A 137,244-nucleotide genomic window follows, 5' to 3' on the forward strand; every position below is an offset into this window, starting at 1 on the left:
CAAGGGGTGGGGGTGGGGGAAGAGCAATTTCAAGTTCATGCTTTGATTCATACTGACAGAGAAGAAATCAGTTCTGTTCCAGGCTGGGTGCCAGTAGATGGCAATTTCTTAGTGCCTTATTTTCCTCTGCTCTTACACAGGGACAGCAAACATTCCAGCTGCTAGCACAAATGAAGAGAGCTTTGTGCTGCATTCTAGCACCTTGTGTGGAAGGTACGAGGCAAACACTAAGCAGTAACACCATTAAAATAAGGGAGAAGAAGGGAAGGTGATACTGGAATATAGGCAGGGTAAAAAGTTCAAATTTTAATACTGACAGAAAGTTTATAAAATTCTTTCCATGCTGTATGTGCCAGCATTAGGGAGCTGCTGCAGGACAGGCTAAGAGTACAATGTAGAAGAAGATGTATTTATTTTTTAAAAGCACTCTGAGGCTTGATTTGGAAACTAAATATTGGCTTATATTCCAGCAAAGACAACTTCTTGTAAATGATTCATTACCTGTAATCCACAACCCATTACAGAGCAGTGCTGTCAGATCTTGATTTCTCTTGGAACACCAGTACAATGTCAAAAGTTTAATAGGAGCTAAGTGCATCCATACCAGTTACAGCACCAGGCAGCTGAATTCATCTTACCGGGAAAGTATGTTATTTTAGTCAGCAGAGGTGCAGGTTTCTTTGAAATTGGCCTATTAGAGAAAGACACATCACAAGGATGTGATTAATGCAATACTCTCAATTCAAGCAAAAATAAATCACTTGAGCCAGATTCCAATACTTGTCTCAGGCCCTGTATGCTAATCGTGATTCCTAAGACAGCTCTGCAGCGCTACACTAAGGCACAGCTTGATCTCTGGGCTGCCCTTAATCCTTCCTGAGAAACAGAATGCCCATCCCTGATGACTAGTGATAAGGACTCCTCCTCTGAGGCAAAGGGAGAAAAAAGGAGCCAAATGCTTAGCTGTATTTCTGTATTTCCAGCTGTTCTGCACTACAATTTACTTTGAGCAGATCACTTGGGCTTTGTGCTCTACGCACTTCCACACAGTGATGGTGTATGATGGGACAGCCCATCAATAACAGCAGGACACTTGTTTTGTCCCCCATCTAGGAACTTGAAGCATTGTGTGAAGATTTTAAGAGCCATCACAAATCTTTGAGATAGCACTAAGTAACTATTGAGAGTAACCAATGCAAGTTCAGAAGATATTTCCCTTAACCAGTTAGGCCATTAGTTCTACTTATGAAAGAGGAGCAGAGAGAAAAATAATCCCATTCTCTTAGCTTAACAGAAATCTGAGAAATCTGACGGAAGAGAATGAAAATCATCTGTGAGTGGTTGTCTCCCTCTCTGTCGGGAAAAGAAATAAGAATCAATTTAGCTGAAATGAACTAGCATAATGTCACTAAAGTTTGGCCTTTTGCATTTATTATTCCCAAATACTTCTAACTGAGGTCCTGTAACATTAGATCTCTTTCTCATCAAGGGACCTACTATTAGCATCCCCACGAGAGTCTTGAGATACAAGAATGCTATTATCTTCATTTTCAAATGGAGAATAAATGTAAGCTGAGGCTCAGTGGTTCCCCCAAAGTCACAGCCAGTGACTGGTAACTGAACCCCGGTTTCAAGTCACAAGCTAATGACTTTGCATTTCTTTCTATTTACTTTGCCGAAGGGCGTTGGTGTCACTGAAAACTGCCTCCTTGGTTTACATATTCACTGATGAAGAAAAGAATCCATAAATTATTCTAAAGGTGCCAGGATAAGAAGCATCCTCCCACCTCTGCAGGGATGTTCTTACCTGAAACAGTACGAGCCCTGACTCCCGTAAGTGAGCAGAATCAGGCCCACAAAATTTTAGTTTGATTACTTAGGAAAGAAGTCTGAAGGCAAAACCAAACAAAGCCTAGATAAATTTCTTTTCATTTCAGCCTTTCATTAAGTTTCTAAAGCATGATGATCTCAAATCTTCCAAGCCACTATTTACCCAAAGCCTCAAATAACAAGAGTGCTTCAACTGCAAACTGTGTGCAGCCCACACCACCACCTAGATAACCCAACAGTTTTATCAGGAGGCTCACTAGTGTCTTACTAGTGTCTGGAACTTAACTTACTTCCATTTTTTCTGTCTATAACTTTTCATATATTCCCCTGATAATGGGTGTTTAGTGTTCCAGTAAACACAAAAAACATTTTTAGCACTTAGTCTAAGACCTAAAAAGCCTATTTCCTGGTTTCTATGATACGTTTTGATCTGACACCTGAACTAGGACAAATCTACCAAAACTGCCAGCACATAGTAAAGTTTGTTTTAGCTGCACCTGATAAGTCATTGACAATCCACACCCAGACACGCTCAAGATTAAAAATGCTCCATTTCTTTACTTAATTTTGAAATTCTGAAAGGTGAGCAAGTCACTCAAAGGCTTATACATGGACAAAGACCTGCAAATGTGAGACTCTGGGTATAGTCCTGTATAGGACAAAATTCCATAAGCCTTCTCTTGCTCATTCTCATACAAGGTTGAAGGGCCCACCACAGCCTAAACCCCAACCCTGGCCTCAAAAAAAAATTTGAAGACACTTTTAAATAGCGTTTCTTAGCATCATTCTGTTCCCACTTTGATCATTGCTATGCACAAGGGGGTTTTCCCCTCCATGGATTGCTGGCACTATTGTTCAAAAATAGGACTAGCTTTCAAGTAGTGTAATGTCCATTTCTTCTGTAATTGTCTCTGGATTGCATTGCCAATCCTTTTCTCTATAGCAACAAATGCTGGGTATTGGGGGTGTGGGGGGTATATGTTTTAATGAAAGGTGAGATTTCCAGGTGATAATATGATTCGAGGAGTCCATGTTTTAGCAAAGCAAGGCAGAAAATATAATGTATTTCATAAATTTGTATGTGTAATCAACATTGCCAGTAATTTAAACTTCTCATCCCCATCATGTTTTTAAGAGCTGGCTGTCCAACAGAGTATTTTTGTTCTTCTTAAACTAGCTGTTTGTCTGAAAATAAACTATTAGTTTGGGAGAAATGCCTGTGGTAACATTCCTCTACACAGCCTCAGTGCCTCTGCACCTCCTCTTTTGGTGAGTTTTTGTTGCTTTAATTTACGTATTCAAGCATAAAACAATTAATATAGCACACCAACAACTTCCAGTAGCAGCAATCACAGCAGAGCTTTAGGTAGAGACAGGTTAGAGTCCAGGAACACAGTAATGAGATTACATCCTGAAAGTCAAGGGCTGCAAGTCCTCTTCAAGATCCACTCTTAGGCTACTATGAAACCCCAAGTCTCTTTTTCCAGAAGTAATATGGTTAAAATAATATTTATTCTTCATAAAAGCACTGTGATTAAAATCTCTACAGAAGATCTAATGTTATTAGCACTAAATTCTCAACTATAGTTTAGCATCATTTTTGCAGCATGCATGTAGTTACTGCCACGTATCCTGATCCATTACCAGACCAAAAACCTGGCTGGTTTTTGGCATTCAGATGCAACAAGATGAGCACATTTGCTAGGGGAACCACAGACCTCGTTATGTTAAATGCCATTCCCTGCCTCCTCCTTGTTCAGCTCTTCATTTGGTTCCATCTATTTCCAGTCAGTAGTTTGAATGGCTTCTCATCGGTTGCATGCAACAATCCTTGCTTGCCCATGTTGCAGGTAATTAAAACACTACAAATAAAATTGCAATTACATTTCAGGTCTGGAGGTTATTTCTAAAAAGCAAATACCCAAATACCTGCTTGGAGCTAAGAAGGAATGAGATGCCACAACTGAGCTAGTCAAATCATTTTCCCAGAATAAGAAAAGAGAAATACCCAGACCTCACTATCCCCTTGCATATTTGCTTGCACTTGGAGCAGCAGATCAGTGAAACAGAGCTTAGAGAACACTAAAGTTTTGACACACAGCTTTTCTAAACTCGGCAAATCTTGCTCCTATGTAACTGCACGCCTCCCAGCTCTGGGCTGGTGAGACCGAGGAAAAGGGGAGAAATCCCTGCTGTGATCCCTCCAACATTCTTTTAAAAACCCTCAGGGCTTGCAGCACCACTGGCATAGGCAGGATGGGCAGCAGCAGGCTGCGAGCTGTGGGGAAAGGCAGTGCATTCACATCTGTGCAAGGGCACTAGGCAAACAAGCACGTCTAAACTCTGCATCCAACCTACCAAACATGAGCAGGTGCATTTTATTCTTTTAATACCCAACTTATTTACTTCCTGGTGTTATATTATTTGCTGAAGACATCTGCAGACATCAATTACCTTTTTTCCTTCAGTCAAAATAAATAAATATTTATGGCTAATTTAGGACTTCCCTTTCTCAGTTGTGAGTGTTCATGTAGCTAAACTGCTGCAATAAGAGGCAAAGCAGCAAGGCTGACCTGAGCAAGGTGAGCAGCCATATGTCCCAGAAATGGGTAGCAGCTGCTGTGCCTCTAACCCCAGGAGGAAACCAGTAAACACACAAACTTTATACCAACACCAGCTTCCATCTGTACAGTCATTAAGAGCAAGCAACACCCCTCCTGCCTCACAGTGTGGCTCTACGGGTCAGAGCTGCAGAGACAGCTTCAGCGCGCATTACAAAGGCTCTTGGGACAAACTTCCAGGGGCTTACAGCAAGAGGATCAAGAAACGCTCCTGTGGGATCTAGAGGCCAGAAACCCCTATTAGTTGTGCCTGCTTAGTTTTGGAGCCCTAGTGTATATAATCTGCATGAAGGCAGTGGTGAATGTCGCCATCTGAACACACACTGGTGCTATTTCAAAGTATAATTCATATACTGCTGCACAGAAGCACAAACCCTCTGCTCAGACCTGCACAGAGGCGTGACACACAGCACAATTCATGCATAGCTTTACTTCACAATTATTTTTAAATCAAAGGAGCCCACCAAACAAGTACTTTATGCCAAATATCTCCCACTGTTAGCAGCTACAGAGCCAAGGGCTTGGGTTTTGTACAATAATTTAATTAAGATGTATATCCTAGTATAGCAGTGCTGCTATACAACAATTTGAAACCAAGTTATCCTGCTGAATACAGTGAGAAGGGAGGGATGCCTGCATTTTGTCAGACCCACATTCCCAGTCTTAGCCACTGTAGGAATTTCAGTTAAACCACTCTTAGCAGCAAATTTTTCAAAAATAGCTATGGTGATAGTCAAAGGGGAGGTGAAAACATCAATAATGTAAATGCTGACTTGCTGAAATCCTTTCCCATATTTCCAACACAAAATAAGAGCAGTGATTTTGAAAGCGCTACAAACCTTATAGAAAACGGGACATCTAGTGGCAGTGCGCGGGGACTGCAGCACAGAGCAGATCTCAAACCCTCTTCCATGAAGACTGTGACAAAGTAGAGCATTAACAATGACGACACGTAAGCGTCCTCCAAAATCCTGACACATGGTAAAATTTTGTTCCAGAAGTTCATGCAACAACGTCCCTTTCTAAATAATTTAAAAAAATACCACGAAGTGATCAGGCAGATATTCCACCTGATGGGTTTTTTCTTTTACCACACACTTACTCGTTGCTTACTTTTCTTCCCCCAAACCAGTCGAAAGGTTTACATTATGACATCCCACTGTATCTAAATTATGGATTCACCTTTTGAAATACCGTGGTTTTGCCGTTATCTATAATAAATTAAAGCACAGAGCTCTGGTGTTGGGGAAAAAGAAAAACGTTACCTACACTATTCCCTACACATCCTTGTATTTGATCCCAGAATACTTTTGTTTACTCAGCATTCCTAGCAGGTGTAAACAGGTCCCCCACTAGCTCTGCTCTTTTCAGTATGAAATCATGAGCAGGTTTCTGTAAGTAAAATGCTCCATACTGATAGGTAATCTCATGCCAAGACTTTAACACATGAAAGCTTATTTCTGAGCTGGAAATGGACCCAATACAGATACAGTAGTGCCAAAGGAGAAGAAAGTAAAAGGCCCTGAGGTTTTTGATTTTTGTTTCATCAGTCCTTATTCAGACTTTGCATTTAAGTTTGGATTGTGTTATACATCGAAGAAAAAAATTTCATGCCTGAGAAACTGCATACTAGCAAATCCTACAGTAGTGATGAGCAAATAAGGAGAAAACAATAAAGCCTGCAGATCAGTCAGGTTACTTCAGTACAGACCGCAACAAAAAATATCACAATTCATAAAAGCATTCCATTTCCCCCTCTGCACTAACACGGAATAGTGTGTCAAAACCTTCTAGCATTCAAATAACTCCCTTCAAAGGAAAGCTGAAAGGGGAAGGATTTTCATAACAGTGAACTGTCTGTACAGTCAAGGCAGGCTTCGGTCAAGCAAACCTTTTTTAATTTGATATTCGTAAAAGACATCAAGGAAACTGCTTTTAAATGGCAATAATCCAGTCATGCATTGACTGTGCTTAAAACACTGGACTAAACTGGAGGTACCAAATTAAAAAAAAAAAACAAACCACAAACTAAAAACTATTTTTCATTTGATTTCTCTTTAAATTAACATTGCACAGTTCCGGGATTATGCATTTACTTTAAAAGCTGAAGTATTTCTACAGAAGTTCAGAGGTAATATTTCCTTCCTCAGAGCTGCAGGCTGAGACAAGCAAACAGTTTTGTTACATGTCTTCTCACATCAAAAAGCTCTGCTCTGTCACAAGCGTTTGTTGGTGCTTGAGGTCTCCTACTTTCTGACATGTTTTGTCACCTTCAGGTTTTCCATGGAGCCTCCCATTACTTTGGGTGCTGGCAGCAGAAAGGAGAGACTGAAAAGGAAATTCATTTGGGGGCTTAAAGCTACCAGTAAAAGCCACCAACTTGCTATCAAAGTGAGGGGGGGATGACTTCCATGGGTTCATTAAGCAAGTTTCCACAATGCATCTCCTAGTAACCAGCCACCCACGTGGCAGAACAAACTTTCCCCCTAAGCAGTTTCACCTGCCTTTCACACAGTAGCAGGACAAGTGCTGCGTTTTGCCTGAAGGCCAAATTGCAAGCTTTATTCACCTGGCTTTGTAACACACTTTCTGGCAGCCTTTTGGGTTTCTGAGCAGCATTTAAGCAGCAGGTAACAGCACATGTAGGTATAGCTAAGTGCATTTGGATTTGGTTCCAGGGACCCAAAATTTTGGCTTCAGCCACCAAGGAGCTCAAGGTAGGTGGGACACCTCAGCCCATACTCAGGTTCTGGGAGGCACATGAGCTCCCCACTGGTGATCACCACCAGAACCTTGTGTTGCATCCCTGCCACTAACTGTTCCTGCATGCTTAGAGCCAGTTTATGCATCAGTTTTCCCATATGAAGAATAAGGGTAGTGGGGTTTTGCCAAACACAGAAGCTAGGAGAGGATGAGCAGTGTGCACACGGACCAGGTGCAGCACATTTTCCTCCTGGCTTTTTTAGCCTGTGTAAGGTGATTGAGTTCAGCCAAGTTTGAGTGTGTTATGTGAATACAGGGCTAGTGTAGAGCAGTGATGAATCACCTTTTCCTCTACGCTTATTCTTTGCACAATAATGTATTGCAGACCTCCGATTCCTCTGCTAAACATCCATAATCTTATGACAGCTGAAGAATCTCCAGGGACTTCATATTTGAATCAGGGCAACAGGCACAGACAGGTCACTTAAAGCAGACTTCAGTAAATCAGTTACAGAATTGGAATACTTCTATTTTAACCAAACTGTGCATTTTAACACAAAAGTGGCTTACATCACTTCAACTACTGACAAATTACCATAAGTCACTCTTGAAGAGATAATTTCATTAAGGGTTTATAAAAGACCATAAAGATACAATCTCTTTCCCCCCCAGTTTTAGAGTAAAAGAGGGCACCTCACCCTGAGGAGGGCCACACCTCTCTCCAGCAAGAGGATACTAAGCTGTACTTGCAGACAGAAAAAACTTTGTGCAAACACCGAAACCCCTACAGAAGTGCTGCGAGTGTGTTAACAGACCTCTCCATATCTCCCCATGTGCTAGCTTAGGCCCCCCCTGCTAGATACAGGGGTGTTAAAGGCTTGCCTTCCCATTCCTGGCATGGGGTGGCTGATTCCTCTTTGAGGGTCCAGAGGTGAAGATGAAGGCAGCAAGTCTCCTGTGCAGCCCCAGGGTCTATCTTGTGCCCAGATTTGAAAAGCATGAGAGGTCTCATTATCTATTGTTTTGTAAAATCTCACTGTTTTCCTGGGTAGTATTTGGCTGAAGAAGAAAAAAAAACTAAACTCACAAGCACAACTCCCCTCCATAGAGGTACTTCACCATACAGGACCTCTGCTCTTTCCTACACAAAAGAAACCAAGTATAGCAAAATACACATACATGCCATCTGCTTTCCTGCATCGCCACTGCTCTGAGCCAGTCCACCTCCCTGCCTCTCTTAACACCTACCAAGGTGCTACAGAGGGCATTATTACTGCCCAGGTCAGCAGGCAAGACCTAGAACACCCCTCCCCATGCCTCACCTTTCTCCCAGGAAACCCACACAGGTGCCTGTCCCACTCCTCTTAACCTCTCTGTTCCTACCCTCCCCTGCAAGTAAACAAGCCAGCTCCTGTCTCTAATGGCCACATCTGTGCTTTGTCCTGCTGCCCACCACCCACTCCCCACATGGCTCCATCTGGCTGGCTGCATCCCACAGGGCTCACAAAGGCAGCCCTGGGCTATCCCAAAGAGTCTGCAAGCCAGTGACACTGCCATAATATGAAGGTCTGAGCTGGGTTTTGGAAGGCTTTTATCAATTCCAGCATGGGAACGTCAAGTTTTCACCACACAGCTGATGTTACATGGCATTCATGTCGTGTAGAAAGGACCGGTTTGAGTTCATCAATCACCCCGAAGAAAGAGAAAACAAAAGAGGAAAAGTATACGCCAAGGATCCTTTCTCACTAAGCAGAATAGCTAAACTTGTCTTCAGCAATCAATCAAGGCTCCAGCAAAACCTGTTCTCCAAAGACAGACGAACTTTTGCGAAAGAACAGATACCTCTGAAAACTTCATTATCATTCCTTAAGACAAAGAGTTGCCTCTTGACAGTCTCCTTAATGCAGTATAAATTTTAATAAGGCATGTGCAAATGACCAGCTACAGCGCAGCTTACAGACTCCACTGAGCTTTAGGAAAACAATTCTCTATGACTCCTTTTCACCTCCTGTCCCGGTATTGCTGAAAGTCTCTCCTGCTAATCACACGCCGGAGAAACAGCAGCGTGCATGTGCAGGCTCCAGGTCTGGTTTTAAGTTTACATCCATCATGATCTTTCTAATAATCACTTGTTTCACATCAGCTGCTACAAAATCGCTTAGACAATCCAACTGGCTTTTTTGAATCATTAACTGGGTACCGAGAATACTATTACAAGGGGAGAGTATTAAGGTCAGAAGCAATGGATACTTTTTTTCAACAGCTACTTGGTAGGATAAAGAGATCAAGTAAAAATCTCTAGGTCATTCTGTGCTTCTTAGGTCAATACATAGATATTGCAGCCAAGCCATGGAATTAATTTTTAGCATTATATTTGTGGTGGGTTTTTTTAATCTTGGTGTATTGTGTGTTATGGATTACTTTGTGCAACATTTTTGATACAGCTGATACATTTTTAAATTTTCTACAAATATTAGTACTACACCAACTGTAAAATTAGGATTTGTACTATATTACCAGGCACATTGATTATTAAATTCTGATGTCTTGATAACACTGATAAAGAAATATCTCACAGTAACATCAATCTGTATGAAGGATACCCAGGCATGTGAGGGCTCACTTCACTTGGAAGGAAAACATAAGGAAACCTAAGTTCAAAATGAAAAATAGCTATTTCAGAGTGTAACAGAAAAATCTCACCTTAGCTAGAGTTTTCCTTGGATTCAGCCTCCACCACTGCCTTACACTAACTCAATTGCTGTTTAACAAACCAAAATAAGGTTCATTGCTTTTAGTTGCTGTGGCTTGGCAGAGTGCCTACACCCTGGGAAGATCATTAAGCAGCCTTTGCATGACTGCAGAGGTACTAAAAGAAAGCAGCCTCCCAGCACAGCAGGTACAGCTCACATGGAACGCATCTTTCACCCCAATTCAGGTGTTCATGCCATTTCAGCACATACAGGGCTCCAGTATGAACAGGGGAGACTCACGTCCCAGGTCACACGGGGTCTGAGGTCATGAAAATCTAAAGATGAGAAAAAGACTCTTGGATGAGACCAGTCCAAAGCACCAGGCAGGTTGTGGGAGACAAGCAATGAAACAAGTCCTCATGTTTGCTGTTGTCATCTTTTAACAACCTTTCCAATTCTTTTGTCTCCTGGCTGCGCTATTGAAAATGAAATCACAGACAGGCAACTGAGTACTTTTTACTCTATGTCCATTTATCTTAAACAGAGCATCCCTCACTGACACAGGAACACCCCAAGCTTGTGGTCAACCCATTGCAACAGTCTGGAGAGAGAGGCTGTGTTAGCATGTATTTCACTAACCGCTTGAGAAAATGTAAGCACAAGGAAAATAATATTTACAGCGAGGAAAATATAAGCACAAGGGAAATAATACAGCGAAGAAAGCAGATTTAGTGTTCAGCAGGAGATGCATGCTAGTACACACAGGTGTTAAATAGGTGTGAGTACAACTTGGTGATCACAGCAGACTCACAGTCAATTCAGCATTTAAGGATATTGAAAACATTATACTGAATCTTCTTGGAAGAGCAGAAGTGCCACTTACTAACATAGAGATTAAGTAAAGCCTTGCGTACAAAGACTGATATGAAAAGTAATTTGTTTTTCTCTATCATCTGATATCTTCAGCAAGCAGGGACTTGGTCTTTTAACCCTTTTTGCAGAGTGCTCTTTCTGTCAAGGCAGGTTCAGAAAAAGAGTACCAAATTAATTTCTAAAAAACACCCATGAAGACAGAAATAATAAACTAAGCAGACTGAAGACATGTATTTTATCCTAGATCAATAAAAAAAAAACCATAAAAACTGGAATAATTTTAAGACCATTTCTATTGACAAGCTCTGTTCTAAAGAAGTCATTTTCCTGAAAAAAAAAATAAAGTAAATGCATTTTCAGAGGGAAGTCAACTGAAGCATATGCTGCTGAATTTCACTAAAAGGCATACTGAAAATATATAACATTTGGATTTGTGAGGCTGTTCTTACACAATTCCTCTAACAATTGTCTAGGTCTCTCATAGAACTGAATCATACTTCCATTTTTGTAAGTGACATTTTCTAAATTTTCTAAAACTAGTCATTATCATGAGGGAAGGTAAAATATGAATCTAAGAAACAAACAAAAATTTCTTCTGTAAGCCCTAATCAGATGGAGCATCATATTCTGTACTGAAAGCTTTGTGCATTCAGAGTCCTTTCCAGCTATCTGAAAAAAAAAACATAAAAAATCAGGTATTTTCTGCACAAGGAGTAAGATACAACCACAAGACCTTTGCTGATTACCTTCTTCCCTTTCAAACTTCTTCCTTGCATCGCGGGATCTAGAGAGCTTTCTGAAAATGGAAACAGATTTGTGCCCACCCACCCAAGTCCAGGAGCCAGGACTCTCAAACCAGCACTGGGTCTTCTGAGCGTGACACAAGCCGCAGGAGTGGGTGGCTCAGCACAGGCATGCGGGTACGCCTGAACAGAAAACCTGTTTGGCTGAAGTCCCACCAAGACACCTCAAAACAGGTCTTAAATGACTGGGTGAGTTTTGATAGCCCTCCACAGAGGCAGATTTTCAAAGTAAAATTTGAGAGATGCAACAACATTTGAAGAGAAGCAAAAGAATAAAGAGTTTCTTGGGAATGCCAAGGAATTAAAGCTACTGAGCAGGTCTGGCACAGCTGTGCCTATGAGTAGAGCTACACCACATGTCACTGTGAAAGTACTCATACCATATTAACCGTCAGAAAAAGAAATAGCTTTTTGTACTTGTTTTAGAGTATTTGCAAATGCCCAAAGTAGGACATTTCTGGCATAAATCTTCAGGCCTCACAGGAAATTATTTTGGTCCACTGAGCCTTTGTGTCTTTCAATATAGAGATGGGGAAAAAGGTGATTACATAGTCAATGCCTCTTCATAAAAGCACAGCTTTATTCCCTCTTGTGCACTGTTTAGTTTTCAACACACAAACATTGAGTTTTGTGTGTTTTCCTTGGGAGATTATTTCTTGACTTCTCATCAACTACTCTCTCCTGCTCTTAGTTTTACTAGTACCTTTCTGTACCTGTGGTGTTATGCCTACTTACAGACTATGCTAAATAAGTCATCTGCTTCCTCGTGTTTTATATTTCAAGTATTTGCAGATGATTGTTCCCCTATAGCTGCCAGCTAACAAAAGCATACATTTTTAACTATTTTATTCCTTCCTTCTGAATTCCCCAAGGGCTTTTCATTGCTTTTATCTGAATTCCCTCTGGCTATCAACAACGGCCTAGTAATGAAGTGTAAATGAAGTAAAGAAACTGACAGCACCCAGCACCTTAGGGCTGAACACAAAGGAGACCTTACCCCCTCCTAGGACACGGATACCTATGCCTATGCAGCTCAGCAACACATAAGACACTTTTGTTGCTTTGCAAACTCAGGATTAATTTACTACTAATGATCACATCTTGTATTTCTCTCGCCCTGGCCCCGCAGTTTATCTGTTTATCTTGTCTTCCCAAGATGATTCATCTGGCTAATCTTTTAGAGCCTTTCACTTACTTCTGACTCTCCCCACTGATTAAACAAAATGATGCATGTCCTTTGTTGTGAAGTTGGACACTGGGAATTTAGAAGCTTCCCAGAAGAGCTCTGGACAGTGGGACAGGCACTCTTTGCACAAGAGGTGGCCTACCCTCCTCTCTGAGCAAAAGGACAAGGAGCTATCAGCAGCATCAATCTTCATTTTGAAAAACAGCCAGATACAACACCCACACAGAAGATCTTGGCCTCCATTCACCTTTCTGCCCTGTGACACCAGAGGGGAAGGTGTTGCCTCCACAGCTGTACCCTAAAATCCAGAAATGGAAATCCATTTGAATCATGCAGATGTTTGATGCCACTTGTGTGTGTGATGCCAGCTTCCCTGCTTGTCCTTCCAAATTACACTGCAGGTGACAGCATTGAAACATGGAGATTACTTACAAGGAGCGTTCATCTTACTTGCATGGGAAGTTTGAAGTATTTATTCCCACACTGCAGGTATTTGTGAAATTAGGACATTTGAGATGCAGTGCTAATAGCGAAACAAGACAAAGAGCTGATAATCCTCTGACTTCCAAATCTTTAACTGAGGTAATGCCCCCAAACTCTTTTATTCACTGTGTTGCTGTACAAGGCATATATGCCAGAGGGAAATCATCTATTAGTTTCCATTTTCCAAATAAAGGTAACTCAGCCTGTGCATTGTCAGTCAGAGTCATTACAAAAATCAGATTCTCGCTACTCTATGCAATACAGTAAGTATGAAGTGCTTCTGAAAATCAAGTTATTAAAAGTACCCCAACCATTTGCATGATGTGAAATACTTCAGGGCTACTTATCTGCAAAGTCAGCTGGGTATAAAGGTAATCTCTTTGTGCTCATGCAGAATATGCTATATAGTTCTATGGCTACTTATATGGATTGAGTAAAACCATTAGCCACCCATTTCTAATCACCGACATGAAGCCAAAGTCATTCCCACCACTTTCATAGAGGAAGAACAAGAAAGCCGTATAGATAGGAGGTTGACTGGTCACAGGCAGGAAAACACATACAATACTGTTTTCTCATCATTTTCCCATGACTTTGGAAAAGCTACCCAAGAGTGCAGAAGGGCACCAGGCACTAGGAGGAGGCATGGCAGGACTAGAGAGGATTGAGGCTCTGGCCCTTGCCCATGCACCCACTCTGGGAATTTCACAGATATAGTTTCCTTCAATCGAGCTTAATTTGTCCCTGCCACCCTGTGCGCTGAAATCCTCCTGGTGCAGGAGGATGCTGGGCAATGGTGAGTGCTGCTGTCCCTGCCTGCGTGGCTTAGTTACGGCACCGGGGTCCAAGAACCAGAGAAAGGCTGCCATGGACAGTGGAAGCCACAGTCCTGACTTCACAAGCTCCTACCAGCCAGCTACAGACAGTGAATCCTTGCAGCCTGAAGTGTGTGAGGCAAGATGGCATCAGCTCCAAGCCTCCCGTACTAGTAGCCGAGATAAAATGTCCTTTGTCTCACAAAGTCCCTGGCAAGCAGAACTGCTTGTTGGGACAGTCTGTATAGGAGATGATGGGGTCTATAATGATGCAGATAAGAGACTGACATAAATCACAGAGCGTGCAATCATTTCAAAAGCTTGCAATAAAAAGCCAGGGCCAGCCAGATGGAAGAAGAGCCAGAGCAATGCCAACACCCTCTGGAGGAAGGCCTCTCCCACTTGCTATTAACATTACACCTGCACCCTTGAGAGACTCTTGCCCCCATGCCAAGTTGCCCAGCAGTGAGCAGAAGGAGAAGAGGGCTCAGATTCACTGCTGCAAGGGCTGGGGAGCCCGAATATCATATGTGCGCTGCGGCCTCTAACACTGGCCCCGTCATCATAGCATATTGCCTTGCAACAGAAAAGTGCTCAGCAGGTGTGAATAAGGCAGGCTGTGTACCGAGAGGCACTTATTTGAATTAGCAGCATTCTGCCCTGTAAAATTCATCCCATGGCAACGCTGGAGACCCAGCTGCCTGCTGTTCCACAGCCAGACCGCCCCCAACAGCTGTCATCTAATGGGACCTAAAAAAGAACCCCTAAAGCCCATGCATTTAAAAAAGAACACCAGCTCTATAGTACTTCTAACATATTTTCCTTTTGCCATGCTTACTGCACAGCTGTTAGCACCTGCCCTGAACTTCTCCATGTGTCCTTCCTGTAAGGACAAATCTGTGTCCACCCTTTGCCACGGTGCAGAAACTCACTTGAGAGCTTCATCTTCTTGCTTCACTGTGGTGACTGCTAGCTGCCACCCCGATGGCTCAGTAACCTCAAGCCCAACGCACTGCATTACTGAGCAGTTTGCCTCACAGACCCAGCAGGTATCTACATGCCATTCCAACCATCAAAAGTCATTCCCAAATCCTCCTCTCAGATTTTTGCACTGATAAACATGGAAATGGTGAGAGGCTCTTGTAAATAAATGGATCAAAACTTGTGTCAGGGTGCAGGTTGTACACGACAGAGCTCCCACTCGCTTCAGCTCTCTCTCTGCAAACCACTATGGTACAAGAGAGCTATCAAAAATGATGCTGTGAGAGAACAACTAAAGGTCGTGCCTCAAGCACGAGTTTCCTAAAGGCGCAGTGGCCGAGTTGCTACCTCTGTGCCCCTCCCAATGCCCAGCACAGGGTGGGGGCAGCCGGGAGGAAAGTGCCCTGTGCCCCAGGGCTCTGGCCCTGGCAGTGCCTGGGGAACAGCAGCTGCGGGTCTGGGGCCAGAGCAGTGCCTGGGGATATCAGGGATGGGGAGAGGGCAGCTGGGGGATGTTGCCAGGTCTGTCCTCACCTACAGGGAGTGATGCCTACTTAGCATCTTAGCCATATGAGGGAATAATGCCTGTGGAGTAAAAGGAGGAAAACTGTTAGATGTGGTTAAAGTAAAAAAAAAAAACAACAAAAAACAAAAAGTAATTTAAAAAGGTGTCTTCTGCGCTGGAAAACGCTAAATTTAAAAATACTCTAATCGGGCCAAATTCAGATCACTGTACGTCCAAGTAAAACCAACATAACCTCTTCCGCAAAGAGGGCCCGAGGAGAGTTTGGTCACACTTTGTTACAGAGTAAAAGCTGCAGGGCAAGCCCACCCTCAAATTTCCCCTGAATTTTGCGTGGTACATGTAGCTGCCCCAGAGCGAGCGGGGACCGGGGGCGGGCGGGGGCGAGCGCTCCGGCGGGGCAAAGCTGCCGGAGCCGCGAAGCCGGCCGGTGCCTTCCCAGGGGACGCGGAGACGCGGCGGCGGCCCCCGGGAGCGGCCCCCCTTGTCCCTCCCTGCCTCTGGCCGCCTGGAGAAGCGGCGGACTCACCTGCGGGGCGCCCCGGGGCGGCGGCGGCGGGGGGGCTCACAGCTCCCGGCACGCACCCCAGGGCTGCCGCGGCGGCGGGCGGCGGCGCGGGGGGGCGCCGGGGGCGCTGCCCGCCGAGCCCCGCAGCTGCCGGAGGAGCAGGCAGAGCAGCAGCAGCAGTAGCAGCAGCAGCAGCAGGAAGAGCGCCAGGTAGAGTAGCAGGTTGAGCTCCCACTCCATGCCGTCCGCGGCTCGGCTCGGCTCCCCGCGGACCGCTTGGTGCCGGTGCCGGCCCAGCCGCCGCTCCTCTCGCCGCCCCGAGCCTCCTCCCCTGCGGCAGGGCGGCCGGCGGGCGGAAAGGGGCACCGGGCGGAGGGGCTGCGGCCGGCCGGCCGCCGAGCCGATGCTGCCTGCAGCCCCCGCCTCTGCGGCACCTCCCTGCCCAGGCCGGGCAGCGGGGCGGTGGGGCCGAGGGCACCGTGGCGGCCGCTTCTGGGGCCGCGGCCGGAGCTGGGGCGCGTCGGCCGGGCTGCCTGGGCATGGGCTGCCTGGTACAGGAACGGTGCTCCGAGAGCGCCCGTCACCACCAAGGGAAGCTCGCTGGGGGGACTCGCCTGGGAACGGAGCCTGCCATCCCAAGTGAAATGCCCCCCACAGCGGCACGCAGGCCCTGCCTCCCCACCCTGCATTTCACATGCGTTCACCAGCACAGGCCAGCCAGCTCTCAACTTTATGGGTTATCAGGAAATGTCTCTCTCCTTGAAGACATTTGAGAACCGTCCCCTTGGCCAGGAGCGAAAACACCTGTCAGATATTGCCACAGGAATAGAGAAGTTAGATTTTTAAACCACTTGACTCAGATTTCGGTGAACAATATAATTGTGATGGACCTGCCATGACTTTTGCTTTGAAGGCGATGAAAAAACATACTTTAAAAATACCAGATGCCCGTCATGGTACTGTATGGCTAACACCCAGCTGTCGGTCAGGTAACAGAGACACTGCCCTTAGAACAGAGGGATGCACCAGGGTTAGACCTGGCATGACCTGGTGGCTCTTGCACCCACTTTCAGAAACACTGCTCAGTGCAAAAATCCCAACAACCAGACATATTTCACAGTCTCAAACTGTTGCATCTCAGCTGCCTCTGCTTCTCCCTACTCCTCAAAGACCACTAGTGCACTGAGGCTGCAGCAGAGCAGGCAAAGGTGGTGGAGGGATGTCAGCTTGGACTTGCACCTTTTGGGTAGCACCTATCTGCTTGCCCACAGGATTCATCTTGGCTCCAGTCACATCCCCAATGCCTCAATGGATTTCTAAACATCAGAACTGAAATTTCACAGAGTGAACATAAGCACTGCTGCATATATCGCAAATTTTGTCAGTGCCATAGAAAGTGTGTTACTTCCTGAAGAAATACACCCAAAAAAATGCATACTACTACATAAAGCCTCCCACATTCTTAACATAAGTATAGCATCACGCAAGTGTGAGCTAAGGAGATAGCTATGTATTGAGTTACCATTTTACACTGAATCATCTATCCTTATTGCACCTCTAGAATAATACTTTGTAATAGTGCTCGATAAACCAACTTGAAGCAATTCAGGAAAATGATCGTTCACCTTTTCTTGAAGTAGCAAAACTTCATTCTGACATCCTCATCAATACTGCAGAAAGCATTAGCTGGTGGAAAAAGAAAAGGCCAGCATCCATCATTCTCTGGTGCTCACACATCCCAGCTCTGTATTCTCTCAGGCGCAATAACTAGCACTTTCCCATTTCGCTTGTGTCATTAGCGAGGAATTAAACTACTCAAAACACAGTTTTCTTATCAGCATTTCTTTGCAAGGAATTAAAAGTTAGGATCTTTGGGAAACAGGGCAAGATTAACGCTTGCATTTGATACGCACAGAATATTATCAGAAGCTCCATGAAAGACAGTCTGCTGTGGTGCAGGAGACACTGGTGATACAATGCCTTGTGAGCGGCTGTTGTACACGACAGGGGGTCCTTCCAAACCATGCTTTTAACCTTTAACAATGACTGCATTTTAAGATACAACTGTAAATGTGAAATTGTATTTAAAATCAGCTGAATCAAAAAAAGATACGTTGCTTTGGGGGGGATTTGTGGGTTTTATGACCAAAACAGATTTCTGAAATTTCTTGAAGCTGTATGGAAGAGAAATAGTTGATCTTCTTTTACTATTAAAATGTTTTGCTTAATCCTATAACTAAATGGTGCAGGCTGTTTCTTATAGTCTGAGCAGGAAAGTGTAACAATCTGAATAAGCAGGTATGCTAGAATTCCTCCAAGTCCTTACTCCTCATATAAAGAAGCAGTCAGGCTCTATGGAGCAGTGGCAACAGGATTACTCAGAAGAGGCATATGCATAAATTTTCTAAAATGTACCTCCTGATTTAAAAGAAACTTTTCTGTATCAAGAGTTATTAGTCTCAAAAGAGGTTGGCCATACAGAACAACAAAAAGACTTGCTTGGAAAAGATTATGACTTTCAATGTTTCAAGTAACCAGGCGGTCAAGATTAATTTCTGGTTTATAACAGATACGTGGAAGCTGAATAAGCAGGAGAAATAACTGAAAAGAGCTGTTCTGATTTAATGGTTTAACTGGATCATTTATTATTTATCCCAATTATCCCGGGGCTGATACCATCTTTCCTGTAATTGCATCAAGATGCACTGTTCTAACATGGTTACAGCAGGCGATGCTGCACGTGCAGTCAGATTTTCCTTGCCTGTTTGTAACTGAACACACGTGTTCATTCAGTTATCGCTGAGTCACGATGGCACTTTGGAGAATCTGGGAATGGGGATAGTACTGGTTTGTTAGAGCTGCAAAGCTGGGCCGATTCAATTCACAGGCACCAGAAATCCAGATCACGTTATCTGAGCAATCCGTAGATACTTTTTCCACCAGTATACCAGCAGCAGTGTGATCAGGCATTCAAGGCTAATAGAACTGTGGACTGTGAGAAGAGTGGCACAACACTGAACTGAATTATTCAAAATAATCCACATTTCAAAAGAGAAAATTATCCCCCAAGTTTATTACATGTGCTATCGTCTCTTACAGATCAAATGTGACCTTAGAAGCTTTTCAGTAGTCTGGATTTCCTTTGCGTTGTATGAGTATTAACACGTGGAATGGGATCATACATATGTGGTACCAGTAAACATTTTCTGTCTTCTTTTTCCGTAGAGAAAACCAAGTTGCCAAATTAATATTCACTTCAGTTTCACGCTCCTGTGTTCTTGTATCAAGCCAGTATTTAACCTGTCTGCCAAGTAATATTTAAGACTAGGATATGAGAAAATTTTGGGTTTTTTTTTTCCCCAACAATTTTGACTTATTTCTGCCTACTCTCCATGAAAGCAATCTAGAGTTTCTATTTTAACATGAACATTTGTTACTTTTTAAGGGAATTTGAAGATGCTTCTAAAAGGCCTGAAAATCTTAAACAACACTAAAACCTAAACCTAGATGTTGGGTTTGCATGTTAGAGCCTTCAACTCTAGCTGTAACAATGTTGGCTTAACATGAAGCTTAACCCAGCAACTGTTTTCACTTGAATCAATAAAAATCATGAACACAGTTTGCGTGGAAACAGAGAAATTGTAGGATGTGGAGACAGCTGACCTCTCAGCCTTTAGCTATTGTGCTGAGACTCAAAGCTGCACATTAATTAATCGCACTCACATGTGGCAGGACAGCACTTTGGCCATTTCAGTAGCTCTTTGGAAGACTATTATAGAGTGAAATAGTCCCCCAGCTTTGTTGCTTGTCTAGAATCCAGCCTTGCAAATACTTCTCACTTCCCCAAAAGGATTGCTGGGAGCTGGGAAGTTCTGGATGCAGCACTGTCTACAAGATCAGAACTTCTGGTAGGACTCTTTGGTGCAAAAAGCTTCTTTCACAAGGGTAACAAAACCCAAGAGATTATGTGAAGGCTAAGTATGGGTGGAAAAAGCAAGACTATTTTAGAGTTTGCTCAGAAATCTAGCCTATGAAAGACAATCAAACAGACATCCAGCGAGTAGATGAAGCAGAAGTTATTACCAACTTGCTTTAAGATGGTATTTGGATGTTGTAATGATGGTTCCAAGTCCCTTTTTTGGAATAAAATTACTTTAGCATACATATTAGGCAACAGCTTTCCTAAATTTTACCGTTGCAAGCTGTGACACCTTCCTTCTAATAAGTAAGGGACAAATGTGCTTATAACTGCACTTCAGATAAAAAGCCTGTTTAAAGTGCTTCTCTGGACCGGGACCAGAATACCCCACACCTCACTGCATCAAGCTAGTACGCAAACTGTACCGTTCATGCTTTATTTCTGCCAGCTGCATTGCTTGCAATGATTACTTATCCTCCCACCTGCGTGGAACTGTTATCTGTTTCAACGCCTCAGAGGCTCTCATAAAAACAAATTATAAATGATATTATTACATCTATGTGGAGCATTTCTTCCCAAATAACCTCATAAGCTGAAGTACCACATACATCATGTTGTGTGTACATGTGTAAATGTGTATACTGGAGGCTCTGGAGGACAGGACTTGCAGCTAACCAGCAAAGGCACATCACAGTTAAGGCTACCATAGAAAAAGAAGATCAATTTTTTATTTATTTTTATTAGACCATAAAATGTGATTGCTGGAAGCTTGCTGTCAAGATGCTGAGATTCTGATGCAGTTTGTTTTTTTCTTCAGTCCTCAAATGTGATTTTCCCTCATGGCTCAGTTGGGTAAGGTAATCCAATTCAGGCATTTCAGGCTACAGAGCATTCATCTAAAATGAAGAAATGCTTCTATGTGGGCACAATAGATCATTTGGCTCTTCTTTCTGACAATTCCTGCTTTAGCGTAAGTGCCTGTGATTTATTCATGCATTTATTCACTCTGCAGTGTAAAACACTCATGCCTTTTCTTTCTGGTTTCAAACACCCAGACTATCAATTCCTATTACTTGATTACAATTGTAACTACCTTTGTACAGAAATGTAGTAATTGCTCAACTTCCATTTCATTAACCTATTTATATTGACCTTATTTTCCATGTAGTCTGCTTCAGATTTCAGGTGCTATGATTTTATGCCTTTTTAATTTGTACATGAAATTCTTTACCCTTCCTAGCACGTGTGCATGCACAAAATCTGCAAAGTAGACTTTGTGCAAAGAAGATGGTGCGAGTCAAAGGATGTAGCGGATTTCCAGCCACACCCCCCACACACACACACCCCCCCCCACCCCCCCACCCCCCCCCGACTTGGTTCCCCTGGAATCACATCCACTTCCTCCTGAAGTTCACCATCAACCTCTGTGTGTACTACTCTTGAATAGGAGCAACATCAGCAACAAAAACCCACCACACCTGCCTCCCAGGCAATAAAGGTATTAATTAGTGCTTCAGTAAATGTTTCTGGCAGAACATGTACAAGAAAGCCTAATGCAAAAGCCTGACAATCTTGTTGAATGTTCTGGTTTAATGAAAAAAAGTGTGATTCCTTTGAAAATACTGTTTCATCGAAGCTGTTACAAAATTTCTCTAGCAAAAAAGCTATTGCTGTGATTTGCTACGCAACAAGACTGCAACTCCTCACCAGCCCACTCAGTCACTCACTTCTGCCAGGAGGAGTGATGCCAAAGGGCGCTTTGCCACCAGCCTGACAGATCGAGGCACATGATGGTTCACTGGGAGAGCCGGAATTTTCCCCCCTCTAGCCTCAGCACATGCCCCAGCTGACTTTTTGTAATTGATGGAGAATAACACAGTTTAGAAGACTCCTACAAACAATACAAACCCTTTCCAAGGCTGTTGATAGTAAACAAAAAGTTCAGAATTCAACCCCAAGCCTTTACTAATGACTATTATTACTGAATTTAAATAATAAAAAAAAAGTAAAACCAGTCAGAATTTCTGCCTAAATGCTGCCAGTTAAACCCCAAGGAAAACACGCAGTCAACCATACAGCTGCGATGAGAGAGTGCTTTATGCCAAATGTTGCTTTATCTGTGTCTAGAGAAAAAGTTGCAAGTGTTACCTCATTTTTCTCCTGTCCCTTCACAAGTAGTGCTGTTTGGAAAAATTATATGCTTATTTTTATCCCTAAAGAAAGATGGCCTTTTTGTAATCTCTTCAATAGTCTTTTACACTGAGTTTTTGTGATGGTATTAACTTATCCTTATGGGAAAATGTAAAACCAGCACAGAAAAGTCAAGACAGCAGTTGTCCTCACTCTCACAAACCTGAAGTTTCTGAAACATGACTCACTTTTTAGTTTGCACTAGAATTTCAGCATGTTACTAAGGTTTAAAAAAAGACAGTATAGCTGAGATATTTCTGCAATTTTGGGTGAGAAAAGTCAGTGTCTGGGGTTGAACACTGGTGGGAAGATGCAGTAATGGGCTTTCTCATTTCAACTCGAATAGAGCATAAAAGCCACTTGTAAAGGCCTGGAATTTTTACTTACAGGTGATAGTCCAGGGTAAGAGGGAAGGCGGTTCTGGCGAATCTGAAGCTTTGGCTGCATTTTTTCTGCAGCGTTAACCGCCGTGACCAGCACGGCCGCCCCCGGAGGCTGGGCCCTACAGCAGTGTCACCGCTGGGAGAGCCTGGGACGCGTGCTTGAATTTCCAGATGGGTTTTCCCGGTGGCCAGCAGAAGCCCGCTCGGCCCCTGTCCCTTCGGCCGCTGAAGGCGCCGGGGGGGTGGGTGGGGTGGAGGGTGCGTGTGTGATGGGGGTGACTACTGTAACAGCCCCATAGCACGCAGCCGGCCTCCAAACAGTGGTTTGAGTTGTACCGAAGTTGTACCCACCGTGAGGCCGGCCCACGTGCCCGTAGCGGGGCGGCGGGGACGCCAGGTGCCGGCTGAGGGGCGGCCGGGGTCGGCTTTACCTCAGGGCCGGGCGTAAGGAGGGGGCGGCGCGTGGGCGGGGCCGGCGGCGGGAACGGGGCGCCGGCGCGCGGCGGTGATGACGCGAGCGCGGCGCGCGGCTCTTCCCCTTCATCCCGCCCCGCCATGAAGGCGACGCCGCTCTCCAACTGCGAGCGGCGCTTCCTGCTGCGCGCCATCGAGGAGCGGAAGGTGCGACCCCCCCACCCCCGGCGCCCCTTTCCCCGGCGCCCCTTTCCCCCCCGGGCCGGCGCGGCGCGCCGCCCCGCTCCGCTGCTGCCGGTGGCCCCGGGGCGGCGCTGACGCGGTGTGTGTGGGCCCGCAGCGGCTGGACGGGCGGCAGTGCTATGACTACCGGAACGTCCGCGTCTCCTTCGGCGCCGACCGCGGCTGCTGCATCGTGGAGCTGGGCAAGACCAGGTGAGTGTGGGGCAGCGGGCCCGGGGTGGGGTGGGGGGGGTGGGTGGGGTGGGGTGGGGTGGGGTGTCCCTGGGGACCGCCCCTCCCCCCGCCGGGGCTGGTGCGGCAGGGGGAGGGGGCGTGTGTCGTTCTCGTGGTACATTATAAATAACTTATAAAAGGCAGAGTTAGCGTCATCCTCCCATCTCCTCAGCCAGTGGCGGGCCTTACGTCCTGCCTGCTTCTACAGGGCCAACGGCCCTTCTCTGTACGTGGAATATACACACGGGTGGGTGTAAACATTTAGCGTTAGCTTCTTCCGTGTTACAATCTGTATTTCTAACCCTAAAAGGCAGGAGGATGCGCCAGCTCCTCCATTTGGTTCGCTCAGTTGTTGACCAAAGTCTAAAACATATGCTAGGCGCTGAATGAGAAACTCTCAGGAGTAAGAAATGCGAACTAAAAGACTAAACCTGTGCTTTTTCAAAGCATGTATTTTATCTCTAGTGGTAGGAGGTTTTTTCCTGCTAAATTCCACAACATAGGGGTTTATTTACCTTTGCAGGGTTCTTGCGCAAGTCTCCTGTGAGCTTGTACCCCCCAAGCTAAACCGGCCTACGGAAGGTATACTTTTCTTTAACCTTGAGCTTTCCCCAATGGCTGCACCTGGTTTTGAGCCTGGCAGGTATGTGGCTTTCTTGAAAAAGGCTAAACGAGGATGCCAGAAGAGCCGCTGTTTTGATACGCATAAGTATATGGTGTAATCGTACTCGATTTGGGATAATTTTCTTTGAATAGGCAAACCGAGTTACTGGTGAAACTGAACAGACTAATAGAACGATGCCTGAGAAATTCCAAATGTATAGATACTGAATCTCTCTGCGTTGTTGCTGGTGAAAAGGTAGGAAAACCTACTAGTTTCAAACTGAAGCTACGTCTAGTCTGTTTTTAAGGTCTTCTCTATCTTCTTTTGGAAACTAAAGATTCTGATTTTAGGTTAATGTAATGACCCACACATCTGTCTTTACAGGTATTTTTATCTTGTGTACCTATATAGGCTTTCTGAAGTAGTTGGAACCCTGCACACTCAAATATTTCCTTGCAGGATAAAACTTTAATCTGTACTGAAATGTTATGTGTTTTGATGTAATTAAATCCAGAACACTGGGTATCTTGGAACATAGATATCTTTCATCTTCTTGAGCACAGACCCAAAGAATATCTGCTGGTTCTTTCTGTGGTTCAAAAAGTGAAGTTGTTTTGAAAAACAGCAACTCCTGTAGAATCATGTCACAAATTACCAAGCAGTCCTGTATGCTTTTTCTCAGGTTTGGCAAATTCGTCTGGACTTGCACCTGTTAAATCACGATGGTAACATTATTGATGCTGCCAGCATAGCAGGAATCGTAGCTCTGTGTCATTTTCGCAGACCAGATGTGTCTGTGCAGGGAGAGGAAGTGACTGTGGTGAGTTGTACCAGATCATAGTAAATGTTGTGGCATCGTAGGTAGCTGTTTCTTCCTGTCTAAAAGGGAGAATTAAATGTTTGTGTAAGCAGATAAACTCCTGAGATCCTTAAGTTTTAGGATAGATGTGTTGCTATTCAAAAAGTGAAAGTACAGTAAGGAAGTCTGCTGAGTACACAGTTTTATTAACCTCAGTTTATGGGAATATTAGTTGTAAAAGATAAGTATTTTACAGTATGTTGACCAAATTAAGCATAAGACTGATGAACATGCTATATTTACCTGTGAGGTAGTAAACAGTAAGAACTGCACAAGAAGAATAAAAAGAATTTTTTTCACATTTAGATAACTAAACATTTGCTAGCCTTTTTTTCTTTGTGGTTTTTTTTAATTATTTCTTTAAATATCTTTGTACAGTACGTAACTTTACAATGAAATCTGTTTCGTAAATAATTGTCTTCTGGGTCAATTATTTTCAAAGTTCACTCCTGAGGAACGTGATCCCGTCCCTCTAAGTATCCACCACATGCCTATTTGTGTCAGTTTCGCCTTCTTCCAGCAAGGGTAAGATTGTTTTAAGTCTTTTGACAGAAATGGCGTATTGCCAGTGCTGCAGAATTTTTTTTAAACATAGAAGAGTCCTAAAAATATCTTGACAAGCCGATTTCATAAAACACTTTATCTGAAGTGATATGCCATGGGGAGATATTGTTGTGTTCCTCACACTGTAGCTAACCAGCAGCTTTCAACAGGTGACAGAAAAATTTTGGGGGTGGGCGGGGGGAGTTTACCCATAACTACTAATACAATATGTAAACTGATCCCTTTTTAAAATTGTTTTAGGGGTAGTAACTCACCTTAAACTTCTATTGTCACCTTATATTTAAAAACTTGATTCTAGGACCTATTTAGTGGTGGATCCAAGTGAACGTGAGGAGCGTGTAATGGATGGCCTCCTTGTAATTGCCATGAATAAACATCGTGAAATTTGTACCATCCAGTCCAGTGGAGGGATTATGCTGGTAAAGGATCAGGTAAATCTTTGCCTTGACTAGTCTTTCTCTTGTATATAAACTAGTTCCTGTGTTGTAATCTTGATACTGAAATATCCTAGACATTTGGAAGCTAAGAAATTAATTGCCTGTCTGATTTAATTGGAAAAGGTTACATATTTTCAGTCCTAGTGGAAGAGCGTAGTACTGTGTGGCATTTTGAAGAGAAGACACAGAAAAAAGATACTGTTTGGTCAGATAAGCATCTTTTCCCCCTGTGATTTGGCTGAGAGAGTCTAAATTAATTCAGACTGCACTCTCATGAATAGCTGGAGGCTGTTTTATTGACCCTTTGCATCAACTGGCAGCATATCCAGTCCCTCATACTAAGATGACATATTTTAAGTATTTGTGACTTTTATGATGTTCTACAGTTTTAGTTAAAACCATCTTGCTTTCACGATCATAAACTGTTGCTGTATGTGTAACAAACAGGTTTTGAGATGCAGTAAAATAACGGCTGTTAAGGTTGCGGAAATCACAGAACTAATTCAAAAAGCCTTGGAGAATGACAGGAAAGTTAGGTGAGTGTTTTGGGAAGGAAGGGAAGTAGTACATGTCTTAAAAATACCTGAAAAGTGATGTCAGCTTGTAGTTTGAACAGTAAATTGTTTTCACTTCTTTTAAATAGCAAATATTTGTATAGTTGAACTTGAAAAGAGAAAGCATTTTCAAGTGTGAAACATCCTGAAATAATGTCTTGTCACTGAATGACTAGGAAAGAAGGTGGGAAGTTTGGCTTTGCAGAATCTATACCGAACCAAAAGATCACGACCTTCAAAATGGAAAGTGCTGCCGTTGATACCAACAACGTGGAAGAACAAGCAGAGGAAATCATCACTAAAGCTGACCCTCCTTCAGAAGTGTATCTTTTCTGTTGTATTATTCAGGGGAAAACCAGGCTTCCCCTCCCCTGTGTTAGCACTGCTAGAAGCTAAACACACATACAGGGTTCCTCACGGCTTAGGTAGCCTTCAGAGCAGGTATCAACCCCAACCCAACTGGTTTGGGTTCTGACTGCTTTTGGATAACTTTAGCATGTTATGCAGAACGAGCATAAAGTGCAAAACTTAGGTGTGAAGTGACTGATTGTTGCAGTAACTGGGGAAGTACTCTTTCTTTCAGCTCCCTGTTAAGGATGTTCTCCCCTGGGGAGAAAAAAGGTACAGCTTAAAAAACAGCTGGTTTGTTCTCAGAGTACAAAGAGTTTACCAGCTGACACTAAGGGTTTTCTTGACAAATTCAGTTTTGCCAAACCGATATTGCACACTCCTGGAACAGCCCAAATTGGAGAAGGAATAGAGAACTCCTGGGGGGACCTTGAAGAATCTGAGAGGGAAGAAGCAGTGGAAGAGGAAGGTGAAAGTGAGGCTACTGCTTTTGAAGTTCAGAAGATGGAAACTGAGGATACAAGTACATTGAGGGAAGCTGAGAAGGGCAAGTATTTATTTGTCTTGATACCAGATATGTTTATTATATCACTTTATTAACAGTCTACAATTAAAATGTGACAGAGGCCCTTAGAAAGGGGGACCATTGCAGCCACTTCTCACTTGAGTTACATGCATTTGCTACTTCCACTTTGCCTGGTCGCTTCTGTTTTCTTCAAAAGAAAACTTGATTTCTGTAGTATATGGGGGGCTCCAAATCAAACTCTAGCTGCTCTGAACGTTTCTTTTAAAATGCTGTACTTATTAGTTATAGAAGCTGTAAAACTGATCACTGGTTTGTGGTTGGTTTCTTTGTTTAGATGAACCTATTGTACTGTCCGACAGTGAAGAGGAGGAAGTTATCATTCTGGAGCCACAGGAGCTGCCAACAAAAGCAAGGTAACAATCATGTGAAACTGGGAGGGAAGTGCGTAAGGAGTGTTTTCACAAAGCACTGAATTTTGGCAGGGCTGAGAAAGGTCTTGATGGATCAAAGGGAGGACTACAAAGGTAGCAGAGAGTGAGGAAGTTTAAATCTAGGCTAGTTTGCTCCTGTCCTAGGAGGCAAGTCACCCTGGCTGACCTGTGGCTCTATGAAACAGTTATAGGCATCTGACTAATTTTAATCGTTCCAAAAGGAGTGAGAGCATAAAAGTGGATGTGAATCGGCTGCTTCTTAGAGGTGCTGCAGATTGTACGTGCTGCACTACAGCTAACCTTAAGCTTTATCTCCTGAGAAGTGAGATTGCTTGCTGTATCCCTGCGCTCGTTGTGTGCAGTATGCTTCCTAGAAACTAAGTTTGAACATTGCACCGAGTGTGGTGGATGGTTGTCCTGTTATGGATGATCAGCCTGTGGTCTTTTGAAATAAAACTATTTGGTCCATTTCTTTGATACAAATGTTTGCTCACAGACCACAGGCCAACTTGAAACAAGAAAATACAAGTAAGAAAGCATTTAACAAAAGGAGAAGAAAGAAGAGAGCTGTTCGTTGAAGCCATTGTCCCTTCTTCAGAAGTGCTGTATAATAAATAATTTGGTCTATCATTACTGAACTTATTTTTGTAGATAACCTTATTTCCTGTCACCTCATTATCTGGTCCTGCTTTTATGTACGTGTTACAAAACTATTGTACAAGCTTTCTATAAAATAATTTTGCATGTAAGTGAAATTCCATAGTTAGCATCCAGCTGCAGCAGAAGAGTTGCTATTGGCCTTGAGCTGACTCAAGTTCTACAATTTGAATTGCAGAGGCAAGATGCAAAGTTTTCTTAACAAAGCAGCCTCTGCTGGGGTGGGAGTGGGCTGCATGTCGGCAGAGTTCGGGTGGTTTAATGCCAGCAAATGCTTCTTCTAATTAGGGTAGCTATTCACCACCCCTTGGAAACATTTCATACCTTGGAATGTTCTTCACGGGGGGGAAAGGGTGTGCTGTGACTGAGGCCTTGCCCGTGTCCCTCTGTGTCTTGCCTTTCACTGATTCTCCCTTTGTACAAAACCAACCCGAGATGCGTGTACTTAACCAAACAGCATAGAACTAATGCAAAACTTTCAGAGAGAAGCCACTCGTACTTCAGCAATGGAGTTTCTTAAAGACAGTTTAATTAAACATTACATGCAACAGACAGGAATGCTTCTTGAACTATATTCAGAGAATTATGCTCTGCGTTTAAAATCAGGCAAAAGGAAGAGATGAGGTTTCCATACCTGACATAGTCTTTGTTGGAAAACAAATTTGAAACATGCACGTATTTACAAGAGCAAAGAAACATGTATTTTACATGTGACTTTAGTATTAATGAAACATGAAGCTGAGAGAAGTTACTGTTCCAGATACTAGTTCCCCAAACAGGTTTAAAATTTCATGTTAAAAAAACCCAAAACATTGCTCCCAGCCAGGCAAAGCTTTAATCAAGTAGTGCTCTTTCAGAGAGGGACAGACACAGAAAGCCCCATTCCTCCGGGAGCCAAAGCGGTGCATTTTCTTAGTGTCAGTTCTTCCAACCCAAAGTCACTGTCAGGAGTACAAGAATGAACGAAGCTTCAGGTGGTTCATCCCTCCACAGTACCACACCACCATAAAGTTCTTCAGGGAAAGGAACAGTATTCTTTGCACCGCTGTTTATTTCTTCTTTGCACATAACCCCTCTTACCCTATGCTCCTTAAAGGCTTTATTTTGAAAGGACTAGGAAAAGTTAACACTGGATAGGCAAAACTAGTACGGTACAACCTGGGGTATTTTCTTCAGAGATGCCAGCCCCCAACCGAAGCATTTTTTAGGCTGTAGGGGCAGTTGTATCAGTATATTGAAAGGTAAAGCTCAGGGAGCAAGGGAGAATTTTTCTCTGTGGTACAGGAACAGTAACGAAACAACTTCCACTGAAACTAGAGCAAGGAGACGTTTCATCAGGCGGTAAATTAATACTATAAACAATTGAAGTCTTTCCACTGAAGTACTGCTACTTGCTCTTTTTCTGGGGAAAATACGGGATAAGCTTCCTTTAAGTGACTTCTCTTCCAGTGTTCATCTTTCCAAGACCACTAAGAAAGTTTCCAGCACACACCACAAAAAAACAGAAGGGGAAGGCAGAACCCAGTTTTTCAGGCAGAGCACTGTGCTCTGTTTTCTTCAAGGAGGAATTGCCGGTTGGCATTCCGAGTCACTCTTCCAAGGTCACAAACTGATGTTGCAACTGTGGCAAATGGGTCCTGTATCTACAAACTCCCTCTCCTGCAAGGTTAGGGCATTTCCAATACTAAGCACCAGATGTGATCTACTGTGACATTTTCCTCCCAACTAGTTTTAGCTTTTCAGTGGCAACCTACTGAAATTAAGCTTAATAAAGGCTACTGGAGAACATGGTAGACCTATTAAATACAGTTCTTCACTCAATATGTATAAAAGTCAAAGTGCATCCTAAAAAGCTCAGATTGATCCAAGTGGTGGTGGCTTATACAGTCAAGAGGAAAGTGCAGTACAGGCTGCTGGTTTTGGCCAGTTTTATAACTGAGTTCGTTCATGGAGGGCTCAAACTGCAGAACTGGGGCAGAACAGCAAGTTTTTAGTTACAGAGGCAGGTGAGTTGTCACACTGTAATGCTTGCTTGTCAGCTTGACAGAAGGCTGATGGTTTTTTTGATGTTTTTTCTTTTTAATTTCAAATAACCCACATTGTAACAGCTGTTTGACATCTGTGAAGAATTTATGCTGCTACCTGCTGCATGTCCAGATAACCTGACAGTGCTGAATCAGCTTTAAAGTTGAAGCGGCACAGGTTTCACAGGGCAGCCATTGGCAAACAGCTTTAGAAATGAACGCCAATTTAAGATGGTAGTACCACCCCTCAGTGGTATTAAGGCATTGGCAAGACCACTAACATCAGATTTAAAAATTGTTTATTGGCCAACCTGGAAGCAGCTTAATTAAACCCACTTCCATGCACTCCCTGCTTTACACACAAAGAACAGCAGGTACAGGGCAACATCACTGGATTTACACAAGCTGAAGGTAAACATCCACTTGATTTAACGCCAATTATCTACCAATTTGCTTGTCTAACAGTTCTAGAACTAAGAAAAAAATAAGACTGGTCGGTCTGTATTTTTGCTGTGTGCTGCAGAGGATCCCTTTCTAAGCAAGGGGGATGTACAGGAGCTGTACCGTTCTGCACATAGCCCATCCATGCCAGAAAACTTCCCCTCTTGAGGGCACAGAGCAGTAGTTCACTCTCCTACATTTTAATCCCCCACCGCCCCTAAAGTAGCAAAGGATAACCAGACTGATGACTTTTTTTTTTTTTTTTTAAGTGGACATGGGCAGGCCTTCAGGACAGCTAGCATATCAGTGGGGACACTCCATGGGTTAAAATTCGTATCAGTTTTACACTTCATGACTAGAAAATACCTGTGGCAAGACTTTTCTACATACTGGAAGAGGGAAGTATGAATGGGTATAATAGCTTTAACCGTGTGGTCCCTGCAGCAGAGCATTCACCCTCAAACCTGATGGAGATCTGGCAATACACAACATAGGGATCAAGGCTTCCAGTAACCACCATGTCCCAAAGTGCCTCACAACAGTCAATTCTAGCAAGGTGTTCTCCTCAGAGCTACTTCATTTTTTTCTTCCAGTATTATAGCCGTAAAGCCACATTTTGGATCTATACTAAGTCTCAGTTTAAACTAGACAGTACAAAAATGCTACAAATACTGCTGTGGAGTCCAAGTCATTCTTGAAGTGGAAGGAGAAAAAGCCCTACTATAGTAATGCACTGCTAATATTCGTGTTTAGTCTATCGTTAGGTAAGCAGTCTCAAGATTTCACTTGGTCTGCATGGTTAATTCTGTGCTTGAAGAGATCTTTATTATAAAAACCCAGCTAAGTATTTTATCAAAATTGCATGTACAAAAGATTTACATTAAAACTAACTTCATAATTAAGCTCCTCAAAACCAGTATTAATATTATGAATGATCACATCTAGAATTTCGAAGCATGTTTAAAAACTGTACATCATTTTCTTATAATATACATCTTTTTAAAAGATCAGTCTCTTGATTGTTACAATAAGTCTAGTGTCTCTGGTGGGTCAATAAGCGATACTCCATAGTACCTAGAGAGGGAAAGAAAGATGCAGGATGTCATCTTGCTCAAGAGCTCTCTGCCATACAGAACAGCCTATATACTGCAGCGAGGCACATTTCTCACACGGCAGGAAACATATTGGGGCTTTGTCAGCGGACACAGATTTGTAGGAGTGTTAGGTACCATCTCCTGCCCACCAATTGTAGGAACATCATGCAAATTCCCCCCAGTTTCTACCTAACAGTTCAGGCAGCCATAGCAGGCCTGGTAGGGAACACAAAGTATTGCTCAACAAGGTGTTGTGCAAAAACCTGAGGAGTCTTGTCACCATTTCACTTACACGGTGGCTTTGGTTAGTGGGGTCTGACTGGAGGCTCCAGATACACCCCAGTAGTGCTAGGACAGCTTGGGTGTAACACACCACCTCATCATACATCTCCACAGATACTTACTTTGCACTCTTGTACTTCTCCCTTATGGACTGTTGCATGTGCTGTGCTGCTTTGAGGTAGGTCTGGTGTAGGTCCATGAGGCAAGGCTTGATGTCTTCAAGGGTGTAGCCTGTTACTTCACACAGGGATTCGGGCTGAGGGAAAAGGGAAAGTAAGAGGGATATTTGAACATTTCTGTTTGCTTCTGACAACTGCTGGCAGAGCTTTTAGCTTCCTGTTGAAACTGTTATTCTACTAGGTTGGTAGTGTTGTTTTCTCAAGCACAAAGTAGTTTAATACTGCTCAGATTTTAGCAGTAATCCTGACAACTACCATATTAGAAACAAGTATTCCTTGTCTCCAGTGCTTAGGCTTTCTGATTGCCCACCTCCTCATCACAAGGAAGCTGCTTGCAGCTTTGAGAAGGTTTGCCAGAACTAAGTGCCTCAGTAGATGCCTCTTCCTTCCAAGAAAAGGCATGTCGTCCCCCTATGTTTCAAATACCATAGGGAGCAATCCCTAATTAACAGCCTTGGAGCGCAGAGGGACTGGGATTCCTGCAGCCCAGGCTTCAGCATTCGGAATTGCATAAGAATGTGCTGAACAGGCATAAAGGCAGTTGACAGCTCAAGCGTTGGTGCTACATACCCAAGTTTGTCCAGTGATCGTATAGCCTGCTAGGTGAAACGCTGCAGCAGCAATAACTGATGGCAAGTATTTCAGGTAAGGATCAGCATCAATGAGACTCAGCTCCCCAAGGTACTGCAAGGGAAACGAGAGAAAGGGAATCACCTGCTTCCAAAAGGAAGTAAAAGTGCATTTGACAGTTCACTAGAACCCAAATTTAAGCTTCCTCCAACTGATGGCAGGATTGGAACAGCTTTTTACCTACCTTCTACTTACTTTCTCTTTTAGCATCTACTGTTAGCTACTGTCAGTGTTCCCAATACCTGCTTTTTCAACACCACATTTTATATTTAGAGGTATGCAAGATCTAGAGGGCAGAGTGTAGGCAAGCCTGACCTCTGCACAAGAAGACAGACTTTGTATGGGGTTGGTTTGCTTGGCAAAGTTTTGGTAGTGGGGGTGCGTGGGGGGCATGTGTGCTACAGGGGTGGCGTCTGCAAGAAGCTGCCAGAAGCTTCCCCTATGTCTGACAGGGCCAATGCCAGCCAGCTGCAAGATGGATCCGCTGCTGGCCAAGGCCCAGCCCATCAGTGACAGTGGTAGTGCCTCTAGGATAATGAATTTAAGAAGGGGAAAGCAAAAACACTGCACAACAAACTGCAGCCAGGGAGAAGAGGGAGGCTATGCAAGCGCAACAGCTCTGCAGACACATGGGTCACTGCAGAAGCGGGGGAGGGGGAGCTCCAGGTGCTGGAGCAAATTCCTGGGCAGTCCACGGCAAGGCAGGCTGTCCCCCTGCAGCCTGCAGAGCCCTCAGGGGAGCAGATCCCCACCTGCAGCTTGGGGAGGACCCCAAGCCAGAGCAGGTGGATGCCCCAAGGAGGCCATGACCTGTGGGCAGCCCAAGCTGGAGCAGCTCCTGGCAGGGCCTGTGGCCCCATGGGGAGAGAAGCCCAGGCTGGGGCAGGGCTAGCGCCCCCACGGGGGACACGGACTGGAGGAGGCTTTGTCTGGGGGGCTGCAACCTTTGGGGGGGACCCACACTGGGCCAGTTTGTGGAGAACTGCAGCTGTGGAAAGGACCCACACTGGAGAAACTTGTGGACAACTGTCTCCTGTGGGAGGGACCCCACGCTGGAGCAGGGGCAGAATATGAGGAACCATCCCCTGCAGAGGAAGTAGCAGCAGAGACAAAGTGTGATGGACTGACTGCAACCCCCATTCCCCATCCCCCTGAGCCACACTGGTGTAGAGGCAGAGAAACTGGGAGTGAAGCTGAACCTGTGAAGGGGGGAAGGGGGTGGGGGGGAAGGTGTTTTTAGGGTTTAGTTTTCTTTCTCATTACCCTACTCTGATTTGAATGGCAATAAATTAAGTTTCCCCAAGTTGTCTGTTTTACCAGTGACAGTAATTGCCAAATGATCTCTTCCTGTCCTTATCTTCACCCACAAGCCCTTCATTAAACTTTCTCTCCCCTATCCAGCTCAGGAGGGCGGTGACAGCAGCTTCAGTAGGTGCCTGGAGCTCAGCCAGGGTCAACTCACCACAGGCTTCTATTTAGGAGCTCTGGTAGCTGCCATACAGTTAGGATTTGATGTAACTAGCCGAAACGTTATCTGTGCTCTGCTTTAGAAGTTAGGCTCTGGATTTACAGCTCACTGCTTGTTGAGGAGAAAACAAAAACAAAAGCTCTTCAGCAGAAGTGGGTGGGTAGATGTGGCAGTTTTAGATAAGACAGAAACATCTAGCAGTGAAACAACCCCCAAATTACAGTTCATCAATCTCTGCCTACTCTGAGTAAGCACGCATGCTTGAGCCAGGCTGAGTGCCAGTCTGCGACAGGAATGGGTTATCTCAAACAGCAAATGGTGATAGGGGGCACTGGCTTCTGGAGGAACACACGAGCACACGGCACACCGCATGCACTCTGCAGCGCTCTCCTAGACAGACTACACATTTAACAGTAAGAAGAGGCAGGGAAGCCTGGACTGAAGAATCCTTTAGCATCTGTTTTCTTTTTCTACTGGGACTAGGAAACAGAGCTTGTAAAGTGCATTAATAATAGTAACAGAACTCTAGTTATGCAGACTGAGCTGGTACTTCTTACTTACCATTGATAGGCTCTCCACTTTACCATTTGTCTGCTTGTGTAGGAAATACTGAGTGAGGAACTGGTTGATTGTTGGAGCTGCCAAATCAAATGACAAAACCTTCAAAATTAAGTGCTCCATCCTTAGAACCTGCTTCTTGGTATAGGTGTCATCTGTGATGTAAACAAACTCTGCTACTTCAGGAGGGTAGATTTCTTCAAATTTTCTGCCAGAAGAAATATAGTTATGAGCAAATAATTCAGTACTAGAAGACCAGATAACCAGCAGCATTTAATGAAAGCCAGCATGCCAATAGAAATTCTGACTTGTGAAATAGCTGGGCACTGCTACCAAACAACTTTGCTGCTCTTGGTTCAGCAGCCCTTGAATCAGTAGAATTTGAAATTGGAGAGCTACCATAGCCTGTTATTTTAGCACAAAGCAATTTGGGTCTCAGAGTTACCAAAATTCCAGAAGAACCTACCAAACTAATAGATGGTGCAAGCAAAACTTCCTTTCCACATGCCTCACACATATTCCCTTCAAAGACTGTTCAGAAGCCTGCTGCTGCAGCTAGAAGTAACGAGTCCTCCCATTAGAGCAACCTACAAAGCTAGCCTAGAAGCTTGCTTGCATAGTTCCATACAAACTGCCAAGCTTTTAGGTGGGTAACTCCGATTTTTCTTCTAGCGTGAAGCCCTCCCGAGTCAGTCTGGCTATAGGCAACAGAAATGCAATAGCCACAAGATTCCCGCCTGTATGAGACCAGCAGGTAGAATTTTAAATTAAGCAGTTTCACTTACGATGCAAGAAGCATAGCTGCAGTACCCACAAGCTGGAGTTTTCCTCTCAAAACAGACATTGAGGAAAGAAACCTGTCAATGTAATTTACAGCTAAGTGCAGAGTTTCATTCTGTAATTTGTATTCTTCTCCAACTTCCACCAGCCAGTCCACAAGAATAGCCCGCATGTTGTTTGTGATATCAGGTTGTTTCTTCATGTAACCCATTTTAGGCTTGCATTTCACCTGTAGGTTTAGATGACAGAGATAAGATTTAGAATGGACCAAGTGCTGGCAGGGAAGCAAGTGTTTAAGCTCCATTTACCACAGTTTAAACAGATCAGAAGTAAACAGTGCTAAGTCTAGTTCCTAGTACTAGGATCAGTAAGTTATATTTCCACAGTCTTGCTTTCCAGCTTCTCTTCAGCACATGGCACAATCAACTTCATCATGGGAAACCAGTCTTGTGTTCACAACTGTGGACACAGCATCTTCAGTTCTCTATTTCTAGCAAGCTGATTTAGTCACTGTAGCAGTAACCAATGTTTAGATGCATTTGCCAACCCCAACCCCCCCCCCCCCCCAAACTGTAAACAAAGAAGAAAAGAGACAGCAGCTCACCTCCATTTCCCTGAGGTACATATGGATATCGCCGATATAGTCTGGCACGTTATTAACATTTGGCTTTTTCTCTTCTGGTTCTGAGCTTATTGAAATATCCAATTTACTTGGAGAATCTAAGCAGAAGACAACAGCCTTGTTAAAATGGCCACCGTCAGACCATTCCCTGGCAGTACAGGGAACTACCCTGTCCTGTCCCACATCAATGGCAGCTCTCCAGGGCGGCTGGGCCTCTTGTCTCCCAGACAGGCAGAGAGGGCAGACTAACTAAAGCTCAACTACACAGTGAGGTGAGGGGGCTTTAGGAAAGCCAGAGTGTTACTGTAACAGAGAATGTTCCCATCCCCCTTCCTCTTCTTCACCTTGAGAACCAAGGGATGGAAAACTCTTTTTGCAAGCACACAGTGCTCAGGGCATCCTGCGTTACCTTATAACAGAGACGTGAATCCTATCAGCTTAGCTATTACCCCTTAGAACAGGGCTGGAGTACCAGAGCTTTTTGTTGACTGCAGAAGTGGACCCTGATGAAGTTGGCCCTTGGATATTCATGCATATATTACAGAAAAAGGATCCGACAGCTCACATTTCTTAGGTACTAGGAAAAGCTCAAAACTTTTGCACTGGTACAGGAAAAAAGTCTGTTGAGTCTCAGAATCTGCCTGAGTAAAGTCCCCTTCTTGCTCTACAGCAATAGCAAAGGGCGAGGCTTTAGGTGTTGCTCTTCTCTGCAATCTGGTTTCTCTCTCAAGGCATCGATAGCTGAGAGCATAAAACTACCGACAGAGAGGAGGTGTTAGGAGCACAGAGGCTCGAGTTCTGGAAAGCTCAGCTGGACAGAAAGGCTATTGCATCTTAAGGGCAAGCTCAAAGGAAAAAAAACGGTGTCAGCAACTGAAAAGGTGTCTTTTGGGCCAAGCCATGAGGGTGGCGAGGTGCTGGCCCAGGCTGCCCAGAGCAGCTGTGGGTGCCCCATCCCTGGCAGTGCTCAAGGCCAGGCTGGACGGGGCTGGGAGCAGCCTGGGCTGGTGGCGGGTGTCCCTGCCATGGCAGAGGGGCGGGACTAGGTGGTCTTTGAGGTCCCTTCCGACCCAAACCGCTCCATGACTATGTGCCAAGCGGCTGCCGGCCGCGCCGCCCCCACTGGCTCGGGAAGCCGCCCCCGGGCAGCGGCTGGCTGGGCACGGCCGCCCCCCGCGGCTCCCGCGGGAAGGGTCCCGGGGCCGCAGCGGCGGGGCCGGCGGGACGGGAGCGCGCCGACGGCCGCCAGCAGCGCCGCCCTCCCGGCGCGCACGGGCCCGCGGGGCGTCACGTACCGAAGCTGATGTCCATGGCGTTGTCCAGGGGCGCCAGCGGCCGCCGCAGCCCCACGGTGCAGATGGCCGCACGCAGCCCCAGCGCCGCCTCCTCGCTCTGGGCCGTCGGGCCGCCCCGCCGCCGCGGCCGCTCCCCGTCCGGCTCGTCGACATGGATGGTGAAGGCCTGCTGCTGCTGCCCGCCGCTCGGCCGCCCCGCACAGGGGCCCTCATCGCCGCTCCGCGCCGCCTGCGGGGGAGAGCGGCCCGTCAGCGCCTCCACCGGCCCGGCCCGCCCGCTGACAGCTGCCCCAGCCCTCCCGGCCCTCCTCACCTGCGGCGGCTGCCCGGACCGCTGCTGGGCGCCCCGCAGCAGCCCCAGCACCACCCGGGGGCCGGCGGGCGGCGGCGCCTTGCCGCCCGGGAGGACGTTCTCCTGGTTCTCCTGCCCCGCCAGCATGGCCGCGCCGCCACAGCACGGGGCGCGATGGACGGCAGCCGCCGAGTCTGACGCCGCGGCGCCGCTCTCGCCGTTCAAGTAGCCCGCGACTATTGAATCAGCCAATGAGGGGCGACGCCGCGCCGCGCGGCCTACGGGTGGCTGCAGGGGACACGCCGGGCGGGGCCGGAACGCGGCGCTCACTGGCAACGCCCCGCCCTGCCCCGCCCCCGCCCCGCCCCCCCGCCTCCCCTCCCCGGGCAGGAGGGGCCAGGAGCCGAGCCAGCGCAGCACGGCAATGAACGGCAAGAAACGCAGCGCGTTTAACACCATCCCCGCCCCGGCCGGGAGCTAACGCGCGGCTCGGCAGCCCTCAGCCCCCAACACAGACAGCGCCCCCGCCGCCCACGGGGAGGGTCTCGTACCCCCCCTCCCAGCAAACATCCCAGCTCCATCCAGCAGAATGCACGCATCGCCTCTCGCTCTGATCAAGCCTTCGAAAGCCAGCATCGCCAGGCACGCCTGCTGCCCGGGAGCAGCCTGCCGCACGCTGCCTCTCGCTGCACAGAAAGCTTTTCTGCGAAGAGGGTGTTCGGTATTTCGCAGGCAATTCCAAGCGTGCTTTAGCTGCCAAGGACACCACGTACAGCGAGACTCCGCATGCACTCAGCACTTTACAGATACGCAACAGCTGATGGGAACTGTGTGACTACTGTATTCTGTACAATAATGAGTATGAATCAAACCAAAGAGTTGACAGTACAACGAAAGAGTTAAAAGTGTTTTTCTTAAAAATTGTTTTGGACTTAGTATTGAACTGCTTTGACTAAAAAAAAAAAGTAATAAAAATGCTGCTTTTTTCCTTGTCAGGCTGTAGCTTCAAAAAAAGCAATTAGTCCATCTTGATCACAGCCATCCAGAATTTCCAGAAGAAGAGGAACTTTAGTTTTCACATTAGTGCCTTTAAATTTAAATTTATCTATGAAGAGATCCGTGATCATACCTGCAAAGGTAAAAATCCCAAGATTTATTATTTGCCTTGTTTTCATTATGAGGTATCTCTACTTTTAAGTCATTCTTATATACCCACTATTCTAGTCGATTCGGGGTTTAGAGACAAGAACTCTTTCTAAACTTGATGTTTTAAACAATGATTTAATTTTAAACAAGCCCAAAACGCTGTCAGAACAGCCCGGATTCCAGCTCCATCCTGAAGCATGTATTTCTGCCTTAAATTACCCACATCTGAAACACTAAAGAGAGGAATTATCACAGGATGGGTAATGTGGGCTCTGCTTAGCGCTGTATACACACAGGCTTATTAAAGCCGGTGCCTGGCAGATTCCCCAGGCAGAAAGCTGTACAGGCAGCACCAGGGAAGGTTACATCGTTTCCTTCACTAAACTAGATGATCTAGGAGTCTCTCCACCCCATGTGCATTTTTCTGTTTTTCTGCCCTCTTGCAAAGCTTAACCACTCAGAACTTAATTGCTCATTTACCCTGTAAGCATTCTTAAATGCCATCCTGAATTTGAATACAATCCTTAATCATGTCCAGAAAGACAACGATCATCCAAATATAGGAAGCTATTAAACAAAAAATTGAAAAGTCACTGGCATATAATTCTGGTATTTTTGTTCTCAGTGACACGCTTGTGATGCCAAATCAATTTTAGAAGTTTTTGGGTGACCAGTTCTTGAGAACCTCAAGAGTTACTCAAATTTGTAGTAGCATACAAGCCATTTTCAGTATGTCCTAAGTTTTACTGCCTCACCTCTGACTTCAGATTTGTATGATCAAAACCATGATGTAACTATGCAGCCTCAGCTGTATGACCAAATGGACATCCATGCTTGGCATACCTATAGCTGTCCTGAAGCTACCCAAGCCCACCCACTTACCACATTATTTCAATCCTGCTAATACTGACTCCATAACTCTTTCAGTCATGTCCAGCATGCTCTCTGGACATTGAGCTGCATTTAAATGAAAGTTAGAACTGATCAACTCATCAACAAACCGTAAAGTCTCTCGAGATGTGCAGGTTGCCTCTTGTATTCCTCGAGCAGCTGATCTGCCTCTTCCAAAATGCTGCGGTACTTTGGTAGCAGGAAGTCCACATTTCCTTCATGAACTTGTAATTCCTCAAAGATATTTTAAATCATAAGAATTAAGAGCAGTTAAGCATCATAAGAGAGCATAAAAGCAAGAAGAGATTAAGCTTGGGTCTAACAGGAGGAAGTACTCTCAGAGGCAAGACAATCCCCTTCTAAACTGGCAAGAGTTATTTTCCAAGTGCCTCGTTTTCTAGCCGTCTGATGAAATGCCAGATGTTACTTGTCACTTTATAGACTAGATTTTCAAAATTCTGCATATTACAGCCTCCAGCTCTGAGTTCCTGCCAGAACAGGATCACACGCAGCCCAGCCCTCTGCAGAATCAAGACTGATGAAGGCTTAAAGCCTTCACCGGGCCTTCGTTTTTAGAATAAGTAAACTCCTAGAAAGTATAGCACATGCTAAAGACTGAAGGTAAAAAGCAAACTCTGAAAGTAATCACTGAATTCGTGGCAGCAAAAAGTTTTAAAGACTTCTCTAAAATGCCCTGGGGTCTACCATCAGACCAGCTTCAGATGGTCGATAGTATAGATCTTTTTATCCTCCATAGAAAGACTGTTCTTGTCTAGATGAAAGGTAATTATGCTGTGCGTCGTGAACTTGCTGGGATAACAGCCTTCATCAATCATATTATTTTACTACCTATGAATAAGATATTAACCAAAAAATGACTGACAAAAAGACTTGTCAAAGATTTGCTGACTCAAAAAAGCCTACAAGCGAGATGTGCAACATCATTATTATTGTATAAACATAACATGCAGTAAGAATAAATTCTCTATTATTCTCTGCCTCTCAGATTTGCTAAATCAAGCCCAAGCAAAATACTTTCAGTGGTAATGAAGATACATGCTATTCTCACAGGCAGTCAGTTTTTTTTATTAACTACAGAACTCTGACAGCTGGTATTTGGTTCCCCCAAAGGACAAGAGAGAACTGGCTGCCCATTTTCACCCACTCCCCAAATAAATACCAAAAGACATGACGGCAAGTTGGCTGCTGGAAACAGTGCAAGAACTGAGACACACTGCCTAACTGGTACTTCCCAAAGACTAACCGTTGAGGAGGAGGGTATTAGATAGGGGGGTATTAAGGTATTAAGCAAAGAGTAAAAAGCAAATAATTCAGAAACTATGACACACTGCGATGAAGTTCCAAAGCAAAGAAGTCGCATCTGGCCTGGATGATCATTCTCAGATCTAAAAAACTTTTGAAGGTTAGTGGAAAGAGACACAGAAGGAACTGGAAAATAACAGCAGGCAGAAAGAGAACGTTAGGTGATAAAGCTGGCTGCCTTTTACTGTCCGATTTAGGCATCCTCAACATCAGTCAGTAATCCTACATGTTATTCACTAGCTACACAGCACAAATGGAAATTTGCCTCAAAGAAGTCTGTCTCCTGAATAATTAAAATACATGTTCTGGGAACAGAAACGGAACAGATACCAGTATGACACACATCTGACTTAAGCCATACAGCTTGGTATCTGACAGCATAATACCGCATAAAAATCCCTTCATGGGAGTTCAGGTACTTACCCTTAAAGCATCTATTAAGTGAACCTTCTTGGCCAACAGCTGCTGATATTCTAATTTAGGGTGGATAAGCTTTAATGTGTGCCTCACAGATTCTTCATTTATGTCTAGTAGGGAGTGAAAAAAAACCCAAAAACCCAACAAGCAAATGAATACTACATATTCCATTTATGAGAATATAAAATGAAGTCAAGGACAACAAAACAGAAACAAAAGTTTTACCATATGATATGTTGAGATTAATCTTCCTTTTAGTAGCCTCTTTGGAAAGCACATCTTTTAGGATGGATATTGTAGAAATGTTGTCAGACTTGAAACATCCCTCACCTTTTCTATAAAGGAAGAAAAACTTTAAAAGAACAAACTTAAATGCACATCCATGCATTAGATTTGTCCCTATGTTCAAACAGAAGGCCTGTAAATCAATGCCCAAATCGAAGAAAACCACCTCTGTAAAGGTCGCAACGATTCTCCATGTATCGGGTGGCTCTATACACACCTACGTTATTCCCTTCTTCCCAGCGTAATCTTGACACAGAACAGTTTGTTCCAGTAAATAAGACACAGTGGTGTACACAAATCTTGAAGTTGTTATCCTTACTGTATGGCACAAAGGTCATTCAAGTGAGATTCCCGACTGTATTCATTCCTCCTAAGTTTTATCATTGCAATACCTTGAAGCAAAACAGCAAGCTTCGATACCAGAAGGGAGAAAAAATACTCTCCCTTTCCCCACAAAAAAATCACCACCCAACAGCTTTCTACATTATGAGTAGACAAGACGTATGGCAGGCTGGGAGCAGGCTGCAATCTGTACAACAATTATTTTTCCCCTGCTTTATAGTTCCATTTTCAGGTGGGCATATATGACTTGCTGAAGGAAGATGTAATTAATTTGAGAACACAGTATTAAACACAGAAATAGTATTTGAATTAATATAAATTGCAGAAAAAGGTTTTCAGCTCAATGCTTATCACGTTTTTGTTTGCATGTGCATTAAATACCTTTTAAGTTATTTCTGCTCCTCAAAACAAAAAAGGAAGTTAGAAAACAACAGGCATTACACAGTATTTTCACTATATTAGTTAGCTATGTTCCTTAAATTCTAAAAGCAAGCCATCATCTCAAAAAATCTATCAAGCCTTTCTGCCCTGGCAATTTTGTTTTTTGGACCAGCTTCAGAAAAACCCTATTCAAGTTACAGATGGCATCATTACCAGATAGTTCTCACTCCTGGCAAAGTTTGACAACCCTTTTTAAAAAGACTCCCGTCTTCTTTAATGGGAGTTTTGATGGGGATGAGAGTGGAGAGGTACATGTATGAAATGGTACTTGCAGACTGGTAAAGAATGAAAAAGACAAAAGGCCCAGCACAGTCACATTGCGCTTTAGTAATAATTGTATCTTACCTGTAAGTACTTTCAAGCTGTGTACCCAGGAAGGTGTTCTGAAAATAAAAGGTGATACTTTCTCCAGCGGGAGTCTTTTCAGGCACCTCAGGCAAGCAAAACACAACCCACGAGTGAATTTCAGCAAAGCTGAACTGGCCTTTGAGCGTCAGTGTATTCATGGGTCTGTGACATTATGAAATTAAAAAAAACAACCAACCAAACAAAAAACCAACAGTTAGTAATTATGATGGAAGGGCACTGTCACTGCACTGGTTATCCACATGAAAAAAGTTTAGTTCCACACAGTGGTTTCCTTTTAATCAACACCCTGTAGAAGGTCAGGTACCTTGCAAAGTAGTTAAGTGCTGTGGATTATGGCTACTTTTCAGTATTTCAAGAAGCTATGCAGACATTCAAATTTTATCTCCTACTTGGCATGTCAGAACTGGATAAGAAACTAGCTGGAAGGTTTTGACATACCTTGTTTCAAGCTGTTAAACCTGAAACTTATGACCATGGCAAATATGACTAAGAGCCTCAACGGCTTCCCATGCTGTAAACCACAGGCATAACACTTGTATCAAGAACGAGGCGCAATGGAGCTCATTTGCACACAAAAGCATTTGGTATCATTCCTTCAATCTATCAGCTTTGTTTTGAAGCAAAGCAATGCCTTGGTGGCAACAGAAGGTGTTAACTGAGGGTGGGGGAAAAATATCAAGTAGGAACTGCATAAAATACTGGGTTCCTAACAGAGAGATAAGCAGGGGTGGGGGAAGTCTTGGCTCAGTTCTGGAGCCAAATTAAGCTATAGGAAAAAATTACATTAAAAGGGTGGAGGGGAGAATGAGGCTGGAACTGAGCCTGTGGTTACTAGTACAGGGGAGCTTCCTTTCTACCACACCCTCAGCTCTATCAACACATGCGGCTACGCTATAACCCAGGTCAGTAAAATGAAAAATGACCTGAAAACAGGGATTAAGAACAACAAGGAAAGCAGGAACCCATCAAACCCACACATTCTGTCAGAAAACCCGTAAAATGGGCTCAAAACTGTAGGTTAGGAGTTAGAAATGACATACTCAAGTTCATAGAATCAATGTTGTAACAACCGGATTTTGACAGTTTTTCAAGAGAAAAAGGCATTGATTTTTTCTTTGCAAATACCTGTCGTGGTCAATAGAATGAGTTCTCTGATGAAGTGAAAGTGGTTTAATTTGATATTGATGAACTTGGCAGGTTTTTGGTTGAATCCTTGGTGTTACATATGCTTGAAGTGTCCCATACTGTCCTTCAATTGATCGAACCTGCAGAAATAAAAGCAGAGCCCAGAAAAAAGAACAAAAGGGAACAGATTAAGTTATCACGACTTGGAAAATTGGTGGGTACTCAAAATAGATTAAAGAAAGACTGTAGTACTTCAAGAATATTTAAGAGTACTGTATTTACTTGATAGTGCTATTATAAATAGAGCAGATCAAAAATGTTTTAGAACTAGATGAAGTAGTGGCCAATGAAATGCTGCTGTATTAAATGAATGAAATTTTAAGTAAAGAAAAACCACTAACTTACTTTCTGATCAGTTAAAATAAAAAGTCTGTAATTTGTGTTGAATTCTTCAGTGGCTTGCCCTGGTTTTGGCTGGGATAGAGTTAATTTTCTTCTTAAACTGGTACAATGCTGTGTTTTGGACTTGGTATGAAAATAATGTTGATAACACACTCATGTTTTAGTTGTTGCTAAGTAGCGCTTGTGCTAAATCAAGGACTTTACAAGTTTCCTGTGTTGGCCAGTGAGCAGATGCACAAGAAGTCGGGATGGGACACAGCCAGGACAGCTGACCTCAACTGGCCAAAGGGATGTTCCAGACCATGGGATGTCATGTTTAGTATATAAACTGGGGGGAGCTGGCCTGGCCAATCTCTCCTTGGGGATTGGCTAGGCATCATTCAGCAGGTGGTGAGCAATTGTATAGTGCATCACTTAATTTCCACCCCCACCCACCTTGTTTCAGTCCTCTCTCTTTATCTCTCCTTTTCATTACAATTTTTGTCGCTGTTACTATTATGATTATTATTATGTTTTATTTCAATTGTTAAATTGTTCTTATCTCAACCCATGAGTTTTACCTTTTTTAGATTCCCCTCCCCATCCCACCACAGGGGCGTCAGGGAGTGAGCCGGCAGCTGCGTGGTACTTAGTTGCTGGCTGGGATTAAACCACCACAGGCCCCATTAGTATTGTTTTGGGTTTTCTTCAGTTATGGAAAAAATAACATTCTGTAGCAGTTAGGAGCCAAGAACAGATCAAAGAATTTAAGAGTAAACTGAATTTCACAATATGTGTTCACCTCTTCATAACATTCCTGAGCTATTTTTGGAAAAGTAAGGGGCCAGATTTAAGTTCAAGTCTCAGAATGCCCAACAAGCAGGACGTAAAAACACATTCAAGACACAGTGCGCACTCTCCACACCTCTGAGGACACAGCAATGCATCAATCACTTCTCTGCTGAGATCAGTTAGGCAGCCTGCAGTAAGAAGCCTGCCACTCACACAGAACTGCCAAGAAACAGGAGTGTCCCACCTACAGCACCAACACAGCCGTGAAAGTAGGCAGGAGAGCTACCGAAATAGCTTCGTAAAAACAAAAGAGCAGACCGGACTTCAAGTACAGGTTTGCTTTATAACCTTGGTTACACTTCTATTTTACAGGGTCTCAGAAGTCAAAAAAAGCACCGTTTTGTAGGAAGACATCCACATCAATGTTTTTAATAAAATCTAGTAAGTAAAGGATTCTCTTTGGCAGTAAAATCACCAAGACTTAAAGGCTGTATTGTCTGCATGTGCACAGACGAAATACATGAAAATGAGCTCCGGGTGGCAGGTGTAAATCACTGGAGACCCTCAATGTGTTGCAGCAAGGTGGCAGTAGAACATGCGCAGACTGAATCCATCATATCAGGATACAAATGCAACACTGGTAGTACAGTGTTTTGATAATACACTGTGTTATGATGACACACTACAGCAAGTTTATAAAGGCTTTTTTTGTGGGAGAGTGAAAAAAACCCTCTTTTTGTGTATCGTGAATGCATTTGAATAATTTTTTCTTGAGCTATTTACCTCTTTACCTAGCATCTTCAATATTACAGGTGGCCAGGGTCACAATACTAAATTAAGAGAACTGAGACACAGGGAGATAAAGAGACCTGCTCAGAACCAGTAAGCACACTAACAGCATTTCTTAAGAAGGGGACCTGGAAAATAAGAGTCTTAATTCTGCACACTAGGTCCACTATTGCAACCTCACCAAAAAACAGTTAACCACCCCCAGCTTCCCTACATTTGGTGCATCTTATGCAGGCTTAAATTTCTAATGGTAATCTTTTGACTGAGAGTTTTACATAAATGAACACATATCAGAATAGGAGGCTGTAGAGTTAGGCGACAACATGAAGAGAAAACATAGAGCCTGTGTGCATGTGGAGGACCTTCCTAATTATGACTTCCTTCCTTATTTCCCCTGGTGACAGCCACAAAACACGTGAATTTAGTGGATCATTAAAAATAAACCCCAAAACATTCACACGTCTTTAGTACAATAAACATAGAACAACAGGATTTGCTTCCTCTCCAAACCACAAATCCAGCCTACATTCCCTGCTTACTTCCCAGCATAACTTCCTTTAAACACTTCCAGGGACAAACAGTGCCAGAGCTTGCTTTCCCACACCTCTCTCCACCAAGTTCCATACACTGTCTCCAGAACCCAGTACTTTCACAATCTGCAATTTTCCAGCTGCTTTTGTCTTAGGGACACGCAAGAAGGATCCAGGCTCTCCCCTGAAGTAACACACTTTTAGAAGCCTCTGGAAACCCTACAGGAAAATATAAAGCCCCGGAGCAGAAGGTCCAGAGGAAACAAGAAGCAGCAGAAATTGGACTGATCATTCGCTCAGGGTAAGCGGTCAGTCTGGGCAAAGATCTTTCCATTCCTAAGCAAACATCCACATAACCATTAATTTATTACAGAAAATATTTTGGAGCATTTTACCTTAAGTTCAAGCCTTGTAGTATTTGCTTGGCATCGGTATGTTGCAAGAAGGAAGTTGCTATTTGGCTGTAAACAGCAAAAAAACAGAAAAATAGTAAGAAACAACTCTCTTGATTCACAAAAGCTCTACTGGGCTGTTTTAACCGTAGACATGTACAGCAAAGTTTCTGCTATTTATGTACAGCTATTTTACAAAAGTTAAATACAAAAAAGTAATCTTTGGTTCCCTTGAATATTCTGATTCATTTTAAGTATGGTAGAATTTAAAAGATTTCTCTATATAAGGAGAAATCAACTGAAGCCCCTTATAAGCTTTAATACCACCACAAAAATGACATAGGTATCTACTTTTCATCTGAAGAATGCATGTCAGCCTGCCCCACTCATCTGCAATACTAGTCCAACATCCAAAAACTAGTAACAGATCAGTAAGAAAACAAACCCCAAAAAGCTAAATTAATAATCATAAATTAAAAGAAACGTAAAATAAAAACTTGATTTCTGAAAGCTCCAGCGTAGACTAACGAATGTGCAAACAGCTCTTGAAACTAAAATACTTAAGAGGACTGTTACAAGGAAAAGGACTTCACAGATTCTGATAATGCTTAGGTAGTTCCTGGATTTTCCCCCTGGCCCTACGCATTATTAGTAACTTTGTAAGTAAGTTTATTATATAAAAAATGCACTTAAACATATGACTCCCCAAACAGCAGAATATTCACATTCTAAAGTGATTTTTAAGAGAGAAGCTAAGTATGAAATACAATGTTTTTCATCTACATTACTTTGAAGTAAATATACATATGTGTGTGATACTGGCAAATCCAGAGAAGGAAAAAGCAATCATGCATGTGTCTTTCGCATTCGCGATCAGGCAGAAAAAAAGCAAGCAGTTGCTCCTGGATCCTCTTGCACACGTTTAGCTTTGCCTTAGGTCAGCACCTGTTACTAACTCCTCATTCTGCAGCATCTCTAACAAAGCTGAGCTCTCCAAAATTACCAAATGAGTAATTTAACTCAATATATTTAATATATTACAAATATACAAGTCCCAATTCTATTTTTACCATACAGTATTAAGAGCTTTCATCATGCGATCTCTATAAATATCATCTTTTTTGTTTCACTTACCTCAGAATCACAGCTGCTAAAACTAACAACAGCAGAATTTTTATCCACATCCAGCAAGTCTATTGGGACATCACTCTGCAGAACACGTGAAGATGGGAAAATAAAGAGCTTAAGTGCCAGCGTAGCTTCTAATGCATTTATCTTCTAACTGTCATCACTTATTTTAATAAGGGAGAGGCAACGACTGCTTCATCCAACAGACATGCAGCTTACTACTTAATCCTGGAGTAACATGATGATCTTTTATTTCCTTATGGATTCCTGAACTCTTGTGTGTCCAGCTTACAACAACTACAGTATAAGATGTGCAATTATCTTTCGGACATGAAAGTATACTTCATTTACATGCCTGACAGATATTCATGATTGAAGTGTTCCCATGTTTCAATAGGGGGATTACAATATTCGTTCAAGAAATGAAGTATCTTCCTTTTAACATAATTGTTAATGATCCTTTTACTTACAGTAACGCTTCTGACACAGACTACTTCTTATCTAGATGTCATTTCACTAGAATTAAAATTAAATCTAACACTTTTAAAAATTAGATCAAAGGGTATTCAAATGATTAATTACTTAATTTGGTGCTGCTTTGTAACTCCACTAAGTATCAGGAAACACTGATAAATACACAACATACTTCTTAAAACAGAATTTTAAAAGCAGTTTCATTGTCTTCTCACAGCAGAGGAATACCAAATACTGCTTTCTATTTCTTTAAAGAAGAAGCCAGCTCTAAACTCTACAGTAAATTCAGGGATAGATTAAACAATTTTATTATTCCTCACTCAGCTATGGAAACAGCAGGTACTACAGAGCTGCATATTAGCTGTAGCTTCACAGTGCTCCAGTAACATCCTTAATAAAAATAAGATTTTTATTAAGAAGTGAAAAATAAAATCCGACAGTAGCACTCTCCCACGTGTTATGGCAAATTCACCTCACAAATTCCTCCTTGTCAAATTTTTCTCCCCATGTATATCCCAAAAGAAAGCAATTCAGTACCACCACTCTTTCTGACTACCAAAGATAACATTAATTGCTGCTGAGGCAGTAGGAGAAATAACTAATTAAGGTCACTCTACTTGGCAGGAGTATTTATCACCAACTGCACCCAAATCAGATGCTGTTCCACACTGAAAGTGCACAGGTGGCCCACACCCTTCTAAAATTAATTTTCTGCTACAGAGGATACTTAACTGGGAGAGTGAGAATCTGCGCCTCGTTTAGGATATAGTGAGTTAATCCATGTTTAAATAAGGAGGGACATGCGAAAACAAGTTACATAGAAGCCTGCTAGTGCAGCAGGCATTTTGGTCTATTTTGGTCATGTAACGTTGCTTTGTTCAATAAAGGTTTGAGTTGTATTTGGCCCCTAACAAGCCCTTACAACAGTTACTTGAACGTTACAAGGCTATACACTTCAATTCCCTCTTATAACAATGCAGACATTAAAAAAAACATATACTTCAGATACTGTAACTCAGCTTTTTGAAGCAGAAAGTCTCTGAATGTTTTATTTACATATCAAGAAAGCCAAGAAGAACAAAACCACACTCACCTGTACCAAGACATTATCTATAGCTGTCTGCACCTCCAAGATGAGGCTGTAGCTAGCATCATCCTTATTTAATGTAAACTTATCATTCACACTAAACGCAGGTACTGATGAAACAGCAGTACTGGACTGGGCAGACTGCTGGTATTTTTCACGTTCCTGAAGTACTTTAATCTGTAAGTGTTCCAACTCATTCCTAGAAAAGGGAAACCATATATAATGTCTTTGAAAAAGCAACTATAAAAGCTACCCCAGAAATTAAGTTGATTAAGCTTGCAAGGCAATCATGTTTATCTTCTGTCCACAATTTTCCAACCAGAAGTGACTGCTAACTCCCCTTCCATCTACATAAGAAAGATAAAAATTGAAGTCTATATGACATGAAAACGTAGCTTCTAGCATACCTTGCCAAGAGAGATTTCTATGAGTCACAGGAAAGGGCAACTTTTTTCCTTCAAGAGGACAACACATTTTGAATTATATGCTAATGACTATTTTCCTCCCATCATTTAGAGGCTATAAGCAGCATTGGAAGAAGGGAATCTTATCTTGCTGATACGGAGGATGAAGGCCATTAAGACACCATCATGTGAGGGCAAGATAAAAGAGAGACTGTGAAATGAGGCTGCTATTAATTTCTACTTTGAAAGGGCTTGACTCTACTTCCAGATACATTAACGATATAGAAAATCTAGTGAGATAGGAAGCAAAGATGACATTTCAGCTTTTAACATTTCAGTTCTTCTACTTAAATTTCTTTATAGTGCAATTACCTTAAGGATGAAATCTTGTTCTGCATTTCTTGACTTAATTTTAGTTCTTCACCTGATCCACCTTCTCTATGGACAGGTTCTGTGGTCAGTCCTGTCAGCCAGCCTAAACCAATATATGAAGTTTATATTCCTTATAAGCTATAAATACAAGACTTCACTCAGCTTTTGTATGTGCGGAGCAATGTTTGTTCCAGATACTGGGTAGAGAGAATCGAGACTTGAACTTAATCCGTTCTTTTTGCTGTTGTTAATCTAGACACTGAGCATGGTTTTTTATGGGTTTAATTCTTAACTTATAGATTGGAAATCATTACTTATTCTTTTTCATGAAGCACTTCGAACAATAAATCCCTCTGTGGCAGTTTTTAACCAAGCACTTAAGTATTTTCCCACCTCTCTTTCTCCAACAAAACCTTGAATAATTGGCAGTACTATAGTTGAAAACAAAACAAAAACAAAACCTGTGCAATGTGTTTACAGCAAACTGTATGTTGCACTGTGTGTTTTGAGACGGACTGCTGCCGGTTGAAGTGTGTGTATGGAATAATCATCTTTTTGTTTACTTAAATTACATTTACTTATAAAAGCAAATACTAAATGATTACACCCTGACACCTCAGGTATGATATATGGACTTGAACGGGCATTTATGGCTCTAGTTACCTCATCTAATGCATGCAGACAGTAAGATAGGATTATTATTTTAAAATGTACCAGAGAAGGTGGCATCCACAATCTTTCACATTCCTCAGCAAGCTACTTCAGGTACCAAAAAGGCCCAATAATGGAGCATAAACTTTAAAAAAAAATCCACAGAAATCCTACGCTGCCAGGCTTCAAATCTAACTTTTACTACTCTAAGGCAGTACTTTTCCTGATCTGCCAAACTGAAATCTACTTCACATACTACCAGAGTTTACTTTTGAAAACCTGCTTTCACTTTTTTCCTTCTTCTATGATTCATGGATCTTTATAACGCTCCCGCTGAAAGAAGCCACAAAGGGCTTTGGCCACAGTATTGCTGCGGCCTATCATACCAAAACAATTCATATGACGTGAGGTATAAGAAACTTTTAATCATCCAGAGCCTATCCAAAAGAGCTTGAACATCATTACTTCTCAAATAACTGACAACTGCATCTTGCCAAAATACATGAATTTGAATACGAAAGGTTTCAGTAAGCTGATTTTTCAGCACTGAAGATAATCAAAGATAGAAAATTTACAATCTTTTAGCTCCCAGCAGTTAACATATGTAGCATATTTACCATGGCCTCTGCAACAGCCAGGCCAATAGCTCGAATCCTACAGAGGGGCTGCTGAGATGCCTCACATGGGGAAGCTTTATTTTCTACTGAAAGCAAAATCAGCCCCACTTAAAGCCCTGTGAAGCTGAAAGGGAAGGAAATTTATGTAAAAGGCAGGAAAACAACAACAGCAAAAAAACCGTATCATATTATTTTTAATACAAAAAATCATAAACAATTCCTTTGGACATAACATATTAGTTACTTCACCAGTTAGGCAGCAGTCTATTCCAGAGAATAACCAGCCACTGTGTGACATGGTGGAACACATTATGAGTACCTCACAATATAAAACCACAGTTTCAGTGTAGGAAACATTTTTTTGAAGTGTAAATATTAAATTAGAAGAGGTCTTTTGAACAAAACATTATCCTGGTTCCGATCAGAACAAAAACGTCAAAGAGATGTGAGCTGTGCTAGCAACATAGCCTGCTTCATTTTTATCACATCATCGTACATGACATTTACTACGTAAATGATAGGAAGCTTACCTGAGTATGTGGATGCTAGAATTTCATCATACCCATCTTTTCCTACACAGCCACCCTGGATTGATGCAATACTCTCTGACAAAGCCTTCAAATAAAAGACATTCAAGCAGAGGGAAATATCACTGCACTCGTCATAGAAGTCGGGGGGGGGGGGGGTGTGTCGTGGAAGTTTAAGAGTTGTGCTCCTCCTATCTACCTACATAGATGTACAATATCTAGACCTACAAAAATCAGGGTGTTTTAACAAATGCATCCTGATTCTACTCTGCATAACAAAGACAAAAAAAAGCAGTTTAAATCAAAACACTGCTGGACAATATTTTTCCAGCAGGAATTTGCAATCTGACTGAAGGCTGAAATAATCTCTATGGATCAAATCTAGTATTTTAAACAAGTCATAACCAAAATAATTATGCTTAGTAAAGTCCTGAGAGCTTATTAGTATTTCACATATAAAACACAGATTATACATATCATAGGTTTGGTTTTTCACTGAGAGAGAAGCACTCTCTTAGATTTCACCCAGGAGATGCTTCAGCAGTCAACAGAGCCAGAACTTTTAACATACCCTCTACATAATTTTTATTTTTGCTCAAATCAAGACTACCCCCCTTTCTGGTTCTTAAATATTACAATATTGCTTTGGAGTTCCTATTGTCAACATTGGAGAGCTCATCAAATTAATAACAAAGCACACATTTTAGTAGTGGTGGTCTAATAAGTTTTGAAATACAGATTTTTTTTTTTTAATTCATTTTTACAGCAATGAAGAGTATGATGCAGGCTTACATGATCATATCGAAGGACAGGATCATCTGCGTTCTCAAAGTTATAGATTTCTAGGACTCCATCATCTCGTCCAACAAGCAATTCTTTAACTCCATCTCCCAGAATGTCAAAACTATCAATACATAAGATACCTAATGAAAAAACCACACCAAACCCGTTTACTTCATTTGTATTCATTTTTGACACAATAATACACAGGCCACATTCTGCTACACAGAAAGAGATTCTTAGTTATTTTTTAAGGTCTTATTCGTGCCATTTCTGATGAGCCCGCTAGAGGGGTGAAGTCTCTCACCTGTGCCTGTGGTTCAAGACTGAACGGTGGGTTTTACAGCAACCAATTCCAAATCAAAACCACTGAACAGAGACCCCTTCTGACGTTCAAATAGCCTGCTTCTGAGGCATTTCTTAATCTTCCTTCGTGAAACATTTCCCCAGATGAATTATTTCTCTGTCCACACTACTGTAACTTTGCCAGTTGAAGAAGCAAGCATTCTTTGTTTCCCATAATTGACTTCAAGCTATTGGTAAATGGACTACTACGAATTCTGACTAAAGCAACAGAAAGAGGGTTCTGACTTGTGCCAGACCTGGACCAGGTACTGCTACTTGACATGGTAACAGACAAACCCACTACTAGCACATGTGCATGTGGAACCAGCCTGTGACAACTAATCACATCTTGATAGGAAAGACAGTTAGGGTCTGGAAGAAGGAGAAAGCAGTGAAGAAAGTTTGTACGAGAATTAATAAGAAAAATGAGATGGAATTTAACTTTCATGACTTTTTCATATGAAAAGTAAGGATGTACTAGGAAGTGTTTTAAGAAAATAATCTGGCGATACCTTTTATGAGATAATGAAAATTTTAAACACATACATACAAATACCCACACACCTCTCTCTCTGTTTTATTCCTGGTCTTCTCCTTTGCAAAGGAGGATGAGCCAATAGACACTGCAGAAGCAGCATACCAAGGCTAAAATAGGGAAAGTGTTATACTGCGCTCTAATCAATTAAGTCTCCTTGCGGAGCTTTAATGAAAGCCCTGTTCCATTTTCAGGGAAAAATGCTTACAATGGCTTTTTTTTTTTTTAAGTAAAAAAAAAAAAAAAAAAAAGTCTTGCAGGGAAGATGCTAACCTTTCCTCTGAAGACATTCTAAGACCACTGAACATCTAAAAAATTTGGCAGGTATATCTGCACTTAGAAATAGTCACCAAGATGGTAAAAACATCAAGTAATCACATATGAATTAACTGTTCCAAATGTCACTTTAAAAATACTGTAAAAATGAAAGTATACTAAAGTACTCAAAATAATATGAACAGAAAACTCAGAGCAATACAAAATGATTAGAATTATTTATAAGAAGCGCAGAAGAATGAGAGTGTACCCATATTTATATCACATACTGACATAAGAATACTATGCCTCCAAAGTATCTATAGATTTCCCAATTACTATACTTGTAATAAAGCCTCAGATATGCTGAAAAGCTGAAGAGTGAGAGACTGAGACACATACCTCCTCTCTTTTTTTCATTTCCAATTTCCCACTTAGGTATAGGCTTGGAACCAGTAATCTGGGTAAGACCCAGTTTACCATCAGAAGTTCCATACACAATTTCTTCTCCAGAATCACCTAAACACATAAACTGAATTTAGAATTAATAAAATCAAGTACGCCAATTTTTTTATAAAATTTAAAGTATTGTGTAGTTACACTCTACAGCCGCAAGGAAAAAGAAAATACTAACATTAGTGTTGTGTAACAGAACCATCAGGCTTTAAAAACAAAAAGAAATACATGAAAACTGCACATGTTCTGATAATTTCTTTATGGCTGTCACTCTCCTGCATATGAATGACCCCCTGCACTGAAGTTCTGCCTAAAAAACATTCACAATCCAATATTTCAAATTTCAAAGACAGGCTATTAAATTGCCTTTACAGAAGAAAAGCAGAGATTCGTTCAGAACACACATCCAATAGTGAATGTTGTGTCAAGACTTGAGCAAATAAGAATTACTTTTCCAAACCAGCTCTGAATGTTGTTGTCACACAAACTTAACTGAAACTAAATTAAGCACCAGATTAACTCCCTAAAGCGATTTCGATCAGATTAGCAAGAAGGATGATCAAACTATTTTAAGCTTGATCCTTCCACACCTTAGTTTATGTAAGCTCTACTCAATATTCTCATCCATCCATGGATGGATGCAACTAGCGATTCTAGTTATGGAAAACCATGTGGAAGAGAAACCAAAGCCCCAAACCGACAAGGCCCCCAAAAGTCCAGTTCCTATCTACACAATGAGACCATCTTATATCTCACTGCTTTTGTAAGACTCTTTTGTATATATTTATTTGTATATAAGAAATAACTCTACATAGCCAGTTTTCTGTCGTGTTTTTAACACCAGCTTAAAAATCAAGGAAAAATGTAATTAACAATACAAGCAATAAAAATTTTAGAATACAGTAAAATAACATGATTCAGTTACGTGTATATTCAAAATGGTGTTACCCCCATTTCCATTGTTTAGAGAGAGAACAGTAGGTGGTCCAGGGACTTCTACTTCATACAGTAAATCAGATCCCTAAAGACAAAAGAGAATCATCCTGAATGAGTTTTGTCAAAAAGAAAAAAAAACACAACCCAAAAAACAAACCCACAAACAAATCCACACCAACCAAAACAAAAAAACCACCAAACCACAAAACACCAAACACAAAACAAACTCAAACAAAACCCCACAAGCATAAGAACAAAATTATTATGGATAATATCAACTGATATGCTTCACTTACACAAACTCTCAATACCTATGGGAGAACCATTTCTAAGCCAAAACAGGGTGAAGTCTATATAAATAAAACATAGGACTCTTGAAAGGTGTTACTATTAAAAATAATCCACGAATCTGTCTGGCAAATAAATTTGTTAAACCACTTAATATCACTCAGACTTGTCTCAACAGTAATTAGTGAAAACAAGAATTCCCAAACTGATAAGAGACCTACGCATTTAATTCCCTTATGCGAGCACTTTTAGTTAGAAGGGACCAATTTTTTATCTACTTCCACCAATAAATTCTGAAGCCTATTTATAGTGGGTTTATTAATTTTCATTTTACAAGTTTAGAAAAAAACCCCCCAGCATTATAGACAGTAACACTTCCAAGTAAGATACAGTATGCTTATCCTTATGATGTTTCAGCCATGCTAATAGGCTGATTTCCTTAAGAACTAGTCCAGTTCTATGGCATCAATACACAAAACATAAACAAGCAAGTATTCTGACCTGTAAAACTCTGAGGACTCTATCCTGACATGCAAGTACCGGTGTAATGCAATTCACTTTATCTACAGGAAGGCAGAGAACATCATTGATTTTATCTCCCGATAGGTAGTAGTGCTGGTCTTTGCAGTCGCAGTAATGGTTATAGATGTAGCTTGCACAAAGAAAGAGATCTGCTCCTGAAATATGCCTGAGAAAAAGAGAAGACTTCCTGCAGCATTTTCCAAGTATAGCTGCAGTGGTAAGTCTTTTAGCTTTACTATATTGCATGCACTATTGCTTGCAAATTCAAGGCATTAGTGGGCACCGCAAGCTGTTAAAAGTTTCTTATGAATGCTAAACCTACGTGATTTCTATAGTTCTCAAATTGTCTATTTTGTTTTCAGGTAAAATCCTAAGAATATCCTTACAGAAATTTCATTAATGTATTTTGATGATAATAATTCTTCTCAAGCCAGTTTGCAGCACCTTACAACACGATCAAAAAAAAAATTAAATTGTTCCTGCTCTGCTACAGGAAGGGTATATGGACATGATACACTATGGCTCCACTCACCTGCATTTGCACTGAGATGAGTGCCTCCAGACCCCTCCCAAGCCCCCCTACACTTTCTAAACTTCACCATGATTTTCTAAGTTCCTTCCTACGTGTCGTGTCACAAGCCAAAGCTGGACTGGCACTCAGTGTCACCTACAAGCATATAATATAGTAAAAAAAAATTTCATAAAACCATAAGCCAACAATCTGCTATGGCTATGAAGTGCAAAATACCATACGTACATAGCTTTGATGCTTTCAGTAAGGTTAGTCTGAAATGAAAGAAACTGCTTCCCTCTTTTTGTGAAACCTCTAACTTCTGATCCTATAGCCACAAAAATTTTCTCTTGTGGTGTATTAAGAGCTCCTCCCAACTCCAGTCTTGCAATTTTTTGGCCTGGCAGTGTCTTGAACACTGGCTGTAAATAAAAAAGCCATTTTCATCATCACAGTATCATATTTATGGTAAACTTTTAACATAAAGGATAATAAATCTGCTTTACAATTTCTGGCAAAACTCAAGACATTTTGGATTACATGCAGACAAAAATAATCTGTACATTTCTCTTCAGAACCACAAAGTGACCAAGCTTTTTGTAAGTCAATAAATATAAAAAGCTGTAAAATATAATACGTTAAGATTTTATTATTTCAGTCTTATTTATCAATGGGAATATTCAGCACTGCTGGCAGCTTAAGTTTTTTGTTTGTCTGTGTTTTGGTTTTCCTTACAAAAGAACACCACACACACACTCACTCACTCGTTCCCTCCAACATGTTGCATTCTTGTTCCAGAAGACTACACAGATTTCTTTGCATTATACTACAGGTCCTTCTGAGCTAGCTATGAACTACCTTAAGGGGAACAAAAATTAATCATGAAGTGATAAAATTTTATTAAGCTAGGCATAAGTCTAGGCTCGTAAAAAGCAATCAGTTTGTCAAAACCCCCTTGGGTGACTGACTTAGTGAATCACTGCAGGTTTTTGTCCAGGAACAGTAACCAAGTGTAGGCAAGGCTTCACCCCAACTGAACTGCAGAGCAAGAGATGTTCCTGTGCTGATACACGCTAGGGTCTGACTCCACAACCGCGGAGGACCACTTGCTTGTCCAGGCGTGAAATCACATGCCCTCGTCATGGCTAGGTATCAGTCCACAGCTCTGCCTAGACACTTTCCACAGGCACCTCACTTGCCATGTCAATAAAAACAGACTTTTGAAGTTCATTAGGAAGACTATTTAAAAAATAAAATGTTAAATGGAACATTTCCACTTACCACGGCTTCCCCTTTTTTTATGCCAAAACATGTAAGGACCCCATCCTGATCTCCAACAACCACCTTCAAAAGCATAATACACCGTTATTTTTTATTACATGCAAAAATGTGTTTTTTAATAGTGCTCTTCCTGTCTGAATCGTATTTTCCTGCATATAAGTAAATTCTACATCACGTAATTTACACAGCTACCTGGTGGTATGCTTTAGGTTACATGCAGACAAAAACATTTTTAGATTTTTAGATGTCAGATGGGCTGCTACAGATGGGAGATGACAGCCGAGGTGCAGCAGCTGAACCCACAGACAGCACTTACAACCCCATTTCTGCTTCTACATACAAACGCCAGCAGCCATCAGGCGCAGCGCTCCAGAAAGGCGGATTTAGGAGCTGTTGTATTGTTGCATTGAGAATTTATTATGAAAACCAAAACCAGACTGTCATTTCTACTGAGTTTTCCTAAGTTTCCTTAAGGAAAATTTAAAAGGATGTATTTAATCTCTAAGAAGTGTTAGCAAAACAGAAAAAGAGAAATAAGCAGGAGCTTCCTTGTGGTTTCAGCGATGCCTGAAGCTCGGAAAAATCCTTACTGCTCCTGGCAGTTTTCCAGACACAAATTCAGCCTTTTTTCCCCCCTATTTTCCCAAGCGTGTCGCAGCGCCGTGGCTGCCCCCGTGAGGAGCCCCCTCAGCCCCCGAGCGGAGCGGGCCGCTGGGCCGAGGGCGGGCCAGGCCCGCTACCTTCTGCGTCGCTTTCCGCCCCGACGCGGGGAGCAGCCTCATGGTCTTCTGGGCCGTCACCCCCACCTGCGGGAGACACGCTCGTTACCGGGGACGGGGCCGCGGGGCCCACCCGCCCCGGGCCGGCCCTGCCGAGGCGGCTCGGGCGGCCCGCCCGGCCCCGGCCCCCGGCAGCCGCCTCCCCGCCTCGGTCCCACCGTTCACCCCGGCGGCGCCGCCGGCAGCCCGGGCCCACCTGCAGGTAGTCGACGCGGGCCAGGCTGAGCTCCATGGCGACGGCGGGGAGCGGCCGCGGCGCCCCGCAGCTCCCGTCACCGCGGCAACTCGGCCGGCCCCCAGCCGCCCGCCCATTGGCCAGGCCTGCGGGCGGGGGGCGGGCCAGCGGCGCGGCGTGCGCCGCCATTGGGCAGAGCGCTCCCGAGCGGCCGGCGGCCCGGGGCGGTGGGGCCCCCGCGGGTCCCGGGCCGCAGTACCGAGCGAGGGGCAAGACAGGCAGCACCGGTACAGTCGGAATATTTTATTGAACAATGAAGCATCGGAGGCATCATTTATAACAGTGTAACAAAATAGCAGCCCTGCTCCGGGTCCGAGTTAAAAAAAAAAAAATCCTCTCTCCCATGGAAAGAGGCGCTCCGCCGGGCGGGGGCGGTAGGCACGTTGCCTTCCAAAGTTGTTTTTTTTTTTTTAGAAAAAAAAATTAGTCCTTATTCTTGAAAGTAAATACCTTAAGAAAGGGTAGTTGTGGGTGCATGTATATACATACATATTAAACCGTGCCACTACGGTTCCGTTCGCACTTAGGTACCTGAATGGCAAGCGCTCCTTGTACACACACCACGAGTACTTGGCCCACACACGTTACTACCACACATTACTACCACCGCTACCCCTGAACAGAGAGCCCGAGTAATCCTCCACCGATCTCTAGCCCATTTATTGTACCACGAAAAATCCCGTTTGTACCTCGTTGCTGCAAGGAACTGAGCACTACACGCTGTACCTGTTATTTTCATTTTTTCTTGCAAATTTAGCGCAAAGAATTCTTAGTATGTATTCATGAACCAGCAGTTGATACCATTATACCTTTTTAATGCATAAATGCAAACAAAAAAACCCCAAAAGGCAGTCCTTGCTTTTAGATTATTAAAATGAAGAGCGCAATCTTTTTTCTGGTGAGTTAATAAAATTTCCTAAGACTAAATTCCAGAGAAGCTGTACATAAAGTTATTTAGTGCTAAAAATCTACAATACATTTTTCAAGTATAAGATACTGAAATATTATTGCCAATAAATAGTTGTGCTGTAGTCAAAGCCATGGTTCCGGTGTTGAATCATTCACACCTCAGCATATTAGGATTTAGTTTCTCACTGAGTTTATGGATTAAAATCGCCAACTCTTCTGTTGCTTGGGACTTATCCTCCAAAAGTTCATAGCGAAGGCTGGAGATATCCTGTTTGATTTCCTTTAATTCACCTGTATTAACAATTGAAAGAAATACTCGTTAGCAAGCTCCCTCTTTCACTACCATTCTGTTCAGTCACATCAGCACGTATTTCAGATTATCATCTCAAAATGTCGAGGAGACCAGGTGCTGGGGTGGGCAGGAGGCTTCACCTCTTCCACAATCTCAAGATGTGTGTCTGTCTCCACCCCTAAACAATACTGAAGGTATTTTAATAGTCCCTTGAACTCTAAAGTTGCGCTCCACGTGGATACAGAACATCAAAGATTCCAAAAGCACTTTACATAGGTTAATGAATTAATCACAGCAACACTGCTGAACAGCTGGGAAATATTAGTATCCCGCTTTTAGAGAGAAAAGGCAAAGAGTTTTTTTTGAAGTGGTGTGCCAAGATCACACAGGAAAAGTGGCAGAGCTGGCAGTAAAACTCACAGCTTCTGAGTCTCTCTCCTCTTCCTTACCAACACCCTTTGAATTAGAAAAAGTCAACCAATTTAAAATGATGTTACAGTTTGACACACACACAAAACCCATACATTTAAATGAAAACAATTGTGAAGGCCTGGCTCATAACAAGCAAGAGCACGCTTTCCGTTATGGGATATTCAGCTCAAGAGCAGAAGCTTTTTAAAAAATATTCAAACACTGTTCTTCCAGCAAGCGTGAGTTATGTGAATTCTTATGCAATAGCCACCGCAGGAAATGATCTGTCACGTATGAAATCAAAGACTATGAAAAAATACCTAAATTCTCCAGTGATGCAAAATAGGGAAAAATCCCTAGACTTGCGTTAAAATAGCTGCAGTACATAAGAATGCCGAAGCTCTCTATTTAGAATACAGCAGACTTCAAAAATTGTATCTTCAAAGGATGGCTCTATACTTTGGGTACCAATGAGATGGGCATGACACAGAGAGCGCTACCTCTGCTATGCAGCTGAAGACTGAGGTTCAGGGGTTAGCTGACTTGCTCAGAGTGGACTTTCCTCTGTGAAGACTGGTGATAAAGCAAGAACCATGATGCCCATGAACCATGATGCTTCTGCACCACCTTGCTTATCTAAAGACATATATGCTGATACCAAACAGGCATTGGGGAACTAGGAGACTTGCATGTCCCTGGTGAGGGAAGAGTCTTTTCATCATCACTAGATAGATGATTTCCCCCACCACAGAGTGGGGAACAGGAGGAAAGCTGTGGGAAATCAGGAGAAGGGCACAAGGGGCACACAGAGGAAGATGCTTTTAGGAGCTTCTCTGCTTTTGTTCACTGTTGCTCAGCTCTGTACAGCCACACAGGATGGGGCAGAGTCACGATAACAATCAATGCACAATGCTACCTTTGAAGACACACAGTGCAATTTAACTTACATCATCTTTTCTGCACTTTGCTTCTTGCTGCAGTTACAAGTAAGCGGAGAGTAACTAATAAGCAGGATAAAAGCTATGCTGCCTTAGCTGGCCCCTCACATCATATATCCATGCAACTGCCTGATGCTTCCATGCCGGTAAAAGCTGTTCTGATCTGAAGCTGTTCATCACTGCACACCAGCTGAAAACCACAAGGCTGCCAGCAGAGCAGCTTGGGTAAGCGTTCCCAGCATGTTGAAACCAACTAAACCAGCCCAGCCCAGAGCTACTTATGCCAATCAGGTGTGTTTTTCTGGTGGCCGTCACACAGATTTCTTACTGGCTGAACCATGATGGTTATAACCTCCAGCCTATGGGGAATAAAATAATTGCTGGGGTGTTACATTTCCAAGAGCAGAGCCAGCCCTGGAAGGGACATCATTCTATTGCCTGGTAATCTTTTAGCTGCAGCACAGCTTAAACATGCCCCGTGTTGCACACACCCCTATTAATTTGTTTAGGAACCTGCCCAGAGTCAAAGAGTTGGCTTTTTTTGGCCTGTAGCCCTGTGTTTCATTCCTGGAAGGATAGAGGACGGACAGCATTTGTCTTACTCTCATCCCCATGGCAAGTCGAGGTGTGCACCTGGAGCACACACCCCTCGCTGCCGCAGGGGCAGTTCTGCACTGCCAACGGACACCAAGCTCAGATCCACCGTTCCTCAAAAGATCTCTGGTTGCGCATTAAAACACTGGCTATAGCTGTCGTTTTTCTCACCATGCAGCTAACTCTACGCAGCTTTGTTTAATGATGTGCAGCTCCACAGATTAATATTCTGCACAGCTTTATGAAGTAATGCATGCAGTTCATGGTATAGAGTGGTAAATTGTGTGTTCAGTTGAATGAAACGAGAGAGACATGTCCTGCAGCTCTGACTAAGACTCTGTGAATACAGTTAGTGGCTTCCTCACAGATTTCCTCTGTAACTGTGCATCGTGTCTGTGCTCGTGTTTTCCACCTGTGAAATGTGGGCCATAATATTTCCTCGGTTCTACTTCTTTGGTCCTACTTGTCTGTTTTTGTTACCACAGGCATACGTTCACTAATATGCGAGTTCAGTGCATCTGAAGTAGAAATAAACCCTCTTTTTACCTGAAACCTCCATGCACCACTGTAATACTCAGTCCTAATACAATGGGACAAAAATTGTCTCTGAATATTGCAAATGCAGTCTTTTTCTTACCTTCATTTACTTCATCATTTTCTTTGTCCACTTGTGCTTTCAAAACATAACGTTTTATCAGTCTTTTCATTATTTGCTGCCAGATTGAAACAGTTATGTAATTAGGTGAGCATATATAATTAAAACTATTCACTTTTAACTGTCTCCCTAATATTCGGATAAGTAAAAGAAAGAACAGCCCCAGATCAAGCAGTTGCCTCACATCGGCTTTTTTGGTGGCATGCTGAGCGTGATCGTTACAAGAAAGCACCTTTTTCATCCAATTGCCTCTTACCTACAAAGCATCACGACATTTTGTAGGGAACAGGACAACATGAATATATGCCTGAACACATGTAATTTAGGCTTTAAGTAGCTTCAGAATAAGTCTACTCTTTGTTAAACTCAGTTTGCACGTAAAAGCATATGTAACAGTAAGAGATAAATATTTACCTTTTAAAAAGAAAAAAAGTTGAGATTTAACAGCATGACAGTGCAACGTCAGCAGTAAAGGATACAGTAAGATTATACCTGTATTTTTATATCATATATAAAAAAATATATACGTACTATATATATGTACATATACTGAACGTGCTAATATTCTTGTACTGTGTTACCATACCTAACCTAATGCAGCTCATTAACAGGGTTTACACAGGTGGATTACCAGACACTTTCACTAGGGGAGCAGAAGCTCCCATTTGCTCTTTTTTTCCTGAGCTGGAAAGACGACAGGAAGGTAGTATTTGACAGACTCCTCTTAACAGAAATGAGCATTGCCATCTGCAGAAATGTTGTATGTCACATCTCAGATCATGAGAAGGAAGGAAGGGAAAGTAATGCTAACCTAGTTAGCAAAATGCTTTTACATCCCTTCCCCAGAAGCCAGTTTCAGCTGTTTGCTTCTCACCCTTTCCAAATGGGGACATCAAAGGAAAAAAACTAAAGTTTTGTGTGGGCTAGTTTTTAAATGCTTCAAATAATGGGGCTTGAACAGTAACTGTCTTCTTTCCAGCAGCATCCTGGAGTTTGATTTCTATATTTTTTCTTTATCTGGTGAAGGCAAAATGTACTTGAAACACAGAATTTTGCTGGTACCTTCACATGGTTCCATTACTTAAAAGAGTGACCATTGTACATACTTACCTGATAGCGTGTCGGCTGATTGAGAATGCTGTTAAAACTGTGTGATTCAAAAACTCTGGAGTTCGACTGAGTGAAAAGGTTTAACTATGGAGAAATAAGACAAAATTAAAATGTATTATGGAATTCACAGTTAGAATTAAGCTCCTTTGTTGTTTGTTTGTTTTGAGAGATGTTTGGGATGTTCCATTAGCACAGTATCAGAATATTATTTAAAAAAAAAAAACACCTGAGATTGCCTTATTTGTTAGGTTTGGTTTTGTATTTTTTTAAAAAACCTGATAATTTTAGCCATCCTGTTCACAGCACAGCTTCAAAGCAAATGTGCTCACACAGCTGAGGAAATAATGAATTATGACTTGGAAGCAGGGATGAGTGGCTGGAGTAAGGAGCAATTCTCTAAACTGGCTTTAACAAAGAGCTTTTGTGGATCTGCACACTCAAGCATACTTTTAATGACAAATACATGCTCAAAACCACTTCTGCTTACTTTGAAGTGTTTTTCCAAAGCCCCATTTTCGGGAACAGTAATACATTTAGAAAAAACGGTCATTGTTCAATTATTTGAGGATCAAAAAGCCATCACATCTAAAATAATTGAAGATTTGTGTAGCAGTGGGCCAGAAACAGAAGGGAAAAAAGCAACCTTGGACAAGGTGGCTTTGTGACCAGTGCAGAAGGTTTGTTACTACCAAATCAGGGACCTAACTCTTATCTCAAACACACTGGTAAGACCTGAAGTAAAAAATGTGCATCCATAAAGAAGATTCAGCCCCCTAATGAGCATCAGTCGTTAATTTTCTGTGTGGCCAGAAAGTTGAAAGTCACTGAGTCAATGATAGCTGACCTCTCTTGTGGGGTAGAGGAGCAAACTCACCTCAGCCTGCATCTATATAGCAAGTTTGATGCTTACTGTAACTGTTGTGGGTTTTGTGCCCATACTGCATACAGCCTGTCACTTAAGCTGGGCCACAAGTGGGCTATTGTTACCTACTCCAGGTTGCCCACCTTCTTGGGGGCAACCAGACATCAGTTCAGCCACTGTTTTGGTTAGGGAGTGGTGCAGGATTTATCTTTGTGCAGCATAATACATGGTGCGCCAGCCCAGCCTGACACAGAGGAGGCCTTTCCCAGAGAAAAGTAATTCAGTTTGTAGTTCAAGACAACAAGCTCTGCCCAACCTGTCTCAGCAGTGACCCAGAGAGGATTTTATTTCTTTAGTGACTTACATTCTGAGCATGATAGTAAGTACTGCTGTATATGTGAGCACTACTGAGCGTTTCGTTATAAAAGCATTATCTTAGGGTGTTGAGGTTTTTTTTTAAAACACATGTTCTGTGTTTAAACACAGTGACTGGAGAGAACTAATGAAGTTCAGGCACTTGGAGCACTAGAGAGCAAAAGATGAATGGTTAGTACCAAAACACTGCTTCTAGATAAACTGATTTAAATCCACGTTTTTATAAACATGTATCTGCTTTCACTGCCACTGAAAACTGGAGAAAATGTTTTTGCAGCTGAAGATTCAATACCAGCATCAGCTCAGAAGTCCTAGGCTCCAGAGAGATCTTTCAGAAAAAATGACTAGACTTGACATTTCTAATAATCTACAGGAAAAAAATATTTTCAAGGTACTGCTTTCAGTCTTTGTAATATACAGGGCCTTGAGCCTAATTTATAAAAAATGCCACATGTATCCTCTTTAACCCATCCATGCCCCAGTCCGTCATCAGTAAAACAAGGGGAATTGTTATCTAATTCTCACACAAGGGCGTTGTGACACTGCATTCCATTAATATTCGTAAAGAACATTTAGACACCCAAATTTAGAATGTCATAGAAGTGCTAAAGATTATTATTACCACACCTTCCTCTTTCCTGTTGCCTTCTGTTGAGAACACAGCTTTTGAAAATAGGAAGTGAGCATGATACTGACCACACTTTATCCTTTTCCTGTCCTAGTGAAAGGAAAAGCTTTCTCTCCTTATCCTTATCCCCCCCATATTTTTCTTTTTTTTTTTTTTTACCCTGAACTAAAAATCTTCCTAATGGAGGCTGAAAGCATCTTTATTCAACATTTAGGTCATTTCTTGTGGGAATTATTTGTATCTTTGAACACTCAGTTATTTTTGTTTCAATTGTATTTTTCTAGTCATTGGACCTTGTTGTCCTAAGAAAACGTATAGTTATTTTTTTTGATTTTACGCAGTATGTTTAGGCAGTCTGAAATACAGATCTATGTATATAAATGCTTGATAATTACCATACTATAATCACAAGCACAGAGTACACCCTAAAACTTAAAGAAAAGCAGAATGCTGGAATGAACACACAATTCTTCATTGCAATAAAAAGATTTCAGTACCTACCCTAGATTTGGAATTGCCCATTCCCATTTCTATATCCTTCTGTAGATGTCTCCTCCTGCACTTAGAAAAGTTAATGATCCTCATGATGAAATAGAAAAAAGATTTGGGGCTTGGTACAAGACTGAACGGTGGAGGTAATGTTTTTCCATCATCAAAATACGATAACCAAAGTTTAGAACGAGCGAACTTCCACTCTACATCACTGTCATCCTGGGTTAAGATACGAAAACAGGTACATGCTTTGGGTTTATGAAACACAAAATTCTTCCAAATAAAAGTTCTTTTAAATATCGACCCTTTCTGGTTTTACATAGAATGTTATTTCCTTGCTAATAAGACTCCCAGTATTTCTGAAAAAAATGCAACCACTTCATCAAATCTATTTTAACTAAATTTTAGTTGTCTCTTTAATGGCAACATCTCATGGACAATACTTAGTTAAAGCATGTGAACCATTTAAACAAGTGTTATTTTTGCACTGACTGAAAGCCAACATATAAACTCCTTACTATTTAAAGTGGACTTTTTTTGTTTTTTTCAAGACTTGTTTTTCTCATTAAAGACATCACATAAATTTGGTACTCACACAAGTGATTAAATACTAGTTTCAGGGCAGACATGGTTTAAAATGGTAGTACTCACAGCTTTTTGCATAGCCATGAGAAGCAACTCTGATTTATAATGGAGTACAGAAAATACAAACTTTGTTGTCATGAAGAAATCATGTTAAAAACTGACAAACTGATTTTGTCCTAATACATTCTTACTTGGATGAAGTATTCCAAGGCTGGACTTTGTTTACTCCACAGGTGAATTTTTTTTTTTATTATAACTAGTTTTCTCCTGCCGAATTCCCTGATACTTCCCAGAAGTCAATGAAAGCACGAAATGACTTATCCATTTGTACACTATGTCTTAGATGATTTTTTTTCCTCTGCTAGTGTGGGTATGTACCCACATCTATCTGACTGCAGTACTCTCTGAATAATATCAGAACTCATGGTCTGAAAAACTGGCACCATAAATATACTTTTTCTTCCATTTAAGCAACTTGGGATTTATTTTTAAAACTAGGTGTCTTCTCTAATCTAAATTTTCTGAAATTTTTATTTGCATTGGATGCTAAATACTCTAATTATCTTTAAAAATGAAGACACTGTGTAATCATAATGCAATTAAAATAAAATATATTTCTTTTAATAAGCAATGCAGTCAATAACTTGCTGTGAAATTCAAGTATTCATTCAACTGAGCCATTTGTCAAATTTGGAGAAATACTGCCACTGTGTTTTCAGGGCATATGGCAAAGCTAGAATCAAGTTTTAATATTGTACCTGATGTGGGAAAAAGCACACATCACAAAGAGTATAAGCATTGCAAAGTGTGACTTGGTCACAACAATCTTTAAGATAAGCACCTGTATCGTAACTCCATGTACAGAGGCATATAAATGTAATAAAGTACGTCCATTTATCACTGTGGTGTGTAAGTGTCTTAACTCCCGCACATCTAGCTAAAAAGTTTGAGGACTGGAACTAAAGACCAGATTTCCATTAAATAACATCTCAAAACACATTTAATCCATGTCCTAATGATGTGTCAAAGACTGAAGTGCACTCCATTAAGGAAACACGCAATAATCTTCCTAAGGATACTGGGAATGAACCACCCATGTCTAAAATGTGACACCCGGGAACTTTGTTTTCTACTTCACGGCAGTCTTCATTTGACTATTACTTTAGATTTTAAGATTTCTGGATGGATGACATCTCCTTAGATATGTACAGATGGCACAAGATGAACTACTTGTTTAGATCCTCTAAGGTTCTGCAGCTTGTCTGGGTGTCAGATAAAAGTTAGTCCTAAGAACATGGTATTTTTTGTGATCTCCTCCATTGAGATAATCTCTTCATTGTACTTTTGCGTATCAAGATGCGCTCACTGAAATAATTCCTAATAATTCTACCCTTTTTCAACACAAGAGAACAACTTGAGAACAGAGCCCACCTCAATTTCTTGATATGAACTGTTGATCATAGCAATCAGCATGTTGAGCAGAACTACCACCATTGTCACATTGTATATGCCATAAAGAACATAGCCAATATTCTCTATGAACTTGTGATCATATTTGAGGACAACAGAGGTTACTTCAGACAAGCCAAATATTGACCAAAATAAGGTCTTGAAACTTTCTTCCACTCTGTAGGGAAAAAGGAAAGGTAAAAAAAAAACAAACCAAAAAAACCAAACAAAAAAAAAAAACCCAAACAAAAAAGGAAGACATTATTACTAGCTACACAAATAAATATTTAAGTTGTGTTAACAACCTCAAGTAATTTGTCTGTGAATTAGGTTTGTAGAACGCTGATCAAAACAACAAACATACAAGGTATCAGTAATGTATTTTTGCAATTGTTGTCCACAATCTGTGTGATTAACATAATACAAAGGTACAATTATTTTAGACTGCAATGAAAACTTCCATTCTACCAGTAGGAAGGAACTGGTCTTCTGCTAAGGTTCTGGGATAGCTGATTTCCAGCTGACTTCAACTGTCTGCACTTTTCTTTTAATGCTAGGAGAGAGCACATAATATCTTGCAGACTTTTGTTACCTTAGTGAAAAACCTGGAAGGTTTTTTACTGAAACAAAATTTCATACTTACGTTGTAAAGGCTGGGTTTAGTTTAGCTCCAAGGTAGTAGGAATACAGGATGAACATTCCAATCATAAATGCAAGAAACACCATAATAAAAAGGACCATAAACTTGAAGATGTCCTTAACAGTCCTTCCAAGTGAAATCTGCAAGGGCCCAAAACTCTCATTTGCAGGCAGGATATAGGCAATCCGAGAAAAGCTAAGAACAACAGCAATTGCATAAAGGCCTTCCGATATTATCTGAGGATCAGATGGAAGCCATTTATCTCTAGCTGGAAAATAGGAAACATAAGGGTAAACGTAAGGAGTTACTCATTTATCACAATGTTGAGAAATAAATCTTGTTAGGATTTTTCCATGAACACATCTGAATTTAGTTAAGACAAATATTTTAAGAGTCTAGTAGCTGCTACTCTATTCCTATTTCCCTTAAGTCAAAAAAGATTAATATGTTACATTACCTTTTGCTAGAAGAAAAACTGTACTTGAAGAAACATGACATTTGCTTCTACAGTTTGCATTTTAACCTGAACTACATAACAACAAATAATTCCTTACTGCTTTTCTTAACTGTACTATTAGCTGTCTTCGGCACTACGCTAAAGCCAGAAATTTCTTCATATTTTGTGTTTTATTGAGGGGAACAATGTTGGTTGATGAACAGTTCCATTTATTAATCACACCAAACTTTGTCGTTATTACAAGTTCAGGATGGAAATCATGAAGATTTTTGCCATTTATCTCAATGGAAGTAGGATTGTGGGTTTTACACACAACATGCACAGAAACAACTGAGTTATATGTAAACTCATAAAATATTTATTACGTGAATTAATGTACCATCTTAGCAAAACAACACTGAATTAAAATGTGTTTCATATCAAAATACCATGTGTTTCTAAATGTGTACTTACATCTGCACAAATTCAGATTGATTATATAGCAGTTAAGTCCAAGTCTGCTAGTATACTATATTGAAGTTCATAAAGCATATGCTAAAATACACCATCAGCAGCAAACACAGCCTTTGCTGGTGTTACAAATAGAGATTCATCACACCTTTAATTACAATTTCTGCACTGCAATAACTATTTAGTACTATTATTCTATTTGAGCACATCTTTGCTGGGCCAGCATCCTTCCTTCAGCGGGAGATGCTGATTGATCTTTACAAATATGAATAGCTGTATCAAACAACTGAACCAAACAAAAAAAATTCACATAAAAATTTTATCTGTTGTGCACCAAACCAAGAACAAAATAGAGCTTGCAAATGTTTAAAATCAAACAGTTATAACAAAATTGTGGATGGCTACATTTGAACTGAACTTCATTTATGTATCTTGTTTGGTTTTAGTATCTTAGCAAACTTATTTGTCAAATTAGAGTGTCATAACAGCTATTGTTTAAATAGCATAGAAACAAAAATACTGAGGCAGAAATGGTTAGACAATGCTATGAACAGAAACACATGCAAATATTAACCTTAAGGCTTCAAAACGCTAGCACATCCTTACCAGTTTTTCTGCGTTCAGATCTCTGTTGCAGAAAAGTTAAAACTCACCATAAGTAAAATATTCTATTTCTGGAGGAAGCGTGACCTCAGAGAGGTCATTCTCCTCAATGTAGTTGTCCACATATTGTTGTGCTTTTGTGGCCTGCAGGAATGCCAGAAGCCTCGCTGTGAAAGCAGCAATGAAAATGGAAAGCATCCCAAAATCCAGAACGTTCCATAACTGCAAAATATATTCCCTGGGTCCTTCCAGCCACAACTCCTTGCATTCTGACCACATCATACCTGCAACAAGAAACGAAAAAGCCCCACAACATAGCAATATTAGCCAAATTCTTTTCATTTGAATTCTTTGCATTCTCCCATTTCATGAAACCAGATGGTACCAGTGGAGCAAAAATTCACTTATTTGCAGAGTCACGGCATCATACACCTTGAGTAAGGCTCTCTTGGTTTCAACAGCGTTGATCAAATGGGAAGGTATTGATTGATATGTGGGAACAAAGCTCAGACATCTCCACATAGGGTAGCGTAGAGCCACAACTTTGCAGCAAGTCTTACAGCCTAACAACGTTAACAGTATGCTGTACTTCTAAAGAGGAAAAAATGCTAAATGTGGAAAAAGAACTCTCCCTTCCTTACAATTTGTACTCATAAAACACTTCTAAGGCAGAAGGATTAATTTTTACAGAGGAGCACAACTATCCAGCTACACACATGACCCTTTATGAGCACAATTATACTACTGGTTCTCTACTTCACAGAATAAGACCCTTTTCAGCACAGAAAGTGGAATTTGGCTATGTGTAATTGAGTTTTCTTATTCCAACTTCTCCTGAGAAAATAATTTCCATGGATTTAACCTACCCTAACATTAAGATAAAGGAGAACTTAGATCAGGAGATACAGGTGATTCAAAAGGCAGAGCAAGGCACCTTCATGTAGCAGCCCCAGTAACACTTCCTGTCTCTTCCACTGCCTGTAAAAGCTGAGAAAGCTAAATTATCATATGGCTAAGTGACATTTTGTGATGTAAAGCACCTGACTTTGATGAAATGCTAGAAGATAGCATTTTCTGCCATACAGAGTTTCCAACAGGCTGACAGTTGTTCAGGTTTTGTGAAAGAAACCCTGAGTAATTAGAACTGACTCAGCCCCTTGACACTGGTAGGAACTGTGATTTCTCCAAACGCTACCTAAGCAGCAATGCCACAGAGCACTGACGTGCCAACACATTAATACCGATCCGTAGGAACTCCTGACCTTCTGGCATATACCGCAGCGTAGGCTTCCTGACACTATTTAAGAAAATCATTTTAGTAAAGTATAATTTCTGTAGCGTTCTCTTCAGCAAACCTGTGCTCCTGCTACAAATGCCAGGACTATGAAAGATGAGGCAAATCAGCAAACAAAATTTTACCCCATACTGCAAAAGGAGGCAGATGCTCTGATGCTCTTATGAGATCTAATGCACTGTTATCTGCCCTGAGGGTTTATTCTAACCACACAGCAGCTGGAGCACAGGTTTGGGACCTGTGCTTCTCTCCTTTCTTTTAGAATTTATATCTGCAAGAAAACAGTTGACAAAGATGAAGGGGCAATATACCTACCAAGTACCCATACCATGATCAGCATTTCTGTCCAGGTGAACTGGGTAGTCTTCACCCTAAAGATCTGCTTAGGGTAATCAGTAACAGTGACATTCGGTAGCGTTGTTATACCTTCAAATCTGTCTGAAGCATTGAACACCAGCAGGCCTAGGAAAATAATGAAGGATGCTGCATGTGCCACAAATTTCATAAATGGGCTTCGAAGAATTCTTCCAAGCTGCAAAGGCAGAATTGAAAGCAGTCACTCAGTTTTCTCAAAGAAACAAACTATCTCATCAGGCATTCCAGAAGCATAAATGGGCACTGAAGAACTCAAGACACTCTGAAATCTCTTTTTAAAGGATGCTCTTCCAAGTGCACTGAACTGTGATGCTCTACCATTTCAGACAGAAGTCTCCCAAAGGCAGCCTCATGGAGTACGTTGTCCTGTTAGTGAGTGTTCATGTTATTCCATAAACTCTAGGTGGCAATGTTTGAGGGAAAACACCCTAAGGAGCTACAAATGTACAATGGCAGTGACCAGAAAGAGTTCGATCTACTGCTCACAGATACCAATGGGGGGTGGAAACAAGCCCATGGAAAATAAACAAATAACATCTCCAAGTAGCAAAAGACTTTCCCTACCAACAAGTGTGTACTATTAGCTTATCTACGACTTTAGGCCTAGGGAAAATCACAGACTTATCTTCTCATCTTTAGCTACTGTATTCCATCCACGGAATAGATGTTCAGAGCTGTTAAGTGCTAAACAAATAACCTGTGCTCACTAAAAATAACAACTGTTCCATCACAAAAGACTAAGAAGGATAAGAACAGCAACATTACTATTTTCAAATAAACTCCACTGATTTAATTCACACCTGTACTTGGCAGAAGGACAAAACAGCAGCAGGGGCAGTCTGTCTGCACCACAGAAGGGGGCCAGCTGCCTCCAGAAGACCACAGTGGAAACAGCAATGGGCTCGGCACTCATTACGCATACGAAAAAGAAGAGTCTGCGATCCCATCAGTACTATCCTTACCCTGCAAGCCAGCGTCAGAAGTGCCAAGCTATAAACCCACTCCTCTGAGGGCAATACTGCCAGTACCCTTTATTTAGGCAGTGAAGGTTTCATGCGGCCAGTGCTGTTGCAACTCCCCACCCCGTACTCAAGACATGCAGGTATCAGTGAGGCTGCACCACACGCAGCAATTTGTGCATTGGCTCAAGCACAGAGATCCCTTAACAACGCTCTTTGGAGACCTCTTGGGGGTAATGCACATGTAGGGGTACTTGTCCTTCCCAGCCTGCTCCCCTCTGGGAGGAGCAGTACCTTTGGAATTCACCTTTCTGTGGCCTGAGCGGGACAACACTTGTGCCATCTCTGTACAAGGCGTGACAAGGTAGATGCTACACAGACCTCTTTGTCTTCGCTGCTGCACACCTCTTAAGGCCAAAGGTCTCCTGTCTCCTTCAGTACAACAGAACAATATACCGCTCTGCCATAAAGCCCAACCGTTAGCTTTCTTATTTCAAGGAATGGTTTTCCTCAGATGGGTCAGCTACTACGAACTAAGCGGACCAGCGCAAGCTAAAGAGCATTTACTACCTGTGCAAACGATCTCAAGTTCCCTTCCTGCTCCCAACCTTTAGAAAGTATTTTGAAATTACAATATCAAACAACTGATCTGAATGTACAGTACTTTATTTGACATGAGCACTAGGAAACAAGTCAGTTGTTTCTGGTACTGGGAATTAAAGCTCAAGGACAAATGTCACTTTCGTATCGGACACTAGCTAAAATGCATTTCTATGATACGGAGCTGTGAGTAAGGAATATCTTTACTACAGATATTAATGGAAAGTGATATTTCAGAGAATAACAACAGGAACACTTACACTACTTTCATAAAGGTTTATCTTTAAGGTAAATAAGTATTCAACCCAGAGAAAATACCAGGTTCCCTTGAAATAGGCAGGAGATGAGCAAAATCTTGTCCTTTTTAAGGTGAACTACAGCAGCAAAATGTAAGTGAATGAAACTCACATTTCTTTGCTGTACACTTGTTAAGGAAATAAAATTTAAAGACCATACTCAGCACAGAAGTAAATTTACTTTGATTTTTTTCAAAAGCTAATGTAACAGAAATCTTCCTTCTCCTGTTTTACCAAAGACCTATTCAACATGCTTCATTCGCAGACAATTCACACACTACAGACAATAAAGATTTCAAAGAAACTGTGGTTATTTTAATTGTGAGATCATCAGGAAAGCTGGAAGCACACATATACTTTCACATAATTTTGAAGAGGTAAGAGTTTACAGTTGTCCTCTCTTAGGAATATATCGTAACACATGGTTGGAATACTGTGTTTAATTTAATTTCTGCTCTATGGTCCACCTGGTAAAACAGAACTCCTAGGGCAGGAATAACATATACTTTACTTAAGATTAAGTTCTGCATCAGTGAAGTCAACAGATGTTCTGCTAATGGTTTATATGGGAACGGCATCAGATGCCATCAGAGGAGACCTAATACACAATCTGAGCGGTGAATTTCAAAAAATCCATGTTACTAACACAAATACAATTATATAGCTGAGATTGTGAGATGAGCACAATCTATGGAAATTTTAAAAAGAAAAAAAGCTCTCGGAGAAGGTATTTTTTTTCTTTCTTTAAACTTAACAACAGTTTATTTGCATGCTTCACCACTGTGATCCCCTCTTTACAGTGCAAATAAAACAAACAGTATCTTTTGGCTCAAGACTACAGATTACTAAAAATACCATTAATTAGTTAAAATTTGGAAGCAGCAGCATTAGAGATACAATATTGCATTTTGAATGCCAGAAATGGAAAACCAGCTCCCAGAATACTATATGTAATTTATAAAATTCAGTACCCTGCTACATGGCGCAATCCAATAACCAATGGCTAGAAATGGAAGGCCCAATGCCACAACCAGCACAACGAGACACTTGATAGCTATGGTCTGCTCCCGTAATCCTGAGAGATTTTCATACCAGATAGTCAGTAGCTGTTGTTGACAGTTTGGATGGGCCACAAACTGTAAAGAAAAAGAAAGAAAACCAAGACATATTATAATTTATAAGAAGAGTTATATAACTGCTACATACCTGATCACCTGAAATATCTGGTGTTAAGTGAGAGCTTAAGTATCATGTTTTTTCTCCTTTCTTTTAAAATAAAAGTTAATAAAGAAGAAACTACTGAGCTGATTTAAAGCAGCACTTTGGGGACAAAGCTGCACACGTGGGCAGCCATTGCTGTTAGAAGTCTTTTATGCATTATTAGAACAGCTTCACATACCTGACTGGATCTTTTCAGAGCTGAACCTCAGTCCTAACTTCCAACAATTTCTCAGCAAATCAAGCTGATTCAAGGCACGTGCAGAATTTTTGTGGAGACTGAAAATTCTGGTCTGACCATAATCCACCGTGAGCCTCTCCCCTTCCTGCATATGCTCTTCACAAACTTCCTCAATGCCATTTGATTTGGTTCGTTGACAAAAGCTCCAAATACCTCCTTAACCATCTATACATTTTCAGTCTAAATCTTACTGAGGCAAGAAATAAATGAAGCAAAAGTAGAGCACAGAATTTTAAACCTCACCAGGACACACAGAGATGAATATTGAAAGGGCTTCCTGTCTCTCACTACTACCATCAATGGTGCTAGCTATCACCTCTACTTAGAGGTACTTGGGATTTGAAAAATAATCAGGAGCAACTTACTACAAATACATTTTCATGCTTTGTGGAAAATAAAATTTAGCATTCAGTAATACAAGAAAATGCCATTTTGAGAACCAGATGAAAAGATGATCTTATGGTTTTGCCGGTGCTCTAAAGACTCTGTAACAGACTGTATTTTATTGTACAGTTTTGTATTTTCTCCAAGTTCATGCATTTGATACTATCTCAGCTGAAAAATATTAAATTCTCAAATTTGACAGTTCTCAAAAATAACTTTTCCTTTTTCACTTTTTCAAAATTTTAAAGGACCCTGAACATACAGATTGTTATCACTAGAGTCTTATGCTATTCTTTGTATTTTAATTAGTTGTTAGCAGCTTAACAACACACTGCAGGAGGCTCAAATAACATCTGAGGTATATGCTTTAACTAAAAATATAAATATTTCACTGTTTTCTGAGTAAGCCAGTTTTATTTTTAATGAATTATTTTATGAGATGTTTCTTTTATCTTTGCTGGTTAGTTTACATTAATGTTTATCAATATTAAGTATTTGCTCATTTCTATAGCAGAAGGACTAAAAGGTGCCAAACATAACAGAGATAACCACAAGGCCAGATGTGCACAAATATCTGAATAAATATAGCCTCTGATAAAATGACCAAAAGCTGACATATTTAGGCACTTAAAACAAGAATATCCTGATTGTCAGTAGTCTAAACATACACAGCTACAACTGAATTTCAGTTCGCTGAATGTCAGGCCACCTTTGTAACATTGAGCCCTACATCCACATTTTGGTATGTAATTTTCTCATGGAAAAAACTCAGACATGGACACATGAAAGATAATTTTCAAATATACTTACTCTCTTTTGATCTAACTCTGATGCCCACTGAAGTCAATGGTAATATTTCAACTGACCTTAACTAAGCAAAGCCGAGACATCATCAGGGGCTTTTGTAAACAACTGCTTCAAAACAGGGAGGGAAGAAGCCAGACAAACATCAAGACAAAGAAACAGGGTATCAAGTGAATTTTTTGGGATGTAGTCATGAAGAGACAATGAAACAAGTAGAAAAGCAGGCTTAGGATTAACACTCAGATTCTCCTCAGTTATTACAACACAAACTTGCTCTCCTGAGCCTTCTGCATAAGTTCTGTTCCTTCCTAGCTTCCACAAATTCTTTCTTAAGTGTCCCAAAATTGAAAGGGAGCAGAGATTGACTTGTTACAATAGTAAACCGGCACATATTAAGGATCTAGTAGCCATAAAAACCCACAAATAAACAAACAACGCCAACTTCCATCTTTCTCCTATGCAGCAAATAACATGCAAACACTATTTTCCTAGCTTCAGTAAGATTTCAGTATGATCACAGGGAAAGGGAACTGATGCTCAAATTAATTACGGAATGATGAAACAAGCTGCTGCCAACAACTGCATTTGTATAGATATGCTTTAAGTTTTATTTTACTAAAATCACTTTTGGTTGAGTTTGTTGAAAAGTGAGCATATATTGCTCTATTTTTAAAGCACTGCTGTATTTCTTTAGGATGAAGTAACGTGGGCAGAGGAAACTGCAGCCACTCCATCAGGATCATGTCATGTAACCTGAAGTGTGTAGCCCATGTTGGGTGCTGCTACTAAAGAAACATAAGGAATGGGAGGGAAAAAGAATTCTATAGCTCCCAGCTCCCTATGTTCTTTGCGCATATATTTACACTTCTGGTTAAGTCAATTTCTAAACTTTTATCATACTCATCACTATTACTGTTATACAATATCCTGTGAGCATGTGGGATAACAGTTAAGCACAAGGGTAAACAGCCTAGTTACCACAGCGATTTAAAGAAATCTGGTAATATACTTTCACACTGGTTGAGAACAACTAGTAAATCAGAGTAAAGAATGCTAGGCGGTTTCACAAAAAAGATTTCAAAATAATTCTGATAATCCATGTTGGCTTAAGAGTGAGATTTGATCCAAGTTGCTTATACTTAAAAAAAAAAATAAAATACTGTAAACCTTGGATATCCATTTTATTATCCTTTGTACTCTGTTGAGATCATAATGTACCATATGCATTCTTGTTTGCCAGGTCTTGCCTGCAAAACTCCATTTATATTCCAAATCTCATTAAAAAGTGCATACAGTAGTACAATAGGGCAGACTTTTTTTTTTTTTTAATATCAAATTAAATCATTGGCAATGAAAACAGGGAACCTTAAAACCCTCAAGAGGAAGAATCTGAAGCTGTTGCATGAACTTTAAAAAGGGAAGCATTCTTCATAATTTAATCTACTTTGCTCTAAAACTGAAGTCCCAAAATATTTTGGTGTGCGATTCATTAACCAGTTAGATTATGTATCAATGCAGTTTGTTCCTACAGTGGAATGGCCAACAGAAATAAATAGAAAGATTTAAAAAAATTTCTAAGAAATTAATGTCAACCTGAACCACCACAGAATCATTTAGGTTGGAAAAGACCTTTGAGATCATGAAGTTCATATGAACCCAGGACTACCAAAGTTAACCCAGGACTAAACCATGTTCCTGAGCACTGCAGCTACATGTTTTTTTAAGCACTTCCAGGGATGGTGATTCCACCACCTCCCTGGGCAGCCTGTTCCACTGCTGGAAAACCCTTTTGGTGAAGAATTTTTTCCTAATATCCAATCTAAACCTCCCCTGGTGCAACTTTAGGCCATTTCCTCTTGTTCTGTTGCTAGTTACCTGGGAGAAGAGACTATGGTTATATTTTTATTAGGCTGTCACCTTTGAAGCTTATGCACCATAAAAAATGCCAGCCTGACCCATTTGAAAAAAGGAGACTGTTTTTTTTTGTGTGTTTGGGCATTCTGAAACATGCCCCAAGCCTCTTCTTTTGCCAAGATAAATTTCATTCTCAACTCAGGACATCAAAGGACAAATCCCACAGCAGATTAACTGTGGCCAAAGACAGGAAAATAAATAATTATTTCAAATTACAAAGACATTTTTAAAAAGCAGGCTTGAAACTGTAGGGAAGAGGAGAGAGAAGAAACACCCACATCACTCCTACTACCAGAGGGAATAGGAAGAAACAGCAAAGGAGCTTTAAGGGAGCTCGCCTAGGGCTATGAATCAGCCCAAAGGCCCTCTTGCATCTCCTCCAGAGCTATGTGCTGGTTTATTCCTCCTCGTCTATCAACATTTTGATCTGACACTAAGAGATCTGCTTGTGCTATAATTTTCCCCAAAAAAGGGAGGAGTTAGTGAATAAGATGCCAATGGTTATGGCAAGTTCTTCTCTGGCAGTAAGTCTAAGGGCTCTTGAGAAGATCTTAGCAACTTATTTAACTGTTGGCCACTGCACAATATGCACCATTTCCAAGCGCTCAGAGCAACTTGTGTCACTTCTCTCATCCACAAAAACTCTGAAATTCATCCTTCTCTTCAGCTCTGCTGAAATACTTAACTCTATGATTACACTGCTTTTATTTTCAGCCACCTCTTCTATGTTCCCCCCGCCCTGTCTATCTGTCTCCCTCCGTCCCAGCTTCATATCCTCCAAGAACAGCAGGTTCACATCATATTTACCTACCAATCACCTCATCCTACAACCCTGTTCCTTCTGCATTCCTCTTATCTCATCCTACTTTAGACACAGTTTCTTACTTTTCATTACATATGTAGATCTTATTATCATATTTATTTAATATTTGAGGATCTAATTCAAACCCCAGGGACATGCACGAGTACAGCATCTGGTCACCAAGAAAATCCCAATTTTAATTTAGCTGCTTTTCTGGGCATAATTGACTGTAACACTTCAGATGTATTCAGTTTTGTGACCAAGAACCAAGTCATCAGTATGTAAATATTTTTCTGTATGACTAAGAGTGATTATTATGTTATTTATTCCTAACATCCTAATGACTGAGTTTAGACGTAGCAGGAACAGATCCTGGCACACTCTAATACACAAACATACAACATACAAAGAGATTTTTGAATCTTCTTTTTTGTCTACTGATTCAAAACTTCAGTGTTTGAAAATTAAATCCTGTGATTTTACTTAAACTCTTAATGATTTCACTTGGAAATTCCATTCTGATTTTTATCTCTGCAAGAACTGCAGAACTTGGCCCAATGTCGCTTCTCTGAAATTTTGTTGACCATCTAAAGACAGAGTTAAGGTACAATATTAAAAGCGTGACATCAGTAGCAATTCAGCATACAGAGCAAGGCTACTTTTCTAACTAGTTTTTCTTGGTTTCTTAATTCCCTTAATCCTTCACTATTGGGGCTGCAGTTTCAGTATGAACTTTAACTTCAAAATCATATCCAGCTTACAAGATGGGCTACTTTAATGCAGTGCCTAGGGTATTAAGTGCAAGAGTTTCATTACTAATAGAATTTAAAACTCCGTTTCCCTAGCAGTAAACTTCTAAGCACATTTGCTCACTTGCTTTTTCCTGTCTCTCCTCCCTCTGAAAAGGGCATACAGCTCATTAACCATTTCATGGATCTGCTGTTCTGTTTGGCTGTACTGCTGGCAACGTTAGCTGACCTTAAAGTAGCTGACGCAGAAATGTAGCTAGAAATACTGAAAGCTAAGAAACGTAAGCCACATCCTTGTTTGTTTCCTACAGTTACAGGGTTGAAAGCATCCCATGTGGAGTTCCCACATCTGAATCTGTGCTACAGTCAGAATATTGCTATAATCTGCCACAGCTGTAACAGACTCAACCCCAGCATCAAGGGATCACCATGGCAGAGACATTTCCTGGCTCAATCCCTGTCATGCCCTTTGTAATGGCCATTTAGAGGGAACAGCACATGTAGAAATATGGTAACAACTCTGCACCATCTATTTATTTCCCTCCACCAAGATCACTAGTGTTGTAGGTTCTGAACTGTATTTGTCACAAATTGGAGCCAAAACCTTGGTTTATCTACAAATAATTAATCTCCGGCAAGAGAAGAAAACAAGTTTGCTAAATGAATTGTCTTTTTTTGTACTATGTAGATTTCTGTTATTCTTAACAGATGTGTGGCCCTTTGCTTAGCAATTAATTTCATCAGTGACAGCAACCTCATAGAATACCAGTGTCTTCAGAAAGAAAGCTGAGACTCAGGTCTCAGGAAAGGTTTGGTACACTTTAAAATGCAAGAGCACAAAGAATTCATATGTTATTTAGATATAACAACATGTTTATGCACCTTGATTCTTTTCCATTATTTTTAATTAATTTAATACTTGCACATATTTACCTGGAATTCTGGTAATCAATATGCATTTATCTGCTGTAGACCAGTTCTATATTGGAAATGATGAATTGCTCTTTGGGATATGCATTTACAATTTTTGTTAACCATCTTCTGGGGACATAATAAGCACCAGTATTTCCCAGCTGTTTGTGGCAGGTTGCTTACAATTCATTTTATGTGGCAGATTGGCTCCACAGGTGGCCACAGAATAGTGTTATTTATTCTGAAAGACACAAGGCTTCTCGTAGAGATGATGAAACTATAATGGCTGTTAAGAATGGAAATGATGCTAACCATGTAAATAGGTAGCTGTAAATAATAGAGGCATTGCTGTATTCCTTGAGCCCTCTCACAGTAGGACACAGTATTAACTATTTTCTGTGCCAGGGTAGTGGGATCTTGAAGAGAACACTATAACTATATATTGAAAACTGTTAAATGGATATGCATTGTGTCAAATGTGTGGTACACAGCTCCATTTTTTAACACATACCATTCATTCACAAAATAACTATTCATTAAAAATTATTTTGAGAGGCATCAACTGAAAACACATCGCACTTCACAAAACACTGATAGATACAGGTGCAAAGATAAAGAAATGAACTGATTAACTAGCCACAAATATATTCCATAATTTTTTGGCACTGAATTTTAAAATATTTTTTAAAGGAACACACAGAGTAAATCATGTAGAATTTCTCACTGAAACCCACACAGTTGCAGATTGGCTGTTTGATTTACTGTCATATTTTAAAATAAATTAAAAAATAACATACTTAGTGACAGCTTAGATGTTCTCTTTTTCCCTTTTCAAAGTAGTAAAAGGAAGACCTTTCTTTCCAAAGAAAACCCACCAAAAAAACAACCAAAACCAACAATCAAACAAAAACCCCCCTGTGTGTTGATAGGAACACTAGTAGAAAGCTGCAAGACTTACTTTCCAGAATTTACTTGCCCAATTAATTTAGTTAAGGTAGAAAGCAAAGATGATAAAAAGAAATAATGAACAGACCAGATCTTTTCAGTGGCTGAACCCAAAACTTTCACCAACACAGCCTTCTCTTTGGATTAGATATTACCACACAGACCAGCAGAAAGATACATTCTCACTCTCACTGAGTGAAAATCTGGCTCCAATGAAATGTCTTCTTTTGGATTAATCACAGGAAGGGTCTGACCAACTGTGTATAACCTTGCTAGCACAGCTGATTTACGTCATTAAAACCTCCTGCCAATTCTCAGCTGTGGAAAGTAGATTAAACTCCTCCACTGTAGTCCCCTTCTGCCAGCTTCTGCCTTGTGAAAATCTTGATTACACACACTATGTCTCCGTAAAGCATCCGATCACTGGTTCATAGGGACAACACTGTGTTCCTATTACACCGTCTGAAAGCACTGGCTATGTGCAGTTACCTTTTTGACTTCATACTTAATGGCCAGCTTCACGCGGCTCAGTGATGCTCTGTGCCTCTGCGCTTCAACTGGCTCAGAGTTTAAATCCCCGTTCAGAATGGCCTCCACTTCTTCTGAGTCTCGGCAGAGATCAAGAACACCAACCACAAAATCCTTGCACTGCATAGACAGCTTGCGATAGTCATTCTGGAACAGAAGGAAAAAGATGGCTCATGATGAACACACTTGAAGTCAACAGTAAGGAAAAAAGGACCTATACAAGTTCCTAAAAATTAATAGTGTTTGAGGGGGGGCTGGAACTAGATGACCTTTAAGGTCCCTTACAACCCAAACCATTCTATGATTCTATGCTTAGGAGCACATCAGACATTTAAGAATTTTTGTATAGCGGAACCATTTCTTCTCTGACACAAGGTAGCCACTTGAATAGAAGATGATGACAACTGTTTGAGAGCAAGGGAGCATTAATAATAGTGTGATGAAAATAATCCAGATGGGCAGCAAGGGGAAGCTGAATGGGCAAATAAGAATTGCACAGACAAACTGGGACCAAAATTCTTTAAATACTAACCTCACCTTTGCAAAAACTTTGCAGACAATTAATGGAATAATTCTTACAGGGTTGCCTCCCAGGCTACAATTATGTTTCTACTCTTTCTACACTGCTAAAATGGCTGCTTACTCTTTAATATATACCATAGTCATTTCCCCCCTCTGCTTCTCACTTATCCTTGGAACCACTTTACACCCAACAGTGCATCCAGTGGGTTACAAAGTAACTGCACAGAATTACTGTGGCATCAACTTGGACACCAGTGTTGTGGGAAAAAAATACCCCAAATGTCCTGTACAGGCAACACAGAAACCAGCTTCTTCAAAGGACAGCTAAAAGATACTAGGCTCCTGACTCATTCTCCAAGAGGTGACCTTGCCACTGACAACACAGCTGAACTACAGAGAGACATTTCTGAAAATCTCAAGCCTTTTATTTAAGAGCTCTGTCCATCTTTCCCTTCCTCTCTCCTTCACTTCTGTCTGTAAATGCCACAAACCATTCCTTTTCCAAAAATCATCTAATATAACTCCCTCTTGTTCTTACTCCATCAGCTTTCCCTTCCATTACTGCTGGAGTCAACAGCTCTGCCTGTGTTACCTTCTGAAAGTATATTTGTTTTCTGTTATTAAAAAAATCCTTCCTCCTCCTATCCAGCTTCTTTTCAAAACCTAATCTTTTAGCAAAGCACTTCTTTTTCTCCCTCACTAGTTCAATTTCGGTGCAGTATCACTGGCCATTTCCAGACTTGTAGCTTGTTGACTACAGCTGTGAAATCTTACTGTGTCACACAGAAAAAACAACTACTTTCTACTCATCCTTGCTCTTTCCAGCTTTCCTCAGCCTCCTTCAACCATTCAGTGCTTTGGGACCATGTCCTGAGTTACGCCCATGTGCTGTGATACTTTCTGTGCAGCTACTATACTACTGCATCAAGGACGCAAGTGGTACTGCTTTTCACTAGGTTCATGACTTACATCTGGCATGCTGCTCACAAGTTTCACACTATTCATCCTTACAAGCAAGCTTATATCTGTCTTTGAGGTGATACCTTAAAACAACTCAGTTGCTCCTGTATGTTGACTTTGCAAAGATTTCCACCTATCTTTCTCTTCAAACAAAACATTTGTGGCTATGGTTCAGCATTTTAAGATCTCTCTGTAAAGCATGCACATGTAAAGCTCTGCACTGTTGCTCATGCTTGCCTTGTCTTCCACCACCTCTGTGACATTACCTATAAGCTCTTACCTGATACCCAGTTCAGCAGAAATCTTGGTCTCATTTATGTGTCCACGTCTTCTCAGCTAAATTTCTAGGACTTCTTTATCTGAGATGTAGCCTCTGATTTCCTCATATCAGGTTACAGTTGAAGGAGAAAACTTGACTGAACCTGCCAATTTTACCTTGTATCAAGTGTTTCAGTGCCCAACTGAAAATAGCATACCCTTCTTTTTAAATTACTCCACAGCTTTTCTTCATTCCACCCTGCCCCCCCCCCCCAGTTCATCAAAAGACTAGTGTGAATCCTCTGCCTCTCCATTTTTGGGTGTTTACTGTTCATTTTCATACACTGCCATTTTAAAAAAAATCACTTTTGGGGGGGTAACAGATTTTTTTCCTTTGTGGTTCCTGCCTTCTCAAAAATGATTCCTTACTGCTCCTGCCCTCATATTTTTCTCATTCGGTCTAACATTTTTTCCTGAAACCTTCAGTTTTTCCCCCTTGCCTAAGTAACTTTTCCTTCCTTGTGCTGGTAGTTTTGTTAAATTTTCAACTTGGCATCTATAAAATGGGACAGAGAAACTAATGTGCTCCCAATAGTTTCAAATTATTTTGGGAAAATATGGGAAAAGAGGCTGCATAGGATAATTGCAGGAATCAGCTATCAATCCCACAGGTCAGACTTAGATATGAATCAAAATGAAACACTACTGGAGATAAACAAATACTACTAGGAATTGTGTTATTATGGAAGACTAACATTCCATAGAGACTTGGAAACAACCAGTCCTAGTCATAGACCTAAACAGGACTCAGCTATTTCCTTTGATCATAGAGGGCAAATTAATTCAGTTGTCAGTAAACCAACAGGATGTAAGGTTATTTTAGATTTGTTTTTGTTAACCAAGGAGAACAGTACAGAAGAGTCAACTATAAAAATAATACTGGGATACACGATTAAATTCAGTGAAAGGATAAGCAAGCATATGTATGACTAAGCCTTAGGACGTTTAAAAAGGCCAAGTCTCATAAGAAAGCTAGTCAAGGGAGTGAAACTTACTTATAATTATGCATGAAGGTCCAAAGGCTTTTAAGCAAAAGATGTGAAAGCGATCAGACATCAGTTCCTACAGAGATAAAAAACCTTGCAAAGGAAGACTCCAGAATGGTGGCTAGAGCAGCAGTCTTAAAGCAAAGGGGAACAGTCTTTCCTCACAGTCTAGTTATAGAGGCCATGAACTACAAGCATAAACTGCTAGAAGTCAGGCTTGCAAAGGATATTAAGCAAACCATAAAGCTGTAAGACAATGTAAAAAGAAATGGGGACTTTCTTCAGTGAAGACAAAGCAAAGACTAAAGACATCTTGAGTAAATCCAAAAAGAATACCATGTCTTCAGTTCACTGAAGTCGTATGCTCTTAATACTGTTTATATTGTTTTCACAACAGAATTATTACGGATCTGTGCAAACTTGAACACTCTTCCTTAAATTTCCAATTTCAAGCAACAGTTACTTACACATTTCACTACAGCTAAAGAAAGGCAATTTACTGAGATGGCTGGGCAAAACCCACAATGATCGCCAGACAGAGCATAATATTAATTCAACAGGAATAAAACTGACAATCAATTTTTCTTTAACGCTATAAAGTAGCTGTAAATCCTCTGCAGCACATGGGAGGATATACTAACTTCACTGACTTCAGCAGTAGTACTATATAGCTAAAAGATAAACTACATTCTTTCTCACTTGAATGTGCAGGCACTTGTAACTTTACATGAAAAAAAAAGTCTTTGCTTTAGTATGATTTCTATCTATGCTCAAAGGTGACATCTCATTAAGGTTTCATGAAGTTTAGTTTAAATGCTTTTGTATTATTCGAGTGCTTTATGATATAAGACAACCCCAATTGTGTCCTTGCATGAGTGAACACAGATTGTCAAGTTGCAGGGAGTGTCTTCATTTAAGTCTTTTCTCATTACTCTAACTGTGCAGAAAGGGAAAGAGAAACAGTGGACCTCGTAACAGGTAGGAAGTAACAATAGTTACTCTTGCTAAAGGTTCACTCCATTTTCTTTACCTATTAATTATTCTCTTTTTCTTTAAAATAACACAGAAATGTTACATTACTAAGAAGCTGCTTCTCTAACAACTTCCATATGAAAGTCAGGAAAATGCTATAAACCAAGTCTCACACATATGCAAGTACCCAAGTACAGCCTAGCATCAGGTTCATCAAACGTAAACATTCAAGTAAGTTTCTGTTATAGTCACACACACAGTTTAAAAGATCAATTAACATAGTTTTCTCAGTTAGTGCAAACTAAGCAAGAAGAATACATTTTCACTGGCAGTTACAATTGTGAAACATCGCCTACAAATGGCAAAGTGGCATAAAATCACTTTACTTTGGCAAAAGGGAGACGAATTGCGATTGCAGCAGTATCTCACTAAGACTGTTATTTCAATAGACTACAGATTGTTTCATTTTGCTGTTCTCTCACAAATGCAAACTCATTCCCACAAGTGTGTCAGAGCTTCTGACTCATCCTGGCAGAGAGTGCAAAGCTCCTGCCCTCAAAACTCACACTATATTAACTGACATCCCAAAAAAATACTCCCGTCCACTCTGTGAATGGCCCTGCTGGTTCCTGCTTTGCATGGACTACTTGCCTACTACACAACAGTTACCCACATTTTTACTGAAAAATTACCAGTGCTACATGCTTCTTGATAGGTGGATATATCACTTGCTTATGAAAGTTATGCTTATTGTCAGACAAGATTAAAGATACGATGGATTAAATTTTACTGTGTCAAATCTAAGGATTAAATTCAGGCTACATTATTTATAAATGCTATTACGAGAACTGAAAACGAGTATGTGCTATCTGACTCAGGCTTTGAATCTTACACTAGGAAAACTTGTCGGATTTCCCTCTTCAGGTGTTTACTTACTTATGGATTAGCAAATCAAATTTACATCCGTCTACTTGATCGCTTTACAAAATTAAACAGAGAAACACTACCCACATTGTAACCATGGGATGCAATTCTCAAACAGCCTTCTACCTCTAGGGTGTTGTGTGAATATCAAAAACCAGAATCTGTGGTCTTAGTCATCCACATACACCTCTGCTTACTCTTGAGAATATACAAATGAAGCCACCAGATCCCTCATCTCTTACGGGTCATAAACAAGGCTACCAGAACTCCCCATCTGGAGTATCCATGTTCAAAAAGCCCTGCTACATGCTGTGCAAGTTGCCAATTTGTTAATGTGAAGCTGATCTTCAGGGGAACGCTGAGTAAGGCACCAATAACCCTGCTTATATAGTGGGGTTCTTTGCGCATAGTACAGGGACTTGATCAACAAAGTGCTTCTTCAATTAATTCACAACCTAACTCAGCTGGTTTTACTAGCTATATCATCTTAAATGGTAACTCTCTCGAAAAAATAACTGGTTACACAGACATCTTTGTAACATCAAAAATACCAGCCTGTATTCTGCATTTCACAGATACTGTAGCTGACACTGGTACATAATGGACAACTGATGACGACTGGAATTGCAGAACTGTGTCTCACGAGCAGTAGTGGAGGACTCTGGCACACGTCAATGGCTGGATCTCAGCCTGCCCAACTTTGCATATTCTGTCCTCACTCATAACACTAAAGACTACCTTATGAGTTCATCTAGAATTTTTACAAAGAAAATATCGACCTGTATGCAAAGAATGAAGCATATCAATTAAAATCTTCAGCCGACTTCACACTTAAAATTTTGAACTATTCCAAAGAAAATGTACACTGAGCAATCACATGCAGTCAAACAAAACATATAGATCCATTTTCTATTATGAGCGTCACATTCCTGTAAGCACCACAGTTTGTGGCTATGCACAGTTGCCTAACTAGTTCACACACATTATATGCAACCATAGACTTATGTTGAGTATTATGTAATAAATGGCCATTTTGAGATCATGCATATAGTTTACATATATAACTGCAGGAACTGTATATGCAAATAAAGCACATAATTGCAGTAATGATTATGGATCTGGGCCCTGTCCTTTTAAAAGTTGGACCTCAACGTAAATCAAGCTTGAACACTCTTTGTTAGTTCAGCTGAGATAACACTATGTAAATTTACTTGGAACGGTGACAAATTCCGCTTTTAGATGCACGTCCACATCTTCCATTGGTTTCAGTAGGGGCTTTTAGCAAAACCGAGAACAGGGATTTATCCTATATAAAACAGGACTACAATCTTTTTGATCCTTGCTATGATAGACCAAATTCTGACATGGTATCAGCTAGCGCAATTTCAACTGGGAGAATTGAACATGCTTACACAGGACAGCATTTAGTTGAAAGCTGGTATACAGAAACAATTATGTGGCTTTTTAGCTACCTTGAGATGTTTTTTTTTTCTATGATGACTCCAAAAGAAAGTTCCATCAGCTGTTCTGACTGCTAGAAATTCTCCCATCACTGTGCAGTCACACTTTTAAAGTTCTCAGGGAGGAGGGTAAATATCAATTAACTTCAATCAAGCAACTAAGCTACAGCAGCCACGGTGGCCAGGGTCTGCTAAAAATTATAATAAGAAAACACAGAAATTGAGAATGCTTGTATTGCCCAGTATTTTGTGGTGCTACTGCGATTGGAAAACATGATTCTCCAACTATGGTAATGAACACTTTTTTTACATTAAGACAAGATACAGTTCCACACTGAACTTCCCTAGCCAGTCTAATCAGGTACAAAGTGGTACACCTCTGAGATCTCTAACTGCTCACAAAGGCAGATGCCAGTAGAATGCCACTCTAAACTTTTTCTAACTTAACAGTTTTTGTCCTTGTCAGCAAAAGAAAGGAATCAAATCAGCAGATTATATATACTTTGAAATCACTTTCAGATCAGGCACATTGGTTATAAAAGCTCTTAAAAATACTAAAATTGGTGAAGAAGCCCAGAGTGAAGAATAATTTTAGGTTTGTAACTTAGATGCAGAACTTCATCAACAATGCTGCTTGCTTTCTAACTATCTCTACTACATATAAAACACTCCTAAAAACCTGACAAGAAGGAATCTCTCAGCTGCTTCAAGGAACTGAAATTTGGTGTGACAGCAATAGGCATGAAAGAGTAAAGGGGTTTTTTTATGATGTGGTAGCAGTCTTGACTCAGATAAAACAAACTGAAATTTCTGACATCATCTGAAATCCTGCTGTCAATCCCTGGAATGGGGACTAGGATCGCCAAGGAAAGTAAACTAAATACTGTGGCACCTGCCTTGGCCACAGGGATGACATGCCGCTATACTGGAGATTGCTGCTTAGACAGCCAGGCACTGATAACCTCTGCTGTTCCCTTAGCTGGTTTCCAGACCTAAAGAGGAGTCACCCAGCATGTTCAGACAAGCCAGCCATGTTTTACCAGGATTAGATAAAGCAATAAAGAAACTAAAGTGAGGAAGACCGAGTTAAAAAAAAAAAAAAAGTAAAGAAAATTAGGTGAGCACTTAGAAGGGAGATACGAAAAAAGGGAATTCAGAAGGAACTTAAAAGAAGAAAATAGGGGAAGATGACTAGTGGATGCAGGAATGCAAAGAACAAAAAATGGTAATAATGTCAAGAAGAAACAATAACAAAGACGAAGAATAGCAAAAGGAGCAACAGGAGCTTCAAACAAGGATTTCATGAAGGAGTAAGAAGTAAGGAAGCTTGAGGACAAAAGAAGTAGAGTGAAATGGTCTTTAGGGCTCCTGTTTCCCCATCTATTTTTACTCATTTTCAGTACTTATTTTTGGCTATGTGTCTTGCATCTTTCAGGAAAAATGAGGATTCACTGGTTTCTTTGAATCCTTTCTCTTATTTCTGAAGGGGAAAGAAAATAAAAATAAAAATCAGAGTTATTAATAAGGTTTTTTAATATTCATGGGGAACTGACTATCATGAATGTATGTCCTAAGCCACCTTCCCACATTTCTAATACACTTGTGCAAACTTTGGTTTGCACACGAGCATGAGAATTTGTTAGGGTAAATCATAAGTGATAAAGAAAGACTGGACTTTGTATATGCAAAAGATAGAAGGTTAGCAAGCATTTACTAGGAAGCTTGGCCCTCAGGCATTTTTAAACAGGTTCACCCTATATTCTTTCTCTGTGGGAAAATCACCTAGAAAAGTATTTTTAAATTAAATTAAAATAATTTATTACAAGCTCTCCACATCCAGGAAAAGCATTGCTGTGAGCATGCCCAGGAAATGATATGGGCCTTAATGTACCACAGATACTAGGCATAAATCATGAATATCATCAAAATTGCCTTTAAACAGATTTGTCAATTTCTTGTGCGAGTTGAACTATTTTGTCCATTTTTCTTTACTCTCAAACAATTCTGCTTGTGTTGCACTACAGACTGAATTTGATTGGAATACTTAAGCATTTCCAGTGATGATTCTAAAGGAGAGTGCGCCAGAAGTCTATCAGTCATTCTGCCTCACAGGGAGTGCAAATGTTGGACTAGAAGCCTTCTCTTCTGGGACATGATAAAGCACACAGTTATTAGCAAAACACATTCACATGACATCGAAGAAAGCACCGATCAGACAGTTACAAATTGGACTTACATCAAATGTGTCAAGCTCTCACAACAGAATTCTGCAAGACACGGAAGCGCTGCTTGCTTTCTCCTTGATCTACCTCTACAGCTTTCAGTGCAGCATGTTGTACTACATCCATGCCAGACCAGACCTGCCCACAGCCCCAGTGAATATACAGTCTTCTCACCAGCCATGCAATTACAACTCTTTCTGGACTGGGTTTAACAGTGATACTAAAAAATTCCTCCCCTCTTCTTTTTCCTCCTCCCTCCCTTCCTCCCTTTTCCGCTACCCCTTCTACCCAGTAAGGGCAGCCAACCATCGCTGCCAGAGGAAGACAAGCAACTCTCCTACCAGGCTTGGTAGAAACTGAAAAAAACCAAACCCTGAGACACACAAGAATCAAAAGGAAAAGAGACAGACGTTAGGTCAATGAGGAGAGTAATTATTTCACTGAAAATTTTGGTGTTGATGAGAAGCCGAAATCTCCATGCTAGCAAGGAGCCAGGAACAATTTCTACTGTAGGTGCCCAAACTGCATTACCTTGTACCACTGGCAAGGTTAGCAGCCATGTAAGTACTACACAAAAATACTGAAATCTGTGAAAATAGAGGATTTCTTGGGTTCTTAGGCATCCCAAAATATCAATGAATAGAGCCTAAAGAGTTCAGAAAAAGAAAAACAAAAGAAAAACAAGAAAAAATTGAAAACCAGAATATTTTATTCTGTGACAATTTAATATTTTAAAAAACAAAGTATTTTTTTTAAGGTCTGGTTTGAAATGAGAAGTCCAGCCAAAAAAATCAGTTTTGCTCCTCCAAAACTTCGAGCTTTTTTTCTGATGAAATTTGTATTCATGGTATTAGTACCTATGATATGGGAGCTTCCCCTGAATTTATATTTTTACCGAAATTTTTCTACTCAGTTCTAACCATCTACATCCTCCCCTTACAAAAACATGATACAGTTTGCCTTAATTTAGCTTTTGGTGGCAGAGATTGTATTTTGGGTTCCTAGGGAGTTGCACAGCACTTAAATTGAGTCCCCAAACCCACCAGTGCTTTTGAATACAGGTATAACAACAAAATTTGTATGCAGGATTAGAAAGAAAAAGATGGATGGTAGAGTTTCTAAGGTGCCAACCTAGAAGAAAACTTGTCTCTATGAAACCGCAGGAGACAAAAAGGAAGGCTAGGGGGTGGGGAAAAAGGTTTGCATCCACACCACTGAACCGTCATTCAGAAAACCCATAAACCTCCATCTTGGTCACACAATTCTGGAGACCCTGTGGCTCTCAGGTTATTGGCCTAGTTGAAAAGGAATCAATAAACAGGACCGATACACATCAGTGATTTAACCCTCTATAATGGTCTCTAAATGAGGCACTTACCTGTAATTCATTGTGTGAAGCACACAAGCCAAGAAGCTCTGTGCTATGATAAAACTTCTCTAATTCTTCAATTTTATGTTCACAAAGGGCTTTCCCAGTTCAGTATTTTTTCAACAGAGGGAAAAGAAAAATCTGACATTTTCCCTATACTCCTGAATAAATACATTGAGCAAGTACTCAATCCATTTGCCAAATCACACAGTACGCAGCATCGTATGGCAGCGTTCATTCAGCAAAGGAAGGAGAGTAAAAGTTCAAGCCAACTTTTACACTTTGTAGTGCATGGCGTAACACATGAATCCTTCTCAGCACTGACATCTTATTTTTAAATTATATTTTAAGTCACTCAGCCACGTGTGGAGCTATTCTTTCTCAACGGTTTAAAACTGTTTGTTCCTCTTCTGGTAAAGTTCACTTTATTAATTTCTGTCTCTATTTCTCTACGTTGTTGTATATTTCTTCTGAGTATTCCACAGTGTTAGCAATGTTTGCTGTTGTTTGAAAAGGTTAATGCATCTTTTCCCTCTCTCAGATCCTTTATGAAGATACTTAACAAACAATTGGTACCCAACACTGACCCTGCAGAAACAAATTTTTCATTAAAACTAGAAACAATGCTGTTGATATCACTACTCACTGAGAACAATCTGTCATTCCCAAAGCTGAGCTTTTCTTATTACATGCAGCCTACTGGGGTTTCATTTTTTTGTGGGGTTTGGTTGGCAGAGAAGGGGGGTGGGCAAGGGGAAAGGCGAGTGTTACTGCATTTTTCAAGGTATTCAATAGAACTGCAAAATCATTAAAACAAAGGCACTGGGAAACAGTTAACTAATCATTAGTTAATGTATATTATTAATCAATCATTAATTGTCAATAATATTTACTTGTCTGATGGAGAAGCTGAAATATACAGGGAAGTCAGGGCACTGATATACTAAACCAGATACAGCTCAAAGCCAGGTAACAGGACCTACGTTTGTAATCAATCTAACAGCTGGTTTTGAACAAGTGACATTTCCAAAAGGTGCATCACCCCCCCCCCTTTCTATATTCTTAACAATTTGGAGACATCATTCAAAATTAGTACAAATAAAAAAAAGAGGGAATAAGGTCAATGCTGCAGCATGCTCAAGAAAAGTGTAATGTTTCTGCTTTCTGCACTTAAAATTACCCAGCATTTGTAACTAAAAATAATCTTTGTCTGCTACATCAACCAAAATTGTTTTCCATCTGCTGCAAGTTTATCAGAATACACGCTGTCCCTTCTTCCCATTTTCTTCATACACAGTAGGTGCAAAAGAAATTTCATTAAGCATTCTTTTTTAAAGGCTTACATATGGAAAACTACGAAATCAAGAACAAAAGAGACAATAAATATCATGAAAGCATTTGCAACTGAAAAAGCAAAGACACCGAATAATTTCAAGCATCAAAGGACACCATGAAGTAGCAGCAACTTTAAAACAATAACAGAGAGAAACACCAAAACACCATTACCTTGAATTCTTTTTCAATGTTGGCCAACTTGGCAAGTTCATTGCTGAGTTCTAGAGCAGTAAGTACCGGATCTTCACTGGAGAGGGACAGGTAAGCCGGACTAGCCAGTCCTTTGTATGCATTTATTCTTGACCTTGAGTGACTGAAAGAATCATGCTTTTGCTTCTCTGTACAGTCATTACATTTGCAGAAATAATCATGAGGTCTCTCTATCCTTGCTCCTTTCATCAGTAGCATGTGCACAACTTCGTATTTTTGGCAGTGGGCAGCTAAAATTATGGGAGTGATATCTGGAGAAAAGCGGGTACCGTCTTCGTCGTAGGAATAAAAATCATCATCCTGGAGCTCCTGCTCACAAGGGCTCAGAGTCAGTCGCTTATTTACTGAAAACCCAGGATGATTCAAAATTGCTTCCACTATCCTAATGTAGCCCTTGCTGATTGCAAGCAGCAGGGCATCTCCAATCCGTGCCAAGTTCTCTTTCTTTAACAGAAGTTCTGTCACTTCCAAATGTTCATTCCCCACAGCAAGCTGCAAGGCGTTTTGGCCCATGTAGTCAACACAGTTGACATTCAGTGTTTTCGACTCCTCCAGCATTTTGCGCACCACAGGTATGTTCCCATACTCTGCTGCATCTAGAAAGCGCTCTTCTTCAGCTGTAAGACTGGTGCCCCTGTTGTTGAACATGAATGCTGGGCCTCTAATGGCCTGTCGCCTTCCCTTTTCCCTCATCATAGTCATACGTCTCAGTGACGGACTCTCTTCAATGTACCTACGGAGAAAACAAAAAGGCAACAGGATTTCACCATGTTGGTTATTTGTAGCTTCCACTACTGTGGCTACAATCATGACTTATTTTGGCCCTTGTCATTTGCCCATCTATAGACAAGAAGTATTCTTTATTGTGATCCTTCTGCCTTTGTGCTTGCTTGTTTGCAATCTAAAGGCACTTACAGGTTCAATGCCACAGGCCATTTCTGTTTTGTTTACCATGGTCAAGAGTGGTTGTGGGTTGTTTTTTTTCTTTACGTAAGACATCTCTTCAGAAAACCCTCTCAACTCACTTTAGTATGTATACAAAATGAAAAAACATCTACTGTACTACTTCCAGTAGTAATTAATACTACCTACCATAAGCACTCAAGCTGATGGTTTAAGGAAGACAATATTTATGCTTACCATATTGTAGTTCACATAAATGAGAGGTGAAAACAAGCTTTCTTCCCGATGTCTGGCCAAGCAATACACAGTGAAGCCTGATCTCAGACTTCTCATCCAGTGTTACTACTAGAAGCATTAACCAAGTCTGGAAGATTCTACACACGAGTCAGTCTGGCTAAATTATAAGTCTTTGAAAAACAACAGTTCATGCACATTCAACACATTTTCTGGATGCTAGTAACTAAACTGCTCACAGATTGAGACACTGGGCATGATCCAGTATGGACTGGGATCAGCTCTCACTCCACTTGGACTTCTGCAATGCCGTGGGTTATGTTGGGCCTATTTCTATTATCCATCTACCATTCCAGAAGCTGAAAAGATGCTACCTGATGTTATTACATGAGTATATACATATCTTTAAAAGCCTTCATGCATTCTTGTAATACAATCAAGAAAAATGGGAAAGCCAAAGATCTACTGAATGAAAATGAAAACAGGGATGGCAAGCTGTACTGGAAAAAGGAAACCTGGGTGGAGGAAAGGGAGATTGTTTAGGAAAGGGAACTGAGAACCAGGGAGGCTGTGAACTCCCCTCAAAAACTGAGTGCAAGAACAGAAAGAGGGGAAAAAAAAAAAAGGGGGGGGGGGGCGGTAAAAGAAAGGGTGAGCAAGCTAAATCAGGAAAGTCAGAAACTGGAATTATGAACCAGTGAAGGTACTGACTGAGAGCAGCAGGGAGCAAACAGGAATGGTCTGAGAGAACCAACAGATCAGATGCTGAGCTGGATCTAACAAGTTAAGGAGACTAAAGAGGGGAGAGGAGGTTCAGATAAGTGAGACTAGGAGCTGCAAAGAAAACATACCTAGGACAAGAGGTTGAGAAGCAGACACTACCTAGCTGGAGAAAACAGCAACAGGAAACAACTGCCTGGCAAGGCCTCAAACAACAGAATAGAGGGGATTAGGCTAAAGTGACCACAGCTAAAGGAAGAACAAAATCATTTATGCCTGCCAGAGCAGATGCCAAAGGCCTAAAAAGTTATTTGGGATACCATAACCTTCCTTCACTACCGTCTGCAAATAAATGTGAAATCTATCAGCAATCTCCCTTTCCTTTCTAGTCCAGCTTAATACTGAGAAAGACAGCCTCCAGCTGCTATCAGTTAATCCATTAGCTCAAGGAATAGAGATCACTTGAGCTGATTTGATGGGCACAGAGACACCAGTGCAACTGATAAACAATATATGAATTAAAGGACGGTGTGCTTTGAATACATATAACACTACATATACACTATATAGGGACAAACAAACCTTATACATTTCAAATTTGGTCCTTAAGTCCTACGTGCCTCTGTTCCTCATCTATAGAAAAAGAACAGTTGGATGTTACACAGACATTGTGAAAATTAATTTATTCACTTTGGCAGATACAAGAGTAAAAGGCCAGACAAGAAAACTGAAGAGGAAATGAATCTTCTACTCCCAGTACAAAAGCCAGGTAATGTGCATTAAGAGAGCTGTGGGTCCACACAATGAATGATGAAGGCAAAACAAAATATTAAACGGCCCTTTTTAAGCAAACCCAATTCGTCTGCAAAAGGACAGAATTAAGGCAAAACCACCACACACACTTTGGCACACACAAAGACTAAGCATTTAAGTGAACACAATGGAACCTGCTCAGGCAGCTTTAAAAGCCACATATTCTCATTGCTCCAGGTTCAAATCCACAACCAGAGCAACAGCCTCTTAAATGCAGGTGGGGTTTTTTCTGTGTGATCTTTCAACAATGAGCGTAGCTATATTACCACTGCACAAAATATGCCTGTTGACATCAATGGATTTCCCCATGTGTAGCAATGTCAGCCCTAACAGTTTTCATCAGGCATAACTAATTCTATTCAGGTTATAAGAATACGTCTGGCCTTCCAGCTATCTGCATCAGTTGTAATAAATTCAGCAAAATATAAAGTCTTAATCACTTTATCACAGCTATAAATATCATGAAAGCTAGTCCATGCTCTGAACATTTCAGTTAACACAAATGGGCATTTCCAATGCAGACCAAGTGAAGGGACTGTGATAATCATTACCAAGGGCAGGCTTCTCCTGGGATGAAGCATTTGATCTTTTTACATTTTCATCTGTGGTTGGTGTTTCTGGACTACCAGAGATGACCTGAGTGGCACTGCAGTACAAGCAATGCTGACTGGTGTTCACTTTTTGAAGTACGTGCCAAAACTGCTTTGTCAAAATGACAGGATCTTTTTTTTTTTTTTTTTTTTTCTCTCTCCTCACTTTTGTACCACTTTCTTTAAGTCTATGAAACAGGCTCCACAACAGAGTGGATTTGTGACTCTAACTGTTAAACATAGAATTGATTTAATGTCTTAAAGCTCAGGCATATTTCACATTTGGGAGTACCCCAGATATAAGGATAGAGTGCACGTGGCGAAAAGCCACACCATGCTACTACCTTATTCCCCAACAAAATCTCAAGTAAAACCAGATATAACTCTTTTCAGAGTTACCTTTTAAACAAGATCTCATTGTCTGATATGCTGTTATGTTTCTATTCTTCCTCCACATCTAAAAACATCGTCACAGAAATATAGTTGTTTACCGTAAGGTTATGAAGAAAAAAGTATGGGTATTAAAAAGTAAAAAAGACAAAGAACAACTTGACACACTCTGACTTCTTGATTTAAGACAACTCTAAACTGCCACCCTGAATCTCATTTATCTCTTATGAAATACATAACAATATATTTCCCTCTTTACATTCAGTTTAATTTTTCAGAATATTTTGAAATATGACACTTACTTTCTGGTTTAGATACCTTTCTTTCAAAACCCACTGTCTGACGAAGATGACTCATCTGACTTCCGTAAAAAGATATATATCCTTCCAAAGGTGTTACATTAGAATATCTTCCCAACAAGAAAGATATCCTTAGCTATAAATCTTGTGACAAAAATGATATATTTGAAGTGACTGCAGTATCTTCTCAAAATAAAGATGAAAGTTGCTTGGTATTTGAATGGCTACAATATTGTCCAGACTTCAAAAAAAACCACCAACCAACCAAAAAGCAAAAAATCTTGTACAGCACCACACAGCCAGAAGACTGTCAGGTTCATCCATACCTCTCTGCTCTCTTCTTCCCCTCTTCCCTCAGCAAATTCAAAGACCTCGAAGTCAGCGCAGCTCTGGTCAGAGTACTGCAGGCAAGAAGCACTGGGTACAAGGTCTCCTATTCCATTTTCTGCTCTCCTGTTCTTTCATCTAATATTTTTAGGCTATCCCAACGCATTAAGGAAATGGTTAAAATTTTAGTTTTAACTGTTTAACCATTTTCAGCACATTCTATATGTAATATTTGTCAACTGAAATAAAACAACAAAATCTCAAGTTGCATCTCTAAATATCATTAGACTGGCTTAAAAATATGATTAAAATAGAACTAAGTGTGCATTAATTATTTGTGTTCTATTTCCTAAAGCCTTTAAAGTTCATATTCTCAACCTTGTCTCTGTAAGAAGCTGACAACTTACATTAAAAGAGGAACGGAGAGATGGAAATCGTGATGTTCCTATTCCCAACTGTTCCCAAAATAGTTGAAAGAACACAAAAATTTAAAAATCTGTAGAACGCATGGCAAAAAATCCAAAAGAACACCAAGCAAGAAAAATGCCCAGTTGTTTTACATTAACTCTTCAGCAAAGATACACCATGACATTAAGTAAAGTTCTAGTCCTAGTACACAGGTTCCATAATTATACTACGTGGTATGCAGCAGGAAGGTGAGAGGAGAGAATTCCTTTACTTGTCCCCTTTACTGACATGAAGCAGCATTTTTGCTCCTGCAGTTTTTTCCACAACCATTTTTCACCTTACACAGCAGAAAAATGGCCAAGGGGTCTATAAAGCTTCAAGCCTCCATTTGCTGCTCAGCACAAATAAGCAGCATGGAACTGGAGAAGAGCAATCGCTTTAACTCAAGTACACCAGTTCCACCACATCTGGACACATTTCACTTGGTCTGAAGTGTGCACCAGTTAGGCTGCTGTTTCAAGGAACCACAGAGCTTCACTGGCAAGAAGGAAGAACTTCAGGAACTCTGCACCAACCTTCAGAATCATTCATTCATCACTGTGAAATAAGGATGGTCTCAAATTAGAAGTTTTATATACTAACTATACTACTACCAGCTTAAGTCTAGTTCATTGCTTCATACTTAGGCAAACTCTCAGTAACTTCAGCAATAGCTGTAAATGAACATAACTTACTAGAAGACAATTAACCAAGACGTGACAGGACCCTAAGTCAGCCCCTTGTTGAATAACACAAAAGCAGGGCACCTCTATTTCAGCTTTGCTGAGAACTCTCACATTACTGAGGCCACGGCTCCTAAAGGAGTAAACCACCTCTCAAGGTCTTTACCTAACAATAAGTATCACAAGCTTTCACATCGAGCAATGTTATGTACACTCTGAACAACATGTATGCTACATACCAGGTAATGTCGTAAGACACAAAAACCTATCCTATATTATAACATATTTATCTTTACCTTAAATATTTTCATCTAAAATGTATGACCTTTACATGCCCAATAAAAAAATATTTGTTAAAAAATTTCCACTAAACAAGCAATGGCCACTTGCCTCCTGTTTCGCATGCATCACATTTAGTATGACCTTTTATTGCATCGTATGTTGCATGGATAGAGTTACTCCTATGTACAAAGCTAGAAATTTGAGCAGCACAGCAACTGTAAAGGACTGAAGTAAGCATGATGATTCCTCTGCTTCTACCATGAATTGTTTCAATTACAGATTTCTACTCTGTTAGCTCAACTATCTCTTTTCATGCTCAGACTTTCAGCATTGTAGTAGAAGGGCAGAAACGTGGGACAAACAGTTGACCTGAGAATTCCTTGTGTTCTGCTGTTCACTGCCTCATCAACAGCAATTCAAAAGATTTATAATCTTGTTCCTAAGTCTATTTTTTAACAGTGAAAATTGCATAAGCAATTTTAAAAGAAAAGAAGTTAGAGAAACATTCTTGGCCTTCCCAGATCTGTAGAGCAATTTTCTAACATTTGTACTGAAGAACAATTCACCCTGAACTGTTAAATGCAATAAAGAATGGCATCAACAATTTACAAGGCAGTTTACCCCACTGCTAAACTACACTGCAACACTAGTGATCTTGATTCCATTCTAACCCTGGAAAGGAAATGCAGTCCAGTGATTACAGACAGATCAGATAAGCGCATCACGGAAACAGCGATGTGCACGCACCTTTAAAAGCAACAAACCAGAGTGAGCCGCATAGGAGATGCCAATTGTGCCTCTTGTTCTGCTAAAACTAATGTCTGAGGTCCCAGTTTTAAAACAAAGGAATGATGATTGCCTTACACATGCACATATCTATGTGCAAAATTTTTAGCTCGTGACTCCTGAGATCTCTTAAACTAAGTGATCTCAAGCATGTGTTTTGTTACCATCACAGGAAAAGACTATCAATCCATGTGAGGTAGCAGCTCCTGGCCCCGTGCAGGGCCACAGGCAGTTAGAGGAGCAATCCCTCCCCACCCTCACTACCTCTTGCAAACCAAGGCTTTTCCAACCCTCCAAGCTCTGCTACAGCCATGTGCCTGAAGAGGCTGCTGGTAAATTTGTTTCTTCACCAGTAAAAACAGTGTCACACCCATGTATGTTTTCATGGAAGCTTGCATGTGCAGACACAATTTGGGAATCTCTGCACCAAATCTAAAATGTATTAAAATGAGAGCTTCCTTCTCCCTTCTGTGAACTACTGCCTGGGCTTTCCAGAAGAGGGAGGCTAATTCAGCTGAACAGCAGAACATAAATCAGGCCAGCTGAAAATCTGACTCAGGTCTATACTCTCCCACTGGTCTGAAACGACATAATCCATCATCCAAAATGCCCTCATGTCAGCTCACAGAAGTTCTGGCTCCGAACTGGAAAGAATTAGTCAAAAAATGGAACAAAACGGAATGAGATATCAGGAGGAGGTATACACACACTTAGTTTGTTCCTTCTCCTCCTGCCCCACAAACTATGCAGAGCTTTTTCCTGCCATTACTCTTCACTAACTCCTCAACAGAAAATACCAACCATCTGAATTCCTGTGGGAAAAGAAGGACTATATTTTGATGCCAGGAGTGCATCTACGCACACACAGAAAAAGGCAAACAACTCGCCAGGAAAGAACCAAGTTAACAAGGCTGTGGCAACAAAGAATTTTAAAGCTCCTATTACACTCAGTCCTTTGCGTTCTGTCGTTCCACTCAGGAAACTAAGCTACGATTTTCAGAGACTCAGAAAATCAAGCTTTCGATGCCTACAACATTTAATTTACAGGTTTTGCTCACATTTATCCTACTGGGGCATATAGTACCTTGTGAAACAAGTATTACATCTAGTCTGCAGTCTTAGTGGGAATCTGAGGTTAATTACATTTTCCAGCAATATTTGGCACAGGAGGGAGCCAGCTGTACACTGACAGGTACCTTGCACAGGTTACAGCTTTCAGAGTGAAACCATTTCAAATACCAACTAAGTGCATCTTCTTGCGCAAACTACTTCACATATTCCTGTCTCTTTCCCCTGGCGCTGTTTGTCAGTACCGAATATTTAAGACCATAAATTCTTCCTGTCAAGGATTCTCATACCCACTTTGTGTACACTAGAGCCTTACGCATATCAATCTTGGTGCATTATGAGCAAACTGATATTCATTTATTTCATTAACATATGCTATGATTTTAGGCATTAGTAGCAAACGCAAAATGTTACTCCAGAAGAAAAATCGCAGTGCTATGCTGAGGATGACCACGGGCACATAACAGGGGAAAAGGCAGTTGTGGGTCTTTTGCCTCTATGCCCTGTCAGTTCAATACGCTCCTGCGGCACTGACTAATGTCAGCCCTTTTGTCAGTCCACAGGGCAGTGGCTCACAATCACTGCTGAGATCGACTCCTGGGCCAGGATCATAAGAATTATATACTAGGGAGCAATTCCAAGAGTAGGAGCTTACTCCAGGCTCAAATGCCTATAGCTGTGCAAACTGAACTCCAGTTTTATCCCCTGGTGGCATAATACCCATTTCCTAAAGGAATATGCCAACAGTTCTAGGAGGACACTAACCTAAAAGGGATCCAGAAGTTTAGGACTCATAGCTTAAATTCAGCTGAGCTAGCTTCATCTGTCTAAAAATAAAGTGTCTGAGTCTAAACTATATCCTCTAGGCTCTTCTTATGGTGAACGAAGAAAGACAGGCACCTCAAGAGAGAAAATAAATGACTACGCTGCTTTGGCCACTGCCGTTTCCTCTCTCAGTCCATCAACTACAGAGAGAGCCCAGACAAACGACTTAAACCCAGCAAACTTTCAGACAGCTCAAGACTTGTGAAAGACACTCTTGCTCGAAGTCTGGATCACCAGGTACAGTGTATTTGTGAAGAATTTCTGCGCCAGGATGGTAAAAAGCACTTTTATTTGTAGTTATCCCATTCCAAGCGCTACTCTAATTATTTCTGTACTTTACATTTGTCTCTAGGGTGATTTTAATTGAAGCTGCTTCTATAAACGCTGAATATGTTATCTTAAAACTCAAAACAAAGTGTGTGTCACCCAGTAATTAAAATATTTAATTAAGAACTAAATATTGTCCTGCAAGTATAAAATAATCAAGTAATCCTCACAGGCAAGTCTGTCTAAATTGCAGCGCGTTATAAATGTAAGTGAATAATTAATGGACAACTTTCCTTTTCTAAGTCAAAGAAAGTTAACATTCCCACCCCTGTTAGTAAAACCGAATTTGTTTCTCTTGCAGTAAGTCTAGGCATGGTCGGTATGTATGTATATATATATGACTGCATCTTAAAAAACCTGAAATTTCTGACGACGACATCAAACAGGACAAGATGCATCTCAAGAACTGAGGCTTTTCTGCACAGGTGTCCTAGATTTCTGTGGGGAGTCTGGTTTTATCACAGCCTAGATTTTTTAAAAAATATAAAAGGGATGCATTAGCGCTGCCCGTACATGAGGGTAGAGTGGGTTCTCTAAACCTCCCTCAGCCGAGCCAACAATTAGGTTTTGCCGCCGGCTACGCTAACGGCCGGGGGTAGGGGGGGGAGGAAAGAAGAGGGAATCTCCTCCGCCCCGGCACGCCTGCCCGCTGCCCCCACCTCGCCCGGAGCCGGGGCCGGGCAGGGAGCGGGGCGGGCAGGCGGCGGCCGGACCGTCCCCTCAGGCACTTTCTCCGGAGCCTCCGCGCCCCAGCCGCCAGCGCCGGCCCCATCTCCCGCCCCAGCCGCCGCTCGGGGCCAGGCCGGGCGGCTGCGCTGCCGCCGCGGCCCCCGGCTCGGCGGGACGGGCCGAGCGCCGCAACTTGCCGGGGTCCGGCGGGCGGCCCCCACGGCCGCTCCGGGGGAGCTGCCGGCCAGCGCCCGCTACGCGCCCCCCGGGCCCCACTTACATGGTGCTGGCAAACGGGGGGGGCGGGTAGTAGCCGTAGGGCTCCCGGAGGGTTTTCACAGCTCTGTGAGGCGGCGGCGGGGGCTCCGGCCCCCCGTTGACGCCTCTCCAGCCGCGGCGCCGGCGCTGCTGCTCCTCGTCTTCTGCCTCCTCCTTCTCCTCCTCCTGCTGCGGGGGGAAGGTCACTCTCCCTTGCTCCTTGCTTTTCCTGCTCTTGCTCGACATGGTCAGGGTCCCCTCAGGCGGCGGCTGCTGCTCCCGCTCCCGGCCGGCCTCGCCCGGCAGCGTGTGTGGCGGGGAAGGCGGCGGGAGGAGGAGGAGGAGGACAGCCCTGCCCGGCGGGGGACCGCGCACCTGGAGGGGACAAGCCCCTCACCACAAAACCCGCCGCCCCTCCGCCCTCGCCTCCCGCCGCCCGGTAGGACGGCAGCGCGATGCGGGGGCCGGGAAGTGCCGGGGAGGCGAGCAAGAGACCGGGCTCCCGGCGGCAGCTCTACCCCTCTCCTCTCCCTGTCATCATCCCTCGCTAGGACAGCATCGCTACTGAGGCGGCGGGGGCGAGCCGCGCCGGAGAGGAGCAGCCGCCTACCGCAGCGGGCGCTCGGGAGAGGAGGGGACGCCCCTGGCCCCCCCGCCCGCCTGGCCCCGCGGGTGGGGGCGAGGGGGAGGTGCCGCTGGCGCGGGGCCGGTACAAGTGCGGCTCGGCCGCCACTGAGGTGAAGCCGCCCTCCGGCACGGCCGATCATCGGGTGCCAGTACCGCCGCGGCGGCGGGACCCGCGGGAGCTGCCCGCAAAGGCGGTGCCGGGCCCGTCCGGCGCTGCGCGGGAAGCTGGGCCGGGCTTCTGAGGCAGCGGCTGCCGGCAGGCAGGTAGTTCCGGGCCGTTCTTGTGAGAAACGTTCGGCCCTACGCTGCCAACAGCTGAAGTTAAAATTTTCAGGTAAAAAGAGGTTTTCTGATCGGCTCGCTGGTGGTAAAAGCGAGTCGGGGTTGCCAGAGTGCGCCAGGTGGCCCTGCCTTGGGCTTGGCTGGTGGAATCCTGCGCGGTGTCAAGCTAAGGAACCGGGAGGCTGTTAAGACGCTCATTGCATGTAATCAAGGCTAATTATGCTCTACAGATACCAGTTGCAAAGATTCGTGCTGTACGGAGACATATAATCTCTTTATTATTATGAGGGGTTTTTTTGATGCGTTATGACATAGGGGAAAATTACCCTATGATAGACCTGTGATCCCATTAAAATTGAGGCTGAGCATGTGTGCGTTTATACACAGTATGCAGAACAGTAGGTACACGCAGACTACATGCCTTGATTTATATATACAGCAAAGCTATTCCTTTGCCTATGTGCTGCTGAGATGCCGTTTTCTTCTCGCTTTAAACTTTTTTGAAGCATTGTGTGGCTATCGGTATAAATTTGCGTGAATCTATGTTCTTTGAACACAGGTCCTCCTGAAACTGAAATTCATGTAAGTTTTCCAATGACTTCAGAGAAAGTGGACCTTAAATCCATGTATGGCTGCTCTGGTAGAATTCTCTCCGCCGAGCATCATTAAGCAGTCTCAGCACAGAGCAGTCATTACCTCACACTGTACACTGTTCTCAGTATCAGACCAAAAGGGGTTTTGCCTTTGCTGTTTCCCATGTGTACAAAATTTATACTTGTGAAGGGCAGGAAAATCCAACCAAGAGTTTCACAGAGATAATTTACCCAGCTACAGCTTCGAAGAAAGAACTGGGTTTTGTTTTCATCAGTTTTAATTAGTTTGCATCGTGACTTTGAATTAATTGGGGAAGTGGGTTTTTTATGTCTTTCATGACATGGTAGAGCAAATTTTGCTCTCTAAGAAACTAATATATCGTGTAGCTACTTTAACTTTGAAGTACTTTGGGTTATTAATTTAGGATGTCTAGGTGTCTAACCTAATTATATATATGGTATCGACGTTACATATTTTAGAGCATAGCAGTGCAACAATCCTTGCATGAAACCTTGCACTCTTGCAGGGGGCTTTTGACTTAGAAAAATGTTACTGCCCACATTGTATTCATTTTTTAAAAAAATTGTCCTCTATCATTACAATGGGCTACAGGAATGGACTTTCAATTGCCCCTAGAATTTCCCTTGAGAACAAAACATAAAAGCACAGCTGAATGTACATGAAAATGCTCTTGCTTCCCAAATGTATGTTCAGAGCAAGGCTTCAACATACCAAGGTTTTGTTTTCTTTTCAGGAATTCATAAAAGAGGGGTTTAATATTGGTTCTTAGTTTTAAGAAAGTTATATTCTTGCTTTTTCTGTTGTGCTTCCTATCGCTAATTTGAATTACGGGTTCTGTGGACTGTATTTTCTATTATTTGAGTATTGTCTAAATAGAGATTGTTCTGGTGTTTCTACAATGAAAGGTAATGACTGCTATCTATGCAATTATCCAAGTCACTGATAATACTTGACTTGGAAGTCATCCTTGTAGAAGCCTTCAATGATACATCCCTCCATTTCAAGGGGTAAAATGATGATAACTTTCCAGCTAATACATATTTCATGCTGTAGAACTTTCACCTGAACTTTTGCTGTATTTTGCTTCTGAGAATGCTCTGTGAGACAGTGGCAAAAAACCCCCACCCTTATTAAAGTCATGGTACAGCACTATAACCGATGTGTAGAGGGCCATATTTTTTTACTACACAATACTCCTGCAACATGGTTTTCTGACCAATCTGATTCTCCTCACTGCCAATGTTAAAGAGGAAATGCCAGTCAAATTTTTCAAGGAAGAGAGCATTCCTTTTTGATGCTGAAGGAGAAGGGTAATGTAAGAAAAAATTACCAAATTCTTTTCTTTTTCTCACCATACTGTTACAAAGCCACCAAGCCAAAATACATGGTTCCTAATGTGCATTTAGAGTAAGTGCTTTTCTTCATCCTGCTCTTCCTGCTTGACTTGCTTTCTGGTCAATTTTGGCCAGCATTTGCTTGCATTTGAATTCTACAACACAATAACAATGGAGAAATTTTCCCCTTTATTTATTTGAAGGAGATCCTACCTGAAAAACAGCCAAGATGGCAACAAAATAATCCATTACAAATCTCAAATGTACTTAGTATGGTTACAGTCTTAGAAATATTGTGTGTTTCCAACTGAAATGTGTAGGGAAACAATTTCAGTCCCAAGAAAATGATGTGTAGAAAATTTACCACAGTTTGAGGTATCAGGCTGACACCAGAACATGGTATTGGAACAGGGATATGAAGATCCTTGCCTGATTAAATTCCAGCCATCATTCCCTCACCTGACAGTAAGAATTTAAAAATCATTGCTGTATCTTGGTGGTGTGGTTGAGGCTCTGAAGTGCCTTATTCAGAAAAATAAAATGCATGAAACCACACTTTTGGAACACCAGGACAAGTGAGAAACCTAACAGTAGTGAAATTGCACCTACAAAATCCTGGGCATGGCCAAATGTTCTTGAGAAGTGATTTCTGTTCATGAGTGATGTACGCATTTTTGAAAACATTAACAATCTCAATAATGCCAGTGTTCCAAAATCATTATTCTTCTCAAAAACGTGTAATATTACCAAAGTATCAGGTAGATGTCAACAGGACCAAACTGCAGAAAGCAGGGGAAAAGGATGAGTAGATTTGAAATACGAGGCAGAGCAATACAGGGAACCTTGTGCTCTCTGTGTTTTCCACTGATGAGACTTTACAGTCAAAGGCTGCCAATCTAGTACATTTTGTGAACACTAACTTGAATTTACAGGGTTTTGAAGTGATGTCATTTCAATTTAGAAAACCTTTTCCTCAAAGTTGCTTAGACAAGAGTAAAATAATGAAAAGTATACTACTACAAGGACAGAGAGAACAGAAAAGCCTGAAAGTTTTACAGCAAATAATGAAATGTAGCAGATACAGTATTGTATTACTGAAGGTACTAGATTATTCTTCATACTCTTGGGTTTTTTTGTTTTTTGGGGGGGGATTTTTTGTTTGTTTGGTTAGGTTTTTTGTTGTTTTTTTTTAGGATATGGATTTAATGCCATAACTATTTCAGGTTTGAGCCAGAATACAATCATTCTTTGCACTGGACTGGTTTGATCAAGACAGGGTGGAATTAGATTGGAATGAGGTTTTGTTTATATGGATTGACTACTCTCTAGTGGAATCTTTCTGTTCTCCTCAAAATCATGAGAAATACGCAATTCAGATTTTTAAATTTCTGTTGAGAGTATTCTTCAGCTGGAAGTGACCAAAACCCAGCTCTTCTGAATTGAAATAAGGTGTCTAAAGAACCCACAGCAATAAATTTCCTTGAAATATCGTCAAAAACATTAATTCCATATTTCTCATTTTTTTCAGCTTCTTTAAGTTAGGCAAATTAACGGAGTAAAAATCTGAAATACATAACAGCAGAGCTGGCATTCAGTATACAAAAATATCAGGAAATATATTCAGATTCTTAGACTGAACTAGCATAGCAGTATTTCAGATCTATAAGGCACCTAACTGAGTGGGTATGCAAATCAGTAAGACTGTGACAAGTGGTGAGGGAAAAGGTCATTTAATGAATATACTTTGGGGGTTTCTTTTACCAGAATGTCTCTGAGAGGTACTTTTCAATGGTGTTAATTTGAAAATAAACCTAACCTGCTTGTTGACACCAAGACCTTCTTGTTGAAACTAAGTGATTTAGATTTAAGAACCAGCAAGATCCAAGAAACTGCTAGTAACCATTTCCCTTGCAGAACAACCTTGTATGTCATATGATTATGCCAAATGATTATTTTCCTGACTTATAAAAAGTAAGAGTATCTTCTCTCAAGAGACAAAACTGTTTTTTATTTGCTTGAAGTGACAGGTAAAGAGAGGCAAAAAGACACAGTAATGCTAGAAATAGAATCCAGGTCGTGCAGTACACTGAACCCTTCTCTAACGTGTGTGTACTACTTTCATGAAAATTGGGAAGTTGGTGGGAGTAGCAACAGTGTAATGAAAGCAAAATTGGCCTTCTTTGCCTCATACTGGGAATTTGCCTACTTGCCAAGAACCCAGTGTTTTCAAGGACATTTAGCTCCTACATCAAGGACTTCTATGAAAGTCTAAACAGGTTAATCAGCATGAAGAAAAAAGATGGAGTGATGTGATGTCACTGATCTGTAAGCAGATCTCAGCCTCAGAACTAATATTATGGTTTAAGGCTTTTAAATGAGATGAAGAGATAAATTCTTGAGACTTCAGCCTGTAATTTCATGCATGCTGTGTAGCCATTCAGGCCCATGCAAAGTGAGTGGGTATGAAATACTGTCAAATCACCTACTGGAAACCAGGCCCTCAGAGCTGTGTGTTACAGTTGTATTACGTAGTCTGCTTTATGATATTAAAAGGCTACTGAAGTCTCCTGCCAATAAAACCATTAGATAGATACTAGCTACATTTTCAAAGGTCTGCAAAATGTCTTTCTAGACAAAATGGACAAATACTTTTTTTTTTTGCATTAAGTAGCAACTGTGTGTACATTTACATATTTGCACCTGCCACTTCCTTTTTTCTAAGGCAAACCAGATATGTCTGTAAACATATCCAATGTCCTTGCACATGTCTGAATGGATCCAGAGAATCCTGAACCTATGCCAGTTAAGTTTTATTCCTCTCTTTTCACTCATACTGGTAGAAATTAGAAGTTAACGGAAGTGCTACTAAGAAAGGGACTACGGGATCAATTCCCTTAGCTGTACATTGCCCTGGGGACTGTATGTAGCTTATAAACTTTAAAAAGTATACTTTAATAAGATTTGGTTTTCTTTTCATTTATATATCAGGCTGGATTTTCTTCCTTAAATTAGTGTCCCTGTGTCACTCAATACTCCTTGAAAATGTAAACGTGAATCTTAGTCTATTGCTGAGTGCTGGCAACCATGTGGTAAGTAAACGTGTTGTCACAAGACAACACATTTAACAACTAATTTTTCTTCAGACATGGGTGGATGAAGGTAATATCCCCGTGCTGGTTGGTAAAAAAATTTATCACTTGGATGTATTCAGCATTTCAACTAATGAAATTGAGAGTTGCAATGGATATATGGAGTGCAGAGTAGTGCTTATTTTAGCAGATTAGCAATGATTTCTGTCCTGTGCAAGTAATTAAGTCTGAATATATTTGGACACAGTTTGACATTTCTCTGATTGGACAAGCAGGATTTGAGGCACTGTGGGGATCAGAATGGGGAAGCAGGACATAGTAAAAATAATAGCAAGAGACAAACAGGTCAAGTGATGAATTGGAACAGTTCACGATGATTTTTAAATCCAGAAACAAGTGGATTTTTCACACTGTTTTGTGAATTGATACTGTAATATATTTTAATTTGTGGATACATTCTCCTTTGTGACACCTTAGCAGAAAGAAATTTAAACAGCAGCTTACTTCATAAAAACAAATCTGAGTGACAAGCATGGCTCCCTGCGGAGGAGAAACCCCTTCATCCTGGTTTGCACCATTCAAAGCTCCATTGTCCAGGATGTCTGGTGATTTTGACTGAAAGATTACCTGACTCTGTCATGGTTCAGAGCCTAATTTTCTTAAATTACATCAGAACCCTTTGATAAATATCATCTGGTACTAACTACTTGCCATACCTCAAAGCATTAAATTCCTCTTGTTGGAAAAGGAATAAATACCACAGTGCAGAGTGTTGATTGAAAATGTAATCTTTGCTTCCATGGGCTTCTGTGGAATATGTGATCACACTTAACCACAGGTGCTAAATGTTTGGGTGACAGCAACTCAGTGGGTCATCCAAAACCACTACTTTGCTATAGTGGAGGAATGGGCAACTACAAGGGGAAGAGATGGAAAGAAGATCCTGCTAAGTAGTGCAGCTATGCTGTGAGTGGGAGTACATCCTCCGGCAGAGATCCTGAGTCATTTGTGGCCAAGTGAGAAAGTAGTTCAGTATCTGGTATGGCAAGAATCACGTTTCCAGCTCTACCAAATAATTCTTACCCCTGAAATGTTTTGCTGTTCACTGCACAGTGAAGCACTGAGCACTTAGCATATCATTCCCAAATGACCAGAAGATAATATTGGCAACTGGTGGATTAGTCCTGAGCCTTTTGTTAATAAACTTCTTATGAAGAGGCCATATCTGATCTCTGAAATAAGATGTGCTCAGAGACATTCATTAGGAATTAATCAGAATCAATATAAGAGACACAGTGAAGCTATATACTTGTCTGATTAAAGCAGCCACAGGATGCCAACAGCCTGCTTTTGCATAGCACACTCGGCATTTAACTCACGCCAGGTCCAGGTGTCCTACAAAGCTGGGGATCCCGTATACATATTCTGTGTTATGAAATGAGAATAATTCCTATACGTGTTTTTGTTACAGTTTTCCTGTCTTATATGTAAGAAAAGCCACTTTGTAGAAAAGGGAGCCAGCAAATGTCAAGTTTCAAGCAGTGGAGAGGTGCTCAATAACAGAAAGAAAAAAACAAACAGGATCTTTCTGTGAGAAGAGACTACATTTACTGGTAACAATCTTCAAAGTGACTGACAGGAAAGATGGGAAAGTATGGAAAAAGGGAGACATGACCATACTTATAAATTATTCCCTGAAGCCAATTTAAAATATAGTGAAGATGCAACAACTTTTGCCATGAAAATTACAATAACTCTACTGTTGTCAGTAACAGGTGGATGTCCCATGCAATTAATACCTGTTTTGGCGGGGGAGATGGTTGTAGAAGTGAAAGTAATGTTAAAGAACCTCAGCACTCCTGTCTTTCAGCAGTCCCTGTAGTACCCTGGCATGTGTGACCAGGTGTTGACACAGAGATGTGGAAGTCAGATTTCCAACTTCAGGAAAGCAAAAACTTTTAAGGATATTGTCGCGTTTTCAGTGAGTTCAGGTCAATGGAAACATTGCAATCATTTTCAGTGGAGTTTCAGTTTAATATTTAGCTTCTAATAAAAGCAGTTACTTGTGTTCATGAAAAGCTGGAAGAAATTTTCCCAGGGTTTCAGAACACAGCCAAATCCAGGTGGGCTGGTACTGAAACAACTTAAGGAGAAGAAGTAAATCTCAGGAGGCCCTCATAGGTTGCATTAATTTTTAAAACACCATGTCCTGGTTTTTAGGAGTAAACAGCAACTACAGTTCCCATTAAAACTCAGAAAATGAGACCAGAGATGCTAATTCAGCAGAAGAGCAGTAGAAGGCAGACGATTTTGCAACATGACAGACATAGGTAACATAACAGACATGTGTAAGAAAAGGCCTTTTGTGCAGAAAGCATTTATATGCCCATAGCAGAGGTATTTCCATCTCCCTCAATATTTTTCATTACATTGCCACAGCTGCTGTGTGGAAACTGCCTGTGACAATGAAATCTTTGCCTAGGAATCCCCTCTGACAGGCTTCTAGAGTCTACTAACAGGGATTTGGTACCAATAGGGAGCTCAAATACAATTTCATCTTAATGTAAGATGAAAGTGAGAGGTAGAGTAAACACTGAAAAATTGGAATTGGGAGCATCAAAATTAATCTATAATGGAGATACAAACTGTTTCCTTATCAGATGAAACAGCTGTTGACAGAAATATGTGCCTGGCAAGTCAGAGATTTTGGAAAATCAGGAATCTGCACATCATGGACTTTGATGTGGGCATGGAATTAATTTGAAGAAATTAAAAGATTATTCCAGGGCTTGTTAAAAACACACATGTAAATATACATCCTAGGTGTAAACTCAGTAAGTTAAAAGACATACAGAATTATTTTTTAAAATTACAAAAATAAAGATATGGCCAAAATGGGATTCTGAAATTAATAAAACCTTTCTTACATATGTAATCATCAAATATAACTAACTTGCAGTATTAGGTAAAAAAATTTCAAGAACCTCACACGCTTAAACTTTCTATTTTTGAAATTATATCATAAGCCATCAAAGGGTGACCATTTAACTTCTTAACATTCGAGGTGCTTTCACTTTAAAACAAGCTATTAGCTTTGTCCATTTTTGAACAGTCTGTTTTCAGTTTCAGATAGCGCTTAACATATTTCAGTATAATTTCAGCAAACATTTTAGCAAGAGTTAATCTGTTATGTTACCTGTTCTGTCTGACACTCAAAAATGGAAAGGACTGATTACACATGAGTATATGACTCTCTGATAGAGAGGATGTCTCAAGTCATACATGAGTGACAGAAATGTATCTTGACTTCTCTGTTCTTTCTTCTTGACACACTGTAATGAAGATGCTTGTACCAGATAAAAGACACCGCAAATTACATACATTTTCATTATAAAAAGGGCTGAGTGAAAATTACTGTGAACAAAAGCGGATTTCTAAAAAGACCAACAATGATACACTGACTTGTTCAAAACCAGTGAGATGCACAGGAGAAAATTAAAAAGATTTTAGGGAGGAGGCAACAGTTTGTTTCAGTTATCTTCAGAGATGACATCACTACAGAAATGGGGTAGATACACTCATGCTTGCTTCTTTCCATTCCATCTCAGTATCTGCATGTTCATCCTTTGCTCCCTGTGACACTCCCACAATTAATACAACACGGCTCACTGGATCATGAAACGACTGCTGGACACTTTCCTTAACTGTCTCCTTGTAGCCCTATTGGATTCCCCATTGTCTGTTTATGCTGAGCCAATTAAATAACCAGCATCCAGTTTCGTGCAAACCACAAAGTCCAGATAAAAGGTACTAGGATGTCCTTGACTTTTGCAGGAACTGAAAGGTCCGTATGACAAACTGAGATATGAAACCTGACTCTTCTTCCCATGAAGAAAAATGAGACATTTTGTGTACGAAGACACGTAAAGCTTGCTGTTCCCATATAAGTTCCCTAGTTATTCCTTTCTTTTGCCCATCTTTCCTCTTGTCCCCTGTGCTGCCATCCCCACATAATGGATCAACAACTATTAGTAGCTCTCGCTGAGAAATTTGGAGCCAGTTCAGCAGCAAAGCCTTGGCAGAGAATACCTGTCACTGCCATTGATTCTGTCTGAGGCTCGGGGAGGAGATGTGAAGAGAAACGTTACCTGGTGTTTTGGATCAATCCTTGTTGCATTTGACATATTGTTTTACTGGACTTCAGTCACAGTTGTGATTGTTCTTTCTGCCCTTTCAGCCACTCCATGTTTTGTATAAACTTTTTCTTCCATTTGTCTCCTCTACCTTTTTCTCTCCCTTGTATTTTTATGTTTGTTTTCTCTCGTGGTCCCTTAGAGCTATCAGATCCCTTAGATAATCTCTGCCATGCAGTGCTGGAAAAGAAAAGCTCTACCCAAACTAGCCTAGATAAGAAAAGAAAAACCTGCATTTTAAAGTATCCATTTATCATCTCTTTTCATGTACTTGAAAGCTTTTTACTTCTGCTTCTTACATAGATGTACAGTCACTGTCTCACAGAGTCCTTGAAGCACTGCTGTGCTGTTGTACAGAACATACAATATAATCCTAGACTATAAATATATATATGTAAAATATACCAATAACTGTAGTGCTGCTTCTGACCTTACTTTCCAGTCCTCTCCTATTGCTCTGCCTTCTGATACCTGTGTGCTGCCCAGAATGTAAGATACTCTTGATGTAGGAAGGTAGACCTAACCAACGTGTCTGGGGTGATTTGACAGACCCTGATTCCTAAGTTACAACCAAGTGGCAAGACAGCAAAAGGAAAGGAAACGTGAAAATATTGCAAGATATATCCCAGGCCCTCAAACAGTAAATGAAATCTTGAAGGAAAACAGCAGAGAACAAGAAAACAAATATTGTATGCTTAGAAAGTGATCAATAAATAAATAGGCAAATTATATCAAAAGAAATAATGAAAATATCTTCCTGTGGTTTCTAGTATCTAACAACACACCAGCTCCCCTAGCCAACAATTCATTAGCATTTGTTAGGCATGGGTCAAAACTGAAAAGTGTTGAGATCTGGATTAGAAAGTTTACTTCTCAGAAACTGGAAGATACTCCTGTGCAGCAATAAAATATGATTCAAATGACAGAAATTCAGTGGAGCACTATTGTAATAATGTTCTGATTGATGCATGCTTTTTTGTTACACCAAGTAGCTGTTTGACAGAAATAATCCACTAATATCTATTTAAAATCATAACTGATCTTTTAGCACTGGGGATTTGTGAATACTGTCGATTTGCTTAGCTGCTGAACTGAAGTAGAGCAGAAGTAGATGTAATGAGAATGAATGTGAGGAGCATTGTACACAAAACCAGTTGACAGTTCAGGAGAAACAGACCCAATAAGAGCACAAACATAGCCTTAAATATTATTAAAATGGTACATTGGGTCATTCATGCCACTTGATTACTTTAACATCTGTAACCGTATGGGACAAGGACTTGACATGAAGAATGGAATGGCTTTTGCACAATGGACTATTCAAATTGAAAAATTGGCCAAGTGCATGACGGGCAATTTGCCTTCCTTTGAAGCATCTTGCATTTGCCAAGCATAGTGGAGAATATTGGACTTGATGGATCATTGGCTTAATGTGGCATGGCAGGTCCTATGTTCCTATTAAAACTGGCTGTCGAAGGGCATTGTTCCAAACACAAATTTGGTATTAAAAGTAAATGTATGTGTTCTTCTGAGCCTCCCTAGATTAAGCAATTACAAGTTGCCCGATTTCTGTTAAAATTTATTAATTTTATGTGGCCTGATTTTTTTTAGTGGTGCACTCTGATTTACAGATGACCTCAGAATAACAATAACTTATTATGAGACTGAGTGAGAAGAAAAAGAGCTATTCTGAAATCTAAGAGGGAATAGTGGTGTTGGTGAATTATTTCATATGTCACATTTCTAGCTTGCTTTGCTAGAGCAAGATTATGTGAGAGGATGCTGTTTTTCTAAATTGCCATGTAAACAAGCAAGTAAGGTGTTAAGATCTGTGTAGCTGAGAAATGTGGTGGTCTTGTGACACAAGAAGTACTTCCAGCTAAAATGAAGGGAATAGTCTCAGGAAACCAGAGATGCGATTCAGTGATCACTGTCTTTATTTAATCTTTCAGCAACTGTAAGGCCACAAGCCTACTTAGCTCACAGCCATAAAACCTCTTATCAGAATTAACCCAAAGTTAAGAAATAAAAAACATTTAAATCTTTTTACAGGCAAAGGCAGACCTGGAATGGATAAATATCTCAGAATTACATCATTCCCCTCTGTCTTCCTTGTGGCAAGTCCACACGCTTAGAAAAAGGGCAAAGTAGGGCATCTAGTGTGGTTGTCTGGCTGCCAGTTACTGCTACAAAATCCTCTCCCTAAATTTACAGGGACCTGTCTTGAAAGTAGTTAGGTGTTTTACCTGCCTGTCTGTCCTCCTTTGTTAGAAAGCTATTGTAGAACCTTACCTCCTTGTCCAAATAACTCATTTTCCATGGGCGGTCCCCTGCTGAACACACGTCGTTGTGGTCTAGTGACTACATGCAGTAACACAGCACCATACAGCTAATTTGAGCCTGTAGTTTTTTTTAAGGCACAAGCTACAAAACTATCACAGTAATAAATGCAAAGAACCTTTAAAATCCATCTACCTCCAAGTCATTTGCATCATAATTATTAAGTTACTTCAGAGCTTGGGTGAACATCCTGCAGTGAGCAGTAATAGGAGCAGAGAAGATTATCACACTGCCTAACTTCTGCTAAGTAATGAATATGGAGTCTATCTTCATTGTATGTCAATGGAGAAAAGGAGTGGCTCTTCCAAACAGTCATTCTAACTGCCTGCATCAGGGTATGTAACAAGATTTTCCAATTTAGCTACCCGTATTTGGTTCCTAAAGTCAGGTGGTGTGCTGTAGTCAGGAAAGGGAAGCTCTAAAAGGAATTGAAAATCCTTTCTTTGACAGAGGAGATACCTTTGTATCAGCAACAAAATGGAGATGGAGAATTCTAGAATTTTGTGAAACATAGAAGTGCCAAAGTCACTGTATTTTAACATGGATTTTATGTGTTGTCATAACTGGACTAATAGAGGTCATTTATAACCACTAACATTCAAATTATGATTGTACTTTGGTCTTTTTGATAACAAATCATATTTAAAAACCTTGAAATAGGGACAGAAAAGCCATAACTGAAAGACTGGGGCAATTACTTAGGTCCAGAGTTCACTTCCCAAACACTTGGTTTCTCTTCTTGAATACATTCCCAATCATGTTTTAATTTTTAGCAAGATAGAAAGAAGAAAAAATTTCAACTCATAAATGGGCATTATTTTTGATATTTGCTTTTTCCTCTGTTGTTTCCTTTTTTTCTTTCTTAAAAAAACCCTACATATGTGCTTTTTTTACATATATGCCATATGTATCTCTAGACTTATGCAGAGGTTTTAAAGAACAATTCTGACAGCCTTGGAACTGTCAGCTTCACCACATCCTTGTTGGGAAGAGGAGCAATTACATTTGGTAACTCTTGGGGTTTTGTCAGTGAGTTCATGGGGATTTTGTTGAAACAGAAAAGGAAATTACAAACATGGGAAGACGTCAAAGGCTATCAGAAGTGAAGGAAAAACAGCTACTGCCAATGGTGCTTGAACTTCAGTCATTGGCAAGTCAGAGAGAAGAGAATTGTTTTGCTTTTCCAGCTTTATCTGAGTTTTTCGGTACAGGCATATTAATCACTTTGAGACACCAGCTGTACTAGAATCCATTGCTGAAAGTGGGGTTTTGGATACCAAAAGGGTTACTGTAAGGTTCATTCTGACTCCTATCAGATTTAGACACTTCCTTGGGAGAAGGATGCAAGGGAAAACATAGGCAGAGGACATGAGGAAGAAGGTGAAGAAACATATCCTAGAGATGGTATATGAGATTGCTATCTTCTGACGGAAAAACCAGAAAAATGCTGATGGCGTCTGGTTCAACATTTCTATCTGAGCAATGTATCTGTCAGCTTTAGAGAAATGAAAGCTCAACAGCATTATGGCAAGTCCTGGGATGGAACGTATGAAATTATTTTGTTAATAGTGAAAGATCCGAAAGGTCTCAGCCATTTCTACTTAGATCTGATAATAAAAGCAAGCTTCCAATGACCAGTTTGGAAATTTCATTAAAATCCTGGTTTCATACTATTTTACAAGCTTTTCAATTTTACTTGAATACTATTAAGTGGCAATTATTTTCATCAGACCACTCGCATGCTTTTTTTTTGTTTGTTTGTTCTAGTATGTGGCTTCTTTCTAATATATAATTATACAATAAATTTGCAAACTAAAAACATTTTCAAACACTTTCCCTCTTTTCTGGGCATTTAAAAAACTCAGTCTAGACTACTAGTTATCATTTTGTTGTTGTTCAGAGCTGCAGAGATAATGTAGCTGGATGGCGTTTAGATGGGCAGAAGAAAACTGCCCTGATTCACATTTCATCTGAACATCACAGGATGCAGAGCCACTCCAATGATTTTAGCTCCAAAATGCCATTTTTTTGTTAAGAAAGTGCTTCTTTCCTCAGTGTTTACATAAGATGAACAGGAGTTCATAGGGATAACAAAACACAGCTTTGCCTAATTATGAGACTTGTTTATGATGGACAAGATTTGTTCTTACTTAGGTGCTAAAGTGGTATGTTTGAATCTTGTGTAGAGAAGTCTGTTGTAATGCCTATTAAAAGTCTTCCTGCACAGAAATAGTTCCTATTACAGGGCATACATACAAAAAAGGGATCACACCTCTGTTTGCTGATGACTGACTTCAAAGTAAAATGCTCTGTCCAATATGGAATTGCTGCAACAAATAGTGACTTCCTCTAACCTTCTTTTTAGAAACAAAATTCCTTACTTTTTTCCTTTCCTGCTTTTCTTTTTCTTCTCTCCCGCGCCCCCCCCCCCCCCCCCGATCATTTTGGATTCCATTTTTTGTCTTTTACCTAGCTTCTTATCAAGTCCCACTTACAAAGGTACTTGTCCTTTCTATTCAAAGCTTGCAGAGGTTAGCTTCCTCCATCCTGGTAATATCATGCTCAGTCGAAGAGCCTCACTTGCAAGGAGTGCCCATGAACATGATGAGTGAGTGTTGTTCAGCAAGGCCCACGAGCAAAGTACAAAAAGGAGACCTGAGTAAATCTGAATTTTATGCCTCTTAAACGTGTTTTCATTTTAGGACTTCCAACATGGTGCAAGTATTTGCTTGGGTATGGTCATGTTGCCATACATACAGATGTTTAATGCTTACAGAGTGCTTTATTTTTTTCAAGGTGTTTAAAGAACATAAATAGTTGCTATAGCATACCCACTACTGAAAATGTTAAGCAAAGTCTAAGTTCATAACAAGCTTAGGGCCAGATCATCTGCTCCACAGCAAAAAAGGCTTGAAATTGCTTTCAAAAGCAGTCATATCTGGTGGCTGTAAAGAGAAGATGATCACTTCTCTTTCCAGCAGCCAGAGAAGACACAGAAAAGGCATAAGCTGTCACAAATAACACCTTCCCTGTCACAGGACATGCAAGATTTTAGGTGAGGCGTAAAACGAGCAAAGTGGTAGATTTTCATACTGATGACATTTTGGGCGCAAACTTAAGCCATATCTAAAACCCCTGGTGATGAAAGTGGAGATAACAAAGAACATTGTGGGTAATAAGCCAGGACAGTTGCATGAAGAGGTTGCTTCTCAAATTGCCTGGCTTTGATGCCTTCTGCTTTCTGAATGTGTGTCTTTGGAGCATGTAGGTAAACAGTTATATCCCTTGATGCTACATATGCCTACAAATGCCTCCCATCCTCCAGACCATAGTTAAACCTAAGGTTTACTACAGCTTTCAGGTTGCAGGGATTTATGAGAAGCTTGCCCTCATCTGTGCAGTTCTGTGCAGACAGGGAATATGAGGTCTCAAGGGCTTTCCTTTTATTAGAACAAAACCATCACTTTTATGGGCTTTTAAGTAAAGCATTGGCAAAAAGCAAAAAATATTAGCTGATATAAAATATGCATACATCTTTACCTCGGCATGAGAAATCAAATTATTTTCATTAATTTTCAAGGATAAAAAATAACTTTGACATACATTTAAAATCAGGACAGGCTGGGGATAAGGAAAATAAAACGTTCTGTGTGAGAGCTGATCTCAAACAACCCAAATGTTCATTTCTCATTCACTAATTCACAGCTCAGGAAAATATATTTGGGTCATTGCCCAGCTCCTTTTGCCCTGAATTTGGATTGGCCATCTTGCTGCTGTATTAACAGCCACTGCTGTATTCCAGGGAATGCTTCTGTGAATACATTTTTATATTGTGATAGCAATAACAGTAAATACAACTGGTCTCTCCGATTATGAAATACTGAATGTGAACACTTCACTCCACTTAGCACTGGCTGCTTTCTAAATGGGTTTTCTCTCTGGCCTTTTTAGACAGTGAGGTCAACAGGTTGGCCAAATGTGATGAGAGTTTCTTAGTCAAGTTGTGGAAAATGAATATTAATATATATCTATTACTAGTGTCCAAAATAAGTTAAAAATCATGCATTGAATTTTCTTACCTAGTAAAATATTCAATGACCAATTTAAGGTAATAATATAGTGTAGCGCCGGTTGATTATAGGATACCACATTTAAATGAAGATCTACTTCGCTACAATAGATGTGTCAGAAACTGTAGAAATACAGGACTGGGTATAATCCCAGCCATCAATTCCATTCTCTGGGATCAAGCCTAGTAACTCTCACAGATACTTGTATAGCCTGTTCTTAGGTATATCCAGCAATGCAAATTCCACAAACCCTGTAAATAATCTCTTATAGTGCTAAAATGTAGTTAGGAAGTTATTCCTAATATTTAATATGGATTTTTCCCTTGCCATAAAGATTTAATTCTTGTCCTGTTCTTGATGTCATGGAGAATAACAATTGATCACCATCCTTTCATGACAATTTTTTACATATAGGATGTCACCCATCTTTCTCCACATCTTCCCTTCACCATGCAGAAAAAAGATCAGTTTTTTTCAACTCTTCTTCAAAGGCCTTATTTTCTAAACCTCTCACCACTTGCTTACCTCTCCAGTTTATCCTAGTCCTTTTTGACACTGAGATTGGTACTCGAATAAGGAAGCATTATGTTCCAATTTAGGCCATATCAAATTCCAAGTATAACAGTGCCTCACTTATATGCTATATATATGCTTACATGCTATGTGGGCAACTCCTAGAACAATTGCTGTTTTCTTTTTGGAAAGAGTGTTACATAAAAGCATTCCCTATGCTTATCATTTAGGCTGCTAATTAAAACATTAAATAAGCTCACATCCAGGTCTGACACAGCCAAGAGTTGACTTTGAAACGATTTTAAATATGAGCTTTCAACACTTACCTAATAACAATATCATTTTGTCTAGTGTTTCTTAGTTTTCCTGTGAGAATAACATTAATGTCTTGATATAGTAAAACTGCACCAGCAGCCTTAACTAAAGTGAAGTGATACTGTATAAACTTACAGGTTAACCCCTATCCATTAGGCTGGATCTGTGAAATAGAAGAGCTGGACTTGACCTCTTGTCAAGTCCATGTTGGCTGATTTTATCTCCTTATTGTCCTCTGGATGAATACAAAATGAGTATAATTTGTTCCGTTATCAAAACATCACATTGGCTGGTCTGTAATTCTTCCAGTCCTATTCTCCTGACCTATCTCTAGTGAATATTAAGAGGTAATTGGGAGCAGCAGGAAGGGAAAGTGTTGCCAGGCATCCAGATGCCTCAGAGGGGTGAAAGAGGCTGCCGAGTCTCTTGGTGCATGCAGGGCCCTGACAACGGCTGGCTCTTGCTAGCTCATTTCCCTCCTCTTACTTTCATTTTTTAAATTTCATTGTACAACGGATAGACAGAAAGTGCAGGTTTTCACTGCAACCATTCTAATCTGGTTTGAGTGCAGCCATGGCACCTTAACATTACAGTCTTCTGAAGTCACAAGCTTCAAGGACAGTTTCCCTACAGCTAGCTTGCACTGGTAGTGCTTAGCCACTTGCCCATATTTACATACGCTGGCATGTACATAATTACATGCCCACTGGATGGACTATTCTACTTGTATTATCCAACTACAGTGATACAGCTTTTACATGTAAAAAAAAAAAAGGTATTTTTACATCTCTTTCTTCTTTTTTCCCCCCAGTGACCTCTTGCCTGCAACTTACCTTGTAAGGAAAGGAAGTATCAGGCTGCTTCAGTGTCTCTAGACAGATAATACAAACAGCAAAGTTGTAAGTGTTCTTAAGATCAATGAAACAATTTTGGTAGCCATTAATAATATGTAAATAATTGTTGGATTGGTAAGAATAGAAGATCTAGCCTATTCAAGCATTATTTTTAAATGATCACAGTTCTAACAGCTTGGTATTGGACTGCTTTGCTTTTGCATGTGCATTTATCAGCAGTTTTGGAGGTAATATCACTGATTTTTTGCAAGAAGAATATTGTATGTTTTCATTGGCAGGTGTGCAACATTTTTCACTAAAGATGTAAGGACAGTATTACCAGGCATGGGGTTGAATGTACAAACTAAGATTAACAGTGTATCTTTACCATCTCATAAAGCTCCCAAGCCCCTATAGGCTAACCAGCTAGCTGAAGGAGATGCAAAATACTTGGCCAGATAGAATATGCGCACACCCTTTACAGAAACACATAAAAGAAACTTTTATTAAAACAACGCTTCTGCAGAGTCTGGTGTGGAAGCAGAGACTGCCTGCTTCAATAGACAGATACACAGAAAGATGAAGGCATATCAGGGCTGTCACCTGCTCCATTTTGGCTGAAGACGTTAGTGACAAAAGGTTGTTACCAGCTAACAGTTGTTTAATCTTCCATGCAAAACTACTAGTAGTTAACTTAGCTCTCTGTGGACAAATTGCCACCCTACAAAGGTGCTGATCCTATACTACCTAGCAGTACTGCTGGCAACTTAAGTGAAGCAGCTGAGTGACTTGGTGTGTAATCTTTCCTCCCAGTACTACTTCTAGGTGGCTTGGAGATCTGCCGGCAGGTCACAGTTGTGCAGGGCTGGCTGCAGCGCTGCTGCTTTCGCTCTACCTGCCTGTGAAGGGGAAGGGTGAATTGATTTCCAGAACCATTAGTCAGGCTTTTCAGGATTAGTATATCCACTCCTTCCCATTTCTGAGAAAAAGTGCTTGCTGGGGGGCTGCAGCTTTGCCTCATTCTTTCTTCCTGTTCTGCCACAAGTCTTAGTGATGGACTGAAATAATGTCAGTTGTCCTGATAATAAGAAATGCTTATTTCCTTGCCACTGTGAAGTAAAACAATAAGTTGCTTTAAGATAATATTTGCCTCTAACCACACTTAGACAATGCACTGAATTTCCACTGAGAGGCTAAACTAATGCTTTAGACTCAGCTCCATGGGTTATTTATAGATCCTCTGCTGGCTGGTGATAATGATCCTCGTCAGCCTTAAGTCACAGGCAGAATAATCCCCTGAATTTGAGACCTTTTATTAATTGTTCATGTGTTTTTTGCTTTGTGGGAGGAGAGCTACGTCCTACCTGCATGCTGGGATGCTATTAACACCTCAAGCAGCCTATTGTATTTTTCAAAGGCATCTTACCTCAGAGAATAGGGAACTCTAGTACTTAGGGTCCTGCAAACATAATCCCAAGGAACTGCACAAGCAGTGGGTTTTATCTTGAGAATATACTTGCTCAGAACCACCACATGCCTACAGCTGCAACAGTCAAGAGTAGTTGTCCCAAACTGTACAGTCAAGCAGCTGTGTTGTCTGAGGTATTCAACACTGTAGAATATTAAAACAATTATTTTCCTCTTTTTGTTTTTTTTTTTTTAATTAATTTGGACAGCAGCAAGCACTAATAAGATAATAGGAAGGACTGGTCATTATTCAGAAAGAAACAGACACAGAACAAATGCTCTCTCTTCTCTAATGTGCCTTTGGGAATAAAGAAGCTGGCAAATTGGACCAGAGAGTCTTACAGTCTTTACAAGGGAGGAAGATGAAGCCTTTGCTATACAGTTTCTTTTACCAGCTTTGCTCAAATCTCTTCCATGATGTCCTCACTGACAGAACAGTGCAGGTACTCGGGAGCAGGAGTGCAAATGGCAGAGGGACTCCCCCTGCCATACCATCAGCTATGTGGGTGCTGTGGATTTAGGCTTCACTCTGGGCTTCAACTCCTGCTCCTAGAGGTGCAGTGAGGCCAGGAGTCTCCAGAAGGCATCAGTTTCCATGTAGTGCAGTGTCTGACCCCTCATATTTCTTGCAGAACCTGCTGGAAGATGGTTAAGAAAGTAAGTCTGTGCTGTTATTCCCCATAAACATGTATAAGTTTCTAGGAGGAAAAGAACGTTCTTCGTGCTGATTTGTAGAAAGATGATGCATTCTTCTTTTTTTTTTTTTTTCCTCCCAGTGTTTAGCAAGGTTTTATTTCCATGTGAATAGCATACTGGAAAACTGGTATACTCCCAAGTTATAAAAACTGTCATAATTTTATTTCCTTCACCAAATTTTACCCAGTTTTCTGCATATGTAAGTATGGGAAAAGAAAAAGCATTCAATGAAAATTTTGAAGAAGATGGAAACATTTGAAAAATTATTTGCATTACTGATTCCCTACCAGCAATTCCACTGTGAGAATGCAATGAGGAAGCAAATGGCAGATTATTTCCCCTCACATTCCATGCTTCTAAACCCTGCTGAAAGTTACAGGTGAGAAGTAATATCATAATAAAGTCAGTAAAGACAAGTCTTATACTCTGCAAATTAAGAAGGGTCAAAACTTTGTTAGAGGATCAGGTCCTACACTAAAGGTAGGAAACAAAGTACATTTAATTTATTGACCAGAGGTTATACATAGCAAAAGCAAACAAATGTACTGAAAACCAGATCAGAAAACGGAGAAAAAGATTCTGCAAGGTACTCAGCACAGTGTGGAGGGGAAGCTGAGAAAGGTAAATTATCAGATAATACTGCAAAGTATTAATGCTAGAAGAACAAAGAACACAGCAGGAAATATAGGCAATGATCATGAAATTCTTTTGTGACTTAGTCTGCCTTGTGAGGGACTGTCTCCTCAGTGGAATAAGCCTCTGTGAGTACAGAAAGAACTTTGTGAAATGGTCTTGTCTTTTAATCAAAAAGCCTTTTGGAGTGCAGTTGGTTAGGGAAGACAGGTTTTAAAGACACCAGTAATTCATCACTTCTGGTGTTTGTGATTTTCTCCAGTTGTGAACATCCCAGATTCTGCAATCGGACAGTTCATTGGTGACAGTATTACTTGCACCACCAATAGCTGCTAGAATGCAGCTCCATTCAGGAAAATGTGTTTGAAATTAATTTCTAATAGATCATGCCTGCCATACAAGAAAGATAAAAAGTTCTCATGATACTACTTTAGAGAAACCTCTTACTAAGGGACCTGAGGAGAAGTCTCTTTGGGAGGAGTCCTTAAAATTGCATTTAAAATTAGAATTTATATTACCAGATAGAAAGGAAAAGATAAAAGTACTTGTCAGATTTGCTGATAGGAAGAGTACCTACTGAAATCTCTCTAATAGTCTCCCATAAAAGTTGAAAATACACATATTCCAAACGTTGAAGGAACCAGTCTCTGTTATTCTACTCTGCATTTCAAGCAATGGGAAGCCAGAAGGAATAAATTTTTCAGATTTGCTGATAGGAAGAGTACCTACTGAAATCTCTCTAATAGTCTCCCATAAAAGTTGAAAATACACATATTCCAAACGTTGAAGGAACCAGTCTCTGTTATTCTACTCTGCATTTCAAGCAATGGGAAGCCAGAAGGAATAAATTTTTCAGAGCACAGCTATGTGCACAATGCAGGCTAAGTCTCAGAAGGACAAGTGCAGACTGCAAAGTGAGGAACTGCCAAGTGAAGCTCTAGAGGTATTGGCCTAGCTTCAGCTCAGTCCCTCCGTATGCATATGATCCATTTTTTCATCACAGAATCACAGGATGGCCAGGGTTGGAAGGGAGCTCAGAAGATCATCTAGTCCAACCCCTGCTAAAGCAGGGTCTCCTAGAGCAGGTTGCACAGAGTCATGTCCAGCTGGGTTCTGGATGTCTCCAGAGAAGGAGACTCCACAGCCTCTCTGGGCAGCCTGCACCAGTGCTCTGCCACCCTCAAGGTAAAGAAGTTCTTCCTTGTATTTGGTTGGAACTTGTCGTGTTGCAGTTTGTGACTGTTGCCTTGTGTCCTGCCGCTGGGCACTACTGGAAGGAGCCTGGCCCTGTCCTCCTGACACTCACCCTTAAGATATTTGTAGACGTTGATAAGATCCCCTCTCAGAAGATTCTCCTCTCCAGGCTAAACAGGCCCAGCTTCCTCAGCCTTTCCTCATAAAGGAGCTGCTCCAGCCCCTCACCCCCTCTGTAGCCCTCCGCTGGCCCCTCCCCAGCAGTTCCCTGTCTGTCTCGAACTGGGAGCCCAGCACTGGGCACAGCGCTCCAGCTGCGGCCTCCCCAGGGCAGAGCAGAGGGGGAGGGTCACCTCCCTCCACCTGCCGGCTGCTCTTCTCCTCATGCCCCCCAGCATCCCGTTGGCCGCCTTGGCCACCAGGGCTCACAGCTGGCTCGTGGGCAACTAGAACTCCCAGGTCCTTCTCCGCAGAGGTGCCTTCCAGCAGGTGAACCCCCAGCCTGTGCTGGTGCGTGGGGCTGTCCCTCACCAGGTGCAGGACCTTACACTCGCCTTGGCTGAATTTCATTAAGTTCCTCTCCACCCAACTCTCCAGCCTGTCCAGGTCTCGCTGAATGGCAGCGCAGCCTCTGGTCCATCAGACAGCCTTACGCCATTTATACCCCATGAAGCAGGGTAAGAGCCCAGGCTGTAAATTGTGGTGCTTTCTGGGACCCCTCCTTAGTGGCTACAAGGTTTGAAGCAAGGGCTGCAGGGCTGTCAGAGGTGTGCACACCTGCCGTGGGCAGGCTGGGAGGCAGGTGGAGGACATTTGGGTACTCTGTGGTGACAGTGCATAACCCTTCCAGCTATTAATATAACCTTAGCAACAGCCTGTGTGGAACCTTAAAAGTCACTGAAATTTAGCTCAGTTTCTGTACAGAAAGCAGAGGATCCATCTGTAACAGAAAAAACAATTCCTGGAGACTTTTAAGCCCTTAAGCCACAGGATGGGAAGACAACTAGGACTTCCCAAATAAGAAGATACCTTGATTTTTTTTTTAATGCCAAACAAAAGCAACATTCTCCCTGTGTTCCACTCTGAGAAACAGCAAAATGAAATTCTCACAGCAAAGAACCCCATTAACCTTACACGCAGACCATGTTAGCAGTTCAAATTTAATAGAATTATAGACAGTTGAAAATGGAGTTTTCTGATAAAACCTGTTGGGTATTCTTAATATAGATGCTGCTCTTAGTCTTCAAAGTAGCATTTATGTGCAGGTATGTGCACAAATGTGTACGCGTGTGCGTGTACCTAAAATAAACACACTTTTTCTTGTTTTAGTTCTGCTTCCTGCAGAGTGGAAGGTGGTGGTTTCCAAAGGGCATAATGTTCAAGAGCAGAGAACAGGAAGAGTACTTAAAATAACTACACAATGGATACCGATAGTGTTTGAGTAGATGATCCATTACAAATGCTTTGTATAGGCTACACAGTATAGCAGTATACGGCTATGTCTTTCAGTTGACTGGATGCTTATGCTTAGAAATGGATAGTACAAAATAAGAAAACCCATAACCATGTTTGCTGTACCTGTGTTAGTTTCCTGAGACTGCTGCTGGTAAATATGAAAAGGAATCAAATAACTATTCATCTCATTTGATGTCAAAGAACAACGCTGGTAGCAATACAGTGAAGACAAAATATATTATTTGGTCACAGTTTTGCAAAGCATCTCCAAAATAAATAAATAAATAAAAACCTGGAGATTTTTTTAGAATTCTTCAAATGAGCCTACAAAACAACACTTATCACAGAACTTCATTAAAGAGAATTAATGACATAATCTCTCTGTGTTTACTTCTTCAGAACAATTACTTGAGGCAGGAAATCTTTAGATAAAAACCTCTAATGATGCTAAGGCTCCTATCTAACCTCCTTCCCGAAAACATTACAGTTAATGATGACAAATTCTTTCCTTTGTATCATAATAAAATTCAGTCTTTGTATGTGGTTCAATAAGAACAATAGATGATTTGGCCTCCTTCTTTCTGATTTTAAATTTATACTGGTAATTAACTTATGAGAAGTTTACAAAGGTGGAAAAATGTTTTTCTTCCTTTGTCACTGCAGTTCTTATTTGTTTTTCACTTGCAATAACTAACAGATCAATTTTTAAAAAGGTCAGCAAATTCAGAAGTTCTAGGGTACAGCGAATGAGGGACTCCGCATGTGCTGTGTTCTTTCATAGATTGCAGAGAAAATAAGATGGAACTTAGAAGATACAGTCAGAAAAAGCAGGCCAGGTTAGAAGGAAAAAAATACAGCTACAGATAGAAGAAAAACTACTGAAGTTCCATAGCAGGTAAAACTATAATAACTAAGCTGTGCCACCCCTGAAGTGATGATAAAAAGCTTTTCTGGAGCTAGCCATACACCCTAAAGCAGTGAGTCCATGCTAGAAGAAAGCACATCTCTGCAGCACCTGGGCTACTATTGTCCCCTGTTGCAAGCTAAGCTCTGAATCCCTGCAAACACCTGTGTCCACGCTGGCCGCTGTGCTTCGTGGGTGCAAAGTTACAAACCAGAAACATGGAAGGGAGAGCAAATACTTCCAGTTAAACCATGTGTTTTCTGCAGTCCATTGCTTTCAAGTCCAGACTGTGATATGCGTACTCAGGCAGGAAAGCTCATTTCCAGATAGTAGTATCTAAGGGCCACATGCTGTTCGGAAGCACAAAAGTGTCAGCTGAGCTGTTTACCTACTGATACTGCTAAATATAAGGTGAGTTTATCACAGTTTTTCAGTTATGATGCAAAAAATTAACTTTGGACAGTTCTACTTATATCTAGTCAGAAAAGAGTCACAGTTCTACGGAAGAAATTACAGTGATAGGGATTATGCATACAAATAAGGACTGCAGTGTCAAATTTTAAAATTCTGATTTTGCATCTGAGTCTACAATAAGTACTATTGATGTTAGTGACAGTGAGCCCTCTACTACTTGGGGTATTTGCACTAACCTTTTGCCCTTCAAAGTCACCCACCATTAGGAACATGTGTGTGGAGGAGGCTCTGGAAAACGCTGGTACACTACAAAGATACCACAGACTCCTGAGTAGACGATACTAGGGTTTAAGTCTCAGCAGTAATTTTAGCATTGCCTATACTAAAGCTTGATGTGACAGTCATTGCTGGAAAGGTGCTGGCAGTTTAAGACATAGCTATCCACAGCTGCTTGTTACTTCTGTGCCAGAAATTACCTCGGCAGTTTGGCTAGTGAAACAAATCACTGGAATGCTTCTCATCAACAGCACTGCAGAAGTCAGCCCATCTAATTCAAACTGCTGCCATGGCTGTGTGAAATAACCCGGCTGATTCCACACTAGGCTCGGTGAGGAAAGCTCATGTAACCTGTTCCCTGGCAGAATGGTGGGGATGTGACTGCCTGCAGATAGCTGCTGCTGCTGACAAATCGGAGAGACCTTCTGCACAGACCGTCTGATGGACACCTAATGCTGCTGCCGGTGCTACCTTTGGCAGACTGGAATCAATAATAGCTGCTGTAAAGACTCCTTATCAGTCTGGATAAAGCCAGAGACTCTACAGAAGCAGTGTCTTAAATGTTTGAAAAGTATAAAGCTGACGTTTGAGGCAATGTAGGTCTACCGATACTGGGATTCATTATGAAAGCTCTTACTGAAATAGTCAATTACATTATGCAAAATATTTTCTCTCAGTATGCCCCTTAGCATTGCGCATGCAAAGGAAAAAGAAGCGTCTTTAATTCAATATTGCATGTCTTTTTCTTTTACGGGAACTGGGTAACAGTAAGGCATTGACAAAGTTGTTACAAGGTCATCAGGAAGTTGTTAGCCCAACAGGAGGTTGTGGCAGTCACTGTGTTACTGGAACTGAGCCAGGAGGAAGAACTTTCACAGCACAGAAAATTGCTGATACTTTCTTATAGGTCCAGTGTGGAATGTAAAAGGAGATAGGATAATCTTTAGAAGTACTTGCTGGAGCTTTCTACTTTCTGAATTTAAAATACACAGCACTGCAGTTCAGGCAAGAAAAACAAAACATAAGCACACATAAGAATGGACTCTCTTGCTGCAGCCTGAAATGTAAGCAAAGCACCCCCCAAACAAATACCTGCCCAGCTCCCCAACAGAAGCCCTTCTGAGTGTACCACATTTTTTTCTGTTATCCACAGGTGTTACCAGCTGTTATTACCTCCTTCTTATACTCAAAAGTAAACATGATGCTTCTTAATTTCAACTCTCAGATAACCGTCTTTCCCAGGCAGAAAGAAAACCTAATTCCCAGAAACACCCAAAGAACTAATTACTGCTCTAAAACACAGGAGCTCTGTTTTAAAGTAATTTTCCGTCCCCATGTGGTTTTCTACCCTGTTTGAAAGCATGGGTGCCTGCTGCTCTCCTCATATCACAGTGGCAGGGCTGGGCTGCGGCAGAGTTGACCTTCAGAGATGATTGGGGAGGTAGGCAAGAAGCTGGCTGCTCATCTGCTCACCAAGAGTAGGTCCCAACTGTGAGATCAAGGGCTGCAGCATGCACACGTGTGCTCTCACCTCACCCCAGCTGTGTACCAAGCACAGCCTTTAGGGGAAGGAAACCAGGGTATTTCACTTGGAGGTGAGCCTAACACTCGTGGTGAGATCCTCGGCTGTGGCTGGTAGGTCAGGGCTGGTTTCAGCACATGCACCTGCCAGGCAAAGCAGCCATCACCTCCAAGTCCCAGGCAGACCCAGACTGAGGGAAGTGTGTCATGAGAGCACAAAGGCTGTTACTGCCACTGAAAGGCCATGTCAAGGTCCCAGGCTGGGGTCGTTTGTTCAGAAGACAGATCAACAGCGCAGCTGGCCAACATCCACGGTGCAGCTTCCCAGCCCTTCCCGAGTCCCCTGCCCCCACCATCACTCTTCCCATCTCTCTCGGTTCTGCAGGAGGTGCATTGACTTAGTGGTCCCAGGAAAGGGAGCAGGGGCTGCTGTGTCACCCCGTCAGAAAGCTCACTGCTCTGCCATGAGCACTTTCCCCTCACCCCTGCTCTCCCGGCCTCTTTCCGGTACGGCAGCATCAACCTCCTCCATCGCCAGACCTTGCAAATGGTTACAGATGCCCAGGGCTCCGTGGCAGGGGAGGGGTTGGTGAGAGAAGCAGCAGCAGCTGGCAAAAAAGGAATCATGAAGAAAATGGAGAACAAATATTAAAAAATAATCAGCCTTCAGGAGGATTATGTGATTGCAGGTAGTTATACCAAATCCATCAGTTCTGTCATTGTCATCAGAGCCCTGTCAGAGCCTATCCTCGTTGGCTTCAGTGGGCTTTGGATTAGGTCTGGAATCAATATAAAGTATTAAAGGAGCTGATTAAAACCAGTGGGAACTCTAGGAACTTGGCCAGTCAAAAGCCATCTTGGCACTTGAACGATGCACCCTGCTCCGCAGTCAGCTGCATCACTGTTGGGCTATTTGCTTTCAGAGAATGTGTCTGTGGGTGACAGTGACAAAGAGAAATACATCTAGGGGACACCGTTTGATCTAGAGCTGTGACAGGGCTGCTCCCTGCCAGCAAGAGCTGACTCTGGACTGACAAAAGATGTTCATTGTAGGTGGAAATACGAAGTTGGGATCTACAGTGCAGTAGGCCAAAAGGGAGTAGGTTTGCTTTTTTTTTGTGGAAGTGCTAGTGCTAAAGTAAGCAGTTTTCCATTTTGCTAAGTCTGCAAAAGCAATGACTATTATGGTCAAAGTCAAAGGACTACTGTGAATTTAGCAGAAGCCCAGTTTCTAAAGAATTTCAAATCATACTTGTAAAATCTGCTAAAAGCAGAGTTGTTTATATTGTACGGTTAATACTGAAAATGGTTTCCATAATAAGTTCGATTTTCAGTTTCTCCCCTTCCCCATCTCTTGCAAATGTAAATTTAATGATAATAAAAGGTAAACTCTGTAAACATGTTCAAAGCAAAAATCTGAAAACCTCCAGTGTTCCCTAAAACCTTGTCCACTGGTAGCGTCTTTAAGGGAAGTTTGCTTTAGGAACTCACCAAAGAAACATACAGTGATTAGGAAGTGAATCGGTAGGCTTTTTCTACCATTTTTTGACTCATGGAAAATCTGGTATTTGCTGGCAAGTGTCTGAAAAGCCTGTATTTGTTTTCTTGACTTAGCTGACTGTCGGGCATCTTTGGGAAAACATGTTAAATGTTTGTCACACTGCTGTCACATTTGCCACAGTGCAGTGTTGTCTAAATCACAAATAAAATCTCTCTGGAAAGAATAATACGATTTACTCCTATGCATGGCCAGGTAGTTCATAGGAACTCATAAGTATTTCTGAAGAACACTTGATAAAGATGAACATCCAAACACAAAAGAAGACAAGTCACAGACCCCCCTCCCTCTACAAACTCTCCAGCTCTACCCAGGTTCAGAAAATATTCCACAAACTGCTTGGAAAAAAGCAAACATTTCCTGAAAAGGCACTTAGAGTGACACTTCCCAAAGTGTTACTCTTCCTTTGCTTAAAAGAAAGTTTTCTGGCCATCATGGGGAGGAGGGAAGGGAGTAAGTCTACAGACAAACCCTCCTTTCCTGTGTACGCTGAGCCCGGGAAGAGGCTAGCCGCAGGCCGGAAGGGAAACTGTGCAGCTCTTTCTGCCAGGAGATAGGCAGCGCTTCCCTACCTCCCCCAAGCCGGCATCCACGCACTGTTCTGGGCTCAGAGACTGAGAAATGTGGGAATGCTAGAGCTGCTGGAGAGCGCCCAATTCAAGATCAACTCTGCTATCTTTTGCTCTCTCAGATGATTTCAGCGGGTTTTCAGCTGGAGTTATGTCCTTCCAGCAGCAGGGAATGAGCTTGTGGTCAGAGAGGTTCCCCTTCGCCCCAAGCTGAACCTGCTGTCAGAACACGGGCAAAGCCATTTTCACCACTGCCACAAGAAGCACCCAGCATTTGAGATAACAGCTTTGGAAACAGTGCAGAAATACTTACCAGTTTTGTCTTTTTAACACCAGCAGTTTAAATAGCTTTCACCCTTAGTTCAAGGATGCTTGCTGGTGTTAACTGTTTTCAAGGACGGTTTAGGACCTTCAGGTAGACAGACAAGTCGTGCAAACAGAAAATGTTGAGCTATCGTTTTCCAGCTACACATGAGAGAGAAAAAATGAAGAGAGCTGATATTTTTAAGGCAAAACTCAACTCAGTTCTGCACGGTGGCAGAATAGTACAGTCAGAATACGAGCAGGGAAGCTGCATACTTTAACAAATGCAAATGTGATAAATTGCTTGTTTATAAATTACTTACTAATTGTAAATACAATTTGTGAAATATTTATTAAGTAAAATCATCAAAATCATATGTCTCCGAGGTTGTGATCTGCATATTAGCAATGACACTCAGATTATTGCTAAGTGTTACCGCCAGCCAGTTTTCATCGTAATATTGTATTGCCAATAACTATATATTTATTTGCACTGCTCTGTGCACTAACCAGGCTAAGTGGGATCTGCAGTGATTACACTGTGAATGTGTCAGCAATATTTCATCTGGGTCACTGGGGAATATTAAGGGCACGCACCCTGCCTCCATGGGTGTCACGGTCAAAACTTTCAGTAATTTCACCAAGAACAGGACCGGTCTTGCACATGCTGCCCTGCTTGTTCCCCCGATGTGATCCCGCTACATCAGTCTCCAAGGTGCGGGCTCAGGAGCTCTCCATGACTCTGAGCTCCATGGCCGGTCCTGGCTCCTCATTGATTAATTCCCTGAACACAGTGCATCTTGAAGTGGTTCCTTTTCTCTTTCTGCTGCCACTTGTTATTTAAGTAACATTTTTTAAAGTCACCTTGCTCATCCTTAAATGTTGTAAGCCTTGAAAGTAAGATGCAGTATCTTTCCAGTATGACACTGTAGCTTTTCCATGTGCAGGTATCCACATTAAGATAGTGTCCTTACAGCTTTGCCAATGCTTCACCTATATTTTCCCCATTTATCCTGGAAGACTCTCAGAAGACCTGGAAAATGCCTACACAGCAGTCGTTTCACCCACTCCTTGGAGCAGGCACTGCTCTAGCTGCATGTGGTCACCTCTGCGGTCTCGCAGTACCACTGCACAGGCAGCTATTCCCAAAAGATTGCAAAGATGACATTACAGAGGTGTGATGTGCCAGGGGACCTCCTAGGCAACTCCCAGAGCCCTTGGTCACACAGGCCACGTGCATTTCAGTTGCTGAACACGGAGAAGTTGCATACACAACAATTTGCTGCACAGCCGACTATCACTGTCTCCTGTGTTAAATGGTTCTCCATGAGCACAATTTTAAGAGCCTTTGGTCCAGTTTTCCATGCCACAATTATTGCCTTTAGCTACCTTTTTTCTCCTTCCAGTATATGTTTGATTCCCCTCCCCTCTTCTTTCACCTCTGAATCATTTTCCTAAAAACTGCACTTAAGCATGATTATTCCCTGAGCTGCACAATTTACACCCCTTAAAATCCACGTTATATTTGTGCATGAAGAATTCACTGTTGGATTCCCCCACTTTTTCATTTTTTTTTAAAAAAAACAAAACAAAAAATGAACAAGTAACGAAAGGAATAAGCCCCCACAAAGTTTCAGTATTATCCTACCACACAGCAGTCATTGAGACAGCAAGTGAAAAGTAGCTTCTCCAACAAAAACACTAGAGGACAGAAGTAAAAATGTAAAAGAAATGTAGGTGGGTATTTGTCATTACAAAAGGCTTATTGTACAAAGCTAGTATTAAACATGGGGTGATACCCTGTGTATGTCTTTGTACACCTAAACGTCAAGTCTGTGGGAATTTCCAAAATGCAAAGAACATGGAATCTAAGCCAGAATTATTTGTAAACATGTGATAGAAGAGATTTATATAACAGGCTACTGCAGATTTATGAATCCAGGAAAGGAAGTAATTACAAAGGAAATTAAAGTTAAAAATAGTCACAAACTGCCAAAAAGACTGTGCTTTCACCTCTTTCTCTGGCAACAGGGTATTACACCCACTTGCTGTGTGCCAGTTCATTCTTCTAGATAACTGGTAGGGCCAGGAATGGGGTCTCCAGTTTAAAGAAGGAACTTGACTTAGTAAATACTTCTCATTGTATGTTCAAAATAGGTTTTAGATTGCCTAGACAAAAGGCTTACACAAATTGCCTATACATCTAGCACACGAAGTCTTCTAATAGTGTGTTCCAGCACAATGCCCTTCTGAGAGCAGGAATAACTAAAAATAAGAGAAATTTAAGAGCAAAAGCTGAAGCTAACCTACCATCTGATGACATTTATTACCAACAGAACACCATAAAATATAATTTGCTGTTAATAAAGTGATGCTGTAGAGCTATAAGACATGCACACTGAAAGAATGGATGTAACTGCTTCTAGTTACCCTACAGGCAACTATTTATAGGGCTATAGACACCCAATAAAATCCAGCATAAATCTATAATGCAACTAGACAGAAAAAAAAATAATGGGGAGAAAGAGTCAAGATGTAGCTCTGCAGCACTGGATATTGCTGTTACCTGTGGTTCCTGGGGCCATGTCAGGGAGCAGGAAGGACACCCCGGGGTCTTTAGGGGCTTCCAAATATGCACCTGAAGCCAGGCGCAGGTTTTTAATGGCTTCACTGAACAGATCATAGGAAAACACAAGCTAAAGGAAATCTCAGGGACCCTTAAAACAGCAATAACTTCCTTAATAGCAACAATTTCCTTTAATAGTAAGGAAGTTATAATCCATAGAAAAAAAAACCAACACACCAAAAAAGGAAGCAGTAGCACAATTAAGCTTCATGTGTGCATACCTAGTGAGTGATGTGAGAAAGGTGACAGGTGAGAAAGGCATGGTTTTACAATATTAACTAATGGATTTTGTGAAAAAACTTGTGCAGGTGCAACGTAATGACACACAAATGTGTTTTCATAATTGCCAAGATACAGTGATGGGATATCATGGGATCCATACCTATTTGCCTGTTTTCACCTGTCATTTTCTGAAATTAAAAGTCACAATTTTTCACGGAAATAGGATTTTTAGTGCTGTCTGAAAACAGTTTTGATAGATAAATCTTAACAAGTTGTCAGTAAAAGCTTTTGGCTTCTACGAGCTAAACTCTGGGCTTGCTGCAATCAGCATTCATTTTATGTGGTTTGATGCCCGTTTCCTCACAGCATAATCTGTATGCAAGAGGCCTGAATGAGATTCACAAGATCTTTCCTGTGAACTTGGCACACAGCACCTGTTATAAAATGCAGATTTTATTATCAGTGTTGTTTTATAATCATTAATCACCTCAGAAGGAAAAAATTATAAAAATAATGATTGTTTGAAGAAACTAAAATAAAACCCATATTCTGTTAGTAATTCTCACATACCACTCTGCTGATCAAAGTGAAAACTATGTTGTTTGGTTTAGAGTATGTATATTATATGTAGAGAGTATGTATATATACATATATATACATACTCTATATATAGAGTATGTATATATAGAGAGTGAGTACATATATAGAAAGACTATGACAGTGTATCCTTTATGTAGGGTATATTATATTTTCCTTTAGATTTTATTTATGGATTTAATGAAGAATAGTTTGATCCTTCCATGTTTTTCCTATACTCATGTAAGATCTGGATGTACAGATCCAGACACCAGTAAACCACTCTCAGAGCAAGGAGGATTTCTTCCAGCTCAGGAGGAACCCGTTTGGGAATCAGTTTTTTGGGTACACCATGAGATGGACAACCTCCATGGAAAGACAAACAACCTGTGGTGAAGCTCCTTGGACAAATATGCTTTAGAAGCAAAACAAGACACTGTGAGTACTGAAAGGTCAAGTACAAAATAAATTAATTCTGTAATTGATAACAAGTGACTTCCAGCTCTGGCAAATCATGTACTCTATACAAATTATTAATATTTGTTTGTTTTCTGAACTGAGTGTCTGTGATTTTATCCTCAAAAAAAACCCAAGAAAGAAAGAGCCAAAAGAACTTAAGATTTTGCACTAAGCTAAAAAGAAGTGGGTGTTTCTGGCCCATTGGCTGCCGGCTTATGTTATAGTGAGTTTTTGCAGTGTCAAAAATTTTTTGCATAAAGAGTATTTGCATCTATTTATGTCTAAGCTCAGTGTTTGTTTTTAATGTAATCTAGAATTAAGCCTTATAGTAAACACTGATGTTATTTAGAGAAGGCGT

The 137,244-nt window shown here is 41.1% G+C and overlaps 4 protein-coding genes across 6 annotated transcripts; 1 reads left to right on the top strand and 3 right to left on the bottom strand.

Moving 5' to 3' along the window:
* The first annotated feature begins 22,997 nt into the window (after window positions 1-22,997).
* Window positions 22,998-28,453, top strand: EXOSC9 (exosome component 9). The gene is made up of 12 exons (XM_037394633.1): window positions 22,998-23,132; window positions 23,266-23,360; window positions 23,905-24,024; window positions 24,138-24,240; window positions 24,668-24,805; window positions 25,287-25,369; window positions 25,707-25,839; window positions 26,293-26,381; window positions 26,576-26,722; window positions 27,104-27,294; window positions 27,608-27,686; window positions 28,201-28,453. The coding sequence occupies exons 1-12, from the start codon at window positions 23,067-23,069 to the stop codon at window positions 28,280-28,282; spliced, it is 1,326 nt and encodes a 441-aa protein (XP_037250530.1). The 5' UTR covers window positions 22,998-23,066; the 3' UTR covers window positions 28,283-28,453.
* A 415-nt stretch (window positions 28,454-28,868) lies between these two features.
* Window positions 28,869-38,260, bottom strand: CCNA2 (cyclin A2). The gene is made up of 8 exons (XM_037394649.1): window positions 38,048-38,260; window positions 37,735-37,963; window positions 36,422-36,537; window positions 35,823-36,046; window positions 35,041-35,245; window positions 32,952-33,065; window positions 32,325-32,458; window positions 28,869-31,900 (listed from the first exon to the last, which is right to left on the bottom strand). The coding sequence occupies exons 1-8, from the start codon at window positions 38,171-38,173 to the stop codon at window positions 31,849-31,851; spliced, it is 1,200 nt and encodes a 399-aa protein (XP_037250546.1). The 5' UTR covers window positions 38,174-38,260; the 3' UTR covers window positions 28,869-31,848.
* A 584-nt stretch (window positions 38,261-38,844) lies between these two features.
* Window positions 38,845-59,494, bottom strand: BBS7 (Bardet-Biedl syndrome 7). Its single transcript, XM_037394674.1, has 19 exons — window positions 59,394-59,494; window positions 59,159-59,224; window positions 58,419-58,481; window positions 57,384-57,559; window positions 56,606-56,792; window positions 55,829-55,901; window positions 54,827-54,943; window positions 53,302-53,432; window positions 52,513-52,597; window positions 50,715-50,817; window positions 49,945-50,137; window positions 48,384-48,458; window positions 47,253-47,318; window positions 44,366-44,505; window positions 43,217-43,381; window positions 42,029-42,138; window positions 41,810-41,913; window positions 40,174-40,297; window positions 38,845-39,155 (listed from the first exon to the last, which is right to left on the bottom strand). Exons 1-19 carry the CDS (start codon window positions 59,427-59,429, stop codon window positions 39,019-39,021), a joined length of 2,151 nt encoding a protein of 716 aa, XP_037250571.1. The 5' UTR covers window positions 59,430-59,494; the 3' UTR covers window positions 38,845-39,018.
* Window positions 59,495-59,851: 357 nt separating this feature from the next.
* On the bottom strand, window positions 59,852-104,459 carry TRPC3 (transient receptor potential cation channel subfamily C member 3). 3 transcript variants are annotated; one of them, XM_037394708.1, is made up of 13 exons: window positions 103,825-104,459; window positions 94,143-94,914; window positions 82,865-83,050; window positions 75,378-75,542; window positions 72,492-72,708; window positions 70,933-71,166; window positions 69,376-69,640; window positions 68,715-68,910; window positions 66,708-66,917; window positions 64,342-64,425; window positions 63,214-63,289; window positions 61,054-61,089; window positions 60,557-60,632 (listed from the first exon to the last, which is right to left on the bottom strand). In XM_037394708.1, exons 1-12 carry the CDS (start codon window positions 104,046-104,048, stop codon window positions 61,079-61,081), a joined length of 2,640 nt encoding a protein of 879 aa, XP_037250605.1. In that variant the 5' UTR covers window positions 104,049-104,459; the 3' UTR covers window positions 60,557-60,632; window positions 61,054-61,078. The 3 variants fall into 3 exon arrangements, with proteins under 3 accessions (XP_037250595.1, XP_037250585.1, XP_037250605.1); XM_037394698.1 differs by lacking the exon at window positions 61,054-61,089 and having other exon boundaries at window positions 59,852-60,632; window positions 72,603-72,708; XM_037394688.1 differs by lacking the exon at window positions 61,054-61,089 and having other exon boundaries at window positions 59,852-60,632; window positions 103,825-104,458.
* Between the last annotated feature and the right edge of the window lie 32,785 nt (window positions 104,460-137,244).

The sequence above is a fragment of the Falco rusticolus genome, chromosome 1 (genome assembly GCF_015220075.1).
Source record: "Falco rusticolus isolate bFalRus1 chromosome 1, bFalRus1.pri, whole genome shotgun sequence".
Lineage (NCBI taxonomy): Eukaryota > Metazoa > Chordata > Aves > Falconiformes > Falconidae > Falco > Falco rusticolus.

What these genes read in the sequence shown, in the direction of transcription:
- EXOSC9 (XM_037394633.1), top strand. Translation starts at nt 23,067, where the DNA reads ATGAAGGCGACGCCGCTCTCCAACTGCGAGCGGCGCTTCCTGCTGCGC. An exon ending in GTGGAGCTGGGCAAGACCAG is followed by an intron (nt 23,361 to 23,904) that starts GTGAGTGTGGGG and finishes TTACCTTTGCAG; the next exon opens with GGTTCTTGCGCAAGTCTCCT. An exon ending in GCTGACCCTCCTTCAGAAGT is followed by an intron (nt 26,723 to 27,103) that starts GTATCTTTTCTG and finishes TGACAAATTCAG; the next exon opens with TTTTGCCAAACCGATATTGC.
- CCNA2 (XM_037394649.1), bottom strand. Translation starts at nt 38,173, where the DNA reads ATGCTGGCGGGGCAGGAGAACCAGGAGAACGTCCTCCCGGGCGGCAAG. An exon ending in AAGTGGAGAGCCTATCAATG is followed by an intron (nt 33,066 to 35,040) that starts GTAAGTAAGAAG and finishes TTTCCCTTGCAG; the next exon opens with TACCTTGGGGAGCTGAGTCT. An exon ending in CGATCACTGGACAAACTTGG is followed by an intron (nt 32,459 to 32,951) that starts GTATGTAGCACC and finishes CTTTTCCCTCAG; the next exon opens with CCCGAATCCCTGTGTGAAGT.
- BBS7 (XM_037394674.1), bottom strand. Translation starts at nt 59,429, where the DNA reads ATGGAGCTCAGCCTGGCCCGCGTCGACTACCTGCAG. An exon ending in TCTAGCATCCACATACTCAG is followed by an intron (nt 50,818 to 52,512) that starts GTAAGCTTCCTA and finishes ATATTGGTTTAG; the next exon opens with GCTGGCTGACAGGACTGACC. An exon ending in CTACAAGGCTTGAACTTAAG is followed by an intron (nt 44,506 to 47,252) that starts GTAAAATGCTCC and finishes TTATTTCTGCAG; the next exon opens with GTTCGATCAATTGAAGGACA.
- TRPC3 (XM_037394688.1), bottom strand. Translation starts at nt 104,048, where the DNA reads ATGTCGAGCAAGAGCAGGAAAAGCAAGGAGCAAGGGAGAGTGACCTTC. An exon ending in GTTCATATCAAGAAATTGAG is followed by an intron (nt 66,918 to 68,714) that starts GTGGGCTCTGTT and finishes ATCTTAACCCAG; the next exon opens with GATGACAGTGATGTAGAGTG. An exon ending in TGGGCAATTCCAAATCTAGG is followed by an intron (nt 64,426 to 66,707) that starts GTAGGTACTGAA and finishes ATTTCTCCATAG; the next exon opens with TTAAACCTTTTCACTCAGTC.